This window comes from Camelus bactrianus, chromosome 16 (genome assembly GCF_048773025.1).
Source record: "Camelus bactrianus isolate YW-2024 breed Bactrian camel chromosome 16, ASM4877302v1, whole genome shotgun sequence".
NCBI lineage: Eukaryota > Metazoa > Chordata > Mammalia > Artiodactyla > Camelidae > Camelus > Camelus bactrianus.
The window spans coordinates 14,824,573-14,950,075 of record NC_133554.1 but is presented as its reverse complement, the minus strand read 5'-3'; the positions used below and the strand labels follow the sequence as shown (position 1 = coordinate 14,950,075).

Below are 125,503 nucleotides of genomic sequence, written 5' to 3'. Positions count from 1 at the left end.
ATTTGAGTTTTGAAACAAATGATTTCAAAGTTTATCTGGGGGGCTCACTGTACAATTCTTTCAACCTTTCTTTGTATTTTAAATTTTTCATAAATAATTATGGGTAAAAAGCCTGTTTGGAAGAATGAGAGCCAAGACCAGTGAGGAAAGTGTTATCAAAAAATAGTGGATATGAATGTGGGCTTGCCCTACCAAATTTTAGAAATGCTGTTTCACTAATCACAACTAGAACAGAAACAGTGGAATATAAAGAAGTATCCTTGAAACAGATCTTTGGACTGTGAATGACATTTTCATTGTATTTATTATTAAACAAATACTTACACAAAGTTTACTATGTTCTGAGCACTGTTCTAGAATATTTATAAGTATTAACTCATTTATAACTTAACTAATTTAATTAAGAATGGGTCTCTGGAGCCAGACTACCTGTGTTCAGATTCTGTCTCTTCCATTTACTATCTGTGTGACTTTGGACAAGTTACTGAACTACTCTGTGCCAGTTTCCTTAGGTGTAAAATGTGGGTAATGATAATTACTTGTCTCATAGAGGTTGTAATAGATTAAGTAGGTTAAATTTTTATAAAGGATGTGTCACAATAGATAAGAAATGATATCATTAATTGTGTGAAGAAAATTGGATAAAAATACTTTAGTTGGGGCATTACCTCATGCCATTTACTGAAAATAAATTCCAGAATTTAAAGAAGCATATCTAAAAAATGAAAGCATAAAATATTTAGAAGAAAACATATATGGATATTTAATTAATACTAAGATGATTTTTTAAATATAAAAGAAAAAGAAACAAAATTTAATATATCAATAAACACTGGAAGTTAGAATAAGAAAAAACTTGGAAATAGATAAAATAAATGGGATAGATGAAGGTAAATACACTTTTGTGACTTTTAAAAATCAAAATACATAGAAAATTGGCAAAATACAAAAATATTTATGGAAGAAAAATGCAAATAGCCCAATGACTACAAGCACATGGGAAAAAAGGTTCAATCTCATTGATCAAATGCAGTCAAACTAATAAATTGGTTAAGACTTAAAAATAGAAAGCTTAATGCTGACAAAGGTGTCATAAGACAGGCACTCACTAAAAGAATAAATTTGGTCTGATCTTCTAAACAGCATTTTGGCAAAAAGCACTGTCTGAAAAACTTCATATATGTTGATCCTGTGATCTATTTGTTATGGGTTGAATTGTTTCCATCCAAGAGACTTGTTGAAGTCCTAACCCACTCTACCTCAGGCTGTAAACTTATTTGAAAATAGGATTGTTGCAGATGTAATTAGTTAAGATGAAGTCATGCTGGAATAGGGAGGGTTATTAATTCAATACGATTCATGTCCTTTTAAGAAGGGAGTATACCATGTGAAGACAGAGACACACAGAGAGAAGATGGCCCCGTGGCTGTGGAGGCAGATATGGGAATGGCGTATCTATAAGCCACGTGATGTCAAGGATTGCCAGCAAACAATAGAAGATAAAACGAAAGAGTCAAGGAAGGATTTTTTTTTCCCCTACAGTTTTCAGAGGGAGTATGGCCCTACCAACACCTTAACTTTGAATTTCTGGTCTCAACAGCTGTCAGACAATAAATTTCTGTTGTTTGAAGCCACCTAGTTTGTGACAGTTTGTTATGGCAGTTCCTAGGAAACTAACACATTGGAATTAGGGAATAGTTGGTGTAAATTAAGACATATATTTAAGGATACTCATCACTGAATTATGAATTATTGAATTACGAAAATTAAGAAGTGATCAAAATGTATAATGATAATAGAATCATTAAATAAATTATAGCTATAAGGTAGAATATTATGGTGCCAATAAAAACCATATTTTTGAAAATCTCAGTTAATGTTTCACAATATGATAATAAGGAGAAAAGGCAAGAAACAACACTGCGTATATCATATGATTCAAACTTCATTTTAAAAATTATAAGTTTACATGACTACATATTTATAGAAAAATCTGATGATAAATACTCTAAAGGGTTAGTTTTTTTTCTGTAATTTTCTACAGTTATCAAAGTATAAATGTTAGAAATGTCTGAAAGGAAAAAGAGACATAGTATGTTTAAATTTGACGGTCTCAGAGACAAAGATACAGAGACAAAAAAAAAAAAAGAAAAAAGGGAAAAAAGAATGACATGCATCCAGTTTATACTAGTTCATTTCTTCATACAGCTGGGACTTGTTTCCCCCTTGAAATCTTGCCTATTTCTAGAGCAGAAGGTGGCAAAGATTTAGTTCAGGCCCAAGCCTTTGTACCTAAGTACAGAACCAAATGTAGAAGTTATCAATTTGACTCGTATTTTATTTTCTTCATATTATAGCCTCCACAACCTAAGAGAAAGCACTTAGAGGATTCTAATGAGAGTCAGAGGATATTCTTTCCTGTTTGAAATGCTCAGTTTTACCCAAGGATTATCACCAATCTCTTATTAACCCCAAGTGCCTCACAAGGAATGAAACCTCACAGGCCTACAGGAGCAACAAGAAAAGCCAAAACGGAGCAGTTTACAGGAAGAGGGATGCGCAGATTCTCTAAGGAGTGATAAAATCTAAGGGTTCTCTCTCTCTCTCTCTTCTCCCTGCCCCCTTTTTCCTGCTTAAAGTAATCTCAAAATATTCTTTCCTTACAGATTTGCACTTTTAGGAAGATAATTCATCCATGAAAGTAACATAACTTAATAAAAACTTATTCCTAATAATTTTTAGCTAACTTTAAAACAATTTGTGGGGTTGTAGTAGAAATGGCCAGCTTTTGCTTTGCCTGTGGCATTGTACATTGATACAATCTTTTGGAAAAGGCGAAATGAAAATAAGTTCCAAGAGTCTTAAGGGGGAAAAAAAGACTTATTAAAAAAAAAAAAAAAGAACCTTGAGAAAACCAAGAAAAAAAAAGGAATAACAAGATAATTTGTCTATTTGCCAGGATCATACCTTGTACTTGGCAGACATGATATTGTTTAATTTTCTCAATCCCCAGAGGATCTGGGAGCTTAAGCAAATCAAGTCACATGGGTAGTAATGGGCAGAGCTGAATTTTGTACCCAGGTTATCTAATTCCAGATTCTGTGTTCCTATCCACTCTGCTATGTTGCCACACTGTTCATACTTTTTGACTCCAGACTTCTAGAAAAGAATTCTAAGGAAACACTGTAACTGAAGAAAAACTATATTGCAGTGTTAGTTAGAAAAGAGAAAAATTTGAAACAATGTAATTGTCTACAATGGGAGAATGCTATAGTATGGTTCACCTATGTTATGGAATATCATATAGACATTAAAAAACAGATAATATAATAGCAGATAATAATATAGCTCAGTGGTAGAGTGCATGCTTAGCACACACAAGGTCCTGGGTTCAATCCCTAGCACTTCCATTTAAAAAAAATAACGGAGACTCTAGGAATATGAAAAAAATATTTCATATACTGTATTCAGTGAAAAAAGCAGACTATGAAGTGGTCATACTCATTGATTGCAGCAACATAAAATACATGTGTATGGGAAATACAATTGAAAGTAGTTGTAGATAGTGGTTGTACAATTGGACTGGCTGCAATTTGTTCCCTTAAAATTGTTCTTAGTTTAAAAAAAAAAACTTATCTCAAACGAACGCTTTCATCACAAAATCCCCCTCTCAGAACACTGGCCCAATTCGATTTCTTTCTCTTCCTGCACCTTGTCTGCTCAGAACAGCTCCCTAAGCTCTCATTCGCTTCTTCTCAGCTTCCCAGCATGAGCCCTCTCCACTCAGGCCCATGTGCAAGAAATTGGCCCAAATAGAAACTGCAGATATCCAGGGGGTCACTTCACCATTTCCTCTATTTCTGCTGTGATCAGTTGTGTTGCACTGCACATTTTATTGAAGAATTTGTCTTTTTTTTTCCTCACAAAACACGGTTTTCCTCCCTCTCCATGATAACAATATTCCTTTGAGCATAGCTGTCACCTTTATACAGCTGTATACAGCTGTTGGCCACAGGGCTTCTCAACCTCAGCGTTATTTACCTGTCAGCTCAGATAATCCCGTGCAGTATGTGTCCTGTGCATTGTAGGATGGTTAGCAGAATCCCTGGCCTCTTCTTACTAGATGTCAGTAGCATCACAACCCCCCCCACCCCCATCCTTCCTCCCCCCACAAAGTGTGGCAACTAAAGACATCTCTAGATATTGCCAAATGTTACCTGGAGCTTGGGGTGGGGGTGGGGGGGCGGCGAGGGAGAGGGAATCGCTCCTGGCTGAGAACCATTCGACAACTGGGGGAATGTCGGTGGCTCAGTGAGAACCTGTAGCTGGTTGGTTATGCCCTTATTCAACCACGAGAGGTCTCCCTAGACCTCATTATGGTTCTATTCTGGAAAATAGGCCACCACCAAACAGGTTAATTTTCATGATTTGGTGGGTGATGACAGCAAAAGATTTCCAAACAAAAGCATCTAATCAATCTCGCTTGCCAAAGAATTCCAAATAAATTACACAGATATTCCACTTCAAAGGAGGGGAGCTTAATTCCCATAGAGTGGGCTGTACGTACTGATGTGCTGCCAAAGAGTACAGTATGGGAGGGGGAGTGGGGAGTAATTGCAGTGGAGAAACCTGACAAACACGAAGTCAGCCAGGTGACTGAGGTCAAGATCAACACTGATAAATCATAATGATAGTGTGCACCCTTGACATGATGTGATAAAAATGGCACTTTACCCCTGTGACCCTCCTGCCCGAACCCCATGACCCCAGTCTAATCATGAGAAAAACCTCAGGCAAATTCCAATAGAGGGACATCCTAAATTCCTAAAAAATAAGGAAAATCTGAGAAACTGTAAGAGCCAGGAAGAACTTGGAGACATGACAACTGAAGAGAAGGGGGTAACCTGGATGAGATTCTGGAATAGAAAAAGGATATTAGGTAAAAATTAAGGAAATCTGAATAACTAGGAGCTTTAATTAATAATAAAGAATCGATATTGGTTCATTAATTATAACAAATATATAACAAAAACTAATGTAAAATTTTGATAACAGGAGAAATAGTGTGCATGGGCAGATTATATGAAGACTCTGCTTTATTTTTCTATAAATCTAAAACTGCTCTAAAAATTTAGTTTTCTAAAAGCATCTGATTAAGCACTTGGTAAAATCAATGAAGAAGATTTTTAAATGATGAATTTGCTTGAATTCTGATTTAAAAGGACTTATCTGATAACTGTAATGAGAAAAGCCACCATATGGAACCAATCAAGCCTTTTTGCAGCAGTATCAGGTAAGAAAGGTAACGACTGATACCAAAGACGACTTAGAATAGAATAAAGGAGCCCAACTACTTCAAATAATTCTTAGAAATCATTTCTACCCTAACAAGTAGGGAAACGTGGCCTGATCATATAATGAGAATATCACCTTTTATATCTCATTGATATCCCTTTGAAGATGGTACTATAGTCCAGAACTATATCCAGATGAGAAAAATTGAGTGTCAGAGAGATTGTATATTTGCCCAAGACGGTAGAGCTAGTAAGTGACAAACTGAAAGTCAAATTTTTACATCTGATTCTACAATCTTTGCTTTTAACTCCTGTGCAATATTATAGGGGCTATATGTGACAGCCGAGGTTATCCATGTCACTGTAGAGTACGTATTACATAATTTTAAAAGTGCTGAACAAAAAACGGAAGTCTGCATCCTCAGTTGGCCCAGGATATCAATTTCCTTACAAGAAAATTGTGGGTAATAATACCTGTCCTGCTTACCTCACTGGGTTATTTTAGGAGTCAAATGAAAGATTACATGAGACAATGTCTTGCAGCCTGTGAAGTGTGGCATTGTATCATTAACACATTTTTACTTTTGGAGCTTTTTGCAAATATGTCTGTGAACTAACGGCAAAACGGAATTTGTGAAGATGATAGAAGGGAGCTTTGGACCAGAAGACAGAAGAGACTTGTGTCGGCTTCATATCCTCCCTTGGAGTACACGATCCCAAGTCTGTGATCTTCACCACTGACTGCACTTAATCACCTGGGGGAACTTTTCAAAGGCATCCATGCTCGGGTTCGGTCCCAGACCAATTAAACCGCAATTGCTATGAGTGGAGCATGGGCAATACTGAATTCAAAAAGCTCTCCAGGTGATTCTAACACGCAGCCAAAGCTGAGAAATGCCATCCTAATTGATGTAAAGTCAGCCCAGTCCCGCCGGGTCCACCCTACCCCTCGCACGCATAGGCTGCTCTTCACTCCTAGAAATTGCTGGAGTTGGAATATTGCCAGCAGGCAGTGAGGCAAAAATAAAAGTCTGGTCAACCAAGCTGCTGAGGCAGCTGATGGTACTGTCATTTGACTAAAGGAAATGGATCTATGTCAGTTTTATTCAAAGAAGGAAGAGTCCAGTCACGGGAGGGAGAGGGCTGCAGAGGCTGGCTCTGCAATTATCTGCCAGGAGAGCAGAGAGGCTGCTCCGAGCCTTTGTAAACTCAGCTCAGCGGGTGAGTTTATGTTGGCTATTGTGTTGTCTGAAGAGCCTTTGTTGGGAGCCCGGGCCTTGGTGCCTGGCAGATCAAAGCAACAATCAGCATACAAGTTAGTGAATTAACACTGCTCAAAAACTGAGATCACAGAAGAAAAAGCTGATGAGTAAGAATAACATTAGATGTGCTATTGAATAAATGCAATTCAGAGCTAGAAATTGCCTACTCTTAGAAACAAGGCCCAGGTTCCTAGATGTATTGATTTTCAGGGTCTTTGGTAAAAAAAAGGTTTAGGCTACAGCACTGCCAGGAAAGAGTACTGAGATGGAGAAGTCAACTGGGCAAACTGAAGGTCCCTGTCCTCCGGAGACTGGGCATCATCTTGACAAATCCAGGAACTCATTTTGTCATAACACTCAGAGGTGAGCGATCTCTTGGGGGTGGATCCACATTAACGAAGCTCGCAAGAGTCCAATACTGAGTTACACAGTGACCAGGCATTAACCCCAGATGCTACATTCTCTACTACCTGTAAGAAAGCCAATCTGGGGAGCCACATTGGAACCATAAATTATACTTGAAAATAAAGGATATAGCTAAGAAGTGAGTTAGGTGATCTCAAAAGATGGCATCCTCCAAGGGGAGGGTATAGCTCAGTGGTAGATCATATATGCTTTGCAACCAGGAGGTCCTGGGTTCAATGCCCAATACCTCCATTATAAAAAAAAAAAAGGTATCATCAAGCTACAGTAGCTGGATTCACTCAGCCTCTGTAGGAGTGACTAGTTAAGCAGAATGAAATATCCCAGACTCTGGCTGGGGACCTTCTGCCTGATTCAGGGTGGAGAGTCACTGATATTCTGGCTCTTCTAGGGTAATTTTTTTCTCTTTTTCCTTTGGGCAGAGGAGGAAATTAGGATTATTTATTTATTTTAGTGGAGGTACAGGGGATTGAACCTGGGACCTTGTGCATGCTAAGCATGCACTCTACTGCTGAGCTATATCCTCCCCAACTTGGGGTCATTTTTTTCAAACCAAGGGTCTCCAAACTTTTCTGGTTGTGCATTCCTAACAGGGAAAAAAAAATTGTAAATCCATTTTTTTTTCAAATCACATGTGGATAATTTTGAATTGTTTTGGTATCATCTACTTGTCAGATCTCACAAGACGATTATTGCTTTTACTGAGTAATGTGGCTGACATCTTATATTAAAGGTAAGAGAAATGTCAACCCTACCATTTTCTTGTTTGCTTGTGCTTTAATTATTAGCATTATCTTTAATTTGTGGTTTCTTTGCACGAATCTTGGTAAGCCCTTGTCCATTTCATGAGGGTTAACTTAGTGAAAACTGAACACTGTCGTATAATACAATCTGTAAACCCATTGAACAGGGTACAGTAAACTGCAAGATGCCCCAGGCTCTGCTGAGAGGAAGCCAGGGAGTGAGGTGCCACTGTCAGCCCTCCAGTCGTGGAATCCCCATTCTTTGCTGGGATACCTCAGTAACGAATAGGCTATTCTTTAGACAATATACAATACAACGCATTCACTCAGAGACTAGAATATTTTATAGCTTTGGATACAATAGCAAAATACAATAGTTCTTTCTTAGAAATTACGCCCTAATCTCTAACTGTATATGGGCAGTCGTGAATCTCTGTCTACCCATTTGCCGACTAGGGGAGTCTTTGGTGTAGATGTCCAGTGTCTTCCATCACATTTAGATTCTCCTAATTGTTACCTCCTGAGGGGAACTTTATCTGAAGTCTTGAGGGTGACTGAGGACCACACAGTTCTACACAAAACCACAAAGTGAGTATGAGGGAGCCAGAGCCATCATCACATTTTACTACTAGGAGAATGGTTTTATTTAAACTCAGAAGCAAAAGAGTTTGGTTGAAGGGATCAAGATGAACTAGTTTCAGCCCTCCCTCTTTAGAGACTTCCATTCCTGGGAAGCTTTCCATTGGGTTTGAAAATGATGGCTCTGGGACACTTAAAATTTGTCTGAGATGGAGTTTTGCTATAATCGGTATTGTATTATAGGTGAGTCTACAGGAACTAGAGACAAAGGAGATGTTGTGCACAGTTTGCGATGAATTCAGAACAAAAGGAAGTATTCTGATCCATGACTTCTCCCCAGGATATCATAGCATAGAGTTTTGGAATTTGGACTCTATAGTCAGACAGTGTTAGGTTGTTCTTTTTGTTTCCTCCATAGAGAATTTAACTCTTTTTTAAAATAGTACATACATGTGATACTAAATGGGAAGGCTCCCTCCTATTCCTAACTCCTATGCTCTCAGTTCTTCCTCTCAGCAGCAACCTCAGTTACCAGCTTCTTGTGCATTCTTCTAGAATTAGTAAAGGCAGTGGAGCGTACTTCTATACAAACTACATATAAATAGATTTTTAAAAACAAATGGTGGCATACATCATACCGTTGTTCTGCACCATGCCTTTCCTCCCCACTTAATTCTTGGAGTTTGCTCACTCATTTCATTCATTCCACATATATTTATTGAGCAGTGTGATAGACTGGAATATTGCTCCCTACTCCTCACAGATAGGGTTATACATCCTGCTCTCTGCCTTGTGACTTTTGAGACTCTTTCAGTAAAGAGTAAAGTGAAGTATACTTCTCTTCCCTCTTGACTTTGGTTTTGGTCAGTTTTCCTTGACCAGTGGATTCTGAGTAGAAGTGACAGTGTGTCAAAGCAGAGGCTTCAAGAGGCATCGTATGTTACCATGTACTTCTTAAACATCCATGGTCTATAAATGAGAAGACACTAGGAGCCAACCTAAACCCAACCTGTGACCCTCAGCCTGGAGTAGTGCCATGATAGCTGCCCTACATATTCATGAGAAAAAAATAAATTGTGTGTGTGTGTAAGTCACTGATAATTTGGGATTTTTTTTTTATTACAGCCAGAATCAAACTAAGACCACTCTGTGCCCAGGCATTAGTCTAGGTGCTTATGTTCATTAGGGAAACAAAGATCTTTGCCTCCATGGAGAAGCTATGTAGAAACCTGCCTCTTTTTAATGGCTGCATAGTATTCCTTTGTGTAAGGGGCATTGTAATTTATTCAACCAGTCCTTTATTAATGGATTTAGTTTATTTTAAAGCATTAGTCTCAAAAGATGAAAAGCATATTTGTAACATAAATGCATAGAAAGCCATATATTAATGTTTTATTTAACTCATTAATGAAGAAACCATTAGGATGACAAATTTGGGTCAAAAGAGAACAAGAAAGTTGAAAATTGTAGTCAGTGGATAAAAAAAATCTGAAATAACATTGCTAATTTTGATATAAAACTGGTTAATAAAAAAATAATAAAAAAATTAAAAAAAATAAAACTGGTTAATGTCCTACAGGGTGAAAATAATAACATTTGAGGTTTTATTCTATTGGACAAAACCAAAAACAACCCAAAACATTCCCCATGCTCAGTTTTAGAGAGTTTTAAAACCTCTGGGCTTTAAACAACTGCAAAATTACATCCCCCAGAGAGTCAGACTATTTGCTGATACTAACAATGTTACAGTATCCTTTAATATCCATCTTTGCACACCTGCATGAATCTATCTTAAGGATAAATTCCTAGAAGTAACATTTCTGAGTATATTAATTTCTAATTTTGAGAGAGTTTATCAAATTGTCCTTCATAGAATTTGTACTAATTACCTTAGTGCAAACAACGTATGAGTGGCTGTTTGGTCACATTTTCTCCAATACAATGTTATTGAACCTTCTACTACTTGCCTATCTGAGAAGATAAAAATAGTACCTCATTGTAATTTTAATTTGCTAGTTTTCTTGTTATAAGAATGTTTTGATTTTTTAATATCTTTATAAGTTATTTCTTTTTCCTCTACCATGAATTGCTATCTCATATTCTTTGCCTTTAGAAAAATTAGCCCTTAGTCTGTCATATGTGTTCCAATTTTTTTTTTCACAGTTTCAGACACATTTCTAAGTGTAGCTCTATTATTTACTGTCTGTGTGACCTTGGGCCAGTTACTTAACCTCTCTGAGCCTAAGTTTACTCCACTAGAAAACAGGAATAATAATGTAGTCCTCAAGCCCATATTTGAAACCCTGATATAGATGTGTTTTAGATTATAGGATCTTTCAGTGCATACACTGTATATTACATAAAACCCTAGGGAGTATGAGCTGTTTCAAACACTAATATTCATATAAGAAACATGAATACACTAGGTGGGATTAATAAAGCCTATGCATGACCGCACGGTTGAAGTTTGCCATCAAATAGGCTGTGTCAATTTATTTTTTTAAGTGGAGCATAGGAAATTTTTCTATGGTTTGTTACATCAGTTTAAAAATTGTGCAGAAGAGAGACATCCTCAATGCTATTATAACTGATTGTGAGATATAACCTATTGATTAGACAAATATTGAGACTAGCCCACATGGGAAGGACTGGAAATCAAAAGATACTCAATGAGAGTACTGTTAGTAGCTTGTGAAAGTAAAGAAGGAAAATATTATTGCTTGTATCCTGCCAAATATTTTTCACCCTACAGATTTTAGTTATTGAATATTACTGTCCTGTTATTGTGCCATAGGAGTAACAACAGTGTCAAACTTACTTTTGATTTTTAGAGCTTTTTGGATTTTGGAACTGTGGTTAAGGTATGTAGACCTCCGGGGTCTTCCTCATAAGGCTGTTGTGAAGATTGGAATAAATTGAGCAATGTGTGTCAGGTGTCTATACCAGCTCCCAGAACACAGGAAGCACAATATGAATATTGTTACCGTTGCTGTTTTAGAGATGGAAGTGCTAAGCCCTGACAACTCTTGTTTCTGGGCCCTTTAGCTTGGCATAAGGTTTTGCTTGATGCAGTAGTCTGAGGTTCAGATGAGTTTCCTTGTAAAGGTGATTGAGATATTTGAAGAGAACAGGGGAAAAGGATTTGTACTCTTTGATGGTGTAGAAGAAAGAGAATGAATGGGCTTTGAAGCCAGATAGATCAGGGTTCAAATTCCGTGGGATCAGCTTCTTTAAGAAAAAAAAAATGGCAGAAAATACCTATCTTGAGGATTAAAGATAACAAGATAGAAAAGAAACTGCTCCTGTCCATAACATGTGCTCAATAAATGAGAGCAGCTCTTTTGTTCAGAGTGTGTTGAGGAGGGCTGACAACCCTTACCCACTTACAGTCTGAAAAGCATATAATCAGCCACTTCCATGACTGAAAGTGAGGGACTTGGACAAGGATCAGAGAAAGCATTTATTGTACATAAAGAAACAAAGCACTGTTGCCAAGACGTGTCTGCAGGAAGATGGTACCATGCCCTCCTCTGTGATGTAATGTCATGGGACTTTCCCTGAGGGGGAAGATGGGAGGAGGGGGGTCCAGTGAAGCCTGAGAGGGGCAACTCCCCATCCCCACACAGGCAGAGGGGAATGTTTTCCCAGGTGGTACGGTAGTATGAGTGACTGTAGTGTGATTTTAAAACGTAGGCAGCCCCTTTCATTATTGAATATCTTGAAGTTTCAGGTTAATATTGTCATATTGGGAAGTAAGACTGCTATCTGTTGATCAGCAGACTCTGAAGACAGACCCTATACATTCCTGCTTGGATCCTGACTAGATCCAACTCAGATATAAACCTGGAGGGAGGGTCTGCCATGTGCCAGGTGCTGAAAATACAAAGACGATCTGACCTGATAAGGTTCCAGCCCAGGAGGGAATGAGAGTGAGGTTGGATAACTGAGAACTCTAAGCAGGAAGTGCAGAGTGTTGAGTGATGTGAGAGAGCTATGAACACAGTGCTATGGATGATACTAAGAAGGGAAGATCGCTTTTTCTAGAGAGGTTAGGGGAAACTCTTCCAAAGAAGTGACACTTAATCTCATCTCTAGACTGAGTCATCAAGCAAAAGGCTTTGAGATGGAGTGAGGAGAGGAGAGAAGAGAGGAGGAGAAGGGGCGGAATAAAGGAACGTAGAAGAAACTGCATGGACCAGGGTGTGAGGGGACAGGCATAGCGGTTTATTTGTATAGTTATTTATTCAACAAATATTGGTTGAGTGCCAGACACTGTTCTTGGCATTGGGGCTTCAACAGGAAGCAAGACAGACAAAGTCCCTGGTGCTTTCATGGAATTTACATTTTAGAGCTGGATGGGCCAGGAAAAAAAAAAAAAAAGTGGCCGAGGTAATTGCAGAGAGTGATAATTTGAGAGTAGGTAGGATACAGAGCACTATGACTGGCATGTAGGATTAAGTATTGGGGAGGGGGTGTGACTCTACAGAGGAAGCGTTTGATCTGAGACCCCCCTGGCAAGGAGGCAGCCTTCTGGAAGCAAACTGTTCCAGGTGGAGGGAACAGTAAGTACAGACGCTATAACAAGACGAGGCCCAGTGTATTCGAGGAACAAAAAGGTGGCCAGCTTGTGCAGAGCAGCGTGAGCCAAGGAGCCACCAGGACAGAACAGAGAGGTTGGCCAGACTGGTTAGTAGAGCCTTGTGGCCATCATAAAGGGGTTTGTTTTGAAGAAGTACCATCTGGCTGCTGTGTAGAGAATGGATCGGAAACAGGGAGATCAGCTGGGAGGCTGTTGCTTGCTTTAGGCGAGAGAGTTGTTGGCTCTGACCAGGGTGGTAGCAGCAGAGATACGTGTTCAGAGCAAATACATTTTTTTGAAGTAGAGCTGATGGGACCTGCTGATGTATTGGTGTGGGGGTGAGGGAAAGGAAGATGTAATCATGTCAAATACTGCCAGAGGTTGAGTAACATGAGCACATAAAAGTGACCTTTTCTCAGTCGTAGTGATGTCAATGTGGCAACAGTAAGAACTGGGATTGGAAAGGAAGCTGGAAAAGAATGGCTTTGAGAATGAATGAATTTGGCCTCACACAGTGGAGACAAGGGTCCTGGGCCAGTAACAAAGCCTAGCTGATAACCTGTCTGTGAGGCTAGGAACCTCTCAAACTTTTACTAGTAGGATTTAAAAAAAAAAAAAAAAAAAAGGATTCTGGTTAAATCTGAATGAAGTTATTTACATCTCTCCCTATATTTCTCCATCTCTTTTTTGCCCTACAGTATAAATATCTTTCCATTCTCACACACTCTACATTGGCCTCAGCGTCTCTCCTCTCAGTAAAGTCTTTAGAATATTATCTTCCAAGCCAAGCAGGAAATTCTGCACAGAATAGGCACTGAGTAAACGAGTACCGAGGGGTGATTAGAGGTGCTTGCTCTCAGAGAGAAAGAGAAGTTGCTCTTACAATTTTGTTTCACTTCTACCTTCTCACCTAACAACTCACAATGCTTGGCTCTTTTGGCTGGGAGGAGACATGATCCCGCTTATTAAATATTTTTTGTTGGCTGTCTGGCTGGTTCTATTGTCTCCTCATCTTGCAGTCCCGTTGCCTCTTCCAGTTCCCTGCATACACACAGCACGCCTGCAGGGGTCCTCAGATCTCCCTCTGAACCACTGCACCAGACTTGTCCTCCTTAGCTAACATTATCTTTTATTTAAACAGAAACAGTAGCCACCAATCTTGTTACATAACATACCAATATCCTAGGGTGTTAAGCTAATGCAACATCTATTGTTGGGGAGTGGAGATCTGGCAACACGAATATTCACTAGGAGAATATTGCTGCAATGTTGTAACAAGATTGACTCTCTGGCCCCGCTTAGATTTTAGAGCTGGAAGGGACTTTAGAGATCATCCTATTTCAATCTTCTTTGTTTTACACTGGAAACCAAGGCAAAGAAATTTGCCCAAGAGGCAGATCAGGGCAGAAATCAAGCTCTTGATAATCTAAAGAATCCATCACCTCTTCTTAGATTAAGTATTAAACCTTTCTTATTCAAGATTCTCTTTTGTTTGTTTTTGTTTTGTTTTCCTGTTTTAGACTTTCCAAGTTTGTCAACTGCAAAAAGTGACATGGTGGTCCTGCTTACACTGAAACAGCATTCGAGACTGATACATAGTCATGATACTGATGTATTGGAGGTATCTTTCGTTGTTTTTACTAACATTAGGATAGGATTCACATCCAACCACATAAAGTCTATTAACTGAATACAATTTGAATGCAGTGTATATTAACTGAATCAAATATATTTTAAAGACAATTGGGTAAAGTTGCTGTGAAGTTGGAGCCATCTAGGGAACGACTTCAGCACCATTTTCCCTTTAAATGTGTGGCGGGTGGGTGAAGTCAGCAGCACCTCCAGAAGCATCTCATAGTCTAACAGCTCAATAAACCATGGGGCTTCCTATTGCTTTCTGAGGAACTGCAGAACCACAGTGGCCAACTGAAAAGGCTGGGCTGCTCTCTGCTCCTGATCCCTGGCAGCATTCTTTCTCAAACTGACCTGTTTTCCTGCTGGGAGACTGCCCCACTCCACCCACCTGGTGCCTCCCTAGATTTCCTGACTGCCCTGGGCTTATTTTTTAACCTTCTCTTCCTTGAAAAGCACCACCCCAGTGACCCAGAAGGTGGGCGCCTCCCCTGAAGTCATTGACCGTCTACTCTCCTGATCATCATTTCTCTGCAAAAGCCTTAGAAAATCAGCAACAATAGGGGTTAAGGTGCCTTCCAGTTCTCCTAAGACCTCTTTTCTACTTTTAATTCTCCGAAATTAAGCAGAGCTGAGAGGAGAGGGGGAAACGCCTTGCTTCTGAGTAGGGCCCCGTGGGGCTAGCACTATCTTATTAAATTCAGCTGCCCTAGGTCTTGACAGTCTCTTCAGGTAACTTAGGCTCCGGGTTAGGGATGGCTAAAGTGTGAGGACGGAGCTACTACCGTGGCCCTCCAACAAGAAGCACTTTAAAGCCTCCCCTCTCCCTCTCCCGGGTTCTAGAAACCCCAGCCATGACCTAGGGACAAACTCCAAACCCAAATAAACGGTCTCCTCCCGCGCGCCGAGAGCCACCCATTCTCATCACCCTTTTTCCCTATTCCTCCGGCCAGTTGCCCTGCTTAGCCAGGCTTCGCCGGCTGAGCCTCATCGGGCCAGACTCGGTACTCGCCGCACTCCCCGCACCCAAGCCGGGCCGGGTCAGAGAGGTGGGGGGTGGGAGGTAGGGGAAGCGAGGGGCGGAGTTCCGTCCTTCGCTGATTGGCTCGGGGCGGATGGGCTGCGGCCGGGCCGAGCCAACCCGTGGCGTGTTGCTATGTGCTGAGCCGAGGGGATAGGCGCGGGGGCGCGTCCATCACCCCGCAGCCCCCGGCCCCGACGCGGAGGGATGCGGAGTGGCGGCGACGGCAGTGGCGGAGGCTGTGGCTTTAAGAGCGCGCCCGGAGCCCGGGATCCGGCCGGGCGGTCCTTCGCTGCTGCGCAACCCCGCGGAGCCAAGCTCAGCGCTGGCCGGACGGGGCAGCCTGCTGTCGGGTAAGCAGACGCGAGCGCGGCGCGGGCCGGGCATGCGTGGGCGTGGGGCGCGCTGTCAGCGCGGGCGCCTGGCCCCGGGCACTGGGCGCAGGTCTTGTGGCCCCTCCCGCCCCGCTCCCGCCGAGCCCGCGGCGCCCTCTGCCCTGCGCGGCCGAGGAGTGGTCCGGCTGGGGGTCTCCGAGGGGGCCGCGGGCGCCGGGGGCGGGGAGCGGGCCGCCGGGGCCACGTGACCGGTTTGTTTACAAACACTGCCGGGCCCTGGCGGCGGCCCGCGACTGGAGCAGAGGTGGCACGGGTTCCAGGGTCGGGGCCTGGGACCTGCGCGAGGAGCTGGGCGAGTCTGGGGCGCGCGGTTCGGCAGGGGAGACCTGGAGACCCGGTCGCTGCTTCTCCTTCAGCATAGTTCCCGCAGCTCGGACTCCGTGGGGGCCAGGATGGGGGCTTCGGGCGTTTTCGGTCCCCGGTGACCCTGGGTCTCCGCTGAAGACACTGGGTCCGGGGGCGCCGCCCTTGGTGCCCCCGCCTTTGGGGGACTGGGCGCTCTCGAAACTCCCAGGAGCGCTTGGCGGGCCCTGGGCCGAGGTAACCGCAGCCGAGTTCCTGCCTGGCCGCTTCCCGGCGCCTCCCCAGTGCCCTTGCCAAGGGGGTGGGAGCGAGTTCTCTCCTGCCCAACGGAATGTAGGGGCCTCTCCAGCGAGTACCTCTCAGGAACTGGCGCTGAAGGGCAGCCCCGATCTCTCATCGCTTCACTGCTTCAAGTTCACCCTCCTTGGCCGCTGACCTCCTCTGTGTGTCTTTACCCAAGTCGTGGCTTTTCTCACGTTGGCGGATGGGGGAAACCACCTGTTCTTTTGGACCCAGTCCAGGAGACTGACACCTCTGACTTCACTCTCAGCTTGCAAGAGCTTACAAACCAAGTGAGTGAGTGTCCTCCGTTCTTCTCTGTTCTGTATGTAGCTGACCCTCCCGCAGTCCCGCGGCGGTCCCACATGAAACTGCTCCTGGGCTTTGCTGGGTATTTTGCTTTCTGGCCTCCTCCTCAGTTTGCTCTTCTCGGGTGTTGAGGTTCATTTCAGTAAGTCTTTGCTTCTGATGAGTCTAAAAGCTAACAAGATGGCCAGCTATTCATCTTTTTTCCCTTGCCCTTCCTCCCTTGTTTCTCTGTTTTGGTCCAGCAAGATGGGGCTCCTTGTCCTAGAGCGAGGAGCAAGAAGGCAAGCTTGATGTTTCTCTGTATGGCACTTGCTCACGGAACATTTGCAGTGCAAGGAATCTAGGGGGTTGAGTAGTTAGGTGACTTATCCAAGGCAACTTATGTCACTGGCTCTGGGGCGGGACTTGACCTCACATGCTTGGTGCTCCCGGTTTCTTGTTACCAGTGGGACTGGATTCACCCTTCTCTGACTTTCATTTGACCTAATCACTGCCACAAAGATGGGCTGCACCTGAGTTCTGTCTATCCCTTCCCTCATTTCCAGGTCCAGTCTCAGGAGAGTTGTGCAAACTTCTCTTTGGCACCTTCCCTTGTCCCCAGCTCCATGGAAAAGGGTCTAAGGCTGGAGCAGAGTAGCTCACCCTCCTCCACTGTTTGTAATCAGTTTAGGATTTGATAACAGATTCTGGGATCTGTCTTGAACTAAAATCCAGAAGCTTGGAGTTAGGGGTAGAAAATGGAAAATAAATGCCATGCACAAGAATATTGTTTTCCTTTTTCCCTCTAGGAGAGTGGTTTCCAAACTTTGAGTGGGATCCACAGTGTGGAATACATTTTACATCACTGCACAGAGGTCCACAACTGTATAAGTTCTAGGAAAAACAGTTGCCCTTACTACCTGCAATGTGTTCTATTTATGTTTTTCCTACCTAATTAAAAAAAAAATAAATCAACTACTGGTCATGACTCATTAATTTGATTTCTTGACCAAACAGGTCATGACCTGCAGTTTAAGAAACATTGCTCTAGAGCAGAGGTCCTCAAACTTAAATGTGCATAAAGATGACCTGGGTAGTGTTTAAAAATGAAGTTTGTGGGTTCAATCTGGAGATATTTATTCTCAGCAGGGCACATTTTTAATAAGTGGGCCATGAGGTTTGAGACAGGTGGTTGATAAGAAACCCTGATCTAGTGGAAACTGGGGAGAATGAACAATGACAGGCATTACTTAAGATATGAAATATACTGAACCTTAGTCAGATATGTGACCCACACAGTCTGTGCAAACCCAGGATCCCTCAACTAGCCCAGGCTTTGAAAAGTCTAAGGATATAGTGTTATTTGCCTTCAGCTGCCATGAAGCCTTGGCCTCAAGAGACAGCACCCCCCCCCCCAAATCCCTTCCCACAGCACCCTGCCCAGCCCATTTGAAGGCTGGTGTTCTGCTGTTCAGTACCACTGTTTCTAGGTGTGTGGGGTTGGGGGTGTGAGCAGTGCTGATGAGCTTGCTGTATTATTCACAGATTATGTGAATTTTTACTGCTTTAATGACTTTAATGGTTTTGAATTGGCAACGCAGTCATTGCACCTGGGACATTAACAGTTGGTCAGCAGGAAAGGTTGATTTTATTTAATATCTAGGTATTCCAGGCTGTGTAATCTAGGGGAAGGGCAAGCTGGTGATTTTATTTTTGTTTGGGGAGGCAGGGAATGGGGGAACCAGGGGCTTGTCTGTCAGCAGTTCTTAATAAGAAGAGGCACAAGTTTTCCCACCTCAATGCCTACCTGCCTCAGCCCTGGTTCTTCCTCTGTGACATCTCCGCTCCTGTGTGCAGGTGGCTCTTGTTAATCATACCATTTCTGAGGCTGTTACCGGTCTCTTCTTTCAAGCATAAACATACACACACCTGATACATCCACATGTTGGATGCTTCCCCCTTATTGTGTCCAAACATGTTGGTAAAGAAATTTTCTTCAACTTCTCAAAGCTGCAGTTTAGCTTCAAAAAGAACTCTAAATTATCCAAATTCAAATTCAACTATAATCCTCCCTGTCAAGTGTATGTCTTGTATGGGTACACTAACTATAGGAATGTTGAAATTAACCTCAATAATGTTCAGTCTGGTCAAGCAACTCACATTTAGAATGTTTAGTTTTGAGCTCATGGAATAAAGAAAGCAACAAAAGGATGGCAAAGGATAGGATATCCCAGGATAGGAAAAGCAGAGGAAGAGACAGTCAGGTGGGATTCAAATGGAGGACTGGATCAGTTTCCCTTGTAAATGATCTTGGCATTTCCCTAGGGTCTGTCAACCAAACTATCAGTTGCTCTGACAATTAATTGCCTTCCCTTAGTATGAAGGGGTATAAAGCTCTAGAAAAGGAAGCATCTCTTTGAATTTTAGCCTTCAAAGATGGAAAGCCGGGGCCTGCAAGCTAAAGATATTCTGTTAAGAGCTGGTAGTTTTCAGTGATATTATCCCTAACAAAAGGTGGTAACATACTTGCATCTCTGGAGTTGTGAATGTGGCCCCTGAGGTGGCGGTGGGGTTTAAAGTAAATAGGGGGAAAAAAAAGTAAATAGGATTATGCCACTCCTTGTTTAAAACTTTCCAATGGCTTCCCATCAGAAATAATCTAGCCCCTTTCCCTGTAGGCATTGCACTGACGCCCTCTCCCACCTTCTCCCACTTCATCTCCTACCAGTCCTCACCTGGTCTACTCTGCTTCAGTTGGCTCCAACTTCACCAGCCTTCCTGAGGTTTCCAAAGCAGGTCAAGTTTGCTTTTGTCATCTGGCCTTTCGACTGAAAAACAACGTACAACCTAAAAGTTGAGAATTATGTTGTATTCAGTAGACTTTCTGAGGACTTCAAGCCCGGAAGCAGCCTCTCAGAGAGCTCTGAGGGACTGCTCCAAAGGGGTGAGGGAGGAGCCAGAATATATAGGAGTTTTGCAACAAAAAACAGGTGTTCGAAACACCAGAAGATTACTGTTCACTGAGGAAAACCAATCATCTCAAGTTAATGAATTTAGCACTTTTCTGTGTGTGGGAAGATGCTGCAGTCCAGGCTCACTGATATCCTTCCTTGTAAATATGCACCTTAGCTGTCTAGGACCAGTATCCTCTTTCCCATCCTGAGTTCCCTCAGGGGTGGGCTGTAGTGTCTTGATGGTTACCACATCCTTTGTTTACTGATATGGCAGGCAACATTTTTCATTCACAGGCTTTTCCACTGGTAGTCCCTGGTCACAGAACTCCTTTTCTCCAAGTTTTTGCATGATTGGCTTCTCACTTGGGTCTCAGAGAGCCCCTCCCTGACCTGTTATCTAGAACAGCCCACCCCTCCCTGCCCCTCAGTCTCTCTTAATCCCCTGTATTATTTTTTTCAAAGTACTTTAATACCATCTGCAAATGCATTGTCTACTTGATGGCTAGATTGGAAGCTTGAGAGTCTTGCTCAGTGCTTGGCAGTGAGTAGCACTGGATATACATCTAGTTGTTGGTGGAATGAATGGATGATAGACCAAGAGAGCCAAGGTTTTGAGTCTTTTAAGAGTAGGAGTAATACTTACCTTCAAGAGGAGGAAAAGAAATCTCTCTCTTCTGGGTATTCCTGCTCCCCTGGAATTACTGTCTTTTGGGATTTTTGCTTTGCACAATACTTTTCATACTTTTATTCTTTTCACAGGTTGCCAAAGCCTCTAAACTCCCCATTGTTATTTTGTTGTTGTTAATAACTCTTGTCTCCCCCACTAGCCTTATTCCAGGCCTCACTATTCTGACAAGCATTTCTACCGGTAATCACGTTTCATTAATATGAGGAGGCACTGTAAGGAGGGCTAAGATCCTGGGCTTTGGAGTCAGAACGATCTGAATAGTTAGGTCTGTGACTTCGCACAATTTGCTAAAATTCTCTGAATCTCTGTTCCTTATTTGTAAAATGAGACTATTAATAGTTATTATCACACGAGATTTTTGGAAGGATTAAATGAGAGAATGCTCAGGAAACCAGGCACAGAGCCTCACACATAAGCACTTGGTATTAGCCATTAGTGTTGTTATTAATACTAATAATGAGAGTTCCCCCCAACCCCTGGCAGGAATTCCCAATCCATTGATTTGGGAGTGGGCAGTAAGAGGGAAGACTACCAAATCCTAAATTAGTCTAAGTAAATGAAGACAAAAATGTCACTTAGATTTATCAGAACTGGAATGGAATTTAGAAGTCATCTAATTGCAAACTGCGGTCCAACTCTTAATAAACACCCACATGGAAGAAGTAATATTTATAGACATTTTTAGAAGGACATGTTATCTACCTGGTCTTAGTTTTATCCTTGAACTAAGCTGGGCCAACTGCAAGCAGCTTGCTTGGGCCATGTTAGCTCAGCCCCTCCAAAATTGTTTTCATTGAGACCATCTCCGGTGTCCTGCCCTTTGCTTTACGGAGGGTCACTGTCCAAAATAGCTTTTCTATAACTTGCTGCTATGTTTCTTATAAGGCTTTATATTGTTGAAGACTTCAATACAACTTCACTTAATGTCCCTGTTAATTGGAGAAATTTTCTTTCAGAGCCAAGTACCAGGAAAAGCTTTCCATCTCCCAAGAAACTGGCATGATTTTTCTTTGTGGACAATTGAATATAACTGATCATGTTTCTTTTCATGCTCTGGCTGCTGGGAAGCACAGATGGAAATTTGTGGCTTGATTTTAGTAACTGTGAGGCCCTGCATCCCTTTTTTTTTTTTTTTTCCTGGCATTAACCTTGTAATTCTTATTTTCTCTGATTTCAAGTTAATAATTTGCAACTTTCTATTCATTAGTTATATGCTGGATTGGGTATTAAAATCCATTTTAGGTGTTACACTTTAGAGATACTAACACTGAGGCTCAAACAGGAAAAAAGGACTTGCTTAAGACACAGAACTAATCAGAGCAAAGCACAGAGTATAAACCATACCTTTTGTTTCTCAGGCCCAGGGCTCTTCCTACTCCTGTACGTTCTGGAAGAGTACCAACTCCTGACTAAAACCCTAAGTAACTCATAATGTCTCAATACTAGGCAAAGCCTACCTTCTCTCTCTGATGGGGTGAAGGAGCATCTGCCAATGAGCTGTTACCTTGCCACCCACATTCCTGTTTCCTGGCTGTGTCAGCAGCGCTGTGCTCCCCCGTGGCCTTGAGAATGTAGTATGTCCAGACTTAGTGGGTTTTATGTGAAACTAGATTGCCAGCTCAGAATGAAATTAGCCTCTAGTGCCTGGAGTTCCCTTGTCTGTTTTCTTTTTTTCAGTGGAGGTACTGGGGATTGAACCCAGGACCTCGTGCATGGGAAGCATGCACTCTACCACGGAGCTGTAACTTCCCCCCCTTGTCTATTTCTTGCCATGAAAGGAAGGCTTGATATCTAGATGACAGATGGGTGCCACAGAAGCTCAAACAGTGTCTTCTGGGTGTGAACAGTGGTTGAGTTTGGTTGAACTGAAGAAAGTGGCTTTATTCTCTCTGATAAGAAATTTAGTTATAGAAAATATTGACCTGCCTAATGAGTTGTTTTGTTTTCCCATGGTGTTCTGGTTGGGAGTACCTGGGGCAAGAGAGCATAGGCTTGGAACATAGCCTGCCTGAGTCAGGAAATTTTTGATTCCTATTTTGAGAGCGAAGAGGAACCTCTGGCCTGGGGCTGAAACTCAACCTTGGTTTTGTTTTATTTTCCTGGGTAATAATCATTCAACAGATAGGAAGACCTTTGGGAGACAAAGTTATCATATGGCCCCTGCCCGTAAGAGTCTGTCCTCAAATAGGAGTGATTAAGGCATATGTGTCAATAACCAGAGTACAAGGTAGAGAGTTTAAACACATTACAGACATAGAGAAAGAAGGGTGGGCATTTTGGAGATGGGGCTGGAAAGAATACAAGAGGGTTGAAACATGCAGAAACACGCCAGGGGAAACTGTGCAAAGGCACCGAGGTATATATGAAAGGTAACGTATGTGGAATGCTCAGGAGGCATGTGAGATGCAGGAAGGAGATACTGCTTGGGCTACCATTGCTACAGTTTAGAGTAACTCCATCGAACTGGACTGTGACTTACATCACAGTCGAACTCCGGGGGGTGAAGACCTGTGAACAATGGCCAGCTGACGTAGATAAGAGGCACCCTCAGAGGTGAGACTGCCCCTCAGGATTCTCAAACCTTGTTGCCGTAAGAATTCCTAGCCCAACCAAAGGCCTATAAAATCAGAATTTTCAGGATGGGGAATTTAGTAAAAGCAAGCAAATAATAATACCACCACCACCACCCCCTTTACCCTCACCCAAGTCTCCCTGGTTTTTCTAATGTCGTCTACACCCTCACATGTTGAGGTAGTTGATGTCACTGGCAGAAACCAACTGCTAAACATCCTTGACCTTTGGCCTCCTTTCCCTTACGTTCTATTTTTGCCTCTTCCTTTTCTTCTTTTGTTTGTATGTTCCTGTGTGCCATCCATTATATTTGCCTCCCCTTTATCTCTTCTTTTACCACTTTGGTCTTTGTTTGTTGGGGGTCCCTACCTAAATTGACCCACCACCAAACGGACCTAAAGTTAAAAATGAAATTCTCTTTCAGTGTTTGCTGTGTTAATAGTATAAACATGAGTATTATGTAAATATAATTAGATAGGGCTTTTGGTTAGTTTTGTGTACATGATTCTTAATTTGTTTCCTTTAGGATTTGAGGGAAAAAAATTGTGTCCCCTCACGTGACTGCAGCCTTAAAGGGAAATATCCCATTAGCAGGAAGAGATGACAAGAACTGAAAATAAGCTTTTTCTTGTGCCTAATCTGTTGTCCCACCTTCTGGCTCAGGTTATTCCTGTCCCTCATTTGTTCTCTCAGTTTTTTCTAATTAAAAGTGGATGCATTGAGCCAACCCCAGGAGTCTGAAGATATTTTCAGAGAACTGGACATCTCTGCTTTGCATTAGGATTAATTGACTTAGACTCTCCCTCCAGGAGATATTCTGCCTGTTGTACTAAGAGGCTCAGGAATCAAGGATGCCCATCTTCAGACCCCTCTCTGTTGCCTGGGTTGAAGGATCCAGTAGGGCAAGTTGGGAAAGTTGCCCAGGGTTCAAATCCTGGTTCTGGTACCTTCTAGTGGAGTGACCTTGGACAAACTGTTCAACTTCTCTTGAGCTTTTTCCTCATCTTTCAAATTGGGGTAATCCTAACAGTGCCTGCCTCCCTGGGTTGTTTGTTGTGAGGATTAATTGCGATAACGCATGTCAAGTACACCGGCCCCTCATGGGCCCATAATAAGAAATAAATTGTAGATTCCTGGAGGCTTACTGACAGTTGCTGTAAGGCCTCAGATGACTCTTCCCTACCTCCTCCCCTCATTTCCCACTTTCCTTCAGCCAATACTTTCTGAGCAGTTAGTGCCAGCCAGGCTTCAGGCTAGCTGTGAGGGGTGATTAACCAGACGTGGTCTCTGGACGTGGTCAGGAATGGCTCAATCTAGTGGGAAAACTGACCCATAAACCACAAGCTTCAAGGAGGTTTCTTAAACTGTATGAACAGGCTGCACTGGCCACGTGCACGGCTCCCCTTGATGTGCAAGGCCTGAGCGGAAAAAGAGGCCGTCATTCTCACTAAAATCTATCTGCCGTTCCCATAACAGGAGAAATCCAGAAATTTGCTCTAGAATCAGGCTCTCTCTCCCACCCTATTCCTTTTCCTCTCCTACAATTCAGTGAATGGTAACACTCAATGACGATTTAATTCTTAGGACAGAATCCATCCATCTTTGGGCTGGTGATGGCTAGGACTTTGGACATTAAGGTATCCTTTTGAAAGTGCCTCTGCCCTTTTTTTCTCCTGAGTTTTAAGTTCAGTATCCAAATTCCAATTGTGAACAGGCAGGGAGCCCAGCCACAGATGTCAGGGTCTAGAGTTTTGGATTTATTTGAATTGGGAGATTAAAGTGAGAAAGCCAAAGGCATGCTGACAGCTGAACAATAGAATCGTATTGGCAGATTTGAGATGGATGGTTTGTAACTAATTGGGTCCCCAGCTGTGCCCTGGGGGAGCAGCAGTTAAAGAGAAATCAAGGTCACACAGTGCCCAGAGTCCAAAAGACATTCATTTTCTTTTTCAAAAGACTTTTCATTTATTCAGTAAATAATATTGGATATCTGCGTGTGTGAGACACAGATAACAATCAAATAATCACCTCAATAAAAGTAAAATTACAACTGTGAAAAGTGCTGTGCATATGAAATCAGGAACCTGACTTAGTGGGGATTGGAGAAGTCTAAGGGGAAGTTTCCAAGACTGGCCATATCTCTTACTCGGCTTTCCAGGACTTTGTTTTCTTGCTAGATCTTTTAAATGGCTGTTTTACATTACAGTTCAAGTGTAGCACTGTCTGGGGACAGAGAAATGGACCCTATCCCTCACTGGGTCCCAGATCTCGGGAAGAATGTATTCACATTGTTCTAGCTAGGGTCATCATCTCTGAGTATGGCAGAGATAATGTGAAGGACTGACACTGAGGGTGGCAGCCTCTGTGGGCTGGAGGAAAGGGCAGTGGAGCAGAGGCCGGGTGGAGGGACCCCCTTTTCTTGGCCTGAACTAAACCTGACACTGCATTTTCTTTGGCTCAGTCTTGCCTAGAGCAGCAGCTCAGACTGGGAGAAAGAATGTTTCTGAGTGGGAGGTTTGAGGGTTTCTCTAGGGGTTTCTCCGGAAGCCAGTGCCAGCCCTGGGAGTGTCCCCTGGGACGCTGCCCTAGGGGGCACACAGATACGGCAGGAAGGGCCAGGAGAGGCAGAATGGGTAAAACCATCAGAGGTTCTTGTGGTGTGGCCCATCAGAGACATGGTGCCACAGTCCTGAGTTTCAGACTCCATCTGCCAGCCCAAGTGAGTTGGCATCGTAAGAGTTTGCTGGCTTTTGAACTTTGCGGAGCATTCATGGTGAGTCCTATGTAATGCCCAGAGTTTAGTATTTTAACTGTATTAAATAGTGGCAGAGTCAGGAGACTCAAAAATAGCTTTACAGGGCAGCACAGTGCCAGTGATGGTCACTCATTTTACTCAGTTATCAAGAATTTCCAATGTGCTGGACACTAGGAGTCCTGGGAAAACCAGAGGGGTGTAAAGACTGGACTTCTGACTGCAGGGAGTCCCCAGTCTGGGAGACACATGACAATGGTGTGACGAGAAGTTTTTTGCATGCTGGAAGGCGGCCCCCAGCTCTGTTTAGGGTCTTATTTGAGCTGGGTAGCAAGGGATGAGCAGGCATTTTACTGGGCAGAGAAGACAGGTTAAGGCTCTGCAGGAGGCTGAAACAACTTGAGAAAAGGTAGTAAACAGGCTTGGTCTGCTGGGGAAACAGGTTTGGAGTGGGGTGGGAAGGTGATGAGAAGATAAGGAGAATCGGGTCTAGGTTCTTGGTGCCACCTAACGGGTTGGACCTTGTCCTGTAGGCTGCTAGGAAGCCACTGGCGGTTTTGAAACATGAGAGAGATGTGATCAGATTGTGCTATATAAATAGAATTCTAGAATGGGCTGGAGAGGTAAGAGCTGAGTCAGGGAGACTAGTTTAGGGAGCTGTCACGGTCGTTCAGGATGAGAGAGGATGGGGCTCCCACAGTGCTGCTGGCTGTGACTGAGGGTGGCAGTGGGGAGGGTGGATTGTAAAGGTACAACCATCTAGGGGGCAGATAGTGTATGACACAGGAGGGAGAGAGAATAAAGGGCGTTTCCTGCTTGGTGACTGGGTCTTCAGGAGGAAGGAGCAGAATTCAGGTAAAAGAAATAGGAGCCGGGGGAAGGGGAACCACAGTACTGGCTTTGGAAGAGTTCAGTTTGAAGTGCCTTCCTAGGAGCCAGGTAGGGCACTTTTGAGAAAGGGATTCTGGGTTCAGGAGCTGGAGACAGAGGTTCAGAAGACTTGGGTGTGGATGATAGTTCCCCAGGGGACCAGGCAGTCAGGCACATGGTGGAATCACATCCAAGGAGGAGGAGGATGGAAGAAGAGCAGTCAGGGAGACAGGCTCAGTCAGGGAGACAGAAGAACCCTCAGAGGCAAGATGAGGCCCATAAGGGAGAGTTTCGGGGAAAAGCAGCCCACGAGAGGGCTGAATGCAGCACCAGGGCCAAATAGTGTTAGCATTCAAAAGTATTAGTGTTTGGACTTGGCATGTTGGAGGCTGCCCTTATTTTCTGTTACTCAAAAGCGTGGTTGTGATAAATGATATTCATGGAGCATTGCCAGAAGGCTCTGTAGCTCTTCCATTCCTCTGGAGAGTCCATATCACTGGATCCAGCTAGACCATCAGAAAGCCATGTTCTTGGGCTGCCCTGGTTTGACCCCGTGTAGAATCCGTTTTACTGAGTTGTGCTTTGGTGTTTATTATACAGTCTGTTTTCATGGAGGGAACTGTAAGAAAGTCTTACTGGAGGGCTACATTGTAGGAACTGTTGATGTGTGCTGAGGCTCACTGGCTGGTTCTTGTCTCCTACGACCACCCATAGGAGACATGTTTCTTAGAAAATCTATATCCTGAGTAACCAAGATGCTCTTATTTCACAGGAAATATAAATCTTACAACTTCTGATATTTTCTTGGTTACTGGGGAGCTCAAAGCCAAATTTATAATTGAAATTCAGTAAATATTTAGCAATTTGACAGCATGCATTTCTGTGTCCTCTCCTTTTGTTCTTTTATTCCTCCTACCCTAATTAATCTATTTTGGTAGTATTGTATTGTTTATTTATTTTTTTGTAAGCCACCTTAAATCCTTTTTTCGATCCAGGAGTTGTATAAGAAAAAGAAGGAAGCCATTGATGAGCTTTAACCAAGTATCCTTGGTAATGAATCTTCAGACAGGTTATTTTTGGTTGAAATTGTGGAATCAACCCAAAGTAAGATCTGATCACTCCATAGCCAGCTAGCAACAGCTACTTCTGTGTAATATCTAGTAAATTACATGCAAGTTTCAGGATGTTCAAGGGGAAGTGCCCCTTCTCTATGCAGATGTTCTGACAGATTTAAGCTTCACGTGGGGTCCTCCCAGGCAGAGTGCTGAACTAAGAGCCATGTTTAAATATATTGCTTTGCTAACAGATGTTGCAAAGCACTGCTTCAGCAGCCATCTCTGAGTGGACTCTGTGAGACTGGCACGTTCTGTGACCTCGCTGAAATCAAGGTCTCAACAGAACGAAGGTTGGCTGATGGGTACTTTGCTCTGGGGCAGGGTTTGGCTGGCAGAGCCATCATTTTACAACATGAAATCAGGACTTTAAGAGCTGAAGGAATCCTAGAGATCATGTAGGATTATCACCTGACAGAGAATCCCCCTGAAATCAAGGCTAGGCCCTGTATCCAGGCTGAAGATGAATGGTGGGTTTTTTTGTTTTTGTTTTTGGTAATTCTCACAATGTTTCAAACTTTTTCATTGTTATATTTGTTATGGTGCGATGTTATCAGTGGTCTTTATTATTTCTTTTCCCTTTTTTAAAAAAAATTATTTGCTTTTTCAAGCTTTGTTTTTTGGTGGGGGGAGGTAATTACGTTTATCTGTTTTTGGCTTTGTTTTGTTTTGTTTTTTTAATGGAGGTACTGGGGATTGAACCCAGGACTTCGTACATGCTAAGCATGCGCTCTACCACTGAGCTATCCCCTCCCTGGTTTTGTTTGTGAAAGACAGTGGTTTCTGGAGTATTCAAACTGGTTTTTATTATCAACTGGAAGGATTTGAAGTACCACCTGGGCCCAGTGCTATAAAATGGTTAACTATGAAATGATGGCATTGATTTTCCTGTGTGTCTTGCAGTCAGCTCCGCGGCAGTTTTAATAGGGGCGTTTCAGTAAAGTTCTCAATGGTGGCCCCATCCTGGGATTAGTAGAGCCAGTGTGGACCGCAAAGGTAACTTCCACTGTCCTGAGTGATGGAGTGGTCTATTGTCCGGAATGATACTGCAGTAGTGTCAGATCCCCAGCTAAACCACAAAAACCTACTTATATCACTGTATACCTTTAAGTGGATTAATTTGGGTCTAACCCTCTAACCACCATGAGTCAACCGGGCAGACCAGAGCATTGCTCGTTTAGGTCTTGTGAGTACGAACAGTCCCTGTGCTTTTTCTCCCGCGCTGGTAAGGATGATCATGGCAAATCACGGTTATTGAGGACTAAGCCCGTGCAGGCGGTGAATGCTACACTTGCATTGTCTCACTTGATGTTTTTGTCTCTGCCACGAGGTAGGCGCTGTTATTCCCTTTCAGTTTGCCCAGTGGTGGTGCAGCTAGTGAGAAGACCCAAGGCGGAATCCAAGTCCATCTGTCTCTAATCCTGTCCTCGTCTCCAGTGGATGACACCACCACCCACTTCTCTTATTTGGCAGCCAGGGAAACTGGGTCTCTCTGCTCCCTGGTCTGGGTTTAGGATTCTGGTGAGATTAGGATTGGGGATAGAGAACGATCCTCCTGGGATAGAGACTTTCCACCGCCATAGTACCTCTTTTTTCTGTCTCCAGTCTCAGAAATGGCTGACGTGTCCCCTTCCCACTGCCACCTATTTGTTGCATCCAACCTGGGCTTCTCTCTTTCCCTCTAGAACAGACTGTTCAGCCAGGCTCCTGTCCTTAAAGCCAGCATAAAGTCCTCTTCGGGCTTTCTAAGAGTTTCTACAATAAATAAGAGACAGAAAAACTGGAAAATGGTTAAGCTATACCCCCAACAGCTATATATATAAAACACATTATATTATTATATTTGACCTAGACCCTGTAAATGTGAAAAATGGGCATGGATGACAATGACAGGCTTTTTTTTTTCTTGAGTGAAGGTAGATTTATTCAGAAAGACACATTGAAAGGCAAGAGAAAGACCACGAGGTGTGGGGGTTTGGTGCTCAGATTAAAAGTAGGTACACACTCCATAGACAGAATGTGGGCCGTCTCCAAAGGGAGAGAGAGGGGCTGACAGGCCTTTGATTAATGTTAAAAAATCTTCTATAGCCCAGAAGAACTATAGTTCTGGCATCTCAGCACAGGATCTGAGTAGAGGCTGTCGGGGATGAACAGGGTTCCATGGTGCCCGGAGCCCCACTTTGCATCTTGCCTCGGTATTGGCAGGAGGAAGGGCGGGGCCTCGGTCATGTCTGCTGCCCACTAGTCAGCAGCCCAGTGGGAAGCAGGGGGAATTCGGTTCAGCAGTGGCCCCTACTGTATGCTCCATGCTGCCGAGTTCAGGAGGTACAGAAATGACTAAAATGTGGCCTCTTCTCTTGGCTCTTACTTCTAGCAGAGGATACAAAGGCAAAAAAGGATAATATCCATTTCAATAGAGTAAATATTAAGATGGAGGTGAGCACAGAGGAGGGGCAAATAAGTCCAATGCTGAGGGGACATTTGAGCTGAGTCTTAAGAGACAAGTTAAGGGCCTGGTGAGGAGACATGGGAAGGGTGTGTCAGATCGAGGGAATGACATCAACAAAACCACAAAAGGGTGAAATGCAGGTGTGGTGTATTAGGAGGAACTGCAAAGTTTGGTTGCCATTACTGAGCACTTAGGAGACTGTTCCTGACACATGGTAGACCCTTAAATGTCAGTTCAAAAAATGGAGTGTAGAGTAGAAGGTGGTAGAGATGAATCTGAAGCCGTTCGTGGGTGTCAGTGGTAGATGGTTGCCAGCAGTAATACGTACTTGGAATTTGTATATTTGCTACACACCATGCTGAGTACTTAATATATATTAGCTTAGCTAATTCTCACAAGAGCCTTATGAGGTCAATATTAGGGTTCCTAGTTTTTGATGTGGAGAGCAAGGTCCAGAGAGGTTAAGTAAACTGTCCAAGGTCACACAGCTAGGAAATGATAGAATTGAGATTTGAAACTCTCAAGTCTGGTTCCGTTACCCATCTTTTTTTTTTTTTTTAAATGAAGCTATAATTAACATACAGTATTATATTAATTTCCAATGTACCACACAGTGATTTAATATTTTATACATTATGAAATGATCATTACCCATTATCATCTGTCACCATGCAAAGTTAATGCAGTATTGTTGACTATATTCCCTCTGTGTACATTTCATCCCCATGACTTATTTTATAGCTGGAAGTTTGTACCTCATCTATTTCGTTTGTCCCCCTACTCCTCTTCCCTCTGGCAACCACCAGTTTGTTCTCTGTATCTATAACTCTATTTCTGTTTTATTACATTTGTTTATTTGCTCTGTTTTGTTTTTTCAGACACAAGTGAAATCAAATGGTATTTGTTTTTCTCTGTCTGACTCATTTTACCTTGAGTAATCCCCTCTAGGTCCAACCTGGCAACTGGCAATATTTCATTCATTTCTATGGCTGAGTAATATTCCACTGAATTTAAATACCACATCATCTTTATCTATTCATCTATCGATGGGCACTTAGATTGCTTCCATACTTTGGCTAGTGTAAATAGTGCTTCAGTGAACATAGGCATCCGTAGATCTTTTTGAATTAGTGATTTTGTTTTCTTTAGATAAATACCCAGAACTCATCTGGTTAACTGTTGCCCTGTGTTACCTTTCTGAAGGACGTGAGAGAGATGATGTGGCCAAATCTGCTTTTTAAATACGTAACAGTGACTGCAATGTGGAGGGTGGATTTAGAGGAGAAAGGAGGCTCAGGGGCCTTCATTGGGCTGTGTGAATAAGACACTATATTCCTGGCAGTGCTTTGGGGCCTATGGGAGCATGGCCACTGGGGAAGCCACCTCTTAGAAGAACCTCAGTAGTGATGAGGGGAATACTCTGGTTCCCCCGGGGTCATCATCACCTCCTCTCACCATGAAAGGAGAATTCAAGGTTTAGAGAAATGTCATTCCAGTAGTTCCAGCTACAGTGCTTGAAGACAAGTTGGAGAGTCCTAAGGGAAGTGGCAGGCAAACTGTGTCTGTCTCTGAACTCCTGGGCCTCCTTTTTCTTTTTCCTCTCTTTCTAAGCAGCAGCATCGCCACCCCACCCCCACCCCAGTTCACTGACCACTGAAAATCATAATAGCTACAATTTTGGTGTGTTTTGTGTGCCAGCACCGTGTATGCAGTTACAACATCTCATTTAATCCTTGTAACCCTGTGTATGTTGGTATTATTAGAATTGGGGAAGCTGAGGATCAGAGCTGTTGAGTAACTTGCCAGAGTCGTTCAGCTAGAAAGGAGCAGAACTGGTTTTGTGATTCCAGAGCCCACTTCTTTTCCAGGCAGTCTCTGCCTACCCTCCTCCAAAACACCCCACAACAAAACAACAGTCCGGAGGCACACCTGGGGATAGTCTGCTTCTCTGGCTGAGGTGTCACATCGCCTGGTGAGTTCCATCTTCTCAGTTTCTGGAGCTCTGTGTGTGGCTGTTCTGCCTTGTCTTCCACATCGTTTATTCAGTTCCTTTATGACTTACCTGATGAATCCGTACCTCCTACCTCTCCATCCTGGTGACTCAGAAGGTTCTGTTTTGATTTCCACCTGCAGTTGTGACTCCTTATGGAAAAAACCAGTCTGCAAGGTGGGACAGCCAGGTTTGCTGTGTGCTCCCTATGCATTTGGCTCTCAGACTGGTGTATCTAAGGTCTTTGTTTTTAATCATAATATTTCACATCTTTTCTTTCCATGCTGATCAGCAGGAGCCAGCTGGGGGTGGTAGCAAATCTTCCTTTAATTTCCACTGTGATGGATTATTACTTCACTTAAAATGGTGTTTAGTTTGTACATGTGCCCTGAGGCTTTTAAATATTGAGCTCATTTGATTATTGTTGGGAATCAATTTGGACTCCACAGTATTTTCAACTCATGAAGCCCCACGGAGCCTGTGGCCCCATTAGCAGGTACCCAGAGTCCAAAAATTAAAATGTGAGTTCGGCAGCCCCATACTCTTAATTTCTTCCTTTAAAAAAAAAAAATCTATTTTTTCTTCCTTCCTAAAAACTGATTTCTTTCTAAAAGAAGTAGCTTTTAGCATTTTCCCTTAAAGAGGAAAGAAGATGGTAATAGGTGACTTTTTCGGTCCTCAGCTCTCATCTTTTTCTCTCACTCGGTCCATTCTCTTCTTTCTTCTCAGACACAAGGACTGCCTCTTGATCCTGCTTCCCCTTGCTTTCCACTTTCCCCCTCTCATTCCTTCTAGTTCGCCCTGCCCCAGTTGAACAAGTTGTGTGTTTCCAAAAGCCACTTTTCTTTCCTTTCTTCTCGGGGCACAAGGCACCTTTTGTGGGTGCCTTCACGTTCCTCTGGAAGAGCAGGAGGAGCAGAGTCTAGCAGCCAAGTCCAAGGCCTGTCTTCTCGACTCTTCGGGGCTCCCCTAGCAGCAGGCAGCCTGGGATGTTGCTCACGTGGCCCATTTTTCTCTCTTCAGGTTCTGCGGTGTGGTGTGCAATGGTTGTGTGTGCCTGGGTACGTGTTTGTGTGTGATGTACTCACGTTTCATGCAGAACGTGAATGCTGATTCTTCAGTAGGTAGCTTTGAATAAGTTGTGAGATTCAGATTTGAAGTTGAGCATAACCAGAAACCCCTGCCTGTGAACTTTTTTGGGGGGTTCCTACAGAAGAGAAGTGAGCGAAGAAATAATTCCGCTCTGGGGAAATGCATAATTTAGAAGCCGTCTGTGTGTGTAAGAAAACAGACTCTGTGGCCGCTCTGTAAACCCAGACTGGCAGCCAGGGCTCATTGTTTCCTTTTCTTCCCTCAGTGTTTGTATAAGGCGGACTGACAGGGCCGGTGCTCCCACTGCTCCCCGCTGGGCAGCTGAGGCTGTGGACTTCAGAAGCGGCTGGCCTGGGGCAAGCCTCCCACTCGCTTGCCCTGCCTCTGTCTTAACTTACCCCCTGACCTATCACCCCTTTCCTTCCTGGAAATGCTGTCCCTCCTGAGAGTGGAACAGGAGTATTGGAAAGTTCAAGGGTATTTCAGGAAACCCCTACTTTGCTCTTTCTACCACCTGGAACGCTTCAACACCCAACAGCATTGGTCTGCCCTGGGCTTTGGTTCTGAGCCCTCACCTTACCACTACGGGAGGACACCCAGGGTGAGACGAAGGGGCTCTCTGCTCCCTGGAGTCGTGGATCTCCCTCATCTCCTGTTATGGCCAGGTCTGACTCCGAGGTGGAGCTGGGGAGACTAATTCTCACCTCCACATTTTCCACATGTTACTGTAATGTTCAGTTTAATCTGATTTCACATCTTTAAAAGTAGTGGTGGAAGACTGAGCAAGGAAGACGTTATGTCTGGGCCCCTGTAGGTCTGAATCCCTTCAACAGGGTTGGACATCTCATGTGGAACTGGTCACCCTGGAGGTGGGGCTTGCTTGGCGTAGCTGCTCAAGGGACATGCAGGAGAAGAGCTAGTGACCACTGTTGTCCTTCAGTCTAGTGCTGGCCAGTGGTGTTGGCCACTCAGGAAGATACAGAGTCCCAGGGGTACAGTGGCCTTCAGTGGTGCTGTGTTGGGAAGGATGTCAGGGAGGAGGACAGCTTCCCTGTGAAAGATTTGGTTCCAGAGGTTTAGAGGAAAAAGAGGACTATGATTTGCGGACTTTGTCTAAACATCCAGATGGATCCCAGGCATAATCCAGCAAGAAAGATCTGATTTTGTTTGTCTTCCTCCCCCGTCTCTCTAAATAATTTTATCTTCAAAGCATGACACAGGCGTTAATTAACACTCTGGCTCTCCTGGGAGGTAGACAAGTGGGAACACCACCCCCGTTAGTGAAGCCCAGGGAATAGGTAGGTCCAGAAGCCTCAGGTATGTGAGCCTCAGTGAAGCAGAGTGGGTCTTAAACCTTGGAGTTTTGCCCTCAGACCTTTACTTGGACGTACCCTGGGAGCCACCCCACTTCTCAGTGTCCTTGTTTCTCATTAGAATAAAAGAGCTGAGGCTGTGGTAGGAGAAATGTTTGGTACTGTGGGATGAGTAATGGAAAGTTTGAGGGTTGAAGGGAAATTCTGGAAAGATTCACCATTATTGTGAATTTTAGATGCAGGAGTCTGATTATACCATGAATTTCATTCATTTACTTGCCTTCCCCTCCAAAAAGTATGTATATTGTATATATGTATATGTGTGTGTGTGTGTATATGTATGTATGTGTGTATATATATATATATGTGTGTGTGTGTGTGTGTGTGTATATATGTGTGTGTGTGTGTGTGTGTATATATATGTGTGTGTGTGTGTGTATATATATATATTATATACACACACACACACATACTGAGCATCTACTTCTGGGCAAGATATTGCAAAGAGAGTCACTTCTCCCAAAAAGACTGGCCAGCCATGAGGGACCCTGCTGGTTGAACTTGATCCTTTGTATCCCATGCTTATTAGTTCATAAGCAAAAGGTAGGATGGGGTTTGTTGCCTCTGTGGGTGGTGGTTTCAAGGGTGGGAGGACTCCTGGCATCTGTAAATGGATGAGAAATCCACCTGTGACGGTTGATGTAGTGAATCTCTAGAGAGTAAGCTTTTTCAGCCTATTGTCTTGCTTGACTCAGGAGAAGGGGCGCCTGAGGAGTCCTCTCCTTGGGGTTGCAGGTGGCATATCTGGCCTTTTCTAGGGCTTCCTGGGAATGGTATTCGTGTCAGTTTTCTGGTTGTTGGTAGGGTGACTGCTGAGAGCCCTGAGTTGATACTGAACCTCCAACTCTAGAACAGCAGCAATACTGAGATCTCCATTGGCTTCTTCGTATTCATTGGGCATCTTGGCACAGTGTAAGGACAGAGAAGGGGGTCGTTTTATCCTGTAAAAGCTGCCTTCTCTCTTGGGTGGCAGTTGGACTCTGCTTGGTTTGCCGGAAGCCCAGCTCCTTCAGCTCATGATATTCCCTTATCTTGGCACTGCAGGCTGCTGAGAACCAGCCCTCGACCTCTGCCTGAGGGTCCTTCCTCTGAAGACATCACCAGTGTGTGGAGCCTGCCGCACACCCACCCCTTGCCAAACCACGGCCTTTACCTGTGTCTTCCGGTGTTTCCCGTGCGACCCATCCTGTGGGAGTGCCTCGTGGGCCACCCCGGAGTTCAGCCCACGTTCAGCAGCGCCAATGGTGAAGATGACAAGATCCAAGACTTTCCAGGCATACCTGCCCTCGTGCCATCGGACCTACAGCTGCATTCACTGCAGAGCCCACTTGGCCAATCATGATGAACTCATTTCCAAGGTACATGTTCCCTGCAGGCCTTCCGTGCCTACCCATGGGGTGGGGCAAGGGCACTGCTGGCTCCTGGGTTTGCAGAGGTTGACACGCTCTCCCAGAGAGCCTGGGACCTTTGTACTCCGTCTTTTGTCCTGCGTGGTTGTCTCACTCAGCTGAGAAATAACTGAGTTGGAGGGAGGGTGTACTAGTTTAACGTGTAACTTTGGAATTTAGATGTCATCCCTGTTGGAGGCTGTGGGTGCTGGCAGCTTGCAGGCTGAGGAGTGATGGGAGCCTTTCCTTCCGCTTGCTTGGCCTGGGTTGGCAGGTGAATGCGATGTAGGGGGCTGCCTGCCTGGAAAGGGAGTTCTAAGAAAGGTAGGATCATGTAGTAGGGGTTATTCTCTTCAAGCCCCCAGAGAGGTTACCAGACAGTCAAATTACTAAAATGGGTGGCCTTTGGGAGGACCAAAAGTGGCTTGGTGAAGAGCTGACCCAGTGGCTTATGGGGACCTTTAGGGCTTCTACATGAGGTAACATGGCATGACATTTGTTCACAATCAGAAGAAAGAGTGGAATCCCATTTCCCTAAGGAGCCTTGGCAACTGCTTCCTGAAGTGGGGGTGGGGGTGTTAATAATAAATAAATAAATACACCTAATGCCTCAGTTGTGCAGTCCAAGAACTAGCGCCTTCCGGGAGCGTTCTCAGGGGGACCGCCTCCCTCCTGGCCCTAAGTTTCCAAGGGAGGAGAAACAGCTTTTACTTGGCTGCATGAAAAGGAGAAGGAACCCATGGGGGACTTTTCCCTTTAAAAAACACCCTGTTTCAGAATCTGGACTTCATGCCATTAAAGTAAAAAAAAAAAAAAAAAAAAAGAAGAAGAAACCTTTACGCAGACTCAGACTAAGTTAAAAAAAAAATTGGTGTTTTTATTCTGTTTACAAGAACTGCTAGAAATGGTGGCATTACTTTCCCTGCCTCTGCCTTGGAAGCCCCAGCCAGAGAGGGAGGAAGTTAGAGAAGAGCCCTGTCCAGCTGGCTGATTTGACAGGAAGTGGAGAAGGCTGCTGAAACAACCACGGCTGGGAGTGGGGTTCTCAAATCAGGGCCGCGGGTGAAGCTCCTCCTGCGAGGCCTCTTCCAGGGTCTAGGGTTACCGCAGAGCTTGAACCCTGGGGCCCTCAGAGTCCTGGCCTCTGGCCCACTTTCCCTTCTCTAGGTTTCTGCTAATTCCTCTCCTCTGTGCTATTTACATTCAGCCAGCCTCCAGCTTCCTTCTCTGTCAACTAACTCATCTTGTCTTGGATTTTTCTTGAATCTGTTGGGAACCCCTTGAGTCTGGAAGTTTGGATGTGGGAAAGGCTGTGTCAGTGAGGGGAGAGAGGAGTCAGTCCTCTTTGCTTTGGAAGGGGGCCCGCAAGCTTGGAGGGAAAATGTGAGCTGTCCTATTTCTGGAAATCTCCAGAGAAAGTGGAAGCCAACACATATATCTTTTTAGTATCAGGAAGAAGTGCTATGTATCATAAGAAATGGAGGTCACAATAAACTGTACTAAAGCACCTTCTGTGTACTAAAAACTGCCACTTAACCCTTTATAAATGTTACCTCACTTAACTGTCACAAGAAGCCTTAAGGTAGATGCTGTTAGTCAGATGTTGTATGGATGGAGAAGTTGAGACTCATACAAGTTGTCCAAGAACTCAAATCTGGAGTTCTCAAAGGAGAAAGGGCAGTTACCTCGAGGGTGTTGAAGAAAGATTTCTGGAAGAGGTGGCATTTGAGCTGGGCTTTGTCGATGGGCAGAAGTGAATATGTGGGGGTGGTAATGGCCTTCAAAGTTGATATCTTATCTCTTTGGCCTGGTACACGGGGCCTTGCATGATCTGGCAGAGCCTAGTTTTTGGAGTTAGGGCCCCTGCTGGTCCTTGCTTTATGTTCCAACTAAGCAGCATTCCCTGAATATGCAGATATGGGTATTTCAGGTCTCTGTGCCTCAGCCAAGAGCATCCCTTCTCCTTTACCTCCTTCCTCTCTCCCAAGAGCCCGCACACGTCCTTTTCCTCCTGGGACCTTGTCCTGCTAGCTTTGTATCTCTGGGTCAGAAGCTGACCCACAGCAAGAGCTCAGTAAATGAGCAAATGAACAGACGGGTGGATCCTGGGCCTTGGGAGAAGACAAGGGATGAGCCAAAAAGACCTTGTTGGCCTTGTTGGCCTCATGGTCTCCTTCCTGCCCCATTTGGGGCAGAAAAGCTCCTTCCCAAGTCCAGGCCAAAGTCAGCACAGGCTTCAGTTTCATTGGCTACAACCGGTGCACAGATGGGGTGCATTAGAGCTTGATGATTTAGAGAGTTGGGTTAAATGCCTGACTGTGGGGAAAGTGAGGGAACTGTGGTTGGCACTGCACAAAGATTCCTTTATTTCATTCCACAGCCACCCCCGGCATTAAATAATCTATAGATTCTTGTGCAGGTCCGCTTAACGGAAAGATCACGGCCCCCAGCCCCCTCCTTGGAAAATGGGCCTTTCTTTTCGTTTTGTTTCTCTCTTCCATTTAAGAAAGTTCAGGGAGAGAATGTTTCTCCTGTTCTCCCCTCTTGACATAATCTCCTATGCGGTTTCAGAATCCACCCAGTGGGAGTTAGGAGCTGGGAAGCAGCAAACTGGAGCAGCAGTGTAATTAAACAAGACTTTGTACTTCTAATAGAGCCTTTCGTCTGGAAGCTTGACATTCCATTGTTTGGGTGTTTTTTTTTTTTTTAAAGTCAGTCTCCCTTTATTATGGAGAAGGCGACACAAAGGTCCAGAGAACTAAAGGTATGTGGGGTATGTCGCTGGCGGAGAACTGGGAACAGAATCAGGACTTCAGGCTCCCTTCTGATCTGTGTGGCTAAACCAACATGGAAATGTGTAGTTATCAAGTTTTAAACAATTAGGTTCTGCATTGATATGGTGGTGGAAAGACTCCTGTATGGGCTTTCCGTCTTCCGAGCGTGGTCTAGATTCTTTGAGGCCTCGTTGCCTGGAATCAGCTGTCCAACCTGAGTCTCATTTTCTCACTGATGAAATGAGTAAAGTAACATTGGCTGGGTCTGATGGTTAAGACCTTGCCCTTCTAGTGCGCAAACTCTGTGCCTTTGCTGTAACAGTCCTAGGAGGCAGGCCTACCTTACTTGAGTGTAGGGGGAGTAGGTTTACCTCACTGGGTTGTTATGAGGCTGGGTGAGGTCACAGATGTGTGGATGGTTTGCAAATCACAAAGCTCTATGCAAAGATAAAATAGTTTCCTTTGCTTCTCTTGGCCTTGATGTCCAAAAAAAAAAAAAAAAAGGCAAGGAGGTAGGATGGAGGGGTTCATTACTGCCTGACACTAAGCAAATTTGGTTTAGCCAAGACAGTTTCACTTTAGAACCTGGGGCACAGGAGTTGGATTTAAAAGGATAAGGCAGTAGAAGAGCAGCAGAGTTTGTGTGTGTGTGTGTGTGTGTTGGCAGAAAGGTAACAGCATTTGCTCTGTAGGATGTGGGACGGGTTGGGGGGAGTGGGGGGGTTTGAATCGATGACAGAACTATCTAGGGAATGTGCTGAGGCCTCCTACAACTTCTTTCTTAGGGGGTGTTGTGGTCTAAATGCTGAAGTGTTTGCACGCAGAGGTATTTTGGGTTAGCACGAGGAATTGCTCACAGTTTCTCACTTAATGGTGCAAGGCCCAGTATAAAAATATGCTTTGGCTATAAAATAATAATAGTTTCAATTGGAGTGGTTAGTTGTCCCCAGTGAGAACCATCTAATGCTCATGTAAGTGGATACTGTCTATTATGGGAACCTGGATCTTCACAAAACTTTTCCATAGAAATTTTCTATCTGTAGTCCTTTCCTTGCCTCCTTCCTGCTAACCCTTCGATGGCACTGCAAGTAGGCCATTTAAGAGTGGTAAATTGTACACAGTAAATGTTGAAGCATGTTGCCAATAAAAAGAACCAATATTGTCAAAAAAAAAAAAAAAAGAGCGGTGAATCGGATTAATCTACCATGAACCCACTTTGGCTTCATTTCAAGACACAGGTTGCAGTAAGTGCACTGGATCCTTAGAGGGAAGGTGTCATAGGAGGCGGTAAAGTGGGCAGGTCAGTGACCAGCCTGAGGTGACACAGCCTCGGGGCCAGGCCGCGTCTCGGCCTCACTGTGTGTGAGGAGCTGGGCCTCCTTCTGAGGCTGCAGTCTAATTAGGAGGCAGGTCATTTTTGTTCCCTGCAGGGTTCCATTAGGCTTACAGTGGTGGCATTTTGGTTTTACCTTCTTGCCTAGATATTAGCTATAGCATTGCTTTGAGAAAAGTGGCAGGGAGGGATTTGCTCTGAAGCCTGAAGCCTTGTATTGACCTGGTGGCTTCTGAGAGGCCCGCTCTGCCTCAGGCTCCCAACTCTGCGTCTGAGCATGAGTGTTCTCCACCAGTGATGCCCAGCAAGACTTGTACCCCGAACACAATGACTTAGAGACTGTGGACCACTTGAGAATTTGTCAGGGATTTGTCTCTCTAATTCCCACCACCCACCAGTTTGTCTTTAATGTGCAATAAAGCTAACACTCCAGAATATTAATACAGTTATTTATGTCCTGAAAACTTAATGTAAAAATTAAATGCAGAAACAGAATTTCTAAAACATCTATTCATTTCTTTTCTTCTAAATGCCCTGGAAAATGTTATAGTGAGCATCAGATTATATTAGGAGTGTTAGTGACTACCGCATAACGTTAAGCAGCATAACTCCTAAAGAACACATCCAATAAGATGGTCCTTGAAGATAATTTTGTGAGCTTTTCTAACTTGCAGAATATATGTTATATTGTAATTTTGTTAACCAAGAAATTTTAGGATCCAATGGATGACTATTATAAAACCATAATTCAATAAAATTAGTATTTCTATTCTAGGAAAAAAGCCAGATTGCATGTAAACCTATGTCTGTCTGTCTCATTAAAAGTGGTTGTTTTTGTTTCTAAAATAGTGGGGACCTAAGACCAGAGTGATTGATAGGTTTCAAGAAACAAAAGGTTGAGGATAGTCAGTGTTGCACAACCCATACCATAGTGGGTGCTTTTGCTTCTTTTGCAATATTAGCAAAACATTATTGTGTTTTTGTCAGTTTCCTAAAGAGCATTTCTGAGGGTTCGGTAAAAGCATAAGTGATAAATTATGGAAGAGTTCCAACATAAGCCAGTAAGCCCAGTTTACGAACACATTCAGTTTAACTTGTAAAGAAAAATCACATATCCAACCTGCAATTACTTCTTTTCCACAACTATTTGATCTTTGAAAGCCCTAATCTCCTACTAATGGAGTGTTATTTCTGGAGGGGCGCAAATGAGCTGTCTGCTGACCACCCAGGAAGGGGTGACAGGTGAACCAAGTCTGTACAGCAAATCTCCAAACAGAGGCATGTGGTTAGATTATAGTGTTTCTTGGTGAAAAGAAATTATTTAGAATTTGTATAATATAACATCTTATGATATCTTCTCCACATGGGGACAGAGATTGAATCAGTTCAGGGTGAGATAAGCCACAAATTAGGCTGGTATAATTTGTATAGCATAATTTTCAACATTGGGACCACCTTAACAGGAGCTCAGAGGCCTCTGGTACATGTGGGTGATGGCAGTGGGGACTGTGCCTGTAACTTGCCCTTTTGTTTCATTGGTTCCGTTCTGTCATTGCACAAATAGTAAATATGTTCTCTGTGGGCATGGTGGGGTGTGGGCACTGTACTAGATATTATGACTCTACCCTCATGGATTTTATCCTGAAGAACTTTTACTCTAGTTAGGGAGATAAAAGCTTCATAAGCCATCTCTTCCTTTTCTTTTCCTTTTTTTTTCCTGAGAACAATTTAACAAACCAAAATCAAAACCAAAGCACACATATGTATAGATCTTGAGATGTTATAGCAAATTTAAAATATGTATGTCAGCATGATTCAGATGGTTTCCATTATGGTGGGTAAACAGTCATTCTACAGTATATGTTGAACGGATGTCCACATTGTGCCGTGAAACCATACTCTTTGTTTCTAAATTTGAAAGCTAGCCATCTGGAGCAGGGGGCCAGTCAACCTTTGCAGATACAACATCCAGCTCAGGAATGTCTGCAGTCACAATTATCAGGGAGCCAGTGTTCAGCTTGGTTCTTACAAAGCCTCCATGTACAAACTCTTCATTGTAGGTTCCAGCCTGGGTCTTCAGAGGAGAAAAATGGCGCTCATCCACGTAGCATGTCTCCATGCATGGAGTGAATGGCGTGAGTTCTCACAGCTAGGGGCCTCTTATGAAGGCCCTGGTACAGGTGTTTTCTGGTCAATGTCTAAGTCTCATCTGGTTCTGTTTCCTTTATATCTTAAGTTGTAGAAGATCTTTTCTGCTCGTCTTTGGGTCATTCTCACTGACAGTTGCTCTCTAAGTAGTTGTGATTTTGATGTGCCCATGGTGGGAGCGGGGCTCAGGGTCTTCGTACTCCTCCATCTTGACCAGGCCCCCAAAACTCATCCCTTCTTGGAGTTTGTGCAGTTGGCCCTCTATATCCACAGTTCCACATAAGGAATCTGAGCATCCTCGAATTTTGGTATCTGAAGTGGATCCTGGGACCAATCCCCTGCGGCTATGTACTTTACCTTAGGTTTATCTTAAAGCATTTATCACAGTGTGATGATGAATGTCTCCCATTAACCTATGAACTACTCGTGGAGATGATCGTGATGTCATCCTGGTGTCTATAGCACCTGGTCCAAGTCCTAAAGATTGGCAAATTTTCAGTGAAGATCTGAGTGAATCACTATCAGTACTCTAAAATAGAGACAGAATGAGGGATTCTTAATCTGGGGTCCTTGGACTAACTTCAAGGGATCCCTGAAATTGTATGTTTAATTCTGTGTGTATGTATATTTTTCTAGGGAGGGTTCCATAGCTTTCATTAGGTCCTCAAAGGATTGTTGATCCAAAAAACCCCTCAACCACCCCCACCCCAAGAAAAAAAAAAAAACACCCCTTAAGATCCATGTCTAGAAATAGAAGTTCTGGGAAGACTTGGTAGAAGTGACACTGAGATGTACCTTGAAGCAAGAACCTAGACGTGAGGGGCCAGTAAAAAGAGCAGCATGAATAAAGAAGTGGGGGCCAGGAGTGTGTGTGGGGCAGCTGTTCTTTTGGGGGAGATCATTGAGGAGCTGTGTGAAAACAGATTGAAAGAGTGGGCCAAAGTCAGATTGCTGGGAGAATAGAGGTTCGGACTTCGTCCTTCTGGCAGTTGGCTGCCACTGAAGACTTGTGAGCAAGCAGTGACATGACCGGAGCTCTGCTGTCAGATGTCAGATGTAGGAGGTAAACTGCTGAAGAAGAGACTGGAAGTGGAGAGACTAGTGCGTACACACCCCAGTGGTCTGAGGGTGTTGTGGCCACATGGTGATCATTCAGTACATACTTGTTGACCACTGCTTGGGAAAGAAATACAAGCATTCTAAGGTTAAAAAAAAAAATCCTCCCTCTCATTTATAGCCACAGTAAAAGGGAATTGAGTTCAGGAAGTCACACTCTTTGGTTGGGAGGCGGATCTGTCCCACGGTCTGTGAAAATTAATGATCTGGGCATAAGTAGAATTGCTCACCGATTTATTATCAAAGGAGCTGCTAGGGACCAAGTCGAGTGAATCATCTGTGTTTTTTGCTGCAGACTGCAGGCAGCTGGAGCACAAAATCTGCTCAAATGTGGTCCTTTCTATGTGGTTGCTTTAAATACCGAAAGGAAATGTTGACTTGAGCTATGAGGCGTACCCTGAAAATTAACTCTGTGGTTTGCAAGTGCCTGTAAGGTTCCAGTCCTAAGATTGTGCATTCATGTCTCAGCATTCAGCAAGGACTCTGGTGGTTGCAAGCTCGTGTTCCTAGTGAAAATCCAAACCCTCTTCAGCAGAGAGTTCTCCCTGAGAAGCAAGAAGGAAGGTGGCACCATTGCTGCTTTGGCTGTTTGTATTTTTGGAATCTGCCATCATACACTGGTTGTTCAATTCAATAATATTTTTTGTGTTTTCAAACAACATGCCAGGCCCTCAGCTGGGTGCTAGGGACAGGGAGCAGAAGCCAACATGATTCCTACTCTCAGAGAGCCTGCGATCTTTGGGGTACGTGGGAAAGTAAGGCTCACCGTGGAGGGCAGAATAATGTTCCAGATGCGGTTGTGTTGGTGCCATAGAAAACCCCAGAATGAAAAAATCTCGCATTGCTGCTGTTGATTACTATTTATTAAAGACCTACTGTGTGCCAGGACTCCTTACAGCATCACTTCAAGGTGGAGGTCACGTGACTTGCCTAAGGCCATCGGGTACCATGACGCTGCGTGGGATGCAGCTCTTGTTAGGTCTCTGCCCTCTTTACCGTAGCCTGACCTAGGTAGCTCCGCCGACTGTTTTCTGGAACTCTTGGTAACATTGGTAGTTAATCCTACCCCTTCTTCCTCTTACCTTTCTCTTGCCATAGAGAATTCTTCCCTTTTCTCTCTTCAGTTTGCACCCATTCTTGAAGACCAGCTTAAGTATTTCCTAGGATGTCTTCCTGGAGTGCAGGCTTCTCTCCCTCCACTGGACGTCTGTAGAACTCACTGCCTGGTGGTTCATTTGGCAATTAGTAATGACTGTCTTGTAATAATATGGTCTGTGTCATTGTGGTTACATGCACTTTTATGTATAATTGTCTTGTTTCCTAATAAAATTCCAAATGACCTGGAGTCACGGATTATCCAAATTTTAGAGCTGGAGGGGCCTCTGAGTTTTTCTAGTTCGACCCCTCATTTTAGGGGAATTAGGAAGCCAAGGCCCAGAGAAACCGAGTCCCTCTGACTCTGCACTTTGCCACCCCCTCCCTGCCCCACCGCCTACTGCCGTACACATAACAGGTGCTTGTAAATGCTGGGCGCAGCCCTGGAGGAGAGGGCTGGCAGCTCGGAGAAGGCTGGTATCAAACTGCATGCTCTTGGGCAAGACTGTTTTCTCGGGCATTAGCTTTGACTGCCACTAAAAGTTCCAGCCACCTCCCCCGTCCTCCCATTCTAGTATCATCCCCAAAGCTGATCCGAGGTAACTTAGTGGTTAGCAGTCTTAACGTCTGAGTCAGACTACCTGGGCTCAAACCCTGGCTTTTTTGCTTAGTAGTTTTGCAAGTTAAGTAGCCTCTCTCTGTCTTGGTGCCCTCATTGGGAAAATGGGAATAATATTAATATTAGACACCTGTAAGATTTTTTGTGGGAATTAAGTGAGTTGATCAATATAAAGTATTTATCATAGAGCCGGACATTCATAGTAAATGCTCAGTAAATGTTGGTTATCTATGAAGATTCATTAAGAAAACCAAACAGAAAGTGGCACTCAGACGTAACCAGGTGCTGGCACCCATAACAGTCCTGGTATATCTGCTCCTTCCTCTCTCGAGGGTCTCAGCTCTTGCCCTTTAAGTGTACCATGTCGTCAGTGGTCTTCTGAGACCTGTAGAATCACTGAGTCTCTTGTTCCTTGTAGTAATTCCAAAGGGCCCAGCAGGTGTCTGGAGGTAATTAAGTCACAAGCAGCGGCAGCTTCCACTCTGCTCAGCAGCTTCCACTCTGCTCGTGGGGGGTGGGGGGCTTATCTGCAAGCAGCTGGGAGACCTCTCTAGAATTTAAGTGGAAAAATCTGGCCCTGCCCCCTTCCCCTCTAGTCTGCCAGGTGGTTATTTTGCCTCTGAACAAAACATCAACCGGTTACAGAGACCTCAAACTACTGTGGCAGCTGGAAGAGAATTCTGGGTCTGAGCGTTGGAGCAGCAGAGGAGAATTGCTTGTCAGTTTGGTTCACTCTGTGATGCTTCACCGTGGGGGTGGAGTGAGGTTCTTCTGCTAGAAGCCATTTTCCTTACCTTTGAAAAACCAAAACTAGAAAAGAATCTCCAGCACTTTTGTTTTAAAGCACTCAGGCAGCTCCTGAAGGGAGGGTTTGACCTGGTGACCCAGAGTATTGTTTCTGGGGTCAGGGCTGCCAAGCCAAGGAGAACTTTCGTTCTCTGCTTCCCTCCGCACCACCCCGCCCCTTGCCTATTGCTAGTGGCTGGACAGTGACTCAGGGGAGGAGGAAGGAGGGGAGGCAGGAGAGGAAGAGAGGAGGAGACAGCTCTGCCAGCCGCTGCTAAAAACAACAACATCTAATCAGTCTATAAACTCCCTCCTGTCCAGACCACAGGGATGTCAAGAGGCCGGGCAGGTGGCACTGGCTCTCCCCTCCCCCCCACCCCCGGCCCTAACATCTTTGGGTCTTTGAAGGGGCAACTTAAGATTGTCAAGAGGAAAATTATCTATTTGGGGGGGCCCAGGAAACTCCTTTTCCTCCTTGTGAGGACTGGTCCCACCAAGAGCACTCACTGAAGTGTCAACCCTCTAACAGATAAATGAGGGGCCGGAAAAGCATTTCTTGCCAAAACAAAAGATCCTGGAGTGAGAACTCCTGCATGCACTCAGCCCTCTCCATTCTGCATTCAGTGAGCTCCTCTTGCATGTTAGATATCAGGGATACAGTGGAGGTGTGTGCCTTGCTTTCACCCAGCTTGTACCCAGAATCCTTGGTTACTGGAAAGCCCACCGTCTGAAGAAGCAGCTCGTGGCAGTATAAGTGGGGAGCTCCATCCTGAGCCTGGTACCCAAGATTGTCTGGAGCGGCTGAGAAGCCGACAGTTCCATATTGCTGTCTGTCCAATCTGCCTGATTTTCATGAGATGCCCAGATGTGTACAGCTTTACCCTCGCACTGCCCCTGTCCTCCTCGACGGTGTCAGCCCAAGCTGTAAAACTGCCAGCTGGGCTCTTAAAGCTCGAGGCGGTCAGTGAATCAGACTTGCTGTGCTCTGATGTGTCTTGGGAGGAATGTCTGTTCTTAGCACCAGGCCTCTCACCACTGGTGACTGCTCTGCTGACTTTACCCACAGCTGGCCCCTCCCCTTCACATGCCGGATGTTCCAAATGACAGGTAGGGCTCTGAGGAGTCCTTTCAGGCTCACTCCAGACTGATTCACGTAGGAAACCCAAGGACAGAGGAAGCGAGAAAAACCAGACTTCCTGCAGCTCCTTTAAGCTCCAAGTCTCCATATTTCTCGATCCTCCCTTTAGTGGGAGAGGAAAAAAAAAAGGCAAAGTCTATCTGTGGGGGAGGAGAGCTCCTCCCAGTCTGTCTCCTTCTCTGTAAAAACAACAGGCCCGTCTGCCCTGGGCACTGTGGGGGCAGGTGCTGGGTAAGTACAGGAGGAAGGAAAGCCGATAAGATAAGGCCTGACAAATCTAGGTCACCAGGCTACTGCTAGGCACCTGTGTGACTGGTCACCTTGAAGCTGACAGGAGGGAGGATAGACCTCGGTTCAGGGCACAGACTGGCTGACTTCCTGTGGTTGGTTTATTTGATAAACATGTCTTGAGCATCATTATATGCCGGGCCACGTGCTTAGGTGTTTCAGGCCCCTGGGTGTCTCTGAGGCAAAATCTCCTCCTGGATCCCAGGCCTGTAACCATTGCTAAAAAAAGAAATGACATCATGCAAAAGCCAGTTGGTCCACGAGCTTCCAGAGTAGGGGCAGCCAGTCTCTTGGTAGAAGGGAGGGGCTGTTTGGAGACTTTATTCCTTATTCCTTCGCCGTATCAGTGGTCAGCAAAACTTCTTCTGTCAAGGCCAGATAGTTAATATTTTTGGCTTTGCTGGTGATGTGGTTTCAACTCTGCAGCCGCAGAGAAGACATAAGCAAATGAGTGTGGCTGTGTTTCAGTAACACTTTATTTACAAAGCAGGTGAGAGGCCCGGTTTGGCCCTAGTGTGCTGTTTGCCGACTCCTTGCTAGATGATTGGAATGACTGTTGTGAAATAGGTGTTGGAGAAATGGGTTTGTTTATGTGATTTCGGGAGTCCCAAATCAACCTGGGGCTTCACTGGGTAGGGAGAGTGTAGGAGTTGATGGACTGTGCTCAGTGCCAAGGTCTGGTTGACAGAAAGATTTCCACTGCACAGGCCAAACTTCAGCCTGAGCCACCCGGCACCCGCAGCTTCCCACTAACAGTGGCAAGGTGGTCCAGCGAGGCAGTGCACATAGTTTCATACAATCTCATCACTTGAATGGGAAAACATTGTGGGGTCCCGTGGATGGTGAGCCAGTGGCACCACTTTAAAAGCCCTAAACGAAGAGTCAAGCCACCTTTGCTCTAGGCCTGGCTCTGCCGTTAACTGTTGAGTGTGGCACTGGATCAGGCACGTACCCTCTCTGACCAGTCAGCACGCACTGAGTACTACTGTAGGAGCAGCGGGGATGCAGAAATGGACACAACAAAATGTTTGTCTTAAGTAGCTTGTGGTCTAGTGGGGAAGACAAGCAGGTGAACTATTATTAGTGAAAAACAAGCTTCGAGTAGGCAATTGTTCAGGATGCTCTGGGGGCAAAGAGGATGTGTATTTACTAAGTGAACAGGAAAGGGGAAGCCATTCTGAGCAGAGGCAGAGAAACATTCGAGAGGAGATCCAGCCTACGGGCCCCCAGGTAGGAGGTGGAGAGGCCGTGTGAGGGGGAAGCAGGAACTGAGCAGGGGTGGATCATGTCCGGCCCAGAAGCTCAGCTAAGGAGTTTAGACTCAATTCCGTACGCTGTAAGCAAGGGAGTAATAACGTTCGATTCAGATTGGACTCAACTTCTCTCTAGCTTCTACGAACCATATATCCACAAGCTTTGTATGTATAGGAATGTTGATATTGTGTAAAGTTAATAAGCACCGACAATTAAGCCAGTAGCTGTAATTAATAACCAGGCTCCGTCCTTTCCTGGTGATGCTTTCAGCTAAACAGATAAATCATTGTCAAACACCAAACACCCATAACTCTGAGAAGAGGGCCTTTCAGAGTACCTCAGGACCTGGGTTCCCTGGTTTGCTGAGTGAGAGACTCCCTCAGGTGACCTTCCTGGCTTCTTAAGGCTCACTGAGTCATCGTAAGCTGGCAGCTGCAACCCCACATGTCTGAGTTTTTCTGTTACTTTGAAAGGAGAACTGAGTTGCCGGACTCAGATGGCTCTGCTGTAGTTTTGAGGTTTAGGACGGGGAAAAGTGAAGGGGCAAAATAAGTGGCTTCTGCAGTCTTCATGGATTTTAGGGCCTGAGAGTAACTGAAAATGGCATTAGAATGTGGGGGTTCTTGAGCAGTGATTCCCAAATCTGACAGTACGTCAGAATAAGCTGGGATAAAGGCCGGTCTCCAGGTCCCACCTCCAGAGATTCCTATTCTGTTGATCTGAATGTGACTGGGAATCAGAGCCCTGACTAAAGGAGGGAGACAAGTCACCTAACACCAGATTTAAGGAGGCGCTCACTCTTGGTCGAACAAGTGCAGAGGCGGCACCTCAGAGCGGGTGCCTCCTTAAATCTTGTGTTCTAGCTTTTTGGCTGGCCTCACCCTAGTCCCAGGCCTACTAGGGATCTGTATTTTTAACAAGTACCCTTCCTCTCCCCTCTGAGATTCTAATGCATCTAATACTAATATTTGAGAGCCACTGCTCTAGGACACGTGTCCTCAGTGCTTGGAAAATAGCTGTACATGCTGTCCCTACCATCCGCTATCTACCACCCAGCCCTTTCCACTCCCGAAGGTCCAAAGTGTGGTCAGGCACTTTACTCGGCACTTTTTATGTGACTCGTATCTTTTGTGCCAACCCAGAGCAAGATGCACTGTTGTTCCCGTTTCAGATGAAGAAAGTGAGGCTTAGTCAAATTGAGTGGACCAAGGGGAACCAGCCAAGGAAATGGTAGAACCAGAATTGGAATTCAGTTGTGACCCCCGCCTCCTCCCCAAGCCGTGCCCCTAGGTGCTCTGCCACATGGCCTATTTTTCGGTCTGGATTAGCAGAGGAACCTGGGCCGGCCCCCTCTCTTGGTCCTTCACAGGCTGTCTGCCTGGCTCTGAAATCACCAGGTAACTTCCTGTACCTGGGGTTTTGTACTTGGATTAAATATGGCACCCCAAATTTTCATTGGGTGTTTCGTTTGTTGGTTAGTGGATTTCCTGACACATACAGCCATGGCAGGCCGGGGGAGGAGCGGAGGAAGAGCACAGGTGACACTCAGCAGGGGCAGAAGACTTATTCTTTCTCAAGCTGTTTACTGATTAACTCCCTTTGCTCCTGAAAGAGAAAGAAGAGTCAGCAGGGCTCAGAAGCCCTAACTTGTGGTCCAGCTGGGTCAGGGGGAATGACCCTGTGCAGTACCCCCCACCCCACCCCGGGGCATGTGTGTCACAGCTCACTAGAGCAGAGTTCCATGCCACTGGAGGGAAGGGATTCCAGCCCTGCTCCCCCACCCCACCCTCCTAGCCCAGGGGAGTAAGATCTGTGAAGCCCATGTCTGCCTATTCAGTCCTTCCTCCCTAGCCCTCTGGCTGGGCTCCTGCTGGTGTTAAGTTGCCCCAAATACCCAGTCTCTTATTTCACATCCTCAGGCAAAGATCCTGCGGCCAAGGTGCCCTTTCAGCTTAGCTTTCCCATGGCTGCTCAATGACAGATAAGCTCCTAAGAGGAGGGAAGTGGGAGGGTGGAGAGGTGGATAGAACCCAGAGCCCATGCCTTTGTCCCTTTGTCATGGGGCACAGTGGGTCCTGCAGATCCCCAGTTTTGTGTGTAATGGGACGAGGCCTGTGGGTGGTGGCTAGCTGCCTGGCCCCAGTCCTTTACTGGCAAATGGAACTTGACTTGGCTGAGGCACAATTGTACATATGCTTAGGCTTTACCTTAGGGTGGAAATTGGAGGCTGCAAGTTTAAGTGTCAAGAGACAAGGAAACTCTGTGTTGAATGTGTGGGCTGGGAGAATGCAAGGGTTCCTGGGCCAGGATCTTTTTTGCATAATCTGCCACGGCCGTGCCAAACTCCCTGTCCAGACCTTGCAGAGATGTTTCATTCCTTGGGCTGGAAGAAATTGAGACACGAGTGCTGCTGCAAGTCGGGAGGGGGAAGAAGCCGGTGAACAAAATGTTCCTGCGCCTGGATGGACCAGCCGCAGCACAGGCTGGGTCCCTGCAAGTCGAGATGAAACCTTTCTCCTTTCTTTAGCCAATCTGTATCTTGAGTAACAAATGAGTTACTGCAGGATGAACTGGTTTTAATTTCTATCACTTTCTCATTAAGTGATAGATGCACTTAGAAATGAGAGTGACCAGGAAGTCTGCAGTTAGCTTTACCAGTCTCACAGTCTCACTGCTTCCTTCCCCCATGTTTGCAACCAAAGCTAATATCTGGAACCTGGCTTTGGGGATCATGATGTTAGGTGGAGTTAGTCCGTATTACAAACAGTCTCAGGTAATTTTCCCAAGAAGAGGTCTCCAGCCATGGCTTCCAAAGATAACCTTGTAGGTAGGTGCCGGAGTTACAGAACCCTAGAACTGGGCTTCTGTGTGTAAGTTGGTATCCAGAATATATTTAAAATGATATCCAGACTATCCAGAGACTGTTTAAAAATGTGTACAGAAAGGTAGCAATTAAATGTTTCTCTTGGAATAAGCCTGGCCTCTGCATTCTCCCAGGAGCCCTTGCCTAGGGAAGATGATTAAAAATAGATCTGAGTAGCACTTCCTGCCCGGCAGATGGCTGATAGCAAACGCTAGGGCTTGCAGCTGACCTTTCCTTTCTGAAATCTGCTCTGTGTTTTCATGATGCTAATTGAGTCCCTCTCTAGACCTAATCAAAGAGCTGATTGCAAAAAAAGAAAAAAAAGAAAGAAAGAAAGGCCGGCTTGCCAGTCTTGGCTGGGCTCAGTTCATGGAGCAACTTAAAAGTGCTGGAATTTGCCTGGAAACACCCACTCTGTGATCCAACTGGCTGGTCCTTGTTTAAAAACTAACAAGTTCTGCTTTCAAATTTGCTGTCCAGTGCTGTTAAGGATCCCACACCCTCTCCACCCCCATCAATAAGGAAAAATCAGTGGATAGGGGAATGATAAGACTGCCCTGTGTTTGGATGTGTGCACAATGGTCAGTGCTCACCCACACTTCCAAACACAGTAGGTGCCCAAAAGAGAGACAGAGGCTTCTTGGGATTTGGCTTCTAGACTTGGCTCTATGCCCGTCAGCTGTCTTATAAAACTCAGATAGTACTTAAGATAGTACCCTGAGTGTAGTAGCAAACTATGGAAGATACAAGATATTGTTGTTTCTCTTATTATGTAGCAAATATCTAGGGACCACTGCTGACTTCTCATTGAGTTACTTCCTCCCCCAGAAAAGAGATGAGCACATAGATAGACTCATATTTGAAGCCTTCACGGTTTTCTTCACCCTCTTCCTCTCCAAGGAGAGCCCCTTGCTGGAGTGTAAGCATCCTGAGGGCAGAGCTGGCTCGCTGCATTCTTGGTGCTGAGCGAGGTCTGGGACACAGCTTCTCGTTAAATATTTGTTGATTTATAATTATGAAGGCACAGCCTTCCTTCTTATGACCATATCACAAGATTCTGAGCCGTATGTATATTCCTGGACATCTCGCCTTCTCTCCTTTTTTTTTTTTTTAATATCATGGACTGTGTTAGTGTGGGATAAAACCTTTCCCCTGGGAGATGATTTTCCAAGTACCTGATATTTCACAGTGTGCCTCAGGCTGTTCTGTTGGCCAGGGAAGAAGGTTGAGCACCAGAATAGGTGAAGGGGATTTAAGTCTCTGTCTTGAGGACGAACGTCTTAGTGAGGAATTAGATAAAATAGGTCAGCTGATGAGCAGGAAAGACCTTCTATGCAGATCAACAGGAAGTTTAAAAGCACAAGGGAAGAGGTCTAACTCTTACTCAGAAACGTTGGTTTAATGTGCGAGGCGTCTACTCTCTTGAGAATATGGACTCAGGATATTCACCCTTGCAAGAAACCTTACTCAGCCCCCTCATTTCATAGACGATGCAACTCCCAGTTCAGAGGATCAGGGGATCTGCCCAAGGACGTCATGCTAGTTGGAGACAGATGAGCTGGCCTCGCCTGGCAGGGATGGGAGTGGCTAGGCTGGTTATTGATTCTGACCCTTTGTGTTCCGTTTCTAGAGGGAGTACTGAGACCAGTGCCCAGCTTTTGCACTCTGGCAAGCATCTAATGCTCAGATCTTCCCGACATACATACTCAAGTCTCTTTCACAAGAGCTCTTTGGCTGTAATTTCCTCGAGCCCCCCATTATGATCCTTTTAAGTAATAATGTCTCTTCCTTCATAACTGTTTCAGATAACTCTACTCCTAAACCCAGTCCCCGGGGGTATATGAACACAGAGGTTAAATGTAGATGTATGCTAATACCCCCATGGGAGGAAAGGCTGATAATACTGGACAGCTGCCACGATGGGGAAGAGCACATTAATCACCCTGCTTTAGTTTGTATGTACAACCTGAAGCCCGATTGTTTAAATAAGGCCTTGTGCTTTGATTAGCACTTCCAAGAGAGGAAAGTGTTGAAAATGTTTAGGGAACACCGAGTATGAAATGCAAAACCGGGCTACGAAGGCAGCGGTCAGCTCGGTGTGGGTAAAACCATGCCGCATACAGGAAATTTGAAGGAGTTGGTGGAAGGAAGGGTGCTGCCACTTCTCGAGGGCCTGTCGCAGACCAGGCACTTTGCTCTTTGTAGGGCGCGTATTATATCCCACCTGGCAGAGGAGGAACCTGACACCAGGAAGGTGAATGTATCCAACAGCATACAGCAGAGACAGGGCCAGAACTGGGACTTGAATCTCGTTCATCTACTAAAGTGGGCGAAGTTTAGCTTGTAGAAGGAAACCTTGCTGTGGCCAAGACAGCAGATGTAAAGCTATAACTTGAAGTGTTGTTTGGCACCAAAGGATGTAAGGATGAGGATTCCGGGAGCTCTCAGGAGACAGAGTTCAGCTCACGGAAGGAGTTTTTGTACTGTCAGAGCGGCTGGCAGTAGAACGGGCTTCCTGAGGAGGTAGGGAGTTCCCTATCCCTGCAAGTATTTAAGCAGAGGTTTGGTAGAAATGTGGACAAGAACCATATGCATCCATATGCTGAGTGGTTGACCTTGGGATGCCTTCAAATTCCAATGGTCTATGAAATTAAAACTGGATAAAGTCATATGTATGTTTTGGTCTTGAGATCCGCCACTCTACTCAGACTGCGATCCACTGCATGAGATTCCTAGAGATTGCAATTAGTTAAGTATTTCTCTTTCTGCAAACTCTCCAAAGCATTCTTCTGGGTTCTCTGCTCGTTCTTTGCAATGAAGTCCAGGTGCCAAAGAAAGAAGGAATATTAAAGGGCTTCTTTGCTTTTTAATTACCACCCCCCACCCCAGGTTGTGAAATGAGACTCACTCATTCAGGAGTCAGCAGGGAAGGCTGTTTTCAGGCTCAGTTGTAGAAAATATTCTCTTGTTGGTCCTCAGTCAGCCTCAAACATTGTGGGTTTACAATTTTAATTTTATCCATTCACTCAAGAGTGACCAAGCTCTGGTGATGTGATTCAGTCTAACACAACTCCCAGGAAGCTAATTGGTAAACTAGAATTCTAACTCATTAATTTACCCTGGAACAGATAATCCTGAAAGCTTGGACTGTGTGCTATCTTCCTTGAAGGTAAACCCACTTGAGCGAGAGAATTAAATTTAGGCAGTTGCTAAGTAAATATGGAATCAGAGCAGAGGGAGGTGAATCGCCTAAGAGACTTTCATCAGTTCTGACAGCTTGATCCATCCTTCTTCTTCAAAGAGACAGATTTTCCAAGTGAACACGCTCTAGAAAAATCTTGGGACCTGGAGTCAGAAGCTGTAGGCTTAAGTTCTGACCTTGACTTAACAAGCTATATGAAACCGGGTAAGTCACTGGAACAGCTCTGGACCTCAGATTCCTCCTCGTTGTTTTGGAGATTAATCAGTTAAGGGATGTAAAAGTGCTTTGTATATCCTCAGATCTTATGAACACATCAGTGTTAGTCTAATTCTGTTGGGCTTCTTTCTTTTAGGAAGTCCCTTGGACAACACCTTTGTCATTCCATTTCATTCTTCCTTAGATTTTGGAGCCAGACTACCTGGGTCTCTGTCATATATTGGTATTTGACCCTGGGCATCTGCCTTACTTTCCTCATCTGTAAAATGGGAACGATGAAAGTACTTGCCTGATCAGGTTGTTGAGAGGATTAAAGTACCTGGCTGATGTGAAACAGTTTGAATCCTGCCTGGTATAGAGTGAGCCCTGTATAAATGTGAGCCATGACTCTTACTTCGCAATTTCCAATTTATGTAATGCACCACCTCAGTCTCATCTAAAAATTGTCTCCAGGTTCACTATAGTGATTGGTTGTTAGAAAATATTTGAAAGGCAACCCCCTCTCTAGCATGTGGCTTTCATCTTGGAAGGAAGCCTTTTCTGTCCTTTTTGCCTGAATTGATTAGAGGGGAAGACTTGCCTTGAGAGTCTGTAGGTTTTGCTCACTGACTTCACGAAAATCCTTCGCAGTGTAAGGACATTTTCATTTGCCAGTGTCCAGATGGCGTTGGGAACAGAAGTGTAGATTGAAATATACCAGGGAACTGGTATGTTCTTCCCAGGTAAATTAACTTGCAGTGTCTTTTTAACTTCAGCAGCTTATAATGAATTGTTTTCAAAGGCATGAGAGAAATTTGAGTTCCATTATTTCAGTCCCCTTAAAGTTTTAGCTTATATTTGAACTGCAAAGGGCCCAGCTATTAATGACTGGCTGCTGTTACATTTTAATTCCACCTCTTTTGCTCTGTAACCCAGAAGCCAGTCTCCATGTCAGGCTTTCTTCTGTAGAGGATGGGGACTGTCTGATTAGAGGAACCCCATGCTCTTTATCTTGTGGAGAAGGCATGTTTTCCATGCTGCCTCTTTGGAAGAGCTAGGAGGGAGTGCAGGTTGTTCAGAGCTGACAGCATCTGCTGAATTTGAAAGGCCTGGTCATTAAGTGACTTAGATCCCAGAATCTCTCCGGTTCCGCCATAAAATGTAGCACCCAGGCCCTGCACCACCTTTTGTCTTTGCCATTCAGTTCCTTGCATCATTTGCATCGCCAATGCTCCCATGCCCTTGGAATTTTATGACTCCACACAGCAGATATTTCCTCCTTTAGAACCAGTCCCTTCCTTGCCCCTCCCTCCATCTGTTTTGGGAATTTGAGGGTGATTTTTGAGATCTACCAAAGCTCAAAGCCACTGTAGGAGGGCTGGAGGTGGCCATGCTTCTGCCTCTAGGCAGCACACGTGGCTTTTTACCCCATCTCAAAAGTTCCTAGACAGATAACGTGAACACTTTCTGTAGACCATAAACACCTACAAATGGCTTTTGTTCTTTCCTGGTGACCTGTGTCCTAGTATGGAAGTCATATAGAGTCAGGAAATTCTTTCCTTATAATTAACCCAAGTCTCCCTTATTTCCATCTAAGTCCATTTCCTCTTTTTCTTATTGCAGAGAAGATGGAAGAAATCCCCTTTAATCTTCTTTCCTCTTAGCTAACCGTCCAGTTGCTCCTGGGTTCTAATTATGGAAGTTTTCATCATTCTCATTGTTCTTTATTATCACCCTTCCCACTTTCTTGATATGCCTCGTCGAGAGTGAAATCCAAACAAGATCCAGTATTATTTTGCTTTGGTTTCAGCTCTTTGGAATGGAGCCCGTGGTTTACTTTGACCCTGGATAGCAAACTCCACCAGGCCTAACCATGGATGCAGAAGAGAGTGAGGAAGGAAAAAGGACCGACCTGACCCTCCGCAGCAGAATGCCCAGTCTGTTGGGGTGGGGTGTTCAGCCAGTCCTCTTCTGTACTTCTGCTACCTTCTCGCTGAGTCAGCCTTTTCATCTGTCTTCTCCAGGCTCCAGAAAAGGCCAAAGAAGGAAGACAGGGAACCAACTCTCTTTTTCCTCTGCGCTTCCATTTACCTAGTGTTACTTCTTGGTCCCCAAAACCTTATGAAATAGGCATGGTTTCCATCTACAGATGTAAAAAAATGCAGAAACTGAGAGAGGCTAAATAATTCTCCCAAGGTCAAGTAGTTATTCAGTTGAAGTTGTAAAACCAGGATTTTATCCTGAATTTCTGAGCCAAGGCTAGATCCTCTCTTGTACGCAGATATAAAGGGCTCGTCTAGCTCCTAGATGTTAGTGCCAAGTAGTCGGGTGCTCCCCTCATCTCTGGGCACCTCCTGGGGCACGTACTCAGTTGCTAATGATTCACCTTCCCAGCGACAGGGGCTTGAGAGGGTCTGCTTCGTGCCAGGAGTACTTCATGCTTGAGTCTGAGTGAAGGAGGAACCCACATGTTTGCTCTGTTGCTGCCTCCCCCAACAAATACTCGTTTTTCAGTGGTCCTCCTACTTTAAAAAAAAATGCTGCCTTCCAGACTTTCAAAGGGGCCAGAAATCAGTGGTTTTGGCCACTAAACAGGAAACTCAAAGCCCTTTCCGTTCCTTTGAGCTGGCTGGAAGGGCTGGGCCTGGAATTATTACTTTCCTTTAAAGGACAGATGAAAAGTTTTGTGTAATTAAAAAAAAAACAAAACAAAAACAAAAAAACCCTTCCTGGAGTCCTGAACACCAGCCTTGGTTGATACACAACATGGTGAAGAGCTGCCTTGTTGCCTGGCAGTAATGACAGCAAACAAATGTGTCTGACCGTCTGTTTGGGATCTCCTGGTCTGAAATTCTGTTTGCTTCATTCTGATTGCTTCCTTCACTTCCTCTCAGTCTCCCCACCTTCGGTACCACCCTCACCCAAGGGAGTGCCAGGCCGTGCCTGCTCGCGCCAGGCTGGGCCGGGCCCCACAGGATACAGCGCCCCAGCCGGGCTATTCTTGTCTGTGTCTATTTGTAAGATGCCTGTTGTTCTCAGTGAATGTTTTTCTCGTCATAAATGTTGGCTTGGCAGGGGCCCAGCGTGGAAGCCATGGTGGCAAAGCTTCCAGAGTCCTGCCCCCGGGAATGCAGCTGGTCCTGAGGGCCAGGCTGAGGAGATGGGTTCACGGATGCTGTTGCTCAGGGGGTACCTGAATAGGTACTGCCACCAAGGTAGCCCTGTTTGGGTTCGGCACCTTCTGCAGAGTGTGGGCCTCTGCCAGCACGCTCTTGTGGAACAGGCCTGGAGGAACCGTGGTGGCCTCGCGAGGCGCCTCTGGGCCTGGCTGGCGTTCCTCTTCTCTGCTGCCGTGTGCCCTCCCCCACCCAACTCTCTAGGAATTCTAATCTGTGTCAGGCTAGACGAAGGTCCTCCAAGGCCCTGCCCTGAAACAGATCGGAACCCCCAGGGCAGTGACCTCCAAACGTTTAAGATCATGTGCTCCTATTAGTAAAATGCTCGAGCATATATTCCTAATATGCCCTTATGTCTGCTTACTTATAAATGATACACATCTGTCACCATGTAATATGCACACTATAAACGTGTTTCTAAAGTTTTTATTTATAGTTTATGTAATGTAGAAGGCTAGAAGAAAGAATAAAACAATTGTACATTTGTTTCTAATCTTATTTTATTAAAAGTATATGTGATTGAATATGATCTTTTAAAACATATCTTGGTTTATCTCTTTCTGATTCAGTAATTCAGAGGTGTGTCCTAAGGAGAGTGCACTTAGTGCTTCATCTTAACAGTTGTCCTTGCTGAAAACTTCCTTATAAAGAAGGTAGTTTCAAATGGAACGTTTGCATCTTTGAGCTTACAAAAATCATGATCCCCATTTTCAAACCCATCGACCAATTATAGAAAGGATTTTGCTGAACTTTGCAGTTGTTCTTGCAAACTTTTCATAAAACTGTCTTTTGACAAGGCTTCAGACCTCTCTGAAACTCTTGTTTGGAATACCTTTAAATAGGTCAGGAAATCTTACAATTCCTAATTGTACAAATACAGGAGTACAGTGTACAGAGATACAGGCGATTTTAGAGATGGCTGATGATTTTTAAACTTTTATTGGATTTCACCAGTATGAGTAAATTTTACTGTATGTAAAATTTAAAATAAAAATGAAAAAATCCTCTGAGTTTTGACAAATGCATAGTCTTATGCACTACATAAATTGAGATAAAAGTTCCATCTCACCTGTTATCCCTTGGAGTCAAACTCTCCCCTTACCGTAACCTTTGGCAACCACTGATCTTAGCCTAATGCATTTCAGATTTTTCCACAACGTTACTTGTATCAGTAGTTGGTTCCTTTTTTGTTACAGAGCATTATTATGTGGACGTACTGGTTTGCTTAACCATTCACCAGTTGAAAACTTGTTTCCAGTTTTGGACGATTATGAAATAAAGCTGCTGAAAACATTCCCAGACAGAGAACATAGGTTTTCACCGTTGGGTAATTGAAACCACCAAGCTCTTGTTCAAATGGCTGTGCCGTTTTTCAGTGTCTGAGTTCCAGTTGTTACACGTTCTTGACAACACTTTTTTTTTTTTGTCAGTTAAAAAACTTTTTTTGACCATTCTAATAGGTGTGTAGTGAGTGATACCTCAATTATGTTTTTAGTTTGCATTCCCCTAGTGACTAGTGATGTTGAGTATCTTTTCATGTGCCTGTTTTCCGTCTGTCTATCTTTGGTGACATATGTTCAGATCTTTTACCCATTTTAAAATTAGATTTTTTGTTTTATTGCTGAATTTGTTTTCTTATTTGCATTTTATATATTTTAGATACAAGTCTTTTGTCTTTTATCTTCTTCCAGTCTATAACGTATCTTTTTTGTAATATGTATTATCTTACGAATTATGAATTATCTTATCTTTTCCAGTCTGCTTTCTTCTAGAATTTGTTTTCCCATAACCACCTTCTTCTAAGCTCTAACTTGAAGGTCTTGACAAATGATACTCCTGATTATCCATAGTGTAGGACTTTGGAATTATAAGAGAATATAAGTTTGGAGCTGGAAGGGAACTTGGAGGTCAACTAGTCCAAATCCCTTAGTAAAATTAAGCCAAAAATAAATGAACTGTGGTAAATTTATAGACAGGAATATACTCAGCAGTAAAAAGAGAATGAACTATTGATATATACAACAACATGGATGAATCTTAAAAGAATTGTGCTGCTTGAAAAAAGCCAGACCAAAAAAACACTACATACTTTATGACTTCATTTATTTAAAATTATAGGAAATACAAACTCTAGTGACAGGAGGCAGTGGCTGCCTGTGGATGAGTGGGAAGGGGGGTGAGGAGGGAAGGCAAAGCTGGATTAAGAGGAGCTTGAAGAAACTTTGGGTGTGACAGTCTGTAATCTTGGTTGTGGTAATGGTTTCACAGGTATGCAGATAATAAGATTCATCAAATAGCACACTTTAAATATGCACGGTTTATTATTATATGTCCGTTATATACTAGTAAAGCCATTTAAAGAAAAAAAAGGAAATTAGAGGCAATTGACTCACGAAATAAATAATTTAATAAATACCTACTGTATGCCACATTCATGCTATGTGCCCTGGGGGTTCAGAGAGAGACAGAAGACATGGTTCATGCCTTCGGGGAGCTCACAGTGTGGTGAGAGAGTTAGACAAATAACTAGACAGTTTAAATCCAGTATGTCAAGAGCTAAGGGAAAGGAACAGACTGGGAGCAAGAGGCATCCAGTACGTGGGTGCCAGTGGGTGCCTTTTCCTGGGGAGGCTGGAGAAAGCCTTACCAAAGAGAGGAGGCTGAGCCCAGGCTTAGGATAAGTCAGGTGGAAGAGCCTCCCCATCTGAGAGAAGATTGTGGGCAAAGTTGGTGAAATGTACGTTCCAGGAATTGCACGTGGTTCAGCCTGACTAGAGCAAAGGACGCAGTGGGAAAGTAGCAAGAGAAGAGGCCGCAGGGGTGGGTGGGGCCAGATCATGAAGCTTTTGCTGTCCTGGCAGTGCTTGGGTGACCTGTGCCCCAGAGGTGAACTAACAGATTGACCACATCTGTGGTCTGTATTACTGGGCCACTGTCTCATCCAAACACTTGGCATGGACTTCCAGGTTCCAGGTTTTGAGACACTCACATCCATCCATACTCAGTTCTAGTCTGGAGCCCTTATGCTCCCCAGGGATGTTTTAAGACCCAAAGGAAAGAACACTGGTCCAGGGCCTGAGCAGCAGCTGGGGGACATCTGCTTGCTCCTTGGAGCTGCACCTAGGACCAAAGTCTTCTGGTGCATTTGTATGTTGGAGGCAACCAGGAATCCAGCTGCCCCAAAGGCAGTTTTTTCACAAGTCAAGAATTTTGCCTTTCTCTCTAGTTGGCGGCACCAGTCCCTAAAGTCCTGTGCTTCTGACAATGACTGTCCAGTGTGCAGTGATCTGTGTCCTGTCCGGTTCGCTCCTACCTTTTGGTCATCTGTTAACCAGTCACCCCTGGATTTCTCCAGCCTCTGAATAACAGAGGTCATGAGAGAGTCCTTGGTCTGTTTGTTTATTTTTAGAGTGGTTTTTCAGAGCAGACTAGGATGTTTAATTCAGGGTACAGTTGTCAGACCACATTAAAAATGCAGCAGCGATGCAGGACATGGCTGGCTCATGTCAGCCAGACGTTTCAGTGTAACCAGAGGAGGAAAACACGACCAGGGCCTGTGTTAATGGAAGTAGACGTTGTGACGCCAGACTGCATGGCAGTCTCTGGCTCTTGCTTCCTGCCATCCTCCAGCCAGAAGAAAGCTCATGTTTAAGCCAGAAGTTAAAATGGGTTTGCTGCTTATTAACGAGCATTCCTGTGATCTGGAGATCAAGTGAGCGCTCTCATGCTCCCATTTAGGAGATTGTAACTGTCATGGCATTCAAGACCTACAAGAAGCAAGACCAGTGAAAAGTGTGGGCTTGTTCATTTATTTTTGCCTGGGGGATTCTTTGCTGTCTTCTGCAGGGTTGGACCAAGCGAGCAAGCAAAGATGCATGTGCTGGTTTCCATGCCTTAGCCAACTTAAGGAAAGCTGTGGCCAGCACAGCTGGTGGAAAATAAGTGGATCCAGGAAATACCCATGTGCATTAATTATATCTTCTTACCTGGGCTGGTGAAGAGAGTCCAAGTGTGGGCTGGCCCGGGCTCTGTAGATCCATTTATGCTGCCCTCTCCTCCCGCCATGCCGTCTGCCAGCTGGACTGTTAACTGGCTCACTGCTCCCTTTTTGCTGTGTCAATCCGGCAAGGTCATGACTGTTGTGATTTGGGGCTGGTTTCCCAAATGGGTGGGTAAAATGGATCTCTAACTATTGTTTTGTTTTCTTGCATTTCAGTCGTTCCAAGGAAGTCAAGGACGAGCATACCTCTTTAACTCAGTGTGAGTATCTCTGAATGGTATATTCATTGTTCAGTTCAAATTTTTGAGGGGTGGGGAAAAAACAATTCTCAATGACAATTAAACAGTGGACCCTGTCCTCTCTGCCACACACAAGCGCGCGCGCGCGCACACACACACACACACACACACACAGAAAACCCCATGGGGCATTACTCACCACAATTGGTAGCCAGCCATTCTTGGGGAGTATTTTTGGCAGCATCTTTGGCTAAAAATCGTGTATCTGCTACCCCTGGTAGGCACATCAGAGGGCTATAGTCTCACAGGGAAAAGCTGAACCTCAACATGGAGGTCTCAAAACTAGATCTAAGAGATGTCACTGAGGGAGAAAAGGAGGGCAAACAGAAGACACGGGGATCTGCTGAGGGGCTGAGTCTGGGGGGAGCCTTAGCGAGGTGAAGCCAGTGAAGAGCTCCCATCCCCTCCTGGAGACACACAGTCCTTCGCAGCCCTCAGTCATCGCTGGGAACATCATTTACAGCCTGCTCCCAGAAGGCAAGCCTGACAGACTGTGAAAGTGGAAATCTAGCATGTTCAGCTTGAGATAGCGGGTGCTCTGTGAAGGAGTCTAGTATGTTTGATAGCCGGGGCTCACTCATCCTTGTGACCAGGACAAGACTGTGCCATCGTGATTGATGCCTCTGGCCGCACTCAGTCCTCGGGAAGCTCTGAGGACCTGTGCTTGTGGCTGTGGACCAGCGTGGTTGTCTGTTTGTCCCCTCATCATCAGACTAAAAGCATTTGTGATGCATTTGCAGGCTCAACTATGAAGACTATTTTTAGTAGACATGTTGCACCAGAACTTGCAGATCTGAAATTCATCTCAGTGGAGATGTTTCCATGTGACTACCTTTAGGGGGTTGTCACTGGTTTCAGTTAGAGACGATGCTCTTCGTGTTGGCTTCCCTTCGGGCAGCTGTACTCAGTTAATTTTGTGCTGGAAGTTCAGCTTGAACAACTGACGATGAGCATGTGCCTGACCCCTCGCGCTCTCTCCCTGTCCCTTGGCACAGAGTTAACGTGGGCTGTGGGCCTGCGGAAGAGCGTGTGTTGCTAACAGGACTGCACGCCGTCGCAGACATCTACTGTGAAAACTGCAAAACCACTCTGGGCTGGAAATATGTAAGTACTGAGGAGTCTGGCTGGTGGAGAGGGGGCCCTGAAGGGATTAGCCAAGAGCCCTGCACTGAAAGAATGCTTTCTTCTACTTGCTTCCTGTGGCCTTGTGGGATTATCTTTGACTAGATGGGAAACTGAGCTCAAAGAGCAGTTCCTGGCATACTCTTGTTTATCACACTCGTTCCCTTTTCACTGACAGTCCACCCCTCCTACTCATTCTTTCCACTGCTCCTGACACACTCCTGACTCACACACACAGACAAACTTCCCGATTTGATTAGAAATAATAATAGTAGGGCATAACATTTCCTGACAGCTTACTGTGTTCCAGGCATACATTATTTTATTTACTCTTCGCAAACTCCCTAGAGGGTAGATCGTATTTTAATCCCTGTTTTATGATTGAGGAAACGGAGGCTTAGGGAGGTTGACAGTATGTCCGGTGTTATCTAGCCATTACATGGCCAGACTGGGATAGAAGTCCAGATTAGGGGGTCTTGTTGTGGAAAAATGTGTTACAGCTCGGTGTTGAAGTTCAGTTGTGACAGCAACCTGGATCCTGGCAAGAGACCAAGCAGCACTCGGAGAGTTGGAGAACTCAGGTTTATTACGCCAGCAGGCTCAGAGGAGTTAACAATCCAAACTCTGGACCCTGTCTGTAGGTTTACACAGGCCTTTATAGGCTGCCAGTTTCACACTTTGCAACATCGTATGCAAATAAAGTATAACAGAAGTTGACCAACCAGGAACAAGCTTTGTAGAAATAAACCAATCAGGAGTGAGAGAAATAACCAATCAGGAGTGCACTGCTTGCAAATGAAGTACTACAAATGGGCCAATCAGAAGTTAGGGAAGTGGACCAATCAGAAGTGAGAGTAATAACCAATCAGGGGTGAAGGAAATGGCCAATCAGAAGTGAGCTCGGAACCAATAGAATTTTAGCGGTAAGTAAGCCGTTTCAGAGGCAAAAAGTGAGATAGAGCCTCTGGGCCAGGGAACCAGATGGTGCCTGTGAGAGTAGTGGCCTTGCTTGGGGGTCCTGCCGGTCTTTTTATGGGGCTTCCTGCCTCATTCTGACTACAGAGCGCATGTTCTTTGATTCTCCAGTTAGTGTCCCCAGAACGTCGCATAGGTCCAGCCCTGTGCTAGGCATCATCAGACATTATGTGAATTAATGTCTGCTGTCAGATAAAGTCATGGCTGGACTTTCCCAGCTACACATTCATTGTTTAACTCAACAGATATTTTTAGCATCTTCTGGGTACCTAGGAGAGTGAGCACTCCTTTGCCAGGGTGAGAGGAGGTGTCTGGGTTCAATGAAAGTCAACTTGCATCATTGTTGTTGCCGCTTTTATCTCTTCACAGTGCTTTTCTTTGCCCTCTCTGTCATTGTGGGGATTTAATAAAAAAAAAAGAAAGAAAAAAAAGAATCTTCCTATCTGTGGGAGGGCAGTTTATTCCACATAAAATGCCTCAAATGCCCCATCCTGTCAGTTGCAGAGGGTCAGTTTGGGGGATGGCTCATGGGACCTGCCATTAGCCAGCTTGGCAAGGAGCCTGAAGGAATAGTCACAACCCCCCGCAGAGCCCTAACGATGTGTCAGTGTCGGTCTGTTGCTTGTAACAAATGCACCACTCTGCAGGGCTTTGAGAGGAGAGGAGATTGTGCCTATGTGGGAGCAGAGAGCACAGGGGAAAGCTCTGTGCCTTCTGCTCCTTCTTGCTATGACTCTAAAACTGCTGTAAAAATATGAGTCTGTGTGAAAAAAGATGTTGAGCAAAAGAAGCCAAACATAGAAGTATGATTCCATTTAAATAAAGTTCAAAAATGTGAAACTCTTTAAAAAAATTAAAGTAAAAAATCTTAAGAACTGCTGCAGCTAGAGTCTGCAGTGGAGCAACACTGCCTTTAGTTTCCATCTTTCATGTCTTCCTTGAAATGTTCAGAATGACAACGAAAAAACCTGGACGTTGTATTTCATGATGCCAGGAAGGTTCAGCTACAGCTTCCTATGGGAGAAACTGACATTGGCCATTCTGCTCCCCGTCTAAGACCACTAGCCCCCTCTGTGTGATCTGGGGGCCACAGTTCTGGCTTTGATTGTCCAGAAATGTTCTGCCCCTTTATTTCCCAACTTCTTAGTTATCTTATTCCTTGAGGATGTGCTGGATTCCAGACAGAAGATACATCTCAGTTGGTTGGTTTTGCTACTTAACTTCAGGCAAAAGGATTCACTCCTTCGACAGAGCTTTTTTTTTTTTTTTTTTTTTCCTCTCATTAAACTTTATTTTAATGGGTCTCAATTCTGTGACAGATTTTTGGTCAAGTTGTTTCCATTAGATACTGATTTTAAAAACTAATAACTTAAAGCTGCCACACACACACACAAAAACAAATGGTCCACGGAATAGTCTCCATTCCTTCTGAAAGGTTTTACAATGTATTGTTATAATTAACCAGTCTTTTACTGTTAAACTTAAATGGCCAATTGAGACAAACAGTTCTGAGTCCATTCTTCCACCGCTGATTAAAACTGGGGTGGCAGGTATTGGGAATAATATTCATCCTGCCTTCTGAGCTTTCTTGGGACCTTGCCAGCTTGACATTTTGCAAGTGCCCTGTGCTTGGGAGTGTTGAATTTTTTTCCTTTTTTTTTTTTTCCTTTCTTTTTTCTTCTCTTTCTTTTGTTTTTACTTTTGTTTTGAGTTTTTTTGTTTGTTTAATACGGACCCACTGTCACTTTCCTTTAGTTTTGTTTTTCCTCCCCCCACCCCCTTCCCCGCAAACACACTACTGTGGAACAATAGATCTTATTCCCAAACCACATTCCTCTGTTGTGTACATATCACACACACACACACACACACACACACACACACACACAGACGGAGCCGGGGGATAATGAGGTGTCAGGGAAATTACTGCTGAGCCCACAGCTCTTGTATGTGTGTGGTGTTTGCACTTTCTCTCAGTGCCCCTCCGCTCTCCACTCTGTGGAATGGTCCTCTCTCAACAAGAGACTCAAGTCTGAACTCTTGTTCTGAGACCTAGAATCCCTGAACTCTAGAATAGGAGATACAGTTCATGCAAATGCTGCCCAGAACCTACTGACAGTAGGATTTAGCTGCCTCCTAATTTGTGGGACTCAGGAGGGAGAGCTGAGGTCCACTGCTCTGCACATCAGGCATCACCATCTGATGGCTCTCTGAAGCCCAGTGTTTTTCAGATGATGCACCAGGATGTTTTATGTGTCTATGTCTGCAAATAGAATATCACCTTAATCTTACACTTATGTGGGACTTCTTTCTGTGGGGCTTATTAGCTGGGAGACCCTGCAGTGCTGAAAGTTTCAGATGATAACCTCCCAGCTGGTTTGTACTGGGTTTTCCCTCTGGAAGCCTGGCAGCTGCATAGGGCTCAAGGGCGGCCAGGTTCTTCTGCCTGGAGTTCACGCAGCTCCTGTCTCCCTGGAGAAAGGCAGTGAGGGGAAAACAAACTTAACACATCTGACGTGGAAATAGCAAGATAAGAAATAGAAAAGAGACCCATGTTTGGCCTCACAATATACTTTGTTTCTCTCCCTGCCTGTCTTCTCTAAGCCTAACAAAGCCCAGTTTAAAATAATGACAGGGGAACTTGGTGGATACAGCCATGGGGCAGATTTCTGGTTAGCATCAGAAACCAAGTGCCCCTGAGATTTTATTTATATGTATAAATATTATAATCTATTCATTCATTCATTTAGCAGTTATTATTAAAGATCTGTTATGTGCCAAGGAGTTTCTAGGCACTAAGGATCTATCAATGAACAAAACATGAAAATCTCTGCCTTCCATGAAGTTTATATTGAGGCAGTGGGAGGCAGACAATACACAAAGTAGGTATGCACGTTATACTGCATGTTTGAACATGACAAGTGTTGGGGAGAAAAATAAAGCAGGACAAGACGGAGATACAGGGAAGGATTGCTGCAGGGAAAGTGGTGATTTTCAGTAAAGTCATTGGGAAAGAGCTGACTGAGATGGTGATGTTTGGGCAAAGAAGCGAATGAGCAAAGATCCTGAAAAAACCCGATTGCAAATACTGAGAAAATATTTAGAATATTTAAATCATGTCTATTTAAATTTAGAATATTTAAATTTAAAAATATTTAAATTCTCTTGTAAATGTTGTGGAAGTCCTGGCATTGCCTCAGTGCTGTAGTTAAGCGAAGGGGACATAGCGTGCTTGAGTGGTGGAAATTCTCTCAGGGCATCTGTGTGGAGCTGGGGCCAGACTTCAGTGGTCCTGATGCCTGTCATCGGCCCCACCTTTGCTCCAGCAGTCACCTGGTGTCTTTTCTCTTCCTTTGTGTTTCCTAGGAACATGCCTTTGAAAGCAGCCAGAAATATAAAGAAGGCAAATACATCATTGAGCTAGCACACATGATCAAGGACAATGGCTGGGACTGAGCAGAGAGCATCTCCCCAATCCAGTGTCCGCGTGAACGCCATCCAACCGAACATTCTACCCAAGCGTGAGAGAGTGACTGAACACTTGGTTCCATCCATTTAGGGGCCTTGCCATCTGGGGCATTCTCCCATCCTGACGCCATCTTTCTGGTGACCGGCCTCTAAATCGCTGTCTCTCTGTCTCTTTGCTTTGTATCTGTTTGTGAGTTGATCCTGGCTTCTCTCTCTGTTTGAGTGTTGGCTGAAAACGAAACAACAAAAGGAACAGATGTCTGTCCGCATGGTGGCAGCCCACTTTGAGAAGGGCCCCGAGGCCCAGGAAGAGCTGCCTGATGGCCTCTTGTCAGGAGAACAGTGGCACAGCACGGGGGTGTGAGGACGAGGGGAACCGCGAGGGTCCCGGGGTGGGGAGGGGATGGGAAGGGAGAGGTAGGAACAAAATTGTGCTGCTCCTGGAGACCTGGTAACTAGGCTTGAAATGGTCGACTTGTCTAAATGGACAAAGAGAAAAAAAAAAATACCTCATGGCTGCATTCTCTGATCAGAAGCTTCTGTTCCTGACACCAAATGTGCCAGGTTAGCGAATGAGCACAAGAAATAGCCCTCATTCTGGCTGGTGGGGCAGGCGCCCGGTTCTCCTGGGCCGAGCCGGGGAGTGTCCTGGCAGCAGTGAGAGACTCGGCAAAAGCCCAGGTCGTTTTGAGGACCCTGATGCCTCACTGCTCCTCTGGGTAATCTTCTTTGCCTCTTCAGCCGCTGTACAGGGGAGGGGACTGCCCATTTGCAATGGGTGCAAGTTCCAAACATCCCAAAGGCTTTGACCAGCAACCAAGTAAAATCAGTAACTGAGGAGAACAGGGAACAAAGCGGGGCGGGGTGCTGCTTGGGAGCTCCTGCAGAAGTGGCTCAGACAGTGGGCCAGAGAAAATACAAAGTAGAACCAGTTAGCAATTCTGACTGACCTTTTTTCTGAACCTTAGTAAGAGAAGAGCATTGTGGCAAGGAAGTGGGGTGGGGTAGGGCATTGCCGGGAATAGTTTAGGTTTGAACCATTACAAGTCAGGTGCATCTTTCTTCTTTGGTTTGCTGTGGCTTCACTGACATCAGCGATTCTTTGTACGTAGAGTTTGGGGGTGTTTTTCTCCAGTTCTGTCGTGGTAGATCGTGGAAAGTGAAGTCCCAAGGCTTCAAGCTTAGTGATAACCTGGCTGGCAGATTCCTCATGCTCCTACCCGTCCTCCTTGTTCTCGTGTGGGGAGAAGTCTGTCAGTATGTTCCAGCAACGAGGATGGCTTAGATTTGATGTCAGACATCCAGTATTACCACCCCCCACCACCTTCCCCATCCGAAGTTGTGTCAGGGAAGTGGAGAACAAATCCCTGTAAGGCTCATGAGAGAGAGAGAGAGAAAGAAGTTCGTTACATTTAATCAACACTGTGAAGTCTGTTTGTTCTACAGCAGTTTAGCCAGTACGCCTTGCCTGACCGAAAACTCATTTAACTGAGTTAATTTCATCGCTGAGGCCGAAAATACTATTATTGCTAAGATAGGTGTAGGTTATGTTAGGTAATTCTCAGCATTTCATTCCCCAAGTAGGCTGAGCCCGTAAGGAAAGTTCACCTGAAAAGTCACGAAGGAGTGAGTTCGTGGAGACAAGAATCTGTAAAATTCTTACCAAGATTAAAGCAGCCAACGCAGGACGTTGTCAGAGTTGCACCACATTTCCAGAGGCAGTGAGTCTCTTGCGGAAATGCCCTTTTTTGTATCTCTGTGCTGAATACCAAAGGAGGGCCCCGAGGTGGGGGTGGTCCTGCCCTGCAAGCTGGGTACCCCAGGGTTAGCAGTAGCCTGCTTCTTTAGACAGAAAGGATTCTTTAAAAATCTGATTTTGTTCCCAAAGGTTTCTTGCCCTCATCTTTTGGTGCTTTAGTAGCCCTGGGAGATTAAGTTGTTCTCCCCACGTTATTAAGAAGCAGAATGAGGTTCAGAAGAAGTCTTTCATTTCTGATCCCAGAGAAACAGTTCCTCTGGCTCCCAGGCCCAAGATCTCAAAAAAAAAAAAAAAAAAAAAAAAAAAAAATTTTTTTTTCCAACTTTTACATTCCTAAGCTGGCTTGCCAGCACAGAAATCACAGATTCCCCTCTCCATCCACCCTGAAGGTAGTGGCCCTCATGTGTGTATTCTGGTTAGCCCCTTTACTCAGGGAGAGTCCTGGCTGTTGGCAGTCCTTTCCATAAAAAGAAAATGGTGGTTAAACATGGGTAGGTGTTTTATCTTGAAAACTGAAAAATGGAGTGTGGTTACACAGAAACTGGACATGGGGTGCCCTAGAATTTTCAAGGGGCAGAACAATGTGCCACTGTTCTTCCGTGGGATGGGCCTCTGCCTGTTGCATGGATCAGAGCAGACCCTGGTTCTGGTGTTTTCTCAGTTACTATCCATTGAGTAGCCAGTGGGTGCAGGGCGCCCTAGTTGGTGCGAGAGATCTGAGCAGAATGTTGGTTTTTCTGCAACTACAAGGGAATTTAAAAAAAAAAAGAAAGAAAGAAAAAAAACCAACTCATTAGGCTTTCCCTTTGTGTCAATGAAACCAAAAGTGCTTCTTATAACTTTAGCTCCATTCCTGGCTTGTCTGTCTAACATCCAGTAGTATTGGAGAGATGGAGATGCATCAACTCAAGGCCTCAGTCAGTTCATTTTTTAATTTCCTCACCAAATTATCGACTCAGAGCATAACCAAAGACCTCGTCCATTCACCCCTGGTCGGTTCGGGGAATTGGAGTTCAATGGGAAAGCTTGGGTGGGGTGCGGGGAGTAGGGAAGGGGAGAGGGTGACGTGGGGAAGGGAAAGGCATGAAGTTCTATACCTCAGCCAGCAGCTGCCATCATTTTCAACTGAAGTCCAGCCGTCAGACTCTCTTTCCATCTCCCCTGTGCCACCCCGGGTCACATGGCCTTGGTGGCCCAGAGTTAGAACCGGCCCCGCCCCCCGGGATATTAGTCTCAGGCTGCTGATGGGTTGACTGGACATACACGAATCACAGCCGAGCTTGGTGTCTGCAGATTGTCAGCTGGGCCTGACTGAGTGCTCCCCCAACTCCTATGACAGTAAGATCCTGGAGGTAGGATGGAGTGACTCTTTACTGGTGGATCAGTGTGTGAAAGAGAGGTGTCCCCTTTACAAAAAGATTTGCAAGTGGATATATAAGAAACAGTTGCTTGTGAAATATACTTTTGTAAATAATATTTAATTTTTTAAATAATATATTTGGTGCTGTCTTCTCAGATCCCCTGAGAGCACTTTTTATTTTCATTTTTAAATTCTGTGGTTTCCTCAGCATTTCTTGAAGTATATTTTAAGGGAAACAGTGATTGATCACCAATATACTCTTTTTTTTTAAAAAAAAAGATCTCCATCACTTTAGTCTGGACGGAGGCAATAAAGCAGTGCCTCTGCATTTTTTTTCCCCAGTGGAACAGACTCTGCAGTACATTACCAGATTGAGAATTAAAATATTTTCTTGGCCCATTATTGGCTAGAAAAGAAAATAAATAAAATCAAATAAATTTATCAACAACTTAGAGTGATTCCTCTTGTTGGAAGAATTTCCAACAGATGGGAGTCTTGTTTTTAAGTATGTGTCTGTGTGTGTGTGTGTGTGTGTGTAAGCACTTTGAATTGTGCCTCCTGTTTTCGTTTTTAACTGGGGACACTATACCTACAGTTTACACCTTGGGCACATAAGATTTTTCTTCTCTTTCACTCTGGTGGTTGTTTCTGAGTGGACCAGCAGCACAGACCTCGAGGATTTTGTGTTCCCGAGCATGGAGCTGTTGCCTGTTGGCCCCTTTGTCTCTCTTTGTGTGCTCAGCTTTTACAGACTGTAAGGAAGTTAGTTGTTTGTGTTTCTCACTGAGATGTGAGTGTACTCATCATGGATCCAGGGCTCTCGTTGTGGAAGCCACACCATCCACATCATGTTAAACATAAAGTTGGTCTGGGTTGAAGGAATGTCAACATGATACACATACCTTGTAGGTAAACAGCTTTTTTTTTTTAATTTTTTTTTAAGGTCAGATTGCCTCAGGTTCAGGAAGAGGCTGGGAAATCAAATCTTGAACACAATCAACTTACATATTTTAAAAAAGTCTGCCTCGAACGAGAAAACATGCTAGTGGTCTAGGTAGAGGAAAGAGATATTTAGTATTCAAAATAAAAATACAGTCATGAAATCCTGCCAGCAGTGAAAGGTAAAAGCCAAGAAGAAACAAGCTGTTCTCATATTACCAAATTCTATCTGCCGTGTGTTTCTGTATAACATTTTGGTGAAAGTCAGTGAGTCAGTTCCCTTTTCCAACCTGCAGAGACTATCTTTCAGTACAGAATCTGTCTATTTATGCCTGTGTTTACAAACTGTATTTGTTGGGTTTGGGTTTTGTTTTTCTTTTACCTTTTTTTTTTTTTTTTTTAGTGGCATTTCCAGGTCACTTTGCTTCAATGACAAAGATGATTTTTTTTTTCAAATAATTTGTCTTCACCTTTTCCTGTATTTGTACATAGTGATTCAGTATTAGAGAAAAGTGCATTGTTTCTGTCATATTTCCAATCTGTGTTGGTGCTCATTTGAGAAAATAAAAGTTTTCAAATATTAATTCTTTGGAGTGCTCATTTGTCTCAATTGACCCAGCAGTTCTGTGTCTTGCCATTTACCATTTAAAGCAACTGAAAGGCCTGCAGGAGGTCGTGTTAAACCCCATTCACAGATCTGTCAGCTGAGACCCTGAGGGGTTATATTCTCCAAGGACAAGTTGGCTGATTAATGAATACAAATCAGGTCTCCTGCTTATGTACAAAAACTTCTGGCTTTAGAGATCAGAAGTGCAGGAGTGACCTTTTATCATTTCTGTCTACTGAAGCCCATTTTCTTAGATTCTGCAACCTTTTTTTGTTTATGCCATTTTCTTTGGTGGAGAAAGAATTGCATTAGATGAAGGGGAAAAAGAAACAGAACAACAAAATAATGTCAAAAAGAGGCAGCATTATCTCTGAATGATTGGCTAACAGAGGGAGATAAATAGTTACAATGTGTGGAAAATCAAGTCTTCTCACTCTCTGGACAAATATTAAGCATCCATTAGATTTTAACTGGGCAAGGCAGATTCAACCATCCTGTAAAGCAGCTATTTTTGTTTCCCAAGTATGTTTCCTCCAGTCTCGTCCATATGCACACACAGTCTTGCATATCCAGCCATTGTAAGAACAGTTTTGTATTCTGGTGGCCTCATTTAACAGGCCAAACAAATTTGCCTGGACATCATCAACTCATACTCAATTTTAAAGCACTTTTTCAAAAGCTTGCCTCCATAACTGGTGAAGTTCCCACCTAAAGCAAAACTTCATTAAAGCTACACACGTTGATGTGTTTGTGTGTTTTCACATTGGCGATAATATTTTAAAAGTCCTATGAAATAGGAAATACCTTCTCTACTCTCCTAGAATTTTTACTTGCCCGTTCTGGGCCCACCTACAGTTGATTTTTGTTTGTCCTTGAGTGCATTATCTTCTTCCTGTGACCTGTTTTGGTTCGGTGGCTATGCCTGTTATCATTTCTTCGTTTGCCTTTGGCAGGCAGGGAGGAGAGAAAAGATAACGCGTGTAGGAGACAACCAGTCTCAAACCAGCGATGCTTGGATCCCCCTCACCCTTCCAAGCTCTCATAGCCTACAGGGGCTGTCTAGGAGATCAGGCTGGAAGAAAGTGAGGGGAGAGCTCTGATGTTCACTGAGAGCCTGGTTTGCACCAGACTCTGTGTTGGGTGCTTAGTGTATGTGACTAAGAGGTACAAGGTACTTCCTAGGAGCTATTAACCACCTGTGGGAAAGCAATGACAAATGCTGATCATCTGCACTGGGTAGCTGATGAAACTGAGGTTTGTAAGGTTTCCTAGCTAATGACGGGGTCAGGAATCATAGCCCGTCTGACTTCACAGCCCTGTGTTCTTTCCCTATATTATGCTCCCAATTTCAGCCTCTCTCTTCCTCCAGCCTTAATTCTAGCATGGCTTCACAGGACCCTTACCCATCTGCCCACCATGACTGCTTAGTAAGTAAGTGTTCAGGGGATGCAAAATAGAAAATTAATGTAAACAAAGCCACAAAGTTCATTGCTACCTGAAAGGTATTGTGTATTCCATAGCTGAATATAATAAGCGGGGCTTTATTGTTTTTTAATGCCCTGCAGTGGATTACATATGTCATCTTTGGCCTCTCAATAGCAGGTATTTACTGAATTAATGTGAATGGTGGAGAATTGGCAGCATAAAAAAATCTGTTTAACATGTTAGTTTCCCTAAGACAAGAATGGAGAAGTTAGCGTTAAATGTTACATGAAGTAAATGGTCATACCGTGAACAGTCAGCTTATTAATTTGCATTTATTTATTCAGATAGCACTTTTTGGACATCTAATGTGCCTAGTCCAGGCAAGAAACTAACCCCAGAGAGCAGAAAATCAGGGGTACTAGTTGTGCTGAGTGAGAACAAAGGATTATGCATGGCCTTCCCTACTGTTGGCCAAACATCCAGCCACATGGACCACCACCCTCAGGCAGCTGTTTCCTGCAGAAGCAATTGCTCATAAATCCTTTAATCTGAACCCAATAAATGGCTCGTGTCCTAGAGCAGGGCACAGGGCAAGCACTGAAATTAGAGCACCTGGTTTCAAATACTGGTTTCCCGTAATAAAAAGGCAGTCTATGGAAAGGGCTAGCCCAGTGCCAGTGAGGAGACAATAATAAAATGATTGTTATTATTACGAATTGCTTAAGTCTATTTTGACTTTGAGAATGGGATAAAGAAGACTATTGTGTTTGCTCTATGTGTATGTTACTTGTTTAATTTCTCAACAACCCTGTGAAGCAAATACTCCCATTTTACAGAGGGAGAAACTGATGCTCTAGAGAGCATGAATAACGCGTCCCTTAAAGAGCTGGGATTTTTAACTCTTGCTCTGATTCTGAAGCCCATACCATATCTGTGGCCCCAGTCAGCCATTCAGGAAACAGGAGTAACTATCAAATAGGAAAACTTCTGGAAGATCAGACTCAGCACACACCCAAAATGTCATGGCTATTTTGTTCACTCTTATTTTACTTTTTCATGAAATGGAAACCCTGGCTCTTACATTGGAAGCCAGGAGCTTAGAACTGAGGAAGAGTTGTTGTATTATGCCTTTACTTTATAGGCTTTCAGGCCTGTGATTGCAGCACTATGATTTTTTTGTTTCTCTTGAAGGGAAAAGAAAAAAAAAGTGTTACTTTCAGTTGTTCAGACTGATTTAAAAAGATAAAACTTATCAGTGCGGAAGTAATTAAAGTATTCTAACACATACCAACATCTCTATGGGGCAATTTGGGGCGGGTGCTCCGGCCAGGTTGAAGAAGCCAAGGATTAAAAATTCACATTCTGTGAAGGTTCCTCTAATTCCCAAGTACTGTGGGATCGTTTTTTTGATGAGAGACAGAAGAGCTAGAGAAGCTGAATTTTTCAAGGCATTCGCAAATTATTTGAAAGCTCTGACAGAACTATGGAGGTATATTTATTTGGAATTAAATGTTCGTGATTTATCCCACGCTCAGATCTTAGCAGGGTCAGATGGCTTCGGAGTTGGACAGATGGGGATTTGAAGCCTGACTGACCGCTTAGACATTGGTCTATGAGAGAGGGAGGGAGAGGAAGTCACTGCGATTCTCAGGACTAGTTTCTATCCTTTGTAAACCAGGGGTGCCAGCAACCACACAAGTTATTGTGAGGCTCAGATAATAGCCAGAAAGTGCCCACTACATTGCCCAGACCAAATAGGCCTTAGCATGTGTCACTGTCTGGTTTTTTTTTTTTTTTTTTTTTCTGGCTGAGTGATTAGAATTCACTGTTATAAGCACTGCTAGCACATAGAACATTTAGGATCCAGTTTTCATCCCTCCAACCCACCTCTGCAAAGGAGACTGACATCCAGGGAGGTTAAGCAACCAGCGCTTGGTCACTGGCCTGGTAAACAACAGAACTGGAACCCAGAGCACCCAGGCAGTTAGGCTAATTGTCCCCGCATCACATTGCCAGCTTTTACTTCAAGAGGAGTGTATGTACTTTTATGGAAAGAAAGGAAGGGTGTCAGCTAGAAAAACATCCTTGAATTTTAGGATCCTGTTTGAGATGTTTATAGTAACCATCTTTGGTCATCTTCCATAGAGCTAAAATTGCTCATTATCCTTGTATCCTGGTCTGATGTGAGGGCAACACGTGGAAGAAGCAGCAGAATGTTCTCAGACTTGCTCACCTCCCCAGCCTCCCCTGGGCTGCCCGCCTCCAATTCCGAGCCACTTCTCCAGAGCACAGCCACGCAATCACTGCAACCAAGTAGTTCACTCAGGGATGTTTTATTTATGGCTTTAATAATGGAGTCTCTTGGGAAAATTTTGGTTTCCCATTCCCAGAAGCAAAAATTCATCTACAGAACGCTCTTGAAATTTATTACTGTTTTTTTCTCCCCTACCACATTCTTTGAGCCACCTTAATAGAGTTTAAAACATCCCTTCACAAAAGTAGGATAATTTGAGCTGGCGTTCATTTGGCTGGTATGTTCTGCACCGAGCCAGCACGGTGTCGGAAATTGAAAAATATAAGTTGATAATGCTGCTGTTGACATAATCTGACACCGAGCATGGTGTTTATTATGAAAACTGTCACTAATCCAACAGGAGCTTGTTTTAGCTTTATCCAGTTCCCAAACCCTATTTCCATTGGAAGAACAGCACCCACATCTCCTGGAGGCACTCCGGGTTGCAGTTGTTTCCATGGTGATGAGACGTACCCAAGGCTCAGGTTTCATTTTGGTTTTATATCTCAGTATTATAAAGAAGTGGTACCAGTGAGAAAGCCGGCCATCTGAGGGAGCAGGGCTGAGGAAAGAGAGAGCCCTGGCTGTAGGAGGGAGCTCTGGGAGTTTCTGTTTAACCAGAGGAGTGGGTAGTCATCTTGCAAAGAAAAGGTCAGAGTTACCACTGAGATGACTGGTTTGGACCTGTTGTGTCCTCTGCCTCAGATACTTCATCTTGCCTTGGGTAGAGCTAGATTTAGCCCAAGGGAAGCTCGCCTGAAAGAGATAAGGCAGGTAGAGCTCAACAGAAGAATGCAGAGATTTTTTTCTGCCTGTGGGCAGGAGACTACCAGGCAGAGGGGATTAAAAAGCAGGCTTCCAGGCTCTAGTTTGCTGTGTGACCTTGGATAGGTTGGTTCCCTTCTGAGGCTCAGTTGAGTCCTCTGTAAAAGAGGGCTGCTGTAAGGACAAAGTGAGATAATGCCTGGCACCTGAGAGCTAAAAAAAAAAAATGCTGATTAGTGTTCCTTTAGTGAAGGCAAGGCATGGGTGTATGATATTCGAAGTGGGAAAATGCATGTGAACCACTGGTCAGATGACAAGGGTTGTTAGGCTCATTTATAATGATCCTCCTCTTTGCATGCACTTTCTGACCATGTTTTTTTTATTTCTTTATGTCTGTATATTTAACAAATACTCAATATCCCCAAATACAATAACTTAACGTGTTCTCTCAACTAGTCTTTAGGAGCCAGGAGTGAGCTAGGGATAAACAGATGAGGTCCCTGCCCTCAGGGAGTTTTCTTTCTTTTTTTTTTTTTTTTTTTTGGCGGAGGGTGGGGGGTGGGGCGGGGGCAGTAATTCGGTTTATTTATTTATTTTTAGAGAAGGTACTAGGAATTAAATCCAGGACCTCTGATACATGCTAAGCATGGGCTCTACCCCTTGAGCTACACCCTCCCCACCCCCAGGGAGCTTTCTCAATCTCTTCAGGGAATGCTTGTTTATTTAACAAGGGGGAGTGAAGGTTGCCCACTGAAGAAAAGGTCAGAGTTAGACAGGAATTCCTGGTCTGGACTAGAAAGCAATGTTCTAGAAAGGGTTCCCAGGGGCCCCTTGCCGCCCGTCTTCCACTGGGTCCTTGTAGCACTTGGCCCAGGCCTCTGTGGCGGTCTTCACCAGGTTGATTGTCCGTCTCCTTCCCTAAGACTTCCTCCTGGGCAGGGACCCAGACTCTAGAGCTGGCCAGTGAAAAGCTGATGAACTGATGGTCTTCCAACAAAAGAATTCTTTTCGACCCCAGTGCAAAAGGTAATTAGTGACATTCATCGAATATATGGTGGGGGTGGGGGTGCAACTTGCTTTGGCTTTTACCTTCATTCCATTGGAAACAAGGTACAAGAGAGAAGTTTAGAAGGCAGGAAATGTAACTAACGTGGGAAATCTCCTGGTGGGAGTGAAGGTTCTCAAATGGTTTCATTCAGTCTAACCAAGTTCAAGTGCTGGGAGTGTCGGGTAGCTGGCAGTCACTCCCGTAACAGCAAGGAGGAGGATGTCTCCTCCTGGTGTATGTTGGACAAAGAGCTGAGCAAAGTCTTAGGGAATCAAAGTTGAGTCATTTTAGCTGGCTGGTCAGAGGGTGATGTGCTATCTGCTACCCAAGGAAAGTCCTCACCAGTATGGCCTGGACACAGGCAATGCAAGGTTGCCCATCACTCGATCACAGGCTGGGAAGTGGTGAACATGGACCCTAATCCTTCCTGTGGGTCCCTTTATGTTCAGCCTCTGCATCTCCAGGCCCCACTATTCTCTCTGATCCTTTCCTCTTCCTCTCTCTTCCCTACTCTCTTCAGGTCTAGGGAGCTGTATTGTTCTATGAGTTTTGCCAAATGTATACAGTCATGTAACTAATCATCACCGCAATCAAGGGATAGACTCTTTCCATCACCTCAAAAAGTTCCTTCATGTCCCTTTTATAATGAACACACTTCTTCCATCGCCAGCCCCTGACAACCACTGATCTGATTTCTGTTCTGTAGTTTTGCCTTTTCCAGAATACCATACAATATGTATGTAGCCTTCTGAATCTGGATTCTTTTGTAATGCCTTAACATAATTCTTTAGAGGTTCATTCATGTTGTTACATGGCTCAGTATGTCATTCCTTTTTATTTATTTATTACCCACCAGGTGATGAACATTTGTTTTGTTTCCAGTTGCTGGATATTATGAAAAAGCTGCTATTAACATTTGTGGACAGGCTCTTGTATGTATTTTGTATACTTTTTCACTTCTCTTGGGTAGATTCTTAGAAATGAGATTGCTGGATCATATGCAAGTGGATGTTTAAATTTAGAAGAAACTAACAAACTTTTTCCAAAGCAGTTGCATTCCCAGCAGCGGTGCATGAGAGTTCTTGCCAGCACTTGAAATTGTCTATTTGTTTATTTTTCAGTTTAGTCATTCTGATAGATATAGATACTCTTTTTATTTTCTTTCTGATTTCTCCTGCCACATTTCTCCCTTGGGATGAATGTGCAGAAAATCCTATCTGACCAAATAAAGTAAAACCAAGAGGAAATTGAAGAGTAACTTCACATAATAAACAAAAACATATTTTGCTTCATAAGAAAACATAAAGGCAAGAATGAAAAAATAAAGAAGAGAGAGAGCAGGTGTTGGGAAGAGGGACCCAGGTATGGGATCTCACAATCTTTCCAGCCTGATTTCTTTTTTCTTTTTTTTAATGGAGGTACTAGGGATTGAACCCAGGACCTCCTGCATGCTAAGCATGCTTTCTACCACTGAGCTATACCCTCCCCTCCTGGCCAAATTTTCTGATTAATCCATTTGGAAAAATCCACTTCTGCTCTCTGCATAGATGATAAAACCAATCACTTTCTGTTAACTCCTGTTTTCCAACCTAGGCTCCTTTAAACCAGAAATGCCAGCTCTCCCAGAAAGATAGTTGGGACAATAGCATTGCTAAAATAGCCACATGTAACATGATTATAAAAGGTTGTACATTCAAAGCAAGTCCTCACCCTTGACCCAAAATTATGTTATTTTTTTTTTTTTTTAGTTCTTTAGAAAGTGATGTGACATGAAGAGTCTTTGAATTCTTTTGAGCAATCATCTTGTTCTTTTCCTTGTCGCTTCTCATTCACTTCATTGGCACACACATTTGTGGGATAATCTTGCAATTTATGTCTTGGCCATTTAGTTTGAGGTTCCATTGAGACTGTCATGACCTCTAATAAAAGAGGCTGCTTGAATAGAGATCTAGAAAACTCAGGTCTGAAACAGAGACTGCAACACCCTCATGTATGAAAATTGAAAGGAGGGCACTTCCTCCAGCTGGGTTTGGGACCCACACCGGGGATTTTGTTTACCTAAGGTCACTTTGTACACCTCTGTGCAGCCTGCAGAAGGAAAAAAGCACCCTACAGCCAGCCCTGACATTCTGTGTCCCACTTCCTTTCCTCCAAGGAGAAATTGCTGCTCGTATCCAAAACTGCCTACACCAATCACCTCTCTTTTACCAAATGCAAGGGAGAGCCAGGGGGCAGAGGGACGGGAACTTTGAATTCAGGTAATCTGCTGACTGGTTAGCAAGGCTTACTTTTGGTTTCTAAGCAATAAATCATGACTTATAAGCAAAAGGTGACTCCTGCCTTCAGCTGTCACCTGCTTCCATATTCCCCAAGGCATGACCCAATACTTTGGCGAATGGAGAGTGTGCTGAAATTGAGCCTTCGTGTTTGAGAACCAGACTCCAGACATTTGGTTCAAAAAGTGATGGTGACACAATGGGGTCAAGCAAAGCTGTCAGGAAAATAGCTACTAATAATAGCACATATGTACTGAGCACTAGCTCTGTGCCAGCCACCAAATGCTCCACATGGTCTTTTTTTTATTAGCCCTCACATTAGCCTTGTGATAGGTCCTATTATTAACTCAGTTTTATAGTAGAGAAAACTGAGGCTTAGTGAGAGGGTAACTTCCTTAAGAGCCCACCCGTAGCTAGCAGATGGTAGTCCCAGGTTTTAAAACCAGGTAATGTGAGTCCTTTTTGTTAGCTACTATGACATTCAGTCTCAACCAGAGCCCCTCGGCAGCAGGAATCCCCAGGTAGAGAAGTCTGACAATGGGAAAGTGAGGACCAAATGTTGCCCAGATTTTGAAATCTACTTCGAAAATCAATTAATTTCAACAAGTCATTCCTTTACTCATTTAACAAAGATTTATAAATATGCACAGATGCTGGGGATACACAATAGTAACAAGATAACCACGGTTCCCCGCCCTCAAGGACCTTACAATCTTAGAAAGAAACAGTTTGTGAACAGAAAATTATAATAAAAAAAACTACGTGTTTTATCAGTGCTATGAAGGCACAATGCCAAAGAGAGGGAAGCGGTGCCTCTATGGGATTGTGAGAATGAGGAAAGGCTTCACAGAGAAGGCATCTTAGCAACTGAGTCTCAGAGAATAAAGAGGAATCACGGAATAGACAAGGAGAGTGCGTGTGTGCGTGTGCACAGGTGCTCGTGCACATGGGGTGGGGGGGGGTGTTGCACAGACGAGAAAAGGAAGAAGCGTAGCGTTCATACCTGAGAGCGCGTGTTTGGTCTGCCTGGAACACGGGTTTCAAGGGAAACAGCAGGAGAGAAGGATGAGGCTGGCACCAGGTATTTGAAGGGCCTTATAAGGGTTTTTAACTCACAGGCAACAAGAAACCAATAAAGGATTTTGAGCAGAAGCATGACCTGGTCCGACAGGTGTCAGATCCCAACTTGGTCAGTTATGGAAGGAAGGATAAGAGAGAGGCAGGAAGGCTGGATGGGAGGTAATAGGGAGGCAGGGAGGTAATTTAGGAGGATGGGGCAATTTCAGAGATGAGAAAAGATAAAATGCCACAGGAGGGCAGTGCCCACGGGGATGGGGAGGAAGAGACACCTGAGAGTATGATTAAGACGGCAGAGTCCACGGGATGGAGGATTGTTTCACCGCAAGGTCATGTGGTGTTTAGCCGTCCAGGCTGTGGCTCCAGACAGCACTGGTTCCATACACTTCCTGGCAGTGTGACTTGGCCAGTCAGTGGCCTCAGTGTCCTCATCTCCAGCATAGCGCTCATAGCAAACGTCAAATGAGAGCCATGCGTCGAGAACAGTGTCTGGCATAGTAAGTGCTCAACAGGTTTTGTGTTTATGTCATAGTGAGAGAAGGGGAGGGATCGAGGCTGGGCCCCACGTTCCTGACCAGTGTCACCGGGTCGACATAAACTAGGTGCAGGCTACCCTCAGGGAGAAGGTCGTAGTCTAGCAGAGCACCTACCAGGAACACCGGGAAACTGGGTTCTAATGGGCCATGGCTAAGATTTGATGTACTTACTGAGCCGTGGAAGTAATCAGTGGCACCCCTGAGTAGCTCCAGGTTCTGGGCTGCCTGGCTCATAAGCAATATTTTTCTGCCTTTGTTCTCAGAAGATATTTTTCAAATATCAAAAATATTTCATGTGATCCTAATGCTCTTAAAGTAATCCCAGATCACCGAAAAAAGTACTAGGAAATGCTCCCTGAAAAGATCATTTCTTCAGATTTCTAAGTTTTCTTTTTTAACGTGACAAAGCTTTTTAGAACTTTCTATGGTTTCCCCCTAGAGACTGAATTCTATCTCCTCGGAATTCTTGGAAATAACTCTAGTGGGAATTTGTACTTGGTGCCTCTATTTTTGCCTTTCAGGGGTAGTTCCTTTCGGTTTGAGTTTCTTTTACTCTCAGGGAGACACTTTGGTACAGATGATTTTCAGCATGTGATGTTAACTTCTTCCCATCTATCCATTCATCCATCCTTTGATCCATCTGTCCACCCATCCACCTACCCATCCAAGACGGACTGTGTGGTTCACCGGTGAAGAGCCTAGAGTTTGCAGCCAGACACACCATTATTAAGCTTTACCGTGCAACACCTAGGAGACCTTGAGGCTGTCAATTAACCCTCTGAACCCTACTCCTTGTTTGTGAAATGAGGGTTCACACAAGTATCTCCTCACATTTCTCTTGTGCAGATTAAATGAAAATGACTACAGGGCTGGGCACGGGCTACACACTCAATCATTGGCAGGTGGTTGCTTTGTCATTCTGCAAACCAGCCATTGTGCCAGGACACGGAGAACACAGCAGTGAATGAGAGAGTTAGGGGCCCTGCCTTCAGGAACATATAGTCTAGAGAATGAGAAAGACATGCCTGGAGCACACAGCAGTGAATGAGAGAGTTAGGGGCCCTGCCTTCAGGAACATATAGTCTAGAGAATGAGAAAGACATGGAATACGTAATTTCTCCGAAACAATCCCATCTTATTAAACAGCACTACTATTCTACCAGTTTATTAGGTTCAAAATCTAGCAGTCATCTTTGAATTCTCTCTCTCTTTAAAAAAAAACAAAAACTTTTTATTTCACTTTGGGGGGGGGCGGTAATTAGGTTTATTTAGATGGAAGTACCAGGGATCGAACGCAGGACCTTGGGCATGCCTAGCAAGTGCTCTGCCACTGAGCTCTACCCTCCCCTCTGACTTCTCTCTTTCTACCACCCCACTCCCCGGCCCCCATATCTCACCTACGGGTAAGTCCTGTTAGCTCTACCCTCAAAATATATATCTCAAATCTGGCCAGTTTTCACCGTCTCCCCTTATCCGGACTCGGCAACAACCTCCTTACCTGGTCTCCTTACTGTCACCCGTGCGCCTTGTAGCTCATTTCCAAGAATAGCCACAGGGAGCTTTTCAAAACGTAAATCAGACCAGACCTCTGCTTAAAACCCTGTAATTAGAATAACATTCAATCTTCGTGGCCCTACATGCTCTTGCTCCTGCAGTCTAACCACAGCCACACGAAGATCCCTCATCCTGCTGTGCCCGCCTCCTTCTCACTGGTCAGGTCTCTGCTCACATGTCGTCTCCTCAGAAAGGACCGTCTCTGGCCGCCCCACTTCATCACCCTCACCCCATCGCTCCATCCTGTTACCTTGTTTTATTTCCTTCGTATCACTTCTTTTTCTTTTTTTCTCTAACTCCTTTTCCCCTCCCTTCCTTCCATTCTGTCTCTCTTTCTTTTTAAATCTCTACAGATATCTGATCTCCATGAGGGCTAGAATTTGTCTTCCTGCCCCCATATCCCACGTGACTTGAATAGTACTCGGCACATAGTAACTGCTCCGTAAACATTTTTGAATTACTGATTGAAGAACTGAGTGAGTAATAAAGTGTGTGTGATCACAAGAACAGTTCTGCTGGGGCAGCGTGGTGATGCCTGCTCAACTATGTATTGGAAAAGACTTCCATCTGTCTGAAATTTAAATTCAATCCTGCCTGATGGCAAGAACTTGGACTCGAATTTTCTCAAGATTCCTTCCAATCCAAGATTCTGGGATCCATGCCCTTTACCATGTCCTGAAATGTCCTCTTTTCACCTGGTTTTTTTAGCGATACTCAGATTGAAGAGCTACTGTGGCCAAATGGTTGGTGAAATAGAGACTTGGCCACCATTCTTAAAAGAGCAATCAATCACCTTCCTAAAAGAGGCACTGCCAGAGCTCTGCTCAGGGTGTTTATAGCTGGTACAGAAACAAATGCACCTACTACATTCCATCCACTTTGCATCCCTCTTGGCTAATTCTTACATCCACTCTGCAGAGTACGCATTCTCTTCCTCTTGCATGTAAGGAACCTGAGCCCAGAGGAAACTCCTGACCTGCCCAAGGTCACTAAGCTTGTTACAGTGGGGAGCTGGGATTCAAATCCACAGCTGTCTGGCTCCAACGTCTGGGCTGGTTCCCCAACAGTCTTGAGGGAAAACCTCCATGCAGGTGGTGGATGGCATTGATGTCAACTTAGCCAATGCTAATTGAGGAGAACAATCCTGAGAGAGAGAGCAAGAGAGCAAAGACCCTGATTAGCCTGCGGGTCCAGCAGGAATGATGAGTTTTATCTGTTGCAGGTCACAGCTTTTTGGCTTCTGGAGATCCATAGGCAGGACTGTGGGGACCTTGGAGAAAACTGCTTTCAAAGACATGAGCTGAGCTGGTGAGGGGCAATGTCCTCCCAGTGATGAGAACCTGCCGGGTAACAGGAACAAGGAAGAGTTGGCAGGGAAACAAATGTAGCAGAAAGGCCCTGGGCAGAGGGCAGATGAGTGCTGGGGGTGCGGGAGAAAGGGGAGAGAAGTAAATGTGCGCACGGCAGGACAGCAGGAGACTTGGAAGAAGGGTTTGGTGGCAGCATTCATTCTCCCAGAATGTTCTTCACTGCATCCCTGGCTGAGGGACCCTTTCATTCTTCTTAGAGTCTTTCATTAAGAGAGAAGGGAACTTAGCTGAGCAGTGAGGGGGTACCTTCATGGCCAAATGCCACCAATATTCCATCAGTCAGGTCCTTAACTGTCACCTCCTCAGAATGGCCTCCCCTGACTATGAAATCAGACACCCTCACCACCGCCATCATTCTGTAACTGTACCAAGCTCTTCTCTCACTAGGCATGTCTCACCATTTGAAATACATACCCATTTACTTTCACACTCATTGTCTGGCTCCCACCCCTCCAAGGGCAGAGAGCATCTTTGTTCTATTCACCAATGTCTGTTCAGAACCTCAAACAGTGCTAGTGTGAGGTTAGTGTTCAAACACTATTCGTTTAGTGACTGAAGGAGTGATCGGTGTCTGGGTGGGTGATCTCCATGGCATGTAAATAAATGACAGTGTGCTCATCCCCCTCACCATCTGCATATAAGAAAATCATGTGAGAGTTAATACCAAGGGTAGGTCCCAAGGGGACACCAAGAGGTATCGGGGCAGTCCTGCTCCTTTGGCTACTGAGGCGGAGGGGATTCTGGGCTGCTTTTATGGAAGTGAGCCCAAGTCCACTCAGCCTGTCTCTCCTCCCCACCCCAGCCCCCACTCAGTGCCCAGTTGGGGGCAGATCATGCTGGGGCTTGCCCCACTTTGTGCCGCTGGGAGCCCTGGCTGCCTCCCATCAGATATATGCCGGCTGTTGGCAAGCGAGAAGGGAGCAAACTGCAGCAAGAACAAAGTCTGCCACCTTCCCAGACTTGAAGTAGTCGCTGAGGGAAGCCAGCTGGTACTGGGTTAAGGAGACCATTATTTGTCATCTAATAAGCAGGTGTTTGAGGGCAGATCATTTCTCAGCAGGCATGACATTTTGTTTCTCCTTTGGCCTTGCTGATAGCAGGGTTCACCCTGGAGGTCTGGTTGACCTGGTTCTTTGAATGGGGACCTTGAAATGTAGCTAAGCATACAGTCCCTACACTTTGCCTTACCCATTCTTCCTCATGCCATCCTTTTTTTTTTTTTATATACACAATATTTGGGGGTGGGGGTAGTATTTATTTACTTATTTATTTAATGGCAGTACTGGGGATTGAACCCAGGACCTCATGCATGCTAAGCACACACTCTACCACCGAGCTCTACCCTCCCCTGCCATCCTTTGTTTATCAACTCTGAGACCTCCAATAAATGTCATTAGGGAAGATAAATGGAGCCAGAAGACTCCTCACTATGGCCTCAGCAAGACGCATCACAGTCTAGATTGGGCCTCTCTTTGGGACTCTAAATGGTACGAATTCAGAGAAAGGAAACGAGGTTCTACTTGTTCTTGCGAGCTTTCGTGTCAGAGATGTATCTGTCATGGGTCTGCACATTTGGAGATGCTGCCCATTTTCCCCCACGAGTGTGAGGTGCCTGGACATCCTTGGTTTGACCTCATATTTTCCTGACTTTTTATTTTCTGGAAAGAAAATTAAGACTGTTTATTGATCACCTACTATATTCCAGGTACTGTACCAGGATTTTTGCCAAAGTTGTTTCATTTTACTTGTATAAAGCCATTTCAGGATAGATTATTATTCCTTTTATATACATGAGAAGATGGAGATTCAGGAAAATTGAATAAACTTACTAAACCCTCTCAACTGAGAGATTGAGTCAGAATTTGAACTCAGTGCCTGGCTCCTAAATTTGTGTCTTCTTCCCTCTCTAGGGCTAACAAAGAACAAGAATGCTGGAACAGAATATAGGGCAACCCGAATACATTGCTTGTCAGTATGAATTTAATACCAAAGATTGTTCAGCATGTCTGCTTTTACTAGGGAGAGACAGAGGAGGGGGTGGAGAATGGCATGAAAACAATTTTTTTTTTTTTTTTTTTTTTTGCCAGGGTTCAGTCTGCTCTTGGCATCCTGTCACATCCAGAGAATCCAAGCCTCTCTAACTAGGCCACCTTGCTGCTGTAGTGTCAGAGAAAAGGTGACCTTGGGAGGGACTAACCCTAGCTTGGCCCAGAACTTCCAACCAGGGTAGCTGAAGGAACTGCATCATTGGATGAAAACCACACTTTTTCAGTGCTACCCAGGAATACCTGTGGGAATAAAGGCTCCAGTAAAATGGAAGATCACCTGCAGGCTTGTCTCCTGCCCTAAACCAAAGGCATCTCAGTAAGACAGAAATCGCAAAGCAGTGCCTTGTCTTAGAGGCCAATCTCTAGCCAGCTGCTCCTTCTGCAGAAAACAAGCCCCCACCTCTGCCTTCTGGGGGGGAACATGAGCTCTCCTGGCCTCAGCAGCCCAGCTCCAGGAAGTTCCCTGCTTCCTTATTTGTGACATATTATTAAACTGTAATCATACCGTGCGTGGAGCCAGCCAGAGCAGTGGCTATTAATAGGGAGGTGAAGAAAGCTGATTCAGGGGGAAGCTGACTTAGACTGGAGGGGAGATCCTGGCCACCTTGGCCTACAATCCTCAGCCAGAGGTCAGCGAGATAGAGGGGGGCGGAAAGACCTGAGCTCTTCTCGTTCCTGGGCCGGAGTCAGCGCAATCTGGATTTCTTAACTTTGCAAATAGAAACCTAAAGAAGTCCTGCTCCAAGGGATATGCAGCCGTCTTTCCCAGGTCCTTAGGGAGTCTCAGAGCCCTGAGGACAAATAGCTTAAATAGCTATGACTCAGCAGAGCAGCAGCTCTTCCCTCTCAATGTCATCAGTCAGTGCGACTTGGAAAGGTGCTGGGCTACCTCTCTGTGGCCTCCCTCAAGTGGGAAGTCAGCTGCCCAGAGCTCTCCATTGGCAGAGATGGCTGAGTAGGGAGATTCTATTTCTAGCTTCTTGATAAGGCTTGGGGAAGTGGGTGTTACAGAAAGATGCCAGCGGAGAGGTGAAGGTCCACAGAGAATGAAGGGCATGTGCAGAAGGGCATAATAATGTGGGAGAAAGTTTTCAATAATTTCTGAAAATGCAATGCCTTTTGCAGGGAGTTAAATCTTAGCCGTTTGGTAGACTTGCCATCATCTGGCAGCTGGAAGCAAGCTAGAGTCCAAAATTTGGCCCACAGTGTATCACAGGAAAGCTACAACTGCTCCTGGATGCTGGGTTCAGAGCATCCCTTACTCTGTACCAGGCACAGAACACATGCTCTACAGATGTTGTGACATTTCGTCTGCACCAACCCGCAGGTGGGTACTATCACCTCTCTTCCCAGAGGGAAAAAAGTGAGATTCAAAAAAGTAAAGTGACTTGGTCAAAGATAGGAGTCAAAGATAGGAGTCAAAACTAGGTCTGTCTGAGGCTAGAGGAAAAGCCAGGCTTTGTGCCCAAAGCACATCCGATCTTCTCTGCTGCTTCTACCTTGACCCAGTCGTCCCCGCTCCGTAGCTACACCAGTATCCGCATGGAGGACAAGGTGATAAAGGTCTGTGTGTGCGTGTTGCTGGGAGGTGCTGAGAAGTGGGGCAGTGGTATGTTGTCATCTTCTCCCCTTCCTTTCAGTTGGTTAGGCATGCCTAGGTATGTTTCCTCAAAGTAGATTCACTTTGGTTCCCAGATCTCTGAAGAAGGAGGTTCAGATGAAGTTAGGATGTGGGAGATTTTTTTCCCCCTTCCTACCTAAAAATAACTACTAAGCACCTATTGGGCTCAGCTCTGGGTGGCCTGGGCACGTTCAGGTCATAGAACAATTGAATGATGTCATTGATCTGGTATTTTTCTCTGCTGTTTTGCACGTTTCCTAGGAACTATCCGCATGTGTATATCTCTTTAGAGTTACACAGGTGTCATAATCTTATAGGCATCTATAAAATACCTCTTCACAGAAAAGAAAGAAGTGACTTTCCTTCCTTGTCATGTGGGCCACTTTCCGAACCTGAAAGAGATCCTGGGGCCCCAAACATCAGGTCCTAAGCTCTAGCAAATACATCAGGTGAGAGTTTCGGCCCCCAGCTCTCAGGGTGGCTCCACAGAGATGGGACCAGACCAGGCTTGGGTGATTTCCAAGTCCTCAGGCAATAGAGCATCTAAGTGATTGTTTTGGGGTCTTATGCATTCTTTTGGTCAATTCTCTTTTCTTCCTTTTTTTTTTTTTTTTTGAAAGGCAAACAAGTAGCCTGACAAACAGCAATGACAGTCAACAGGATGGTGGCAGCATCCATGTTCAGACAGCAGCCTCCTCTCACTGTACTCAAAGTTAATTAATTCCCACTCTACCTTGAACTAGGTCACCTGCAGGTCTGTGCTGGGGCCTGACCCGGCTGGCAGGGGAGGGTATTTCTAATCTGGCTCTCGGTGTGCTGTTCTGGGCGTGGGGGTGGAGAAGAGGGTATGTTTCACCTTTGCGTGGGATCGTCTCTCCTCTTCTCCTACTGGGAGGTGACCGTTTTCAGATCTGTAGGTGGGGAGGAAAATCTTCTCTTCCAAAAATAATCTCTTTCTGCAGTGGGGTTTGAAGCTGGACCAGGCTGCTTGTGCTATTTTTACCCAGCTTGCAGTTCAGGGTGTAAATAGCAACTCTGGCTGTTTTTTTTCCCACAGCTGACAACAGAGTCGACCTCTTCGAGGCAAAGGCATTCTGGCGTTTTGCAGAGAGGAAACCCAGCAAAGATTGTCCTCGGGCCCCGGGGATGATTCCTTGACCACTGGGTCAGTACGTAAACAGGGGTGGCATCTCTGTGGTTTTATCGTCTCCGGCTCAGCTGTAAACACTAAGCCCCAGATAGCTGCTTGGCTGAGGCTGATTTTCCAGAAGCTCAATGCGGAATCACGAGGGAGAGGCCAGCGCACAAATCTCGAGTTTTGGCCTGAGCACTGACGGTTCCAGGAGCTTGAGCAGCTCCAGGCCCCCTCTGGCTGCCTCCTTGCCCTGCCTCTTGCATTGGTAAACACTTCCTCCGAGGTTGCTGCCCTTGGAGGGTTTCTTGCCCCAAACTCACCAGATCAGGAGCTAAGGAAAGATGGGGGGAAAAAATCCACTTGAGGCTGCTCAGATGACAGAATGTCTCTAACAATAGATACCTCCTACTTCTCAAGTAGGCCCCGCAGTCTTCAGTGTTGGAAAGTGTCATTTAGAGGTCATGGTAGGGGAACCGGCTCCCTTCATGTTGCATGTGAGCAGAAGCTGTGAGAAACTAACCAAAGCCTTGGATTATGCCTCCAGTTGGCTTGGGTGAGGTGGGTGGGAAGTTCAGCTTTACCACGGACCTTCACTACTGCCGATGAACAAGATAAACCAGAGAAGACTGAGACGTGTCCATCACAGCTGGCAATTCCCCAATTGCTTCTCGTCAGGGGAATGAATAAACTTCAGTGGCTTTTCTCTGAGGCCAAGTTTTTTACCCAAATCTTTCCCTGGGGTCTTTGGTCTGAAATTAGAAAGGGCTTATGAGTCAGCTCCTTGCTATGAATTACACAGCAAGTCCTTATGGAACTGCCCGTTCCCTTTCTCTAGGTACACATCAAGTAGAGAATTTCTCAAATATCTACCATCTACTCAGAATTGGGCATTTAGGCACATGTTTCAAGTTTCAGGTTCTTCCAGCAGATGACGTGGGGGCTAAGAAAAGGACTGGAGGACAGGTAAGCAGCTGAGTAATCCCCAAATCTGCTTTTTTGGAAGTGGTTTCTGCGTAGCTCCTTGAAATTGATTGTGGGCAGCTGTTAATTGCAAAACGCATTGCCAATTATTGATAGCTAAAGTGGCATTGGAGAACTTCTCATGGTACAAATTGGGGCAGGTAATAGCTAAGAAAAGAGCTTTGCATTTGCTAAGAGAGGATGGGAACATGTTATTTCAATCTGGGTCTCCATCGTTGGCTTGGGTTCTCTCCCAGTTCTGGCCAGTGACCTCCAGCAAGAAGTCCATTAAGGGAGCTTCTCAGGATGAGATCAAAGCTTTGTCTTAGCAGCCACATAAGAGGAGATCCATGCTGGCATCAGGGCATCCTGGTCCTCACTGTGTTCAGAGTCACATTAAACATCCAGCACCACAGTTTTCAGTAAAACCTATTAAATTGTACATGTATTGTAGGCTAATGGGGGGGTTGTTATTGTCCAGTTGATGTAATTTATTTGTCGACCAAACTTCAAATTAACAAACAATGTTTTTTTTGGGAAAGCCTCTTGAAGCCTGAATGGGAAATGTTTACCTTAAAAAACAAACAAACAAAAAACCCCAAAACAAAACAACAAACAAACAAAACCTGGAGCAGGATAAAGTGCCCTGGTGAATAAAACAAAAAGCACGTGGCAACAAACTGACCATTTGTTTCGGAAAATGCCTCCAGCCCCAGCCTTGACACTGGCAAAACTGGGAACAGTAACAGACTTCCTGTCAAGTATTTCCCTAGATTTCCTGGAATCCAATCTGAAGTGCCGTTTCCCCTGTGCCACCAAGGAGTTAAACTTTGGCTCTGCTCTCCGGTGACTAATAGGCACCGTGTGGCTCTGAGATCAGCGAGAAAGAAACTGACAGTCGGCGTGGGAAGTGTGTGAGATTTCAGTGCTCTTGAAATGCCTTTGATGGGCATGGTGTGCGAGCACAAGGACTATTGCCACCTAGTGCCCTCAGTTGTGTACTTTTATCATGAATTCTTGGTTCTTCCTTTGAATTTTGCATGATTTTCAATGAAGATCTCGAATTCCTTTGGGAGCTTGCTGTGACTGTGGTGTGTGAGCTAATTCCACGGAGAATGATATTGTAGACAGCAAACACATTCCTTCACTTTGAAAAATAACACATTTTGATTAAAAACAAAGCAGATTCAACCGACCTGACCGAATCACACTTGCCTTATGTCAGGGAGACTTGTCTTTTCCACTCTTGCTGTTTTCTTCCTGGTGGAAGGAGCCCAATTAGCAAAGCACGCCTGGTTTCTCTCCACCTCCTCATTCCTCCCTGGGAAGGAGTGGTTCAGTATGACTGGTGAGTTTCAAAGGAGAATTTGTGCCTCATAATATCTTCTCTTCCTTTCTTCTTGGGAGATGATACTGCTCCCCCAGGATGGGGCCCAGCTGCCTGTCGCTGAGTGGTCAGCTCTGCCGAATTCTGAGTTTGAATACTGTGAAGCTCTTTTGCCAGACAATATAAGCCACATTCTCTAATATCAGCTTTATTAGTAATAAAGGACACTTTTGGTCCTCATCTAGCTTATGGCTATTTACCTCTGATTTAGTTCAAAACTCACAGAGAAAGTAGGGGGTGGGGAGCGACTGCTTTTGTGGCCTCCTCAAAGACCCTCACGTGTTTACTCCATCAAAGACCCTTGGAGGTTAGAAACAGCCTTGTGTTGGGGTAAGATCCTGGCTTCCGGAGCCACATCACCACTTTCCTACAGAATACTAGGTTCCTTCGTTGTCAGATGAGTAAAGGGGAGTTTATAGAAGGTGTTCCTTCCAGCTGAAATGTTTCCATTCAACATTTGTTTATTGAATGCCTACTATGTGCCAAGGGTGATCAAGGTGGACCCTCTCTGCTGTCACAAAGTTTATAGTCTAACTAGGGTGTATCAATTAGAAATTTTAATGTTCCGAGCGAAATAAAACAACCTCAAACAGGCTTAAGCAATAAAGAAAATTTATTGGCTTACTGGGGATCCAGGCACAATTTGATCCAGGACTCAAACAACAGGGATCCATTGCTTGGCTCTGCTTCCCCCGGGCGGGATTCATTCTTTTGTTGCCACATGATGCAACCCCTCCTCTCTCCTGGCAGCTTCAAACTTTCCACTATGGCTGCAGCAGAAACAAGACATAGCATTTACCAGGCTGAGAAGGGTCCAAGTCCCAGCATTCCCTGCCAACCCCGGAGGTCGCTCTGATGAGACCATTTTAAGTCACAGGCCATCCCTTTAGGAACCTGGCTTAGTGTCATGGGGTACACTGATGGGCATAAACCTAGTCCCTACAGGGCTCAGAAATTCAGGGGCCTTCTGTGTGGCAGGGCGGGCACGTGGAGCAGAGAGCTATGGGCACAGTGCTTGGCAGGAGATGGGGCAGCTGAGAGCGGAGTGCCTCCCCTGCCATAGCCAGAGTGAGGGGTAGTCAGGGCCCCTGGAGGGTCTCAGGAGCCTCTCAGGGCCGCCAAGGGGGTTGAAAGTCCACCCTAAGGGCCTGGGGCCTGGAATGGGTCCAAGGGCCTTCCTGGAGGCAGCTTGGGAGGGGATGGGCTCCGGGAGGGCCTCTGGCTTTGTGCCCTTCCCTCTCTCCTTGGGTGTAAAAAGAAAAGGAAAAAAAAAATTGGGGGGACCTAGTGGGAAGGAAGAAGGGGCAGCAAGCTGTAACTGTCCATGATAGAAGGAAAAGACAATAAATAAAATAATCCTGCTCTGAGGGAACAGTTCAGCTTGCAGAAAACACAGATATCCCATTATTACCTGGTGAGTCAATTACAGGCCTAGGAATCAGAGATTTGGATCAGAAATTCTGTGCAGGGCACAAGAGGCCCTTCAGAAAGTCATTCATGAACTGGCCCCTCAAGAACTGCCCTCAGGTTGAATTCTCCTGCTTTGTGGTCCCTTTTCTCTTTATGGAAAGGAGGAGAAGGTGACTGAGGAGCATGCTAAAAGGGTAGCAGAGGTGATGGCCTCCGAAGCACCTGTCACTAAATAAACCCGAGCTATTTATTGGCATGTGCTTGTTATTCTTTCAGATTTATGGACATTCAGCCAGTGGTTTAGGGGTTAAACATTAACCACCCTGGGGCAGATTAGCACTACAGGAGCTACGAACCCTGAAGACATACAGGCCTTCAGTGTCCTAAGTTCAAAGATCTGTGTGAAATAATATACAACCCAAATGAGTTGAAAATGGGCAGAAATGCAGTCAGACATGCAGGGTAGGGAGAGTGCCCCAGCTAAGTGCCCAGGAAATCTGACTCCGTATCAGATCTGTTTCCTTTCCTTTAACCTTTGCATTCTATTGCTTTTGCTACAAGTTAAGAATGTTGCCCATAGCCTGAGATATACCCTGAGATATACAGGACAGCCCATTCTCCAGGCTCTGACCTTTAAAGGTATAACATTTTCCCCTTCACATAGAGATACGGAGTTGCAGAATAGCGAATAGCATTTGTCCTGTTGGAGGTTTACAGGAGCACGGTGACCTGACCTACGTGGACAGCTGCAAGAACAAAGGATTCCAATACCAAGAAATTTGCAACAAACAACCACACCCCCTTCCCTTTTAGTATAAAAGAAGCCTGAATTCTAACTTGGGTAAGTTTGTTCTCCGGGATGCTAGTCCACCATCTTTGCTGTCTGCTGGTTTTCTGAGTTGCTACTCCTTGCCCCAGCAACTCGTCTCTCTCAATCATTGGCCTGTTGTGCAATGAGCAGTGTGAGCTTGGACTCTCTCAAGAGGTCTCAGTTCTTGCTAGACATCTCAAGAGTTCTGGCAGGGCCAGAGCAATCCTTTATTTCTTCATTCAACAAACATTTATTGGGTATTTTCTGTACAAGAAGCTATAATAGGAATACATAATTTCAGTTATGAGGCTGCAACTTAAATTCTTTTTGGAAAAAAAGAAGGAATCTCCATTTACGATAAATTATTATAAGAAACCAGTTTACTATAGGCAAACCTAAGATGAACTAAAGATCTACTGTTGTATCAGAGGCAGAAAGTAAAGCTAGTTTCATTTGGAGGTGGAAGTTGGAGAAGAAATGGGCCATGGGTGAATTTAAGTGAATCTTGCTTTAAGACAAACAAATATATAGGGTTAAATTGAAAGATTGCAATCAATTACAGTATTTTTTGGTCTTCCAAATAAATGTGACACAGTCCTCTGAGCACCCAACAGCGGCAGTTCATTTGTACATTTCTTACTGTTCGTATTCTGACTCCTATCACAGTCAGTTATTTATTCATTCAATTATTTTGTCGGTCTCTCATTGAACATTTATGGCAGGCTTGTTATGCACCAAGTACTGGGTCAAAGGCCAGGGTACAAAACAGAGTGAGACGTGGTCCCTACATTCCAGGTCCCCTCAGTCCAGAAGGGGAAGAGGCATATAAAACATTTAACACAAGAGGTGCTGTAACAGAAGCACACACTGTGTGCTTGGAGGTGAAGTCTTTACAAAGGAGATGATATTTGAGTGGATCTTAAAGAAAACAGGAGTTTTCTAGGCTGAAATTCCAGAGTATCTGGAAAGTCCCTGAAGGAGCCAGCATGGTATGTCAAGGAAATGGTCTATAGTTTGGTATCAAGGGATCTTAAAGTATGTAGGGAGCGTGTCAGAAGAGGAGGTTGAAAAGGTAAGTGGGGTAAAAGGTAAGTCACGCAGAGTGTCATGCATAGCTCTTGCTGTGGGCTTTGGACTTTATTTCACAGATAAAGGGGATTTGTTGAAGGACTTTAAGTAAAGGAAGGTACAGTGTTCAGTTTGGGCTTTAGAAAGACATTCTGGCAGCAGTCTGAAAGAAGAGTTATAGTGGGGAGGGATTGGAGGCAAAGAATCAACAGGGAGGTATTTCAACAGGTAAATCAACAGGAAGGTGAATTAACAGGGAGGTATGAAGTGATAAGGTCTTGACAGTTGAAAAAGAGGAACAGAATGGGTTCAAGGAAGAATTGAGAGATTAAATCAACCAATGAGACTTGATAGATGATTGATGGGAGATGACATGGGAAAGGAAGAGTTAAGAGTGGCTTAAGTTCAGGATCAGTAGCCAGCCCAGCAGAGGAAATGAGAGTTCCACTAACCACAGTAGGTAATAGAACAGGTTTGGGAGGAAAGACAATGACATGCTGGCCTTAAGATGCCTACATGACATTCCGATGGGCAAGCTGTGGAGAGTTGAGCCTAGAGATTGACTAGGGTTTAGGTAGGTGCTGAGGCCCTGGAATTAATTGGCACAGACCAGACTACTAATGGGCAAAACTTGTGACATTAGGAGCTTAATAGTTCCCAAAACCCCTGCCCTAGTACTTTGCATAAAGCAGGTAGTATCCATGTAAAAATCTACAGAAACATACATAGATATGATAATTTGGAAATTGCTAGTAAAAGCTAGATGCCCAGAGACCTCAAATTTGGAGCCACTGCAATATTAAAGACTTATTTTAGGGTTAAATGGGCAATAAGAAGCATACAACTAACAAATGACTGTGTATAAAATAAATGAGCAACAAGGATATATTTGTACAGCACAGAGAAATATAGCCATCATTTTGTAATAGCTATAAATGGAGTATAATCTATAAAAATGTTGAATTGCTATGCTATACACCTGAAACTGATATAATATTGTAAATCAACTATATGTCAATAAAAAGAGGACAATTAGCATACTAACATTCAGAGATTCTAGCCTTCCCCTAAATTTCATTAAACAGTACAGTTTCACCTTGTGTATTTATTTGTGTTTTGTTTTGCAGATAAGATACAGGGTTAATACTATAAAATGAGGAAGCTGGGGAAATACAGTTTATCAGAATAGGGGAGTTCATTCCTAGTTGCCGGAACACAGAAATTGGAGTCAACATGTTTAGCCTTTAGCAAAGTCATTCCGAGGGCAACTTCGTGGTGTTTTAGGAACTAAGCAACTTCTTCAAATGTCATACAATGTTATAGTTCTTTTACATTTGCTCATTCTTTCAACAAACATTGTTTGAGCACCTCATATGTTCTAGACACTGTGCTAGGGACAAAAGACATCTTCCCATCCCTCAAAGAGCTCACCGTCCAGTGGAGGTGGGTGTGGGGACATCAACAAGGGAATACATTTCAAATATACTGTGAAGCGCTATGATAAGAGGTAAGCACTTTATGCAGTTGAAGACAGACAAGGACAACCCAATGCAGAAGGTAGGAAATGAGGGTGGCAACATGTTTAGAGAAGTCTTTCCAGAAGAGCCAACACCTGGCCAAAGTGATACAAGGAGGAGGAGAGGTTGCAGATCAAGAAGCCAGCAATGAAGAACAGACTTCAATATGGCTGAACACAGAGCACATGGAGGGGAAAGGCAAGAGATGAGCTGGGAGAGGTGGTCAAGGGCTATAAGCCCTTCTGTGGAGTCTAAGTTTTTAGCCTGCAAGTAATGGAGGGCTACTGAAGGGCTCTTTTCTTTCTTTTTCTTTTTCTTTTCTTTTCTTTTCTTTTTTTTTTTTTTTTTTGACTCTTAAAGAGGACTTCAAAGGAAGTCTTTTGCTTTTGACATTTTTCTTCCTCCCTTTCTCCTTTTCTTCTTTCCCTCCTCAAAAGCATGCTTTTGGAAATTGCAGCTGATCTGGCCTATACCTAAAGGGCAAGGGATTTATTTATGGTTTGCCCATGCTTGGGCTAGAGAAAAAGGAGTTGTAGATCCCTGAGACCAGAACTTTGTTGGCAAACAAAATTATGAGGATCTCAGAAAGAATTCGTATCACCTAGAGACTCTCCTTCCACTCAAATCTGGAGATGCCCGTGTTTGGTTTTAACAGAGGGGCTGTTAACCTGCAAGGTGTGGAGGTCTCTTAACTGGAAAGAGGTCTATACTGTTGCTGCTTCAAATGAGGCCCCTGGTCCAGCAGAATCAGCATCACCTGGGAGCTGGATTGACAAACAGAATCTCAAGCTCTACCCCAAACCTGAAACAGAATCTGCATCATTAACAAGATGCTCAGGTGATTCCCGTGCACATTCAAGTCTGAAAAGCCCCGATTTACAAAATAAAAAAACTGCTTAGCTGGTAAGGCTTGTCACCATGTTACAATCTACGTTGTAATGCATGGCCCATTGATATGTAGTCGATTTGTAACCTCTGTGATTATGATTTCTGTCCAAGAGTAAACTCAATCAGGGGTGAAACCATTTGTACTCTACTAAACATTTCCAAGAAATCCCCTTGGAGCCAATGAGGTTGAGATCCCTTTAAATGAAGGGGTTGCTCTCTGGCTGATGAGTGAAAGATTCATTCCAAGCATCCACCCCACCCCCACCCCACCCCCGCCAAACTGTGACAAAATATACATAACATAAAGCTACCATCTTATAGGGCTTTTTTTTTTTTTAAACAGAGGTACTGGGGATTGAACCCAGGACCTCATGCATACTAAGCATGCACTGTACCACTGAGCTATATCCTCCCCTAAAGTTACCATCTTAACGATTTTTAAGTGTACAATTCATTAGCAATAAGTACATTCACATTACTGTGCAACCATCATCACCATTTATCTCCAAAGCTTTTTCATCTTCCCAAGCTGAAACTGTACCCACTAAACAGTAATCCCCATCGCCCCCTCATAACATCCCTTGATGACCACCGTTCTATTTGCTGTCTCTATGAACTAAATGATTCTAGGTACTTCATATGAGTGGAATCATACAGTATTTGTGCTTTTGTGACTAGCTTATTTCACTTAGCATAACGTCTTCAAAGTTCATCCATGTTGTAGCTTATATCAGAATTCCCTTCCTTTTTAAGACTGAGTAATATTCCATTGTATGTAGCTAGCACATTTGGTTTACCAAATTTCATTGTATGTAGATAGCAAATTTCTTTTATCCATCAGTGGACTCTTGGGTTTCTTCCCTGTTACTGTGAATAACGCTACTATGAACATGGGTGTAGAAAGATTCATTCTTACAGTCACCATTTGTGCCAGGTAGCAGCTCCCCTCTCCCAGCTTATCCACACCATCTCCAAATGGCGTGCCACAAGGAACATGATAAAATTCACTGTTAATGGATGTTCTAAATGAATTTTCTTTAGTATGTCAAGCCTCTAGTTGACTCCTCATTAAGAAAACAGAATTTGCTGTTGTTTGGAGAGAAATGTCTGTTCCATTTAGCATCTCTGTCTGGGAGCAAGGGCCTGCTGAATATAAACTGAGAGCCAGAGCCAAGACGTTAATTTGCAAAGCTCAAGTATTGATTTGGCAACACCATTCTCTTCTCTGATGCTATTCCTATCAACCTGGATTATCTCTATGGACACAGGAACCATTTTTTCCTGGGTGTGCTGGGCCACTGGTGACAAGCTGCTTGCTAATAGGCTCTGACAGAGATGAACAGTCAGCTGCTCTGGGCAGTCGAGGCCATCCCTGCCAGAGTGTTGCTGGGCAGAGGAATTTGCAGCCCTGTAGCCAAGGGGCAGACATCCACCCGGACAAACTCAGGGCTCTATCCTGATTTCAGTGACCTGCAACAGGGCTCAGATAAGAAGAGTCCTTGAGCTTATGGTGGGAATATTCTGAAGAATTATTTAAAGGGTATTATCTCCACATAATAATCATATTTCTCTTCTGGACACTCCGGTTTACTTGTGCTGCTTCAACCTGAAGCAGGTGGGTGGGGGTAGGGGTAGGGGTAGGGTTAGGGGTCAGGCTCTCCTTATGTGCTTTCCCACTGGCATCCAGTGGGGGCGCTCTCACACTCTACATTTCATCCCGGCTCTTCCATCCCGGGAACAACTCTGGGTTACCAGCGTGAAGAGCAGAGGGTTAAGATCACACCAGCTCATTTGGAAAATAAACACTGGAACTCTGGATTTCTTCTGTGCAATCACTTTTGCTTTGTAAACTAAATCTAGACGTAAACATGGGGGAACTACGAAGTTCCCCATTTTCATGTTAATTCCTGACCTTCGAGGATGATTAACTTTATCTAGAAACCGAGAACGCATTTGGGCTAATCATTTCTGAGATCTGATTAAGAGCTTTACAGAGATTTGCCCCGTGTTTGAAAGGCTCTAGCAATATAGGAGAGCGCTACCTGTAAGGAACTGCCTTTTACCGAATTCTAAAATAAAAGCTAGAAACTACACAAGAAAGGGGTGAGGACTTGCCTTTTTGAATGCAAAGAAAGAACAGTTTGCAAGTTTGGTGAGCACATTTGAAGAATTTCCATGAGAACCATTGATTAAACCAAAATACTTAACATGAGGTTCTATGTGTGTGCAGCCACAGTAACGTGTCCCATGCTGGAAAGATCCAGCGGAAGTCTGGACACATGCATAGGATAATAATCTGTAGGCCACTGCCTAGAATTTAGTTTGCCTACTGATCTGTCCTCTAGAAGGGCCTCTCCCTGTCCTTTCCCTCTTCATTCGTCCATACTTCTCAAAATCTCACCAACCCGGGGAAGACGGCGCAGCTGACCCCTCTTCACTGTAATCATTCTTTTGCACCCTCTCAAAATGTGTGTCCTATGTTGTCCTAGGGCAGCCCACATGGCATTAATAATATACATTTCTTATTGGTCATTTTCAGGACATTTCTCACACGTGTGGTCTGAGCTCTTAAAGCAATCTATAAGCCCCTTTGAGGTCGGGACTGTCTCTTTGTCTGTTGTCGGTTTGATCTTTTCTCCCAGGTGTCCTAAAGCAGCGCTTCTCAAACTTGAACACGCAAGGGAACCAACAGGGAAATCTTGCTGAAACGGAAATGCCGATTCAGCAGGAACGGGCTGGGCCCGGGATTCTCCATTTTTAACCAGCTTCCAGGTGTTGCCACGGGTTGAAAGACCACATTTGAAGAGGCAAGGCCCTGTAACATCCAGCATGGTGCTTTCAACAGAAACAGGTAAGACTTTACATTGACAGTAGTTTTGGGAAAATTCCTCTTCTGAGGCCTGGCGCCTTCAAGCTAATGCTGCCTCGCAGTAAGGTAACCTTTGGGTCACTAGACTCTCCTGTAAACCAACTGAAGCCTGGGGACATGATTTTGTTAAAGGGCAGTTTGGATTTGTGTTTAACTTCTAGGAATACGGGTGGTTTTAGTAATGTAAATCAAGAGGACTGGTGATTTATGTGGCTGTGCGTGGCCCAGCCCCGCTATGCTATAGGCCACTTGTGATCAGAGCCACAACAATACTGGCCAGTCCCCAAAAGGGGCACACGCTGGCCTGCTGAGAGCTGTAACTCCCCTTCTGGAATAGGGGCCCTCACTTTTCTTCCCGGTGGGTTAGGTTGGTAGAAGCAAAAGTAAGGTTTAACCTGTGTTTTCCTGCAGCCAGTTAAGTCTCAGTTTCCTACATAAAGTCCTGCTGTATTAGAGGCAGGGAGGCACTTCTCCATTTCACCTTTGAGGCTAGGAAAATTAGTCTTTATTCTTAGCAGACCTCAATAAATGCTTTTTAACCAGAGGGACAGGGCAGAAGGATAAGCTGGCACCAGTGAACCTGCCAAGACAGCTGACTGGGCCCATGGCATGGCGACAACAGAGGCCAAGTCAAATCTCTCCAGGCCTCGGAGGTGTATTTGTCATGAAATCAAGATGTTGGACTGGAAGGTTCTATCAGTCCTTCAAGTCTGGTTCTAATCGACACATCAGGGAAAGGCACAGAGGAGACAAGAACTCCACACCTGGCTTCCTGAGGGCACAATGCGACTGGGAGCCTTTTGGCTCTTATCCTCTGCCTGGTCTCAGCCCAAATGCTTGCCCTGATCTGGCGCTAAGTTATCCCTTCCTAGACAGTTGGGTGCCTCACATCCGCCTGCCCGGTTGGAGAGAGACTGGAAAAGATATGCCCTGTGCTGCCACCTAATGGTTCCTGCGCTGTCAAGTCGATTCTTCAGCGCCGTTTGGATCTTGTAGAAGCTTTGGGCCCTTTATACATAATCCACCAGCTATGAGACCCTAACAGGAGACAGTAATAATAGGGGACTTCCTTCCAGGTGCTGCCTCATTAAGGGAATCATGGACTACGACTGCAAGAACTATATGATTTTTTTTTAACTTTGTAATTTCCTCCTTATTTGTTATTTCCTGTCTGTTTCCCTATAATGATTAGTGGTGCAGCTCTAAAAACAAGAAGGGCCACGGTGTTTGTTTTCAAGGGCAGCGGGGAACTGGGGAGACTGCACTCCAGGGTTTGAAGTCAACAACTCCAGGAGATGGAGTGGGTGGAGGGAGCGGAATAGCGGCAAGGAAAGCAGGCTAAATCCTCAGGCTTGTCTGAAAAAGGAAAGAGGGGGCAGGAGGATGAAGTTGCCTTCTAGTTGGAATGAAGGTAACGGTCCTCATAGCATTGTTGCTCTTTCCTGTTTTGCTTTCAGATGTGCCGGTCTGTTTTCAAGCCAGGAAAAGGAAGCAAAGGTATAGAAAGTGTTGTAGTTCAGGGGCCTTTGTAGCAAACGATAGTCCTTTAGAGTAAGGATGCTAAATGCAGATGTCTACAGAAGGACCAGCTGATAAGGTACCTGGATGGGGGCAGCCTGGGGTAAGACTGTGAGGAGTAGTGGGGACTGTGGTGAATTGGAGGGCACTTACCCCATCAAAGAAGGCAAAAACTACTTAAGCCCCAGGTGGTTATGACCCTAACCAAACTGTATACCCACATTGCCTGATCGTTCAAATTTTCAAAAGAAGCTGGAGATTTGCATTATTATGAGAAGTCTCCTTATTTTTAAATGTTGGCAGTTAATGCTGCTTTCAAAACAAACAACAGCAGCCTTGTGTGGGCCAAATAAAACATGTCAATGAGACATATTTAGCCCAAAGGCCAACTCTTTGAAAACTTGGATTCAGAGCAATTTGCATTCTGGAATCTCAAAGCGTTTACGTGATCCTTGCGAATCATGTGGTCTTCTGTCAACAGTAACAAACTGCAATCAAACAAGTAAATACCAGATAAATTGGGGAAGCACAGACTGCTTTGTGCTTAGATGTATTAATTTGTTCACTTTTTTTATATCCAGCTGGAAAGCCTTGAATGTGGTCATTCAGAAAATCAAGAAGCATTTATTGAGCACCTAATATGTGCTAAGTAATGATAAATAAAGCTTTTTCTGTAAAGGGCCAGAGAGTAAATATTTTAGGCTTTGTGGGCCAGAAAATATCCATCACAACTACTTAGCTCTGCTGGCTGCAGTCGCAAAGCAGCCTTAAACAGTATAGAAACAAATAGGTATGGCTGTGTTCCAGAAAAACTTTGTTCCCAACAGGCAGTACTTCAGATTTGGCCCATGGGCCATGGTTTGCCAATATCTAAGAATATCTAAGAGAGCTTGCAGCCTAATGAAACAGTTTTCTTTAAGGAGTCCTACATGTTTATGCTTTTCCTATTAAGACAAGGGATTAGGGTCATATCACTACAATTTTAAAGTTATTTTTGTAAGTTAGATGCTCCAAATAGCTCTCTATTATCATTTAGTGTAACACAAACGATCATCACTATTCTGTAAGCATAAACAGAACATTGGAGATAACACTGGCCCTACCTAGCTACTGACTTTACTTCAGCAAGGCTGTCTGAATATGAATTTCAGGTAGGATATTTTTTTCATAAAAGGAACTATTTACACAGGAGAACATTGACTATTTGACTGAGCTAGTTATCTCGGTGGAGTGATTCAATTCCTGTTTTGTCTGGTATTGAAACGTTGTCAGGAGGAACCAGGTGGCTGAGCACACCTGCTTGTTTCCTGAGTCCTAGGAGTTAAGTACTTGGAACTTTCGTAACGATTTTCTAAAGAGAACAAATGAAGCAATGTATCATTTTCATCTTTATATCCTCAGTGAAGTAACAGCACATAGAAGAAGCTCAACATTTTTTTTTGCTTTATGAATGGAAGGCGTATAGACTATGGCCATGTTAATTTCTCCCAATGTAACTTCATAAAATATCAACTAAAGATCCATAGCTATTTATATGGCTCTAGATACTGTGAATTGGTTGCCAAAAGCTATTTGTAGCCTTTTCCTCCTTTGCTTTCTTCTACTGTACACTCCCCTGCAGGTAAGGGGACCATATGTTCCAATTCTAACCAACAGGGTGTAAACACAAGGATCTGCTTGGGCTCCTAAGAATGTTTCCTACTAGGGACTGACTCAGTTTGGCTTCATATCCCTTCTTTCTTCTTCTTGACCTAGAACTTAGACACAATACCTTAGAGGTTCAGTAGGATGCTGGAATGAAAAGGAAGAGGAAGGCTTGATGACATCACTGAGCAACTCCACTAGCCCTGAACTGACCACCTTTGGGTTTCTAATTACATGAGGAAAAAATAAAGTCCCTGTAGGGTAAAGCCATTATGATCTGGTTTTCTATTACTTGCAACCCCACCCAATCCTATCTATTTGAGGCTATTTAGAGTTTCCTTCTAGTCTCACATTCCATCACCGTCACTCAGGAAATGAAATTTCTGGTGTCTAATGAAGTTGTATTAATTCTCCAGCTCTTCCTGTGCCACTTTAAAGAGTTTTAAAATCTTGTTACAAACTCAGGTAATATGTAAAGATCAAACTTCATCAGTTTTCCTAGGAAGTCCTATTATAATACATCAACATCAAGTTCAAAGAAAATGTTCTATGATAAAGCTTCTGAGAAAATCAAAGGTATTGTCAAAAGATTCCTTCTGAACTAGTTTTAGGTAGCAAACATTTTACACCAATAAACTATCCAAAAGATAGTTTAAAATGTAGACTATATTCATATATTTTAAAGCTTCATGGCCCCGAAAATCATCCTATTTTGTGACATGTACATTAGCCTGTTTTAAAGACTTTTCAAATTTTGGTTTTTAAGAGCTCCCAGTTGCCAAATTTTGGACAATTTCAGCATATTAAAAGGAAAAAAGTAATGGTAGTAATAGATGATAATACTTTAAATGAAATGTAAAATAAAATCTATGAATCCACAGTGATTCACAAGGATGCCAGCTAATAAATGTAGGCAAATGATAGCGTTTGCAACTGCCAATGTAATAATTGATTTAGGGTAGGACCATTAATGGACACTAAAGGCTTTGAGTGAAAGAATGTTGAGAAACAAGATAATGAGATGGTTTCAAAGTAGCATCCCACAGCTCAATTAATAATTCCCAAGGGAATTATTATCTTTTTATTATTATTATTATTACTTCCAAAGGGAAAATCTCCTTTATCATGGAGAGATCTGTCAGATGCCATCTTAACCAAGAGATCAAACTTGGCATCACCAATGGTAAGACAATGACCAGCCTTCTGATGTTATGCAAGGGGTGCACAATACTGCTTATGCAGAATTCTTGCCCGAATGCTTATCCTGAATCTAAACATGAAGAAATAATGAGTCAAATCCAGAATTTGGAAAAAGCTGCAAGACAACTGGCTTAAATTTTTTGAAAAAGTTCAATGTCATGGAAAACACCAAAATGCAGAGATTTTTCTCTACCAAGAGAGACTAAGGAAAAAAAACAACCAAATGCAATGTGTAAATCTTAATCAGATTCTGGATTGAGGGAGAAAATCCTGCTATATATTTAAAGACTATTAGGGAAATTTGAATAGAAATAGAATATCAAAGAGTATTATTATTTATTATTTTTTAAATTGAAGTACAGTTAGTTACAATGTGTCAATTTCTGGTGTACAGCCCAATGTCCCAGTTATGTGTATACATACATATTTCATATTCTTTTTCATTAAAAATTATTACAAGATATTGAATACAGTTCCCTGTGCTATATGGAAAAAACTTGGTTTTTTTAATCTATTTATATATATAGTAGGTAAATTTGCAAATCTCAAACTCCCAAATTTATCCCTTCCCACTCTCTTTCCCTGGTAATCGTAAGATTGTTTACTATGTCGGCAAGTGTACTTCTGTTTTGTAGATGAATTCATACTATCCTTTCTTTTTTCTCTTTTTTTAAGATTCCATCTATGAATGATATTATGTGGTATTGTTCTTTCTCTTTCTGGCTTACTTCACTTAGAATGACAATCTCTAGGTCCATCCCTGTTGCTGCAAATGGCATTATTTTATTCCTTTTTATGGCTAAGTAGTATTCCATTGTATAAATATACCACAGCTTCTTTATCCAGTCATCTATCAATGGAAATATAGGTTGCTTCTATATCTTGGCTATTGTATATAGTGCTGCTGTGAACATGGTGTGCATATATCTTTTTGAATTAGAATTCCCTCTAGATATATGCCCAGGAGTGGGATTGCTGGATCATATGGTAAGCCTGTCTTTAGTTTTTTGAGGAATCTCCATACTGTTTCTTATAATAGCTGCATCAAACTACATTCCCACCAGCAGTGTAGGAGGGTTCCCTTTTCTCCACACCCTCTCCAGCATTTATCATTTGTAGACTTTTGAATGATGGCCATTCTGACTGGTGTGAGGTGATACCTCATTGTAGTTTTGATTTGCATTTCTCTGATAATTAGTGATATTGAGCATTTTTTCATGTGCCTATTGGCCATTTGTATGTCTTCATTGAAGATTTGCTTGTTTAGGTCTTCTGCCCATTTTTGGACTGGGTTGTTTGTTTTTTTGTTATTAAGTTTTATGAGCTGTTCATATATTCTGGAAATTAAGCCTTTGTCAGTTGCATCATTTGCAAATATTTTCTCCTATTCCATAGGTTGTCATTTTGTCAAAAAGTATTACTGAATTAATGTTAATCTTCTTAGCTGTGGTAGTAATGGTATTCTGGTTATTGGTAAAATGCTCTTTTTCTAGGAGATCCATACTGAGATATTTAGGGGTTAAGTATCATGATGGCTGTATTGTAATTAAAAAAATTTTTTTTATTTCCTATTTTTCTCATTGTCTTTAATTAAATCTTTTAAGCGTATTTCTTTTTTGGGGGGAGTGGGTAATTAGGTTTATTTATTTATTTTAATAGAAGACTAGGGATTGAACCCAGGATCTCGTGCATGCTAAGCACCCACTGAGCTATACCCTCCCCCGCTGCATCCTACTTTTTGACAAAGTATGGGGGGGGCGTGTGGAGGCAAATGTGACAAAATGTTAATAATTGGTGAATCTATGTAAAGGCTTTAGGATGTTTATTGAACAATTCTTTCAACTTGTTTGGACATTTAAAACTTTTCAAAAAACCAAAGAAAAGAAAGAAAAACGTCTTGGGCTTCATGCTATGCCTTGGAATTTTAAGTCTTATTGTGACCGATATTCATAATCACCTTTTGGCAGATATTAAGATATGCTTAGCTAGACATCCTGACACAAGGTCTAGCTATCACATAAGAATTATTCAGTAAAATGTTTTGAGTGCCTACTACGAACCACACACTATTTTTGGCAACTTGGATACTTAAATGAAGAAAACAGAGATCTCTGGTTCCATGGAGATCACTTTCCAGCAGGGGCAGACCAACAGAAACAATAGATATAATTAATAAATAAACTTTGTAGCACTATGGAAAAAAATAATAAGGTTGTGGGGGCAATTGGGGATTATTAAAGTGGAGGCTTAGATCAGTGAAAGGAGCACAGAGATTGATTTAAGGAATACTGAGAAAATGTCCAAATTTTTTATAGTACCCTAGGATATGTTGGCTTAGCTTCACTTAAAATAGTGAACTCTTCATCTCATAAAGCCATTTCCATTGTATCACAGGAAGACTAGGCTGAATCCCTTCTAGAGTGACCAGCTGTCCTAGTTTGCTCACAACTAAGGGATTTTCTGAAGAATGGGACATTCAAAGCTAAAACAGGAACTGTCCTGGTCAAACTGGAATGACTGGTCACCCCCAGCCATCCTGCTGTTTTATCACTTATGTGATCTCGAGCAAATCATTTAGCTTCCCAGAGTTTTGGCTTCCTCATCTGTAAAAAGGAAATCATCTACATGCTACAGCACGCGTGAACCTTGAAAACATGCTCAGTGAAAGCAGCTAGACACAAAAGCCACATAATATATGATTCCATTTATATGAAATTTCCAGAAGAGGCAAATCCGTAGAGACAGAAAGCAGATTAGTGGTTGCCAGGGCCTGGAGGGAGGAGGAGATGGGGATGATTGTGAAGGAGTAAGAGATTTCTTTTTGGGGTGATGAAAATATTCTTGAATTAGATAATACTGGTTGCACAACTCTGCCAAACTGTACATTTTAAGAGGGTAAATTTTATGGCATATTAATTATATCTCAATAAACCTGTTATTTAAAAAAATTCAGTAACATAGAGTTACTATATAACCCAGCAATTTCACTTGTAGGAATAGACAAATCCATAGAGACAGAAAGCAGATTAGTGGTTGCCTAGGGCTGGGAGAGGTGGAGGATAATGGAGAGAGACTTCTTTCCCGAGTGATGAAAATGTTCTAAAATTGACTGTGGTGATGGTTGCACATCTCTATCAATGCACTAAAAACTATGGAAGTGTAAATTCAGTATTTACAGGTAATATTGTAAAAAATATTTGATGTTAAAAAAAGGAGATTGAAATACTTGTGTGAGATCTGAGTCTCTGCTCTCCTAAGACCTCAGGCTCCCCTCCCCAATACACACTATCTATCACATCAAATCATCACTGAGCATGGGTTTGTGTTGCCCACTGAACTGAGAGCCCTTTGATAAGATAAACTTTGTAATTCACCCAGGGCCAGCTTCCTGAGCTTGCAACCGGTGAGTCACACAAGCTATTCAGAAGGGTTTAAGTACATTTGGCTGAATGCTCTGCTGTCACCATGTTGAAATTCTTAACAATTTTGGAACAAGGTGCAGGTGCTGCTCATTTTCATTTTGCACCGGCCCTGCAAATTCAGTCGTCCTGAATCCAAATTTGTATCCCCAGTACTTGGCACAGTACTGATGCTCTGTGGGTGTTCAGTAAAGGTTAGTTCGCCTTCCCGGTCCCAGTACCCCGAGACGTTCCTCGGCAACGCACTGACTACAACACAGATTTACCCAAAGACTCCTCTGTGCCAGAAACTGTGTCAGCAGCTGGGGATGCAGTGAGGAGCCAAAGCAGGCAGCTGAGCAACCACCCCTTCCCCCTGCAAGTCCTTCCCAGCAGGAGAACCGCTCAGAAGATAAGCCCACCTAACCCTTTGTCTCCAACAGCAATGACAGCGTCTGACTCATCAGTACTTCTATTTAGAGAGAAACACGTCACCTTGGGATCCTGATTTTGTGAGTTCTGCTTTGTTACAGGAAACAGAAAGCTCTGATAAAGGCAGATGAGGCTTCCGTTCTTTTCCTCTGCATGAGTACAAATCAACTCTGCCTTTTTCAGTATGTTTGCGGTCTATCACGATCACGTCTATTATTAAAGAGATCCGTCAGCACCTTTTAATTCAATTCAGGTTCTATGTACAAAGCACTATGCTAGGCAGTGCTGATAGGAAGATTGTAACTGGATCTTTTTCAGTTCATCACAGGAGCTCTTTGGACAAAGATTACGGTGGGCTGCAACTTCATGGCGAGTCTGCAGAGAGCAGTAGTCGAACTGAAATTCCTAATGGACCTGGCTTCCACTTGCTAAATGTTTTTATTTTTGTTTTTGCTTTTGTTTTTTACTAGCAGTGAATCCCAGGGGCACAGTTTTTAAATCTCTCTAAACTTAATTTTTTTAATCATTTAATATGACCCTGGAGTCAAAGGGCTATTGTAAAGGCTAAATTAGATAATGCATGCCCAGCGTCCAGCTCTTAGTAAGACAGCCACAACAAAAGCAAAACCTAAAACATCTTGTAAAATTGAGCTATTTTGCATCATGATGGCTACATGGTCCTGTTCCTGGCACACAGCCCCATTTCACAAAATACCTCTGCCTGCAACTTCTGTTTTTCCAGCTAGAGGTAAAGGTAAACAACTTCAGCCAACATCGTCTAACGCTGTGAAGTCAGTGAGGTCCTCTTCCTCCCTTTCAGCGTTGGTAGTGATTCCCACACTCCCAGGCTTGCAAAGTCTTTTGAGGAGAGAGTCTGAGCGGTGAGGGTGGAACGCTAGCAGCTGCTAATGGGGCCATTAGGGGACTGGGTTTGATGTGTCCTGGAATCTTTAGCTTCTTTGGAACCTGGAAGCCACGCCTCCCTAGCAGTCTGCTCATTGAGCACCTAAGGACTTGGGATCCGCACCCCATCCTACCCTCCTACCCCACACTATTGCCCCCTTGCCTCCCATCACTGGCCAGTCATGAGGAGTGGCTGCCCTCAAGGACAAGGACATGATCTTGGACAAGTCAGCTCTCTTCAGTTGAGGGTGAGCATTTCTTGGAGAGACACTCATCTGAGAGCTGTCAGCTGAGTCTCCCAGCAGACAGGGGACTGAGTGCTCAGTCGTGAAAGGGAGAATCCAGGTAGGCAGTTTGCTGCTGAATCCGTTCCAATAGCTAAGTGGTAGGAATTTCTCTTCTACATTTCAGCCATTCCTAGGAGTTCTGGTTGGGGGAGGATAGAGAATCGGGAGATAGGCCATCTGATAAATTTCATAGTTGATTATCAGGGATAATTCATTGAAAACTGCAATATTATGGCTTTATGTATATTTAACCAAACTTAGATCCAAAAAGCTTTAAAGCAGGTTGATATGATAGCATTGGTGTTTACTTAACACGAGGTAGCCAGAGATTTCTCTGAGGGGATGACTTTATGTTGAGGTCTGAATGACAGGCAAGAGTCAGGTAAGTGAAGATCAGAAGATAGAATATTTAGAGAGAGAGCTCAGCTAGTACAAAGGCCCTAGGGCTGGAACAAGCTTGGCTTGTTCAAAGAACCAAATGTCCAGGTGGCTGGAGCATGGTGAGGGGGAGGCTGAGGAGCACACACTGTAATCCCAGGTTGGTTTACCCTGAAGTCAGTGGAATGACATTTTGCAGCATTTCAATAACTCAGAAATTACAGGTCTCTGATTTGAGTATGAAGTCAATCTTCTTTTGAAATCTTTTATATTTAGTTATTATAAGGCTGAAAAAATCGGATTGAAAAGGAGTAGACTAGGAGGGGAGGGTATAGCTCGTGATAGAGTGCATGCTTAGCATGCACAAGATTGTGGGTTCAATCCCCAGTTACTCCTCTAAAAATAAGTAAGTAAGTAAGTAAGTAAGTAAATAAATAAATAAATAAATAAATAACCAAACAAGCAAACCGAATTACCTCCTCGCTGCCAAAACAAAACAGTTAAAAAAAAAAAATTAGTAGACTAAAGGTCTGAGTGAAGCTCACAGTAGAAAAAGTTAGAATATGAAATAAAAGTGATAGAGATGATCAATTTAATAGTCAATACTCTGACATTGAGAAGTGAAGTAGACAACAACAGAAGTTTTAGATTCTACAGAAAGTGCTAATATGTTAAAAGGAAGAGACAAAACTTGAATGGAAGTTATAAATAAACTCTTGGATTGTTTGCTAATCCAGTTAATGAAGATGAGGGAATCATAGGAACTCATCAGAAAAAGATTCTGAATTCTTGCTGATTTGATATGAAATACTGATGTCAATGAAAGTAATGTAACACTCAGAATTTACCTCTAAAATAAGGATTTCAACAACAAACCAGTTAAATGGTTATTGTCAAATCAAAGAGTACTTAAGATTAATTTTTTAAATTCTTTTGGGGGGGTAATTTGGTTTATTTATTAATTTATTTATTTAAATGGAGATGCTGGGGATTGAACCCAGGATCTCGTGCATGCTAAGCACTCACTCTACCACTGAGCTATACCCTCCCCACTTCTTAAGATTAATTTTTTAACAAGAAAACATGAAATGCCCTGAAATCTTTTAGATCATCTGTAATTGAAATCTGATAGCAGTTTGGCCAGATTTGACATCAGTCCTAAAATTTTACATAATGAAGAGTTGTGAAGCTGAAAGAAACTCTTCTAAATGATGATAAAAAACAAATTTTGAGTAACTCTGCTGAAGGAAAGATGAATTATCTTTCTATCCTCTCCTTGGGAGATGAAATTTAAGGTGATGTTAAAATTTGTTGTCTTTTGAAGGCACAAATAATTGGTAGACAAAAATTGTAGAAAAAAGTAGTATAGTTGTGTTAAGCAGTTAATTAATAAAATATTACATTCTATTGTTTTTCTGATATTTGTAATTGTAATATTTGTAAGCTTTTATAAGTTTGAAATTTATTGTAGTTTCTTCTCGGATTTTAAATAAATGTTTATTTTCAATTAGTTTTTTTTTGAAAACATCCCCAAATTTTTGAATGCATTATGTGACACGGATTAACAAAGACATTTAAATTTGGATTAAAATGGCACAAATCTAGCATAAATTATGTATTTATTATCATATAAGAACAATTAGAATATATAATGTTTATTAATTAGTTAATGAAGTGTAGCTAAGACAATATTTTTTAATATGGACCATAATAAAGTGCATATTATTTTTCAGTAATTGTGAATTAGTACCCATAGTAATCCCATGCTTTCCATTTAATTTTTCATTTGTGGTTTTATATTTTTCCTTACAGAGGCTACTCCTCCTCCCCCCACAAAAATTGTATAAGTTTCAGGTTCCACAAAACTTAAATCTGCCCGTGAGTGTAAAATGAAGTATGGCTTTGTTGGCTAAGGGAGGGGTCTGGATTTTCTTCTAGGTATGATGGGAAGCTATTAAAGAGTTTTGGTTACACAAGTGACATGAACTGACTGATATTTTAGAAAGATTGCTCTGGCTCCTGGGTCATATGCAATGAACATGGTGTTAGTGGGGCCATGAAGAAGAGGGGCTGGTCCCTGCTTATGGTGATGAAGTGTGTGGAGTGGCCCCAGCTGTGCTACAGTCAGACACCACAGAGAAAGAGCCAGGACAGGGGTTTGGGGCAGGAGGTGATAAGCCCCAACTGGAAGAAGGTAAAATAGATCTGGGTGGATTCAGAAATATTGAGGAAGAGGTTGAATTTCTTATAGATTAGGGGCGTGAATGAAGGGATTTCTGATCTGAGAAGGCTGGAGGTCTTAGTGACATGGGGAGGAAATGACTGGTAGGGAGATGAAAAAGACCCAGAAAAGAATGAAACACAGGACACCAAGAGGACCAGTGAGAGATTACTAGGATGGAAACAAAGGGTAATAATAATAATAATAATAGTAGTAGTAGTAGTAGTAGTAGTAGTAGTAGTAGTAATAATAGTAATAATAATAATAATAATAATAAAAAAACACTTCCACAGTGCTCACCATGTGCCAAGTACTGTGTTTTGCATGCATTAACCCATTATTTCAGAAAGATGGGCTGTAGTCAGATCGTGATATGTTCTGTGCCAGGCTAAGGGATATGGACATATTTTATTCTATGTACAGTGGGAGTCACTAAGGATTTTTGAGCAGGTATTATTAGGAAATAAAAGAGAAGAATAAAAATTGCTTAGATAAGAGAGCCCAAAGAACCCCTGAATTTTTGAATAAATGTGTGAATAGCCATAGATTTCTTTTTCAGAGGGGAGAATCCATGGTGTCAATGCAATCTCGAAGGCATCTGAGACTTCAAAGAAGGCTAGGAAGCACCACTTACTTAGCAGTTTCATGCCCAGATGACCAGTAGGATGGCAGTAGCTTTCAAGAAAAAGAGGTACAAGGAAGAAGTCAGGAGGTGGGGTTGGCTGGAAGAGAGTAGAGGTGATCCCTTCCCGCTGAGATCTGTTGCTTTCACGATGCTGTAGGCGGATCTTCCAAAGGGCACTGGCTATGGAGCACCCAGGCCACCAGAGACTGAGCAAGGCCCCAGACACAGGCAGACGCAGCCTCCATCACAAGCTGGAGTTTGAATGACACTGTCACGGAAAACAGAAAAGGAGACCAAGGCCAGATCTCTGAACATATTTAATCTGTCTGCTGTGCCTTTTCCTAAGTGCTTTCTGACAGATTATTTTTCTCTACACAGGAAATTCACATTTTGAACTTTAGTTCCTATAAATACATTAGGTCACACTTTGGCTTCAAAGGAGGGGCAGGAGGGGATGCACATAATGACGATTTAAGTGGTTCACTTCTCATCTGAGGAAATTATCTTTTCAAAATGATCAAGGTGCTCCTGACCCTGTTGGAGAGAGTGTGGGTATTTCTGAGCTAAGTTAGGAAACGTGTAGGATAATTGTTAGCACTCAGAGGACCTAGTTCTAGCCCGGTGTTGACATCTCAGGAACCCATAGAATTCCTCCTCTCCCTGCAGGGAAAGGAAAATACCTGTTACTCTTTCCCTGCTCATTACAGGAAAGCAACTTAATATATTTGGGTAGACTGCAAACTGTTAGTCCCCATCCTGAGTCAGTGGTTATAATCCAGCTATACTCTTTTCTAGAAATAGCCCCCCAAATACCAGCATTTTTCCAAGAGTGTGCGTAATTCTGTGTGGGTGCATAATTTCAAGAAGAGAGGAGCAGGAGTTCTAACCTGTCATATCCAGAAACTACTTCATCATCAACATCATGAAACTTGGTGGAAGCAGTCAAATGTAAGTGGCCGTCATGGTCACCGCAGTTAACATATTGAATGTTCACATTTTACCAGGCACTGGGTTAAGGCCGTATATTCATTATTCATTTAATTCCCACAAAAATCCCATAAGATAAATTTGATTTATGGGTCTCATTTTCTAGAGGCAGAAATTGAGGTTTAATGAACAAAGTTCATGCCTGTAGCCACTGCCAGGCTGTTCCTGCTTTACCCTGGGGCACGACCTACCTGCAGACCTTTATGTGGCCATAATCCAGCCTGGTGGGCCCAGGCCATCCATACAAGGGGGCAGCAGTAAACATCTTTAGATCTACCAAGTTGCACTCTTGACTTTTGTGTGTTCTTCCACCTGGTTCTCAACCTTGCCTGTCTGATTCGAAACGTCCTCACTTCCATGAACTTCAAGCACTGCTGGCTTCCCTTAGGATGCAGCTGGGGGTGGCCCCAGCACCTGAAGAGGTTGGGGCACAGCTAAAGAAGCAGGGAACTGCATTAGCACTCTCCCCGAGGTGAGGCCTGTTCTCAGAGGCACACACTGGACTTTGAGGAAGTCTGCTCAGGCAAACAGAAGCAGCACTGGCAGGTTAGGAGCCTAGAGACCCTCACCCAACCGTGAGAGCTGGAGGTGGAACCAGATTGCTGAAAGGGAGCACGTGGATGGGCAAAGGTCAGTGCAGCAGGGCAGAAGGCCCAGCCCAGAATATCAAGGGCTTGCTGATGGGAAGGTAGTCAGTAGTGAGAAATTCTGGCCTTTCCTCACCTATATCCCCTGTTATATGCTGAACTGTGTCTCCTAAAAATCTATCTTTTAAGTTTTTTTTTTTTTTTTGAGGGGATGTGGGTAATTAGGTTTATTTATTTATTTTAAGGACAAACTGGGGATTGAACCCAGGACGTCATGCATGCTGAGCACACGCTCTACCACTGGAGCTCTTCCCCTCTGCCTTTCAAAATCCATTATCTTGAACCCCTAAGCTCCAGTATCTCAGTATGTGATCTTATTTGGAAAAAGGGTCCTTGAAGATGTAACTAGTTCAGTTGAGGTGATTAAGGTGGGCCCTCATCCATTATGACTGGTGTCCTTAGAAATAGGGATAATTTGACACAGACACACACACACAAACACACACAATGAATGTCAAATAAAAGCGCTCTGCCAGAGCTCGCGGGGCTGCAGAGCTCACTAGAAGTCAGCAGGCAGAGTGGCGGGGACACCTCCAACCCTGCCTGGAGCCTTGAGGATGCTGTCCAGTAGACACTGTGGCCTGAGGGAGGGGGTGCCCGATGTAGAGCTGAGTCCTAACTCTCTTGAGGGATGAAAATATTCAACCCCCAAGTGATTAATTTTATTTAATCTGGATCCTTAAAAGTCTTTGTTGTCAGCCTCTCTCTCCATCATCGCCATCAAGGGCTATTACCGACTTGCGTTTGGTCGCCTGAGCAAGGCAGCAGGTTTCCATGGTTACCTACAAGCATGCAGCAAGGTGTCATTCCTAGGAGGCCCCGGGATTAGGAAAATAATCAAGACAGGGCCTCTGGCACAGTGATAATAACCTGGATTCAATGATGGGAAAAGGATACTGGGGGCAACTGGGTCTCAGAAGCAAGTCAGAAGCCTAGTTGTTAGAACTGGGCACGAAGGCAGAGGCAGAGCAGCAATCCAGCTTAGAAGTAGTGTCTGCCGGATTCTGAGCTCCTTATTATGAAGGAGGTGCTACACCAAGCACTTCGTGGGCATTACCGCCCTCTGGTCCTTGCTTATTAAAGCTCTCTGTTTATCAGTGAAGGAACTAAGCGTATGTGACTTGTTGAAGATCACACAGCTGGTAGGTACAGAGCAAGGATTTGAACCCAGTGCCGAGTAGCTTCCATCTGTCCCTCCAGACCCACTTTCCGCTCTTCTCCACCCCAGAGGCTGACCTGCATGGGCTGCATCAGTGGCCCCCCCACAGATCAGGGGCAAGAAAGGAGAGGTGGCTTTCGTCTGGCTGAGCCACAGAGTGGATGCTTCTACAGAATCCTCTCCTATCTCCTCCCCTCGGGTCTCTGAGTCGAGGGCTGCTATTCCAGGCTACTGCCCAATCCCCTGTGGTCCCTGCACCTGCTATTTTGTAGAAAACCCCTTTATAATAAGTCCTTCTTTGTGATCTTCTTTCTAGGGAGACCCTGACTGCTACGCCGGGTGGTCTGTTGCTGAAGGCCTTGCCTTTAACTCTGTCTCCCGCTTCTCCCCATTCCCAGCCGTGAGGTTGGGTTGAGTCCCCGAGTGTTGGGTCGGTGCTCTTTAACCCCCCACAGTCTAAGGCAGGATTGGTCTCTAAGCCTTGGGATGGTGGGAAAGAGGTGCTGAACTTGAGGTGGGTGCTCCATGGTTAGAGGTGCCGGGAGGGGGCCACGGCACACCCTGGAGGGTTAAGAAGAGTTCGATACCTGTAAAGACTTTCAGATCCCACTGGTCCTTGTCCTGGCAACTCTTAGCTACTCTACTGAGTATAGCTAACTGTACATTCTGAGTGACCAGTCCCCACAAGCCTGCCCTCACTTCAAACTAGCTGGCTACAAAGTCAGAGGTTCCCATGACCACCTCATCTTCTATAATTTGCTAGAACAACTCGCAGAACTCAGGAAGTGCTACCCTTAAGAGTACAGTTTTATTATAATCAGTCAAGGGAAGAGACGCAAGGGCAGAGTCCAGGAGGGTCCAAACACGGAGCTTCCGGTCATCCTCTCTGAATGGAGACGTGGAGCCCTGACCTTGATGTGTGACAATATGCGCATGGTATTGCCAACGAAGGCAGCTTACCCAAAACTTTGTTGTCCAGAGTTTTTAACCAGGGCTTGATCACATATTGTCCCTCTGACTGACCTTTAGTCTCCAGCCCTTTCTGGAGGTCGGAGCTGATATGGTGTGACCCAAAGCCCTCATTATAAATCACATTATTAGACTGTCAAATGACTAAAGGCCCCAGGTGAAAAATACCACTCCGGTCAGGCAGGACATTCCAGGGGCCTGGAGATTACCTCTCCATAGCTGAAGCCGTAGGTCAGACCTCTCTTGGGTAAGTTTCTTATTACATAGCTAATTTGTCCCTTTACTATCCCTCAGACCCTCTTGGCTATATTCCTGGTCCTGCCTCTCCTGGCCAGCCCAGGGGTATCACCATCCACGTATCCATCGAAGTTTGAAATGAGGCTAAGGCGATATTCGATGCAATCCATAGTGAGCTTTTACCCACTGCAAGATTCACCACTGCAACCACCATCCCTGCCACTGTGCTAGCAGATTCCGTGTCTGAATCTGCTTTACTATTAAAAAACCTGCTTTGCAAAAAAGGTCCTCTTTGTGTCACATGGGGGAAGAGTCCACAGCCTTCTTCTAAATGCCCTTGCATAAAACAACTGTTACCACGGGGAGAATCGTGGTGGCCCCACTCAGTCATGATGAACATGTTCCGTGTTCTTCCTTTTTTTTTTAATTGAAGAATATAGTCAGTTTACAATGTTGTGTTAATTTCTGGAGGTACAAGCATAGTGGTTCAGTTATATATATATATGTATATATATGTATATATTCCTTTTCCTTTTCATTAAAAGCTATTGCAAAGCACTGAATATAGTTCCCTGTACTGCACAGTAGGACCTTGCTGTTTATCTATCCTATATATAGTAGTCAGCATCTGCAAATTTCGAGCTCCCAATTTAACCCTACACCCCTTCCCCTCCTCTGGTAACCATAAGCTTGTTCTCTATGTCTGTGAGTCTGTTTCTGCTTTGTAAATAAGTTCAGTTGTGTCATTTTTTTTTTAGATTCCACATATAAGTGATATCATATGGTATTTTTCTTTCTTTTTCTGGCTTATTTCACTTAGAATGACAATCTCCAGGTCCATCTATATTCCTGCAAATGGCATTATTTTATTCTTTTTTATGGTTGAGTAGTATTCCATTGTGTATTTATACACATCTTCTTTATCCAGTCATCTGTGGATGGACATTTAGGTTGCTTCCATGTCTTGGCTATTTGTAAATAGTGCTGCTATGAACGTTGGGGTGCATGTATCTTTTCTAATTGGAGTTCCCTTTGGGTATGTGCCGAGGAAAAGGATTGCTGGATCTTCTGGTAAATCTATTTTTAGCTTTTTAAGGAATCTCTGTACTGTTTTCCACAGTGGCTACACCAAATTACATTCCCACTAACAGTGGAGGAGGGTTCCCTTTTCTCCACACCCTCTCCAGCATTTGTCATTTGTGGACTTTTGAATGATGTCGATTCTGACTGGTGTGAGGTGATACCTCATTGGAGGTTTGATTTGCATGTCTCTGATAATTAGCGATACTGAGCATTTTTTCATGTGCCTATTGGTCATTTATCTGTCTTCATTGGAGAATTGTTTGTTTAGGTCTTCTGCCCATTTTTGGATTGAGTTGTTTGTTTTTTGTTACTGAATTGTATGAGTTGTTTGTATATCCTGGAAATTAAGCCTTTGTCAGTTACATTGTTTGCAAATATTTTCTCTCATTCAGTAGATTGTCCTTTTTGTTTCGTTTATAGTTCCCTTTGCTGTGCAAAATCTTATAAGTTTAACTGGGTCCCATTTGTTTAATTTTGCTTTTATTTCTACCGCCTAGGTAGGCTGTCCTAGGAGAACATTGCTGAGATTTATATCAGAGAATGTTTTCCTGTGTTTTCTTGTAGGAGGCTTATAGTGTCATGGCTTATATTTAAGTCTTAAAGTCATTTTGAATTTATTTTTGTGTATGGTGTGAGGGAGTGTTCTAACTTCATTGATTTACATGCGGCTGTCCAGCTTTCCCAACATCACTTGCTGAAGAGGCTGTCTTTTCTCCATTGTATATTCCTGCCTCCTTTGTCTAAGATTAATTGACCATAGGTGTGTGGGTTCCCTGCTCTACCTTTATTCTATCACCTACCACATTGTCTGTCTGCTTCCTCCGCTAGTCTTAGGCCTGTTGAAGGGAGGGTATGTGTCTTATCTTCCACCTCCAGTGCCTACCATGTGCTAGTCTTTCCTGGGCATCCTGTGAATGGACTTCTCCAGTTCACCTGCACAGGAGCACCGTTTCGTGTTTTTAGATAAGAGTTAGGAGAGATGCCTCTGATTGCATGCCTGCCTGCTCTTTAACAGTAGTAACTCATATGTATCTCGGAGGTTTATCCTGTTTACAGATATTTTCTCTTTTAACCTTTGCACCTGTGGAATAGGTACTCTTACTATCCTGCTGATGGAGAAATTGAGGCAACGAGAGCAACTTCCCCAAGGTCATCTGATCCCAGGGTGGCCCAGCAGGGATGAACTGGGTCTGCTGGATGCCAGAGCTGCAAGCTCTGAACCACTATTTCATAATGGACTGGGGCAGTCCAGTGAGATCAATGCAATTGATAGGCCACTTCCAGAAGAGGATTTAGCCTGAAATCAGGTTGAGAGTTAGGAGTGAGATGATAAAATAAAGTGACTTTGAGTAATCTGTGAAGGTGTGATGTAGAAGCTAGTGATTATAACCGAGGATGTACTGGAAGTAAAGAAAAAAAAGATTCAGTTTTTTTAAGGCAGTAAAAAGCCACTGCAAGTGAGTGAAAGAGATCATTGTTAAATCCACAGGTAAAATCTAAGCTGAAATATTTCTGTGTGTGTGTGTGTGTGTGTGTGTTTTCTGACCTTAGAGTAAGCTTTATTTGCAGCCAAGTGAGAGAGCCCAAGATAAAACTGCCCACTGGAGCTCCCTCCAGTTTCCTGACTCATAAAATCACAAGCCAAATCACATGGTGGTTGTTTTACATCACTAAGTTTGGGGGATAATTTATTATGTAGTAATAGTGACTGAAAAACTGATCAGGTATAAGAACCAAAGTTAAGGGTGTACAGAACAATAAGATTGCTTTACACTGTTTGAAAACTCAAGCACTGTGTCTGAAAAAGTCATTAATCTATTTGGACACCCATAGTTTCATTTATAAATTGAGATACAGGAAGCAACTTAGGTCACCTCTTAGTATCCTTCTTGTTCTAGCATTTCCTAGCCAATAACAACAAATAGGCAATTTTTTTTTGCATAATTCATCCAGTTTTTCCCTTATCTGCAAGCTATCTTTTATTTAAACAGCATCATTTATTAACTTTCAACAGACATTTGACTCAGGCATTGTCGCTAGGTACTGTGCACTGTTCTGGTGTCATCTAAGGGAGCTTTTTTTTTTTTTTTGGAAGTAAAAGTGATTTACAATATTGTGTTAGTTCCAGGTGTACAGCAAAGTGATTCGCTTATACATATGTATGTATGTATCTATATTCTTTTTTTTTATTATCTTCCATTAGATTATTATAAGATATTGAATATCGTTCCCTGTGCTATACAGTAGAAACTTGTTGTTTATCTATTTTCTGTATGGTAGTCCCATATTCGTAATTTATCCCTCCCTGCCTCTTCCTAAGGGAACTTGTTGATCCAAAATTAGGCATGCCATAAGCAGAGCAACTGTCCCACATCTTCATCGCCCTCCCCCCAACCTCCTTCATGCTCTTGCTGGCTTACTATGGTCAGCACTAAAACACTCTTTTCATGGTTTTTTTTTTAATCTTTTCTGAAGAAAAGGCCTTTTTATTTAGAAATTACCGTATACAATACTGAACTCTGTTCACTTGGGTATATAAATATCAGGGAAACTGGCTTGGATACATAAATATCGAGGAAATTGGCATTAAATCCTAGGTAGTTCCATGGCAAAACTGCTACAAAAATAAATAACGTTATTATTTTATGCAACAGTGTTTGGTACTCTTAGGGTACACTCCTGGACCGACATTTGGAGTTTGGGCTTTGTTCTTAGGCTGGAAATGAGACGAGCTAAATGAAATGAAAAGTTAATGTCTTCTTTGCTTAGGCAAATAGATGAGAATGTGGGCCGAAGAGAAATTAATTTGAATTTTAAAGAAATGTCCCAGGTGAGCCTGGGCTCCAGTTCAAAAATTTTGTTTGCTTGTGGTTTCATTAAAAAAAAAACCACATTAATTTTATCATGTTAATCCTGTGTGTGTGTACATATATATACTTTTTTTTCATTACAAACACATCTATAGTACTTAAATGAATCAGTGTAGTTAGTCTGCACTTTGGTTTCTGCCTAAGACATGAAGGTAAATTAAAAATCAAATTCATTCTGAAGAAATTAATGCTGTTCTTAGAAGTAGGTTGGGAGTTAGAGGTTTAACTTCATCTCCTTCTGGAGTTAATAGGATTGTTGGTGTCACCCAAATTTACATCTCCTGCCCAGATTCCCCCTCACCATCCCCCACCGACTGAGCCTCAGACATATATTCAACAACCTGCTTGATAGTTCAGTTTGGTTACAAGCTACAAAAACTAATTCTAGCTACCTAAGGAAAAGGAAATTTGATGGAAAACGTGAGGATGTAACAGGAGCGGTCAAGAAAGCTGAAGAAGAGAGAAAGGAGGCTGGCACTTCCAGAATGTCTTGGTAGTAGGAACTGCTCAGCTATCTCCCCCTGTGGTTTCTTCCATCTCTGGGTCACTCCAGACAAGGTTCAAAGTCCTGGAGAAAGTTTGGTTGGCCAAGCTTGGGTCATACCACAACTCTGTGGTTGAGCCAGTGTGATTAGATTCGCAAAGATGTAAAGTTTACCAAGCCCCATTGCTGGCGCAGTTGTGTGGAAACAGGCATTCTCATCCTCTGCTGTTGCAAGGAAATTGCCTCAGCTTTCTTCTGGGAGTCAGTTTGATAGTACACTAAAATATATACATACATATTTTAAGTACATACTCTTTGATCAATCAATTTCACATTTAAGAATTTTTCTAAGAGAAAATTGATTAATTGAGCAAAAATATAGATGGTTGGTTATTTTATTATTGCTTGGAATAGCAACATTGGAGATGCCCTAATTGTCCAACAATAGGAAACTAGTTAAATAATGATGATACAGCCATATGTTAGAGTGCTTTATAGCCATTAGAAATTATGATGTGGTCCCATATTTGTTTACATGGACACTGTCCATTATGTACTATTAAATTAAAAAAGCAAGTTATAAATAGTATGTACAGTATGTCCCTAGTTTTATAAAAATGAATAAATATATATATACAGTAAAAATTTTTTTATTGAGGTATAGTTGATGTACAACATTATGTAAGTTTCAGGTGTGCAACATGTATGTATTTTTAACACCTTTATTATGGTGTGATTCCTATACAGTAAACTACACGTATTTGAGATGAACAATTTGATGAGTTTTGATAAATATAACATATATGTATTTTAGACGTTTAAAAGAACATAGAACATTTGCAAGCAAGTGTGTTTGCACGTCTATGATGAGAAAAGACAATAAACTTATTTTAAAAGGGAGTGTTAATAAGTAAAAGTAGAATCGATAATACTTAAATGTGCTTGGAATTCTTCTAATGCAGGTGAGTTGGAAAAACACTCCTGTGTTTCTTCTTTATTCTCACACTATTACTACACAATACTTCTAACACCAAATGTGTGGGTTTTCCACACATCAAGCAACTTTCAACACGAACTGAGTGTCCTTACAATGCAATTCAGTTCTGACACCATCCACCTGCGGTTACCTTAACCTGTTGGAATCACAGGTTAAGCACTCAAATGCAGAAGAGCATTCTCACTTCAGATGCCAATTGTAAGGCTCAGATAGTCACCGGTACCTCTGACCCACTGGCTATAAATCAGAATTCCCATGCCCCCCTCTTTGGGCTCAACAGTTAGCTAGAATTGTCACAGAACTTCAGGGAAACACTTTATGTTCACTGGTCTATTACAAAGGGTAGAATAAAAGATATGAGTGAACACCAGATGCAGAGATATATAGGATGCAGAAGTGTCCAAGTGTAGGAGCTCCTGTCCTTGGGAAACTAGGTGTGCCACCTTCCTGGTAGGTAGATGTGTTCACCAACCCAGAAGCTCTCCGAACACTGTATTATTTATGAGGGATATTTATGAGGCTTCATTACACAGGCATGATCGATCATTAATTCCATTACTAGTCTCTCTTCCTTCTCTGGAGAAAGGTGGGAGGAGTGAGCTGAAATTTCCAAGCTTCTATTCATTGCATGGTCTTTCTGGTGACCATCCACCATCGAAGAGCCCACCAAGAGTCACCTCATTAGAATAAAAGATGTTCCTATCACCCAGGAAATTTCAAAGGATTTAAAAGATCTGTGTCAGATTCTCCTATCACCCAGGAAGTTATAAAGACCTCAGGAGCTCAGTGTGAGGATTCAGGGTCAAAGGTAAATGTTAGAACAAAAGAAACTTCTAGCATCCCTATTTTATCTATTTGGCGGGGGAAGGTAATTAGGTTTATTTATGTATTTATTTTAATGGAGGGGCTGGGGATTGAACTCAGGACCTCATGCATGCTGTGCATGTGTTCTACCACTGAGCTATCCCCTCCCCCTTAGCATCCCTATTTACAAGAGTTTTAGGAGCTCTATGCCAGGAACTGGGGACAGAGACCGATATATATGTTTATTATTATTTCATAGTCGATTATTCCTATAAAATGGTATTTCACTTTTAACTTCTTGATACAGCCTCCAAGATTTTAATTGTCATGATGCTCCCTTATTAAAAATATCATCAGTGATAATAATAATTAACGTTTATGGAGCGCCAGGCACTATGTTGAAAGCTTTCTATGCATTATCTCATTCAATGCTCACCACAGCCTTATGAAGTTGGTATTATTATTGGCTCCATTTCACAAATGAGGAAACCAAGGCCTTAGATCGAGTCAGCGGAAAGCCCCAGACTCCCACCCAAGTATGTTTAAGTCAAGCCTGTACTTTTAACCTCCAAGCAATCTTTCCTCTATAATTAGGAAATTAAGTCTGAGCAAGATCATTTATTTATTTATACCATTGCCTTGTTCCAGAAAGGATTTCAGGCATCTGGTTAAGTAACGTGTCCAAGAATCACCCAGACAATAAGTGGCAGAGCCAGGAATCGAATCTCTTTCTCTCACGAACTATATAAACGAAGTGAGATAACACAGATGTAGACCCACATCATATAGTTCCTCATAAACATGAAAAGGGGAAATGGGGACATTTTCTTTGGCTGGTTTTCATTTTCGTTCTGCTTGGATTTGTTCTCAGTGTTAGGAGCTCCTGGCTGCATCTTTTGAGAAGGGATGAGTAGGACAAGGGGGACTCAGGAATGACAGGACTGGGTAGTAAGTACGTGGGCCTCCCATGGGGAGCAGATGACAGGAACACACCTGAGGCCTTCATGAGAAATGTGCTTGGTACATGGCAGGCAACCTGCAAACACAGCTTAGCAAATAAAAAGAGTTCGGGGCGAAGGGTAAGAAAGAGTGAAGAGAGGGTCAAACGGGCAGATGAAGGAAGAGCTGCGAAGCCTTGAGGAAACGGAGAGACGGCAAAGGGGGTGGAAAAGAGAGCACATACCTGTTCAAGAGTAAGAGTAAAAATAATAATTGAATTTGGTTGTGCAAGATTTCAGAGAAGAAAAGTATGAAGGGTAAATACCACCGAAACAGCCATTAAGAAAAAAAAAAAAATCCTATCCTTGAGTATCTCAAGTCAGGGACAGTCCCTTCAAGTCTGAGCAGCGAACAGTTTTGTCAACCCCCCTTGGTCCTTTTCTTCTTCTTGGACCTGTAGCATCGTTCCTCTTAAGACAAAGAATCCATTTCTTTACCTCTCAGACTCAGTCCAAACAGGCTTGTGTAAAGAATGGTCTTTTCTTGGCAATAACTTGAAAAATAAATAAAATGAAACAGATCCTCATTTTTTTGGTCTGTGCCTAAAAAGTGGAACATTCATTTGCTTTCAGTTTGAATTATTATAAAAACATTGCAGAACTTGTTCTTAATCTTTTTTTTTTTTTTTAAATGAAGGGAGCCTGTCTCAATTTAGGATCCTTAACCAAACATGCTTCAGTCTCAGGGCAAGAAGTGGCTATAAAGAAAATATAGCTCTTTTTACTAGTAACTCTTGATGCCTGGCTGTTCACTGAAAGCTCACTATGAAGGCAAGAGGTATTTGAAACTCTCCTCATTAAGAACCATGATGTTTTACTTCAGTTGGACTTGGCCACTCTGGATAATGTGAAACAGAAGTCACTTACTGAGAGGCAGGGACAGGAAGAGGAAATGGCTGACCTGTAACTAGAGTTCTCCAAAGGTGATAGGTACATTTATTAATCTCCTGGGACCGATACTCAGTTAGCAACATGAGCTAACTAGCACGTGTGCTGAATAATGTTTAAGTCGTTAGAGTGCACATATACGAACTTACCGTCCCAGGAATTT

The 125,503-nt window shown here is 43.7% G+C and overlaps 1 protein-coding gene across 7 annotated transcripts; it reads left to right on the top strand.

The window, feature by feature from the left end:
- The first annotated feature begins 15,631 nt into the window (after positions 1-15,631).
- Positions 15,632-92,642, top strand: YPEL2 (yippee like 2). Of its 7 annotated transcripts, XM_074342708.1 has the most exons (6): positions 15,632-15,886; positions 35,694-36,007; positions 62,241-62,284; positions 63,319-63,427; positions 86,985-87,073; positions 88,071-92,642. In XM_074342708.1, exons 2-5 carry the CDS (start codon positions 35,891-35,893, stop codon positions 87,036-87,038), a joined length of 324 nt encoding a protein of 107 aa, XP_074198809.1. In that variant the 5' UTR covers positions 15,632-15,886; positions 35,694-35,890; the 3' UTR covers positions 87,039-87,073; positions 88,071-92,642. The 7 variants fall into 7 exon arrangements, with proteins under 7 accessions (XP_074198809.1, XP_074198808.1, XP_074198807.1 ...); XM_074342707.1 differs by having other exon boundaries at positions 86,985-92,642; XM_074342706.1 differs by lacking the exons at positions 86,985-87,073; positions 88,071-92,642 and adding an exon at positions 67,787-72,530 and having other exon boundaries at positions 15,643-15,886.
- Positions 92,643-125,503: the final 32,861 nt, after the last annotated feature.

What these genes read in the sequence shown, in the direction of transcription:
- YPEL2 (XM_074342706.1), top strand. Translation starts at nt 35,891, where the DNA reads ATGGTGAAGATGACAAGATCCAAGACTTTCCAGGCATACCTGCCCTCG. An exon ending in ATGATGAACTCATTTCCAAG is followed by an intron (nt 36,008 to 62,240) that starts GTACATGTTCCC and finishes CTTGCATTTCAG; the next exon opens with TCGTTCCAAGGAAGTCAAGG. An exon ending in GCATACCTCTTTAACTCAGT is followed by an intron (nt 62,285 to 63,318) that starts GTGAGTATCTCT and finishes CCCTTGGCACAG; the next exon opens with AGTTAACGTGGGCTGTGGGC.